This window comes from Simochromis diagramma, unplaced genomic scaffold (genome assembly GCF_900408965.1).
Source record: "Simochromis diagramma unplaced genomic scaffold, fSimDia1.1 OVJJ01000486.1, whole genome shotgun sequence".
Taxonomy (NCBI): Eukaryota; Metazoa; Chordata; class Actinopteri; order Cichliformes; family Cichlidae; genus Simochromis; species Simochromis diagramma.
This window is the reverse complement of record NW_024387047.1, coordinates 3289725-3398887: the sequence shown is the minus strand read 5'-3', so window position 1 is coordinate 3398887 and position 109163 is coordinate 3289725. Positions and strand designations below refer to the sequence as shown.

Here is a 109163-nt window from a genome sequence, read left to right as displayed (position 1 = left end):
TAATTTGTATGCCAAAAAGTACGTTTTTCTACTTTATTTTAATTTCTAATTGCATTATCGGCTTTGCAGTTAAACTCATCAAACCTAAATTATGTTATTTGTATGTCTATGGGGATATATTCTGTGTAGGTCTTTAGTGCTAATGTTTTAGCCGTTGGCTGTAATGTTAGCTAGTTCATGGCTATAGGAGTCTGGGTCAGTTGTAACAGCAACAGTCTGGGTTAGTTGTAACAATAATGCAGATGTTACAACTTACCAAACTTTTAACTTATATTGAACAAGTTGGGGCAACGACATCAGCAGAGAGAGGTTCACTGGTCGCTTTTGTATATGCGGTTAATGCCATTGGCAACACAATTCCTCCACTGTTTGTGTTCCCACACATACATGATGCAGACCATTGTGTCAGAGATGGACCAGTAGGAAGTACTGGTAGTGGAAATAAATCAGGATGGGTGCAAGAAACAGATTTCCTCATCTTTCTGAAGCACTTTGCAAACCACACCAAGGTAAGCCATGATAAAAAGTAATGTTATTGCGATGCTGGTTAACAACTACATTTTTTCAGCTTCATTGTTATGTTTAAAATTGGTGCAAGAGTTGTAGGTTATAATGCCCACTGAGCCAATGAGGCCAAACTCAAGGAAGACCAACCAAAATTAATGAAATATTCAGTTGCAGAAAATTCCATAATTTGTCTTTTTTGGGGGGTTGGAATATGTTCAAAAGCTAGATTTCTGCATTCTGTCACACACACACACACACAGCTACATAAATGGCTCTAAGTGCATTCATGTGTTGAATAAACAAAGATTGCATGTTAATGTTTTGTTAGTACCCTTTTTTCATTGTGTTACATTTCACCCCAGGATATGTTACAACTAACCCAGACTATGGGGTTAATTGTAACATTTCACTCTTTGTGTTTGAGACCATACCATGCAATGGGTAATTGTGCTGCAGAGAAAATAGCTGCACTATTTAATAGCCGAGACATGTAAATACTTTGCATTACATTTTGAATCCACTACCTTAAAAGAGCTCCAATTTACAGACAGAAATGTCAAAAATGTTACAACTATTCCCGGTCTCCCCTAATTAGCTGAAGTGTATTTTATTTATGTTAGTTCTTTTTTAACTTGTAGTTCTAAATTGGAAGATTATTGTGATATTGAAATATAAATATAAAATTATATTCTATTATTTTTTGATCGCTCAAAGTAAGCGTCACACTTGCGGAAGCCGGTATACTCGCCGAAACGCCGTGCAATTTATCGAGACTTTCAACCCCAGGTAGGCCAATTCTGGATCTTCGGATCCACATTATGTCAGCAGCTGTTCTCCTCCGTGAACTATGTTAAAAACAACCACCGCTCGCGCCTCACAGACGACAGCTTACAGTCCTGCGTAAAGATGAAAGTGACTTCGCACAGCCCCGATTTGCAGACGCTGTGCGCAGAGGTTCAGGAGCAGAAGTCCCATTGTAAACATATCAAGGCAGACCCGACGATGTTTCCATGGACATGCTTTTCAGCATCTCTTTATTGACCACTTTTCACACACGGTTGCTGTACGCATACAGCCGGTGTTAAAGCTCACAGCCCGACACACACCAACACAACAGCATGGATAGCACAGACGTTAAGGCGGCGAGGCGTGATTGCGGGTGGCGCTCAGGTGTGTCCGCCTCATGCCTTCCCCTCCAAACAGTCTCCACCTGCAAGCACATAAGGCGGCACAATGCTATAATTCTTGGATTAACTCGCAACTTTTCTTTGGAGAGAACTCTGACAGTCCTCTCCTCAGTTTCAGTGCCCTGGTCTGCCATAGCTCCCTCCGCCCAGTCCCTGCATCCCATCGTCACAGTGATCTGTCATAGTTTAGTTATTGTTTTAGTCTCTCCTGCCTCAGCCGTCTAGTTTATGTTCCGCACTAAATTTAGTCTGAGTTTTTAGTTTCCTTACCACTACAGACGTTGTGAATAAAGATTTTTTGTTACACCGCACTTCAAGCCTCCGGTTTTGAATCTGCGCTTGAGTCCATCCCATTTTCACAGGCCACTGTGCCATGACAGCAAAGTGCAAACTGCATCCACGACAGAAACGGCCACATTATGGCAATAACAGAACTTCAGCTATTTGAAAGCATCTGCACAGACAGCATGGTAAGAACCCAAACTGATGTTAAAGCTGATTGCATGATGACCCCAGTCAAGCACAGTGATGCCGGTAACGCGTTGCTTAGTAACGCGTTACTCCGAATATGACCACTTTTTCAGTAACGACTAATCTAACGCGTTACTATTTCCATAACAGTAGTCAGATTAAAGTTACTTGTCCAAACCACTGTGCGTTACTATTTTTTTAAGCAAAAAGATTTGGTTTCTTCTTTTCGTCTCAGCGGATGACAAACGCATACGTGTCGTGAAACGTCACATAAGCGACAGGTCACGTTTCCCGCTCACAAGCAGCCAGCGACGTAAAAAAGTGTAAACAACAATGGAGGGAGAGAGATGTTCGTTCTTTAGCTGGAAATATGGTCACTATTTTGAGTTTCTGTCAACTAAAGATTTAAATATTAAGGTTCGTTGTACACTCTGTGTTGGCGAAAAAGTGTTATCTACCTTCAAAAACACTACGTCAAACTTAAAGAAACATTTGGAGTCGCAGCACAGCACAGTCAAACTCACAGAGAGAGTCCCACCAAGTGGTCCGAAGCAGAGAGCCGTGACTTCCGCAGAAGGTCCTACACCCCCCAAACAACAAAAGTTGGACTTTGGTGCAAAACCAGTAAGTGATGAAGAATTGAAGAAGTTGGTCGCGCAGTATATTGTAGAAGAAATGCTACCTATAAACACTGTTGACTCGCCCTCGTTTCGTGCCATAATAAAAAAGATCCCTACTTCTGTTAATGCCGAGCTGCCTCACCGAACGACTTTTACTTCTTACTTGGAGAAGGAGTTTACAGAAATGGAGAGAAATTTGAAGGCCACACTGAATGAGATTGACTTTGTTTCAACTACCGCGGATATTTGGACTGCTAACAACAGAAGCTATATGGGAGTAACGCTCCAGTGGATCAGTAGAACCACATTAGAGCGTCACAAGGTTGCATTAGCATGTAGGCGAATTCGTGGTAGACACACGTATGATGTCATTGGTACAGAAATCGAAAACATCCACTCCTCTTATGGATTACTCAACAAAGTAGTTGCAACAGTTACTGATAATGGATCCAACTTTGTTAAGGCGTTTCAAGTTTATCATCCTGTCACGGAGTCCGATGATGAGACGGAGGAGGAAGAGTCCAGCCCCAAAGACGATGATGTCACTTTTTCTGATCTGTCAGAAATCCTCTCGGCTGAGAATGAAAGTGATGGTCAGCTGTCTCTTCCCCCGCACCGCAGGTGTGCTTCGCACACCATCAACATAATTTGCACACGTGATGTGGAGAAACATTTAACAACCAATGCAGAGAGCAGGGCTGTGTATAGGAGCAGCACAGCAAAATGCACAGCTCTTTGGACCAAATCGAGTAGATCTACACTTGCATCAGAAACAGTGGAAGAAATCAGCAAAAGAAAGCTCCTAATACCAACATCCACAAGGTGGAATTCCTTTTTTGATGCTGTAAAGAGAATTGCAGAAATCCCCATGGGTGAGCTGAATACTCTGTGCACAAAGCTAGGACTGAAGTGCTTCAAAGATCAAGAATACCAGTTCCTGCATGAGTACTGCATGGCCATGAAACCTCTGACTGCAGCACTGGACATTTTACAAGGCGACTGTCCATATGGAACTTTACTACCAACATCAAGTTCTGATGCAGAAGACCCAGGCTGTGAAAGATGACCTCTCCAGGATGACTGCAGGCCTTCCAGATGCCATTGTACAGGTACGCTCTATCTTGAAATTAGTCAGATTTTTTGCTTCATACAATTCACAAACATGGAACAGAATATTAATTATCATTGACAAATAAGATTAAAACAATTAAAATGTTTACAAGTAACCTAAAACAAAATAAATCCATAATACTGATCTCATATTAGGCATGGTTTGCAAATAATTCAATAACATAATAAATTGTAGGCATAAAAATATCAATTATGTTTTTTAGGCTATTCAGACTCGTTTCGCCGGTGTGCTGGATGACAAAGATGCCCTTCTTGCAGCTGCCAGTTGTCCAAAATTCAAACTCCGATGGCTGAGAGATGCAGGAAGGAGGGAGCGAGTAAAACAGCTTCTGACAGCAGAGTGTTGCACCACTGCTCCTCTGGCAAAAAACCCTGCCAGTGTGCCCAGTGCTACTACATCTAGCAGCCAAGGTGAGATGGACTTTTTCACTTTTGAGGCAGAGCCAGAGGAGGAGACCTATTCTGCAGAAAAAGAAGTCATGGACTACCTGATGTCAGGCTACGACCTTCAGATTCTGCATAAATTTTCAAGCATAAAGACAATTTTTTTAAAGTATAACACTCCAACCCCATCAAGTGCTCCTGTGGAGCAACTTTTTAGTCTGGGAGGTTTGGTGTTCACGCCTAAAAGAAATCGACTTTCTGACAAAAGGTTTGAGAAGCTTCTGTTAATGAGGTACAACCACTGGTTTACTCGCTCCACTCTACTGTTTCCCCCATAACATGCGATGACAACATATACTGAAAAAACAGAGAATGGGGAATCCAATTTAAATAACTATTTACAAGTAATTGAATTAAGTTTATCAAAGTCACTTAATAAACTTATTAAAGTTTTCAAGTTGATTAACTTAAAACAATTACCTGCAAGGAAGTAAGGCAATTTAAGTTGGACCTGCAGTCTCTTTTTTTTTTTTTCATAAGATTAGTCCAAAGTTACAAAAGCGGACAATAGTGCTTACATGTGGATGGTATAAAAAGTATCTTAAGGGAAGTCAAGAAAGACTCTTTGTTTGTTTGTTTGTTTGTTTGTTTATAAAAAGTATTTATGTTAAGTGAAGTAACAAGACTGTCTTTATTTTCATACAAACAAGTATTTCTGTCAGGAAAAAAGTTTTAAGTTCAACTTCAAATGTCAGGAGATATATTGTTGACATTACTGTTAAAATACACTTCCAATAAAGTGAGTATTGGCAAAATCGGTTGATGTTTTTATGTTGAGGCAGTGGGGAGTGTTATTGGCAGCTTCTGAAAGTAACTAATAAAGTAACTAGTAATCTAACTTAGTTACTTTAAAAATAAAGTAATCAGTAAAGTAACTAAGTTACTTTTGGAAGGAGTAATCAGTAGTCCGTAATATATTACTTTTTCAAAGTAACTGTGGCAACACTGGTCAAGCAGCCAGAGCCTGATCTTCAACAGGTTACAAATACAGTGAGGATAAGCAGTCTGGCTTGCTGCCCCCGTTTCTATCTGTTCATTATCTCTTTGGAGTTTGGGCTCATTTTAAAGTTTTCTTTGTGTTGTCAGCTATGTGTTCATATGTAAATACAAAAGAAAGATCCTGTGTGAGTCCTGATTAGGTTCAGGATTTATGTTGCTGTACGGGTCTCTAGCCTAAGGTTTAACTGGTAATTAGGTGACAATGCATTTCAGGTTATTTTACAGTATAAGAAGAAACTAATGCAAAGAGTAGTGCAACAAATTACTCTCTCAGGTGAGTAATCAATTATTAATTAATTACATTATTTTAATAAAATTAAAGAGTAATGTGTAATACATTACTTTGTGTGATAACCCCAACACTGGTCATAACCATCACCATAACCATCTGTTCCTAATGTCACTATATACGATAAAAAGATCATATAAAATGATTTGAGTGGTCACATTCACCTAACACGCGAGAGAGCTTCCATGTAACACCAGAAGGAGACACTAATCCCTGCGAAGGTTGCATCAGCAACCTGTGCAGAATTGTGTAAGCAGATCTATGCACTGTGGTGACCCGTTGCAAATAAAAGTGCTTCTTGAACAGAAACTTTATTTTGGTAGAAAATCCAGCAAGGACATCCCAGCATAGTTGAACAATATACATCCAGCAGACAGTCAAGCTGCATCTCAGACATACAGGTTTCAGTTTGGAAGTTATGCTGCTGCTACAGGACTGAATAAAGCCCCAGAAAAGCCAGACTGTTGCAAATACCTGTGTAAATCCTACTTTAGTTGCTGATTTGTTGTCTACTTTTTCACTGGTCTCTTTATTCTTCTGTCTCCGAGCTAACATTTGCTGCTTTGATAAACTGCAGAATAGTCTTTTGACTTCCGACCTTTGACGGTTTTCAGTTAGGTTGAGTGAGTCACTGCAGTTTAGTTACCTACTTTACATTCATGATAATTTAATAGTGGATTTATGCAAATTTCATACATGCACTTGCATATATAACAAAGCCATTTTCACTTGTTTTGCCATTGTTAAAGGCTCGTCTTAAGGACAATATTGAATTATTAAACTTAAGGAAATTAAAGTTAAATCATCTCCCAAACCTGGGAGGAATAACACAAACTTGTTCATTTTCAGGAGAAACAAATGAGCTCAGAAAACTTGCATGTGGAAACAGTTCAGCAGTGGCCAAGAGTTTATAGCTGTGACTTGGTCACTCTGAATGGAGAACACAACCTGTTCTGGAGCGCTGCCAGCTGGAAACTTGTCTAACCTATATCTGAATCCCTCTTTGCTCCATTGTGTCATTCTCATACTGCACATTAATGAGTCATTCTGTGTTACATAAAACAAACAGTAACACCAGTTACTCTATTTTTGTTTCTCCTACCACGCACTTACCAAAAAGCACACAACTTTGATTCAAAATAGCAACACTCATGTATTTTATACTGAACTTGTTCTAAAATTACTGTTGTACTGAAATTTTATTTTCCTTTTTTAACAGTGGTGATGGGGGGTGAGTTCATTGGCTGTTAAAGTCATCTGACATTTAATGAGCAAAAAGAAAGGACTGGCTTTTAATCCATTAAACTGTTGCATCAATACGCACATCCTAAACAATTTTGAATATCAGCATTTATTTTCTTTGGCTGGTTAGCACTAGCCCGAATCCTTTGGCCCATATTAAGTGTTATTAATGCTGGACACGCAGCATCAAATCACAGTGAAGGCAGCCAAAGCAGGTTACAGGTTTTTCACAAGTCCTGCTGTGAGAATCCTGAGCTTGTGCGTCATCATAGCAGTAGTTCTGGATGGTAAGTCTGATATCTCGCCAGCAGTTAGATCTGGAAGGATTTCTGCATTCCTGTTATAGAGTACTTTTTACTAAAACCGACATACACTGATTCACACACACAAATTCATACAGCACTAAATTAAATAACATTTTGTCTTTAATTTTGTATTATGAAGCCTATCGTTACGTGTAATAGCTATTGAAAAAATCAGCATTTTCAGCTTCCTAAAAATTTTTTTTTATCTCAGTGCTCTCACTAGCCTACCACCAGGCACTTGATATCAGATTTTGTTGCACCAAATCAGATTTCTAAAGAAAATTGCACAAGCAAATCTGGAAGCAGTTTACCGTTTACAGCAAATTAGCAGTTAGCTCACTACGCTAATGGTGTAAACTATTTTCAGAAGTCAATACCGCAGCAGTTTTCTGGCAAGCACCGCTTCCGTTACTAGCCTTTTTATTATCTGATATGGCCGAAGTTAGGGGTGGTCATCTAGCTCAGTGTTTCCCAACCTTTTGGAGCCACAGCACATTTTTCACATTAGAAAAATCACACAGAACACCACCAAACAAAAATGCCACAAAAAGCATATTGATCATTTTTCCCTGCGCACCAGATATAGCGGAATTGGCTTGGTTTGTCCCCAGTACACCTTTATTGCTTTCTTCTGACCACTACTCATACTAGGGCCTTCATCTGGGTCGGAATTTTCTCCAGGACCCAGGTCAGACTGACTGCTTTTTCTTTTCAAATACTTACCTATTGCTATTACGCGCTGCGTTGTCTCACTCGCAGCATGACTATTGTGTAATTTCTTCTTTGTTTTCTTCTGTTTTACTGGTAGTTGGCAACCCATTTAATTAGAGCAGGTAGTTGTACTGCCCTCTAGTGGAAGAGAATGTAGTTGTTCTGCCCGTTACTCATGCCGATCGCTTAGAGTACTAAGCAGGTGGAACCAGATAATCTTCCACGGCACACCGGATCATTTTTCCCGGCACACCTATGTGCCACGGCACAGTCCTTCAGAAACACTGATCTAACCACTAGCCGTTAGACACAGGTGCTAAAAACTTTTCAGAGGTACCGGTGGATATCTTTTTTTTAGCTGGCATGGCAAATACGCAGACACCTTTGAAAATGCAATCACTGAAAGGAAAAACAACAAGGAGGGAAAGGAGAGAGCAACAGAAAATGGGACAAAGCAAGCAAGAGTTAGCCAGTGACAAGCATTTGTACGATAGAGACACGATCAAGATTTAAAGGGCTTCAATACAGAGTTACCTGGCATTATATCTACAGATCAGTAAGTAGCAAAACCTGCCTTAGTATTTTCATGTAAACTTAATATACTACCAAAATGTGTCATTGGCGCTAGACAGACATTCTTAAGATCTTGTCTCGCTTTGTACAGTAGTAATGTTGTAATGCTGTTAGCATTAGCCATGTTGCTAACCATCCAACCAGCTATCTGGACCGGCCCAAAAATTATTTGTGATCTAAAGACAAACAAATATTTACATTGGCCTTCTTCAGGACTGTTTCTGTTTATGGAAAAACCTCTAAATAAACAAATAAATATATATTTCTGCATTAGGTATGCCAACGTGACTATAACATTGGTATGCAAAACAAGTTAAGATCCATGGTCATATTGGTAAATATAAATTGGTAATATAAACATGAACAGTGCCTTCTGTCACTGCTTGGATAATAAAAAGAGTGTAGGCTGAAGGAAACAGTTAGTCTGCCTGTGTTCAAAGATTAAAATATTCAAACACAGTTAGCTGATTAATACACTGTACATGTGCTGCTACGGTGCGTTGCTTGGAAGGTGAAGCACAGGTTGATATGGACTATAGCTTAACCAGAAGTCAGACATTTTTGTTACAAACTGGTATCAAGGAGTTAAAAAAGAAGAAACATTTACTCATCAGGACTGTTGAAGAATGAGGGGCATGATTTGATTTGATGAGTTTAATTTTTGGAGTGTGTGGCCTGCTGCCTCAATTCTGACCATGATTTTAAAACTCTCCAAGTCAAACACATTTATAAAAGTGCAAATCCAAAACAAGTCCGTAACTCAGTCTGCATGTGTTTATGTGCAAACAATAAGGACACACTGGAAGCCAAAGAGAAAGTTTAAACCAAACTTCCCCCTCTCTGAACACTCCCCTTGCTGTGTTTCATGGTAACAACAGAGGTTCAGAATGTCTAAATGCACTAGACCTATTTTGTAAATGGGAACTGGCTAACTGGAATTACTCATGCACAACATTGTTTTTGCAGGACTTGTGGCTTTTTTAAAAAAAAAATAGGTCTCAGCCATAACTCATCTCTGCAGTTTTACCCACTAGAGGTCAGAGATATTTAAACTCACGTGTGACTCACCTGGCTAAGTTGGAGAGTGATCTTCTCCGTGCAATCCTTTATTCCCATCTGATGTTTGATATCACATAGCTCAAACCCAAGTCACTGATCAGGGAAATGCTGAAAACTTGTTAAAAAAGAGGGTGAAAAAAAGGATCCAGGAGCTTCCCAGCTAAACATTTTCAGGTGTCGATGTCATGACTGCATAACCGCCTCTGCAAGACATGATGGAAGATGGAGAAAAGAAAAAAGGGGAGTTTTTCTGAAGAAAGTAGCTGAAATATACATCACAGAATGCTGTTCTTATGAGATCCCGCTGCAGTCTCAGGGGGTGCAGGGGTGGGAGAATGGAAAACACACTCTTTAGTCACAGAGAGATGAAACTCAAACACTGAGCGGCGAGAGATGGCAAGGAATACAGCGGCGCAAAGTGCCTGAATGTAGCGGTGCGTTAGGTGGTAGCGTGAATTTCAATCACGGCGCAGAGTGAAATTAATCAGGGACGTGGAGGGCTCTTGACGATTCCCGCAAAAGTGAAAAAGATCACAGGAACGTCACAGTGCTGCATATTACAGGATCAGGGCTAGACAATAAGATAATCTGCTGCCTGGGATGAGGGAGGTATTATTATGAATGACAATGTCTGTGTGTGAGTGAGCGCGTGCATGTGCGTGTCCGGGAATGTTTTTTGTTAATTTGAAGGTATGGATCATAAGGTTCTCAAAGGTGTTCACGTTAGTACCTGATTGATTCCCACATACACATTTCTCTGACACATTCTCCATGAATATTTATACACACATAGATGCATGGTCATGTTACTTGTGCAGCACCGTTCCCTGTGAGTTTTCTGCTCCCCTGTTTGTTTGCCCACCTTTATGCATCTGCAAATGCGTGTGCCTGAGTGAGGGTGTATCTGTGTGTGTTGAAACACCAGAGCTGCTCTGTATTCCCGACTCCCTACTGTGATGCAGAGGCTCCAGACTGAGCTATGACTCATCATGGGCTCTCAGTGAGATCTCTGAGGTCAGACACAAAAGAATACAGGCAGAGAGAGCGGCACAGAGACATACAGAGAGGCATGGGCTTAACAAACGCTTGGACACTGGCTTGAAATCCACTGCCAGGTATTAACCGTTCCACTAAAATACACCGCATTATACACAGAGTATTTTATGACCACTGACAGGTGAAGTGAATAACACTGATTATGTCTTCATCACATTGACGGTGGGATATGTGAGAGAGCAAGTGAGTATTTTGTCTTATAATTTGATTTGATAAAGCAGGAAAAACAGGCAAGTGTAAGGATTTGAGCAGATCTAACAAGGGCCAAATTATGATGGCTAGAGAACTGGGTCAGAGTGTCTCCAAAACTGCAGTTCTTGTGGGGTGTTTCCAGTCTGCAGTGGTCAGTATCTATCAAAAGGAACAGTGGTGAACCAGTGAAAGGATCATGGGTGGCCAAGGCTCACTGATCTGCATGGGGAGCATGTAGATCAGTGGGATCTGGTCCAAGAAACAAGCTCCTATAGCTTAAACTACTAAAAAATTTATTGCGGGTTCTGATAAAAAACGTGTCAAAATTACGGAGTCCCACAAGGGACATGGGAGAAAAAAAAATAAAGATGAAATGTTTTGGCCGCATCCTATGGAGGCCGCCAGCTCAAAGCCAACCGGGAGGTCAAGGCACGATGTCCCGGGAGTGCAGTGTCCCCTTAGGCTGTAGTGGGCCTTGACCTCACGTTAGCTTCGAGATGGTGGGTAACAGACGTCTCTGAAAACATCGGAGCACTTTTGCAAATATGTGATGTCTTGATAAACCGAGCAGATATTTGAAGTTTACACAGCTACATTCATGCCTGAAAAATATCTTAAAAGTTAATTTTGTGACTCAGAACGAATAATATTAAAACTAAGTAGCTGCCACCATTGTTGGAAACGAATTGGCTGGGCCGCGCTTTGAATTCTGGGATAGGTTGGGTCACGAAGGATACACCGACTTGGCCTTCAAATGCGACCTGTGAAGGATGCAGTCAATTTTGCAAGATCTCGCAAAAGTTTTTCAAGATCCCAAGTTACTTTTGCAAGATCTTGCAAAACTTCATCTTAATTTTTTTTTCTCCCACGTCCCTTGCGGGGCTCTGTACAGAATACACGATGCATCACAGTTTGTTGCATATGGGGCTGAATAGCTGCAACCCTAGATGTGACTTCCTTGTGTTTGTGTTATAGTAAAGTTGGTTCTGGTTCAACACTGCAAGTGTTTAATCACACTGTAGTGATGTCATGGCTTTGTGACACGGAAACGCCGTCACACCACACACCAAACCTTAACCCTAAATCCTCCCTATAGCCCTGTAACCCTAACTGCAATCACATCCTAACCCCCAACACTAACCCCAACCATTACCACTCCCTTTTTTGGATTTTTTCCTGAGTGGACAACAGCAGGTGTTTTTCCAAGTCACACATCAATGGCATCATAACAATGTGATTAATCAGGTGCAATGTTGATCCTGGACAAGCATTATTATGTTGATCCAGGAACAACACAGATGCAAGGATATCACACAGACCAGTCAGGGTGCCCAATCTGAGCAGTGGAAGAAGGTGGCATGGTCAGATGAATCATGTAAAAGGTGGACTCAAACAATATTAAGGAGATGTTCATAATGTTATGCACGATCAGTTTAACTATGCTTTTAAAAGAATGTGCATTTTAACAACAGAACATGCAGAACGACAGAAAAGAGAAATACATCAAGCTTGAAATTAACCAGCTGTGGATTCAAAGTTACCTGATAATACAAACGTTCCATAAGTTGCTATGCATCTGTTTGATAGTGTGGCCCCTCTTTTTTGGACTGCACTGATATTGTGTTCAGTGTGCACTGCCTACTGAGAGGCGTGGATGGAAGTCTGCAGAGAGCCAGGCAGAGCGACAGACAGCACGGTGGCGTTATCACACAAAACGCTTGTTACATAAACAAGCTCAGAGCCTGCTTCCAATTGGAGCCCAATTACATGGTGTTTGCAGGCCATAGGGAGAAGCACAGATCTCAGGGCAGATAAGGGCTCACTCCTGCACACCCTGCACGGGGGCTCTCAATACAGGCTAAACACTGCCATTCTGCAGTGATCTCGCAGATGGGCAAAGTGAGAGGCTGACAGAGGTAGATGCATGTGTGTCTTTGTGTGAGAAGGTGAGAGAGATGGTGAATACGAGGGCGTTCATTCTTGTGTTGCAGCTGCACATGACAAGGAGCGGAAAAGCACTTTTTGGGAAGATTTCGTGCTAATAGCAGCATCTGATAAGGCTGCTGATGGTGATTGTGTAGAACTGAATGGGTGAAGGTGGCACGACGACCACAGCAGTGTCTGTGATAACCCTTCCTTTGTTTGAATTCATGCAGCAAACTCGGATGACTGCCATATTCGGAGTTACAGTTCTTGTAACAGTCTCACAAAGGGTCTCATCAGCAATTTGTAGAAAAAGTGGGGACACTTTATTTTCACCATTGCATTAGAGCACTTGATGTCTATCAGGAGTCCAGCCTATCACGAGACTCCTGATAGAAGCAGCAGGATGAATGCAGGACTATACTCTCTGCTCAGATTCAGTCAAGTGCTTTACAGCTATTGGATAATAACCCCAAGTGTAATACAAAAGCAACCCAAGAGCCAGTCACCTCATCTCCATCCACTAAGCCAATAAGCATGCTTCTTAGTTACTGGAGACAAAACTGAAGGTAGCAAGACCCCCAAACAAGCAGCAGCTGAAGGTTACTGCTGCATTAAAGGCCTGGCAGATTATCCCAAGGGAACAAACACGGCATTTTTTGGTGTCCATGGTTCTAGATTTCAGGCGTTTACAGACTGGAAAAGTATTTTTGTCCAAATACTATAAACGAGTATTATATTTAAATTTATATGAGTGTACCATTCAACATGAGCGACTAGAAATTTAATTCCTAAACTGTTAATGTAAATCTTTTGTAAACCCCTTTGAATTAAAAGTAAAAGTCTGCACATCAATCACATCTTGATTATTTGACTGTGAATCATCTGTGGTGGACTCTTATTCAAACAATGAGGTCAACTGTATCTTAAAAATAGAAGCCGTGTAATAAACATTGTGTAGACATAGAGATATTTATGAAAACATGATGTTTTTAAGTTTTTCTTTTCTCTTGTTATTTGAGTTATATTTGCATGTTCGTAATAAAACTATTCTATTTGTAAGAGAGGTCACTATATTCACTGTACTGTTCCATAATAGTCCTATTTCTTTACCTACTGTGAGGAGATTTGGGAAAATAAAAAACAGTTTGACATTGTTTTAAAATTGTATGATAGAATGATGAATTCAGCGCTGTGTCGATAATGTACAAAATACTTCCTAACTGTATACATGTGGGCAGAGGTCGGGTCCTTGCACCCCTGCTGTTGTGGGAACTGCTTAGTTTGCTTATGCTTTGAGCTGGCTGTGATCCGGTAAAGTAAAACAAATAAATAACCCAGCCTGAGGAGGTGAGACCCCTGCTGATCTGCTCTCTGCCTCCATTCCTGCCTCCTGTAGCCTGCAAATGTTGCATTTGAGACACTTTGATCAGAATTCAATAATGGATATTTTCCCACCAAAAACGTCGACAAATATTTTGTGATTGAGTGAGTTTTGCTTGGAGCATCAAGCTTAACATTGCATTATTTTTCTTCATTTTTGTGTAAGTATAAGATGGAAATTCTTCGGTTTCTTACACCCATATCCAGAAAATGCATAGGATACTATTCTGTTTAAGGTTTTATCCAGTGAACAATAGGTCAGCTTAACTGACCTATTGTGTAATGGTATTACATCATCAAGGCACAATGTAAAAATGGTCAAGAATTATCAGTTATATTGGTAATTATATTTATACTTGTGAAAGTTTAAATCAGTGCTCAAACTTATTTTTTATGAAACTTGAACTATAATTACAGTACTGTGGTTTCGTAGGTGTAATAGCAGAACATCTAAAAGCACAAGGTTAAATTAGGCTTATAATATGTGCAATTATATGACACATTATAATAACCATTTTTTTCTTCATGTTCCTCTTATTTTATCAGACATAACAGTTAGAGACATCACATGTGACAGTCTAATAGTCTACTGATCTATCTGACTGTTTAACTGTAGTACATGAAAGCTTCCTGACGCTGTTTCATTAGAACAAGCAAAATGTTTTTTATTATTTTTTATAAACTGGAAAAAGCATTGTTGTTGTATTTTAAAGGTAGATGTTCCTTTTATTGATATTCTTTCAAAAATAATACACACAAGCACTGAGGTCCTGCTACGAACAGATATCTTCACTCTAACAAAGTAGCACAGCATTTTCCGCTGTAGTGGGTGTGAAGCAGATGTGTATGCCATTTATGTTAGTTCCCCATCTCAGTTACTATTGTTGATATATAAACATTAACAGGAAGTTTAGCCTCGCTAAAGAAATTTAACAAGAGTGGCAGTGGGAAGGAAAACCTCCTTTTTAAAAGGATGAAACCTCCAGCAGAACCAGGCTCTGGGAGGGGCCGTTGTAGTGCTACATGTACTAAAGGTACTCAGGCTGAGTCTTGTATTTACAGAAGTTAATTTTTCTAATACTTATATTTATTATGAGCAGATACTCACGCATGCCTACTTTAAAAATAACAGCGACTAATCTATCATTATTATTTTTTGCTGTGGATTATAATCCCTGAAACACTTAGATCCAAAGTGTAATTAAATAAATGTGGCCTTATTTGAAGGATTACTATCATATTGATGTCAGAGAGTGAGAGAAATGCAGTGAACAGGCTGTTGGGTGAGCTATGTTTACTGACAGTATATGAACAGAGAGAGAGAGGCGTACTGTGGTTTAAATGCATTAGCTTATATCAATAGGAACCACCTGTGGTTTCAAGGAGAAGACTCCCATATACATTTGTTCTCTCTAGGTTTTTGTGCTTTGAACAGAAAATGTATTTAATAAATTTACTTCATCCTCATTGTTACCTTAATTCTGTGCGGAAATATTGAAACACTGTAGTTTAACTGTTAATAATTGTAGGGTTGGAACTCACCGTCCGTTATTTTATTAGTGATGTTTGCTGCATACATCTGAAACAAAAACACATAAAAAGCACAGTTTTCTTTAAATGGAAAATGAACATAAGACAAGAATTCTACAAATTACTGCAATTTTTGTCAGTTTTCTAGTCTTAGGCTTCATTTTCATTAAAATCCTCCAATTCAAACTGCCAAAGCCTTCAAATAGAGCCAAAACAAAGGTTTTATCTCAGCATTTATTCTTCATTACAAACAGACTTTCAGGTGTGAGGTGGATGCTCTCTACGTGTCTGAGTAATTCACTGTTCTCCGAGTGTGTTTTTGCTCTCCCTCAGTGCAGGAGTGATCATATCTTCAGCAGTGACGTAAGCTGGGATGTGATTTTCCTGCAGAAGCCTAAGGAAATGTATTCATTTTCAGTGTATGCTCTGCATAGTCTGTGACCATCAAGGCTCTGTGATGCATTCAGTAAATGATGTGGAAATAAGTTTCCCAGACGTCATAAAGTGAAGTTGAATCCCTGATGAGTTTTTTTGATGTTTACGTTTTAAAAAGATTTCTGTGCGTGTATTTTTGTTTGTGGATGACAATATACCAGGTTCATGGAGGATGGTACAGCTTTGACAACACTTTGAGACATATTTTTTCCACCAGGCACCCACACAGGAAATCAGCAACTTGAACTTCATGTTGGAAAGACTGCCTCAGTCATAGTTGACTCTGCATTCTCTACTTTACCTCCTAATGTTTCCTAATTTCTGCCAGAGCCTGAGAATGACCTCCAGCAGGACACTGGTGTCAGTGTCTCTAACCAAAGAATAAGAAACAGACTTCTTGAGGGCAGCCTGAGGGCCTGACATCCTCAAGTCAGGCCCTCCTGTGCTCACTGCCCAGCACTGTGGAGCCCAGTTGATTGTGGGGACGCACATTCATATCCATGGAGGGACACACTCTTCTACAGGCTAGGCTACAAGATAATTAAACAATCATAAGACACTAAAGAACAGACAATTACACCTGTACTAGGATTTCTTTTCACCACAGTCTAAAATTAGGTTACTGTTTAGCTCCATTTTTGTCTTAAACTACCAAAGCAAAACACCAGGCTAAATAATGTGTTTGCTGTTTGCTTTTAAAAGCTGCTACTTGGTAAACCTGGAAATAAAGCAAAGGAAATGCTGACTGCAAAAGCTCTACAGATAATAATTTCATGATGCACGTGTAATAAACCAGGTAAGTGTAACCAATATAAAATGAGGGTACTTCTGTAAAAAAAAAGATAAAGCTTAGGAAAGAGCGACAGCCTGTCCAACCAGTCAGAATACACAGCCTCCTGTTTGTTTTAACCAATGGGAATACAGACTGCTGCTGTGTGTCCCGCCCACCTACTATGTTAATTACAAAATTATGTCAAATATGATGTATACAAAAAGCTAAGTTGTGGATAATATCTAGAACAGCATAATTAATACTGGTATCATTCCTCTGACCCTGTGTGATGACATGTTATATTTTTGTTTGTATCCTGGATTGTTTCTGTGGGCGATTTCTCCACTGATTTAGATGACAAGCCTTCCCGTCTGGACTTGGAGAGTGAGAGAGAGATTTTTGTGATTTTTTTTTCTTTTTCATAATTGTGTCTGAGAACCATAAAACTGTGGTGGTCAAATCTATGGTTCTGTTCACTAAAGCCAGCTTATTCTTTAAATTCCCATTCCCGTCTCTGTCGTGTTTTCATAAGTGCCAAATCTGAATCATGAAGTCTGGAAAAAAATGGATGTCATACAACAGGAATCAGTCAGAATTCCCCGTTCTGTAGTTGCTAGTTTAACAGGATTAGAAACTGATGAGGAAGTCTCCGCCTTTCTCCAGAAATATGGCTCCATCAACGCTGTTTCCACGATCCTGATTCAGATTACCATAAGCACATGATTATTGAATTTTTTGAAGACAACTAGCGGCACCTCTAGACTCCATGATTTTGACAGTGACAAATAATGCAAGTAAGCCTCTTACTTCTCCCGTTTTCATCGAGAACCCGATTGAGCTCAGCTCCTCACAGACTCTTCCAGTCTCATCTGGATCCAGTACTAAACCCGTAATTGATGTCAATCCACCAGCAGTCGTAGTGTTGAGCAATGAGAGCTCACCCCAGTTTGCTTCACATCATAGACTCAGAGGTTTTTCAGGCAAGAGTCCACGTCCCAGCCATGAGGCAGATTACAATACATGGTGTGCCAGTGTTGAAATCCTTATTAAAGACCCTTCTGTGTCTGACTTGTACTGCACACATGACATACTGGACCGTCTCCTTCCTCCTGCTTCTGAGATGATTAACCTCTCAATTCCCAAGGGTATTTCTGAGGTTCCTGCTCGAAAATGACATGCCCAACATGAATTGAGTATTTCTCTGCAATAACAAACTATGTGAAAACAATCTTGATCTCAAAATGAAACTAATGCTTGTGAGATTTCATCAGAGGTGTAAATATTACAGCAGATGTTACTCACACAAACACACAAAAACCTGATTTCTTTTCCCCTCGTCTAAGTATTTTTTTGTTTTTTATAGCATGTAACCTCTTTGAAAATATGCTAGAGAAACTCCGGAATATCATGAATAAACATATGGACATTACCTGTACAAAGATTGATGCTAATGAAGTGAAATACAGCAAGGTTACAGAGGTTTTAGTAAAGATGTATTTATGCGTTTTTCAATTTGGCACCATCTGTGAAAGTTGAAATATCTCAATTACTGATTAACAGAAAGTATCTAACTTTAGTAACATGCCTAAAAAAAAATATTTTTTATTATTCAAATAACACTATAACAAAGGATTGTGTTTGACTCCCAACGGAGACCATTTATTAAAATTCCAACCCTACACTACATATTCACACTTTTACCATTTATTTCTGGTCATCATGCCACTTCACTCACAGTTCTAACATGCAAGAAAGAAAGCAAATATGGAAATACCCAAACCTTCAGTTTTTTATTTACATATTTACAATTATAGCATTTATTGCTACTCATCATGCCACTGTTAAAAGCAGATATTCTGGGGGGATAAGAGGCACAGAGGGACATTGCAAGACTTACAACAGACTGGCATTTTCATCTGCTGGATGACAATATCCTGGCACCTCCTGCAGTACCTCCTGAATAGTGTAGCATTGCTGCCATAATAACGTGGAATGCAGGTGAGTGTGGGCGTACTGAGGCAGCACCAACACCAACACCCCACATTTCTTTAGCAAGCTGCTCCTGGAGCCTTTTTTGTGTTCCTGACTCCTGCTCCTGACTCCTTAAGCAAAATAAAACTCTTCATAACGGCAATGTCCAAGAAGTCATTACCACTTCATTATTTTGTGGCGAGCACTGTAATATCCAATCAGAGCGTCAGACACCACCCATGTTCTTATTGTAGTCCACTACATCAAGAACAGGTACCGCCTTTTTCGTCCACTAGTGATGGGAAGTTCAGGTCTTTTCAGAGAGCCGGCTCTTGTGGTACGACTCCCAAAGAAAAGCTGGCTCTTCTGGCTCCCAAAATTTATTATCATCTGTAGCATCATATTTTAACCTTACTTGGCAAATATGAATGCTTTGTTTGTTGATAAACCCTCTTGCATTTAGTGTTTTATGAGAAGCCTTATCATTGCCTAATTTTGTGTATTTATTCTGTTACAAAAGCAAGCATTCTTATTTTTGTTTAATATTTTAACTTAAATGTATTTGTGATAACTGATCATATGCCTCAGGGGTACCAACTCCAAACCAACAAGCAACGACCAAAGTGTATCTGTGAACTTACTGGCATGAAGAAAGTACATACAACCTCTTACCATCCCAGAGGAAATCCCCTTGAGAGATTCAATCGTGCTCTTCTCCAGATGCTTGGGGAACACTCAATTGGTCAGATAAACTCCACTGGAAAGTCTTGGTCAAGTTTTGGTACATGCTTATAAGTGTCAGAGGTGGGACCAAGTCATTGTTTTGCAAGTCTCAAGTAAGTCTCAAGTCTTTATCCTCAAGTCTCAAGTCAAGTCTCAAGTAATGTCAGGCAAGTCAGAGTCGAGTCTCAAGTCACTGGTGTAAAAGTCCGAGTCAAGTCACAAGTCTGAAACTTTGAATTTCAAGTCCTTTCGAGTCTTTAAAAAAAAAAAAAACGAAAAAATAATGTTGCAGTTATATGCTAAATGTGAATATTAGACCATGTAATTTTAAAATCTGTGTTTTTCTCAACACATGACAAAATAGTGAACTTAGAAAATATACACAAATTGTGAAATTGTACCTCTTTAAAATGCAGCTCAATTAAACCTAGCTCCAAGAATAATTTTCACCGACAGTTCTGAGATAAGCTGCATGTTATTCTTGGATGCGGTTGTAGGACCTGCTTTAAAATCGCATGACAAAAATATCATACATAAATAAATGATATTTTTTTAAAAATATCATTTAAATAAAAAACTGCATCACCAACTTAGCCTGGACAACATTTGCTAGTTAGATGAAGTCAGCTATCTCATCTTAGCATATTTATATGCATATTTATAATCATACGGTTCTTGGAGTGAGTGCATACACTCATGAAGTTTAGTAACTTCCGGTCACTGCAACAAGCCCAGGTACAGTTTACCGCCGGATGGGTACAGGACCTTGAAATGCACCGTGTAGAACGAAAGACCATCGTACGTATCATAAGTTTACCAGTCTCACAAATTGTCGTCATAAATACACATTCCTTAACGAGCTCAACGGTAATTAATTAGCAGTGAAAATAATTTCTGGTACGCATTACAGAAATGTAGCAGTGACAACAATATTGTATGCTGTAATCGTACTGGGCAATTAGTGATACAAAAAACCTGTTTTATCCTGTGAATAAAAGTATATGTTTTTGTCACTGTACCATAATAACAGAAGCGAAACGCAATATTGTGTCAGGACAATTCACTATTTATGCACAATAAATAAAGGAGCATAGCGCGACAATTTCTGTTCAGCGCCAGACTTGCTTGTAACCTATATCACTAATTATGTTATGAAAATGACGCATTAACTACTAAAAAACACTGACCTTCGTGTAAATGCTTGGAGCAGACTAACCTGTGAGCTGGAGTGTTCTGGGACGTTATATTTGATCTTTGAATGGCTGCAATCCAGGCCATCCGTTGCCTCTTTGTTACTTCGGAAACATGGCCTGAACAATTTCTCTTCAACGACGTAATCCGATAACAACCGATCTCTTTACCCGTCGGCTTCCCGTGGCTGTCATGCGACCGGCTATTGCAGTTAATAATACAACGGCTTCTTGACATTTTTGTGTTTCTTTTTATCGCTGTATAACTGATTTTAATTGAAAGCCTGCGTGCGCTAGTACCGCTTGCCACGAGTTCCCAGAATCCTTTGCGGTTCTACCCGTGAATGACGTCACATTTTCAATCTCTATATAATATGCATGTTAAATTTTATATTTGGGGTAAAATATCAAGTCTTTTCAAGTAAACCGGTTCAAGTCCAATTCAAGTCCCAAGTCATTGGTGTAAAAGTCCAAGTCAAGTCACAAGTCTTAGAACATTTTTTCAAGTCAAGTCTAAAGTCATAAAATTAATGACTCGAGTCTGACTCGAGTCCAAGTCATGTGACTCGAGTCCACACCTCTGATAAGTGTACAAAGAGTCTTCTCTTCTGAAGATTAGGAAGAGTCCCGGGTTGCCACCAGTAATGCATAAAACAATGCAAGTCCCAACAAAGCCAGATTTGTTGGCAAGTGGTTGACTCAACATTGCAAACTGGAGACAGAGTCCTCCTACAAAATGTGAAGCTGCATTGAGGCTGCGTGGGAAGAGGATGTTTACATAGTCCTTAAGCAAGCTGGAGACAGTCAAACCTGACAGTACAGATGGACCTGTGTGGATTTCTATCAGCAGCTGCAGAACCTGAGATAGTCAAAACTCATCCAAACAAGAAAGAGTGTCAACAGTTTCCCTTCCACCTGATCCTCCTACAACTGAGTCCCTTATAGTAGTGGAAGGTGAGGAAGTGATTCAGGGTGTATGTTATGATGACAACTCACTTGAATGTGACAACTCACCTGAACTTGACATGTCATCTGAAGCAGGCATCTTGCCTGGACCGGACTTGCCAAAGAATTCAGAGTTCAGATTTGTGGTGGTTTGAGGAAACTCCTCTAGATGATGAGATGAGCTCTGATGCAGCATGTGATGAAGGATTGAGTGATGTAAAGAGAACTGTGGCTGAACAGCCTAAACTCGTAAAGATCCAGGTTAGTGAATTTCAAAATACTGAACTATCCCTTCATCGCTCTCAGAGTGCATGCAAAGCTGAGAGATTGCATTATGTAAAATTTGGCAATCCTCTGATAACGATGATAAATTCTCTTTTTCAAGGCCTTAGTGTGGCATTAATTAGCTCGTTTAAATGAGTTTGAGAAACCAAATAGAAATTATGTTGGAGATGTTAAAGTCATGTGACTCAGCGCCACACTGCAGATGCCCAGGGACGGGCAGGAGGGGAGGATATAACCCAGATAAAATGAGGGTACCTCTGTAAGAAATGATAGAGGTCAGGAAAGAGAGTGTGTGTGTCCCGCCCACCTGCTTGTGTCTGCTGCGTTGTTGTGTGTGTAGTTACCTGCTGACATGAGGAGGAGAGTTATAAGAGACTGAAGTTTTGAGATGAAAAAGCACTGGATATAAGCTTGCAACAAACCCTGCTGTGGATAAGTTCAGCTACTTTCAGCAGTTTTCTGAGCTAAAAGTAGTTGCAGTGAGTAAACAGATGCATGTTTGGAACAGTCTTTATTTTGCAATTTACAAAAAGTGAATTGTTTGAGATTTTTATTTGAATGGAAATTGAATTTGAGTAATCTGTTTTTTTCTAGAAAGGTTCAGATGTCAGTTTACCTGGTTACACCCAATATTAAGAACTGAGAACTAACACTTGGCCAAGTCTTTATCCTGGTAGTTTTATGTATTTTTTTAGTTTTTAGTGATTTTTCTTTTTTATAATTGTAAGTACCGTTAAACTTTGGCGGCCAAACTTATGGTTCGGTTCACTAAAGCTGGCTTATTCTTTAAATTCACATTTCTGTCTCTGTCTCATTTAAACACACCACTGTGCTCCTATAATCAAACCAATTGGTCCATTAGTATAATTCATTTAGGAAGTCTTGTTACTGTGTTACATAAGGAAATCCCCCCAAAAAGTTTATTTAGTTCAAGCTGGACACGATGTTTTTCACCGGGAGAAACATTTCATCACTCATCCAAATGACAGAAGAATGAATTTGTGCAAACAACAAGGCATGTTCAAATGCCTTCCATTAAAACATGATCTATAGTACACATTAAGAGCAAAAACTGCAGTGTTAGTGTGTTGTTGTACTGCTTGCCTTTCATCAGTTAGTCTGTCCTCCTACCCTGGCAAAAACATGGTGGTAGCTACTTTTAAATTCTGCACTTTTAACAAACCCCACAAACCAAGTTGTTTTAAGCAACTAGGGTTCCTGGCAGGGCTTCCTCACAGTCTGACTGTGTATTCTGTATTTTTCCCTTTAAGTCTGTATAGCTTTTCATTGTTACGTATGAAATGTAACTCTTTTAGGATGATTTCAGGTTGATGGTATTCAGTAGTCTCAGAAAGTCATTTTACCTGAAGAGTAAGTTCCAGTTTGAGCTTGAATTGTTATATTGTAATATGTTTTAAAATCATATAAGTGTTAGTAATTGCTGCATGAATACGATCACTTTGATCATTTCATATGCTTATGTGAGGGAGTTTGCAGTACAAGAGAGACACTGTATTTCAATTTAGTTGTTAAATCACAATGAATGATTTCTCTTATTTCTATGTCTTTAATTGATTTGACTGGATTTTTTTTTTTTTGAGGAGACATTTTAACATTTTTGCAGCATAGCACCCATATTGCTAATAACATTCACAACAGCTGTACAAATTGTGCACCCGGGTTCAGCAGTAAGACTCCCTGAGTCACCTGAATATGAGAAAGTGGTCATTAATTTTGTTAATTACACCAATACATTTCGCGCTATGACAAGTCCAATGTGTTACACAGGGAGTCTTGGTGTTGGCTGCAGATAAGACAAGAAATACAAAAGTGATAGGGGCTGAGCTCTGTTTCATTTGCTCTACCAGAGTGTGTCTCCCATTCAGACGGATTCCACTCAGCATTGCCCATGCTAGTTACACCCCTTTATCTAATGTGGGTGCAAAGACTGACATCTCTGTCTGCTGTAATCAGTTTACACGTGTCCGGTTTGCAGCTCTTTGTTGCTCTGACTGGTTGTAGGCCAACTCAGTCCAGTTGCATTGACGGATTTTGGTCTGAGTTTGTTGATTAAAAACGCAAGTACGAGGTTCCAGACTAATTTGAAATGCTCATGTGTCCGGCATAAAGACAGGCTGCTCTTGGCTTTGTATTTAAGTGGCAACGCTGCTTCATTTTCATCTTTCATCTAGTGGAAAAAAATTATAATAACAGCAAAATAGCATTACTGAGTCGGTTGAGGAACCGCAAAGGTGCAGTTCAGCTGTGCTTTTTCCTCACTTTGACCTGCCAGAGTAGGGAAATCACAGTGTAAATAATACAGTGAATGGCATCTGTATTCTGTTTAGCTCCTGCAGATACTGTACAACTTTTCTCACTGTGATTGTTCATGTCACATGTTCACATCATCCATGATGTCTATGCTTTCCTTCAGTGCATATAAGAAGGCATGGTTCCATTCTGTTTGCCCTTTTGAGGATCAGAGCATCATTTCAGTTCCTCCATACATCCATCCATCTTCTTCATCTTCTCATTCTATGACCGCTCTGTTTTTGGATATGGACTGTTTGAATTGACAGGTGCACTTGCAACACTCTGGCCTGCATGTGCATGTGAAGAACATTCACCCACTGTCTGTTTCAAATTACACATTGTAAATTTTCCCCTGTATTACAAAAAGACCACACCAACGGGGGGGGTTATATTAGATTTGAGGTGAGAAAAAGAATCCATTGAGTTAAAAAATCTTTTAAAGTGTTTAGTTTAAAAGTATTCATTTGTTTGTTTCCAGAGGGAGCCACTCTGCTTGTCCTTTATTTGCACGAATGAAAGGTGGCTAAATGAATGCTTTGTCTCTCAAGGTAGAGCTGTGTGAATGTACTGCCACCTACCATGAGCTTGCATAATACCAGAAGTCTGGACGTAAACACACTTTAGTCGCCACTCACAGAGCTGACAGCATGATTACATAAGTGACTTTAAATGACAAAGTCATGACAGACTCAATACAGACTGTAATAATATGCTAGAATGAAACGGCCAGGGTTTAATGCAAAGAACAGAGACATGAATAATCTGATTAGTAATATTTGCTATAATAGTATGAAAATCACAAGAAAAATTGAAAAACTGTCTCCACGTGGTTGTCATCTGGTTTGTTTTCCTGGTATCTGTGATTCATGTGAGAAACCTTCACCATGTTTAAAGTGTACTGTTTGGGACACAGTGCACAAAAGATGAACAGTCTCCCAGTCCTACGGATGAATATTGATTTTTCAAGTTTCCTATTTGCTATGATAACAAGCCTGTACACGGATGTCCATCAACTCAGGTTTTAATAATTGCATACCTTCCATATATACCTTTTATAAGTCCTCCAAGTAGCCTGTGGAGATCCTCAGACTCCCCCATTCAGAGAGCTTAGTCCATGAACAACAGGGGAGTGTGTTACACATAGTGAGCTAACGCTTAAAAGGTTTGATTGAAATTCAATTTGCAGGGTAATGGCCCCAATGGTCCAAATTTGCAAATTGCAAGGTAATCTGATTGACACGGAATGGACCACAAGAAGTGAGGAAAGTTATTTTTAGTTCAAGTGCTGCGGCACAGAGCAGTTAGCAGGTACTTGTGCCTGAGCTGTTCTATTTTGGAATTCATTTCTGTTTTACTGTCTCATTTAATCACTGTGTGAATAATTATATTTATATTCTAACGTGCTGGTTTCCCCCCCTCTTGCTGTCAAAATCCTTATATTCTTGTATAATTTCCTTATCGTTATAATTCAGCTTAATTGTCAGGCACTTGGTCGTATATAGTCAGTAATATTTAAATTGCAGTTTTCACTGATTGATTGCTCAGCAAGAATTATTGATTCTGGTTTTGCATTTTTTAATCGTTTCAGGTAAACTGCGTCTAATGAGGTATTTACTGAGAAGCTGATTTATGATTTATTTATTTTTTATATAATGCTTTACCTGATTTTTGGTACTGACTGAGTTGCAGATGCAGCTGAAGTTGATTTCTACAATAGATTTCAATGCATTACAGTAAAAGCACACAAGAAAACATGTATATACTTTACTCTAAAAAACTAAGCAGGCTGCATCCTCACTGCTTCTATATGAATTAAGAGGATATGTAGCAGTAATCAAATTAATGCACTTGAATTAAGTGATCATCAGCATGTGTGACTGCCCCTGTAAAAGCAGTGTTTTGCTGAAGCATTCAGGTGTATGTTAACACAATGCTACACTCTTGGCATGCTCAGGAATTCTTAAGAAATTTTTATAGATATATTTTTAAAAAGATAAAGCATCAACATCTCAGCTACATCTCAGACTATACAGACCTTAAGTAAGTAAATGTTATGCTTGGAAGGATTACTAGGAGAAAACCTCTTCTTTCTGAAAAGCAGGGGTCCCCATGAGGTGATTTGGGTGCCTTGCAGTCACTGAGTTGACCATGAACCAAAAACCAATTTGAGGCCAACTGTTCAAAAGATTCAGCTTGGCCCACATTGGGTGATGCAACAAGGACAATGATCCCAATCATAACATCAAATCTTCAACAGAATGGTTGAAAAAGAGAACAATCAAGGTCCTGCAATGATCCAGTCAAAGCCCAGATGTCAACTAATTTTTCAAAACCTCCATGAACTAAATCAATGTTGTAAATAATGATGTAGGAGACGGTTAAAGTCATAAAGAACTTCAAATTATTACTGCTAAAGGTTGTTCTACAAGCTACAAGCTGCTGAATCATAAGCTGTGTGTTTTTTATGAGACTGCAGAGAGTCCTGTGAAAACTTTATTTTACACACGGTTGTATCATCAAATACTTCAATGAGTGTGGAGTGGTGATCATTTAAAAATTCCACTGGTGTGTGGTAGCCTATATTCTTGTACAGTACACTGAGAATGATGGGGCCACCTTAGAAAGTGAACCTTAGACAGTATATTATAGACATCATGATAATAATAACCCATACGTCTTAATAATTAACTCATCCAGACCTCGTCACTGTGCAGTAATAAGCAGGTTCAGACTGGATTTTTACTGAATGCCAGTGGTGAGTTACAATTGTGATCAGTGGACCTTTGCATAATTTTGTTCCAGTTATGGGCATTTAAAAAGATAATAATATGGGTGACGAAGGGTTACTGTTCCCCTTGAACATGTCTTAGTGAAGTGTTGGCCAGTCTTCAAGTCGCTGTAATTCTCTTGAAGGGATGAAAGACCATTTTTCTAAAATATATTCAATCATTTGTTGTTTTGATAATGTTGATGGAGAGAGAAGGGTTTAACATGTTGATCTATAGCCAGCACACACAACAGGATACAAATGTTTCATCACAGGATAAAAGTGATCACTCAAAACAAGTGTGTGATGATTTGCAGTGACCTTTCCCTCTAAGGGAAACAGTCGTAAACAATCTCAGCAAAAACCATAATGGGTTCAGATTCCTTCACTATAGACGTCAAAGGTTCAAACTTGTCTTTTGTGTTTTTACCTAACTGTAAGTAGACTGAATGATCCTCCAAAGACCTTAATGCATTATCTAACTCTAAATAAACTGTATATGTTATCATAGAAAGCCCAGGTACAAATCAGTATGCGATACTATTAAAATTAGTCATGCAGTATACAGTGACTAATGCATGAGTGTCAGGGAATTTAATTAAATCATTTGAAAAAAGAAAAATAGATAACAGAACCGTGCAAAGGACTGTGCACAGTTTAGCATATGAATTAGCAGCAAAGTGCCTTCGTGATTTTCAGGATATCTCATGAAAAATGCAGATTTATGCACATTTTATGCATGAAAACGCAGCAAACAGCATCAAATTGCATGCATATCAATAAAATGAAAAATTTTGAGCTGCAGGTTAGCAAAAAAAAAATCAAAAAGACAACATGAGCGTAATTGCGACTGCATAGCAATCAGCAATCACACCAATGAGGATGCTTATTATGGTGATCAGTTCATTAACTGGATGCAAGCTTATTCATTTCATAAACATAGTAAGAAATTCTTATAAAGGGTAAATACTGCAGCAGCAGGAGCAGCATTTTGACAGTTCTTTTCTTTCTATGAAGGATTCATTTCAGTTTTATACATCAAAAAATATAAACGAGCAACGTCAAACCAATCAATCTTGTCAATTCATTAAGATTCTTATTAACGCTGCAGTCATATTTTCAGCTTCATAATTTGCTTAAACCATTCCGTCACACAAGCTGAACCCCATTTTAATGAGCATCATGTCTTCTCTTGTCACTGTAACCTGCGGCTCCCTGAAGACACAAACACTAAACCTGCACAACAGCAAAACAACAAAGTTCCACAGATGTAATTGGCTTAAAATATTAGAGGGGAGCGGGTCAGTACATTTTTATAATAGCGATTTCTCAGTGCACCAACATGCGAGTCAATCTTTTTATGGTTTGCTGCACAGTGCAGCTCTTCTCGCACTGCAGTGGATGTGTGTGATGGTTAATCGTGGTTCTATACCGCCATCTCGTGGCGACATTGAGCACCACGCCCTGGTGGCAGCAGAAAGGAACACGCCATGGTTTGAGGAGGTTAAAGAGTGTGACTGTTTACAGAATTAGTTAATGACGGACATGTCACACCTTTCTCGTTCAAGCAGCCACGTGGATCTTTAAAGGGTTTTGGATGCAGAGACACAAAGTGGCCAGTGTGGCTGGACTTAAAGACAAAGCAGGAATTCTTGTTGCATCAAAAATGTTCACATCAATTCGCTGCATTCTTCTAAAATGCATGCTCAATTCTCTGTCAGTAAACCCAAACGACATTTATCTGCTCGGCTAGATTGCAATTACTCGCAGCCTCTATCTCCTGCTACACTCCATCTGATTGGACCACTATTGATATTCCACAGACTGTGAGGAAAAACAATTGCACACATTATTTTATATTCCCGTGGGAGTTTTCTGTCGAGACAAATGCTGTATTGCTCTCACTCAGGCTGCTACATCCTCGAATCTACCACCCTGAGATGTGTTTTGATGTTGTGATAACCTTCCACTTCTCAGCCTCATTCAGTCCAGATTCAGGCTCCAGGTCCTGTGGGGAGGGTAACAGGCTTCACACTATGACTCATCTTATCAGTTTTTACACTGATATAAGCGATAGTTCCGAGAGGCATACAGCCACCCTAAAAAAATGATGCACTGACTGTAAGGAAAGATGTTATTTTTACAGAGATTGTTGTCCAGTTGAGAAACTGGTTTAACACAAGTAACAACATAATTGTAACTGTAATGTAATTACTTCATCCACAGTATTAAAATACAATCTACTGTAGAAAAGTGAAAAATATAATGTGATGACAAAAATACTTTACTTTGGAACTGTTACACCCAACGCTGTTTTGAAATTGGATGTAACAGTGGGTGGATCACTTCACTTTAACATTACTTTGATAACTTGTTGATCACAAAATAAGCCCCCGCTTTGCATCCTTATTCAGCTCTGATATGGATCTTAACTTATAAAATGAACTTAATTTTACCTTTTGTATGATGCATTAAAACAAATACCTGGAACTGAACTCTCATCAGAAAACCTTTAATTTAAACATTATTTTTGATCGACCACTATGCGCTTCTTTTTGCCTATAAAAGGAGCAATATAGAAAAACCCTATGATGAGTAAGGGTTGTGAAATCCTTGTTTCTAGTATTTCTTTGTGTGCTCTGTTTGTTTGTTTTTTATGTTGCTGTCATCAACCTAATTGGTTGGTTAGGCTGCTCCACCCTGGTTCTGCTGGAGGATTCTTCCTGTTTAAAGGGAGTTTGTCCTTCCCACTGTCTCCAAGTGCTTGCTCAAAGGTGGTTGTTTGATTGTTGGGGTTTTCTCTGTAGACCATGAGGTGACTGCTGTTGTGATTAGTCACTACATAAATGCAATTAAACTGATAGACTTGTACTATTTTAGCTAGCTCACGCTCAAACAACATCTCAGTCTCCTGAGAATCAAACAGTGGATCATAAGAGCCAGTTACTGTTTCCACATCTTCACTATAACATGCTGTTTACCAGCTCTTGTGAATGCATTATGGTGCTGCATGTAGTTATATGACCGCATACTTCGTGTTGTTAGTTGGTGCTAGCTGACTGAATGCTGCTTGGAGCACACTTGTTCTGACATCTTTCAGTATTCTCAGTACATGCTAAAAGGTTGTGATAATGTTTTGCTGGATATGTCAAAGCCAAGACGTGACTTTTTTTCTTGTAGATGTTCTAGAGAACTTCCTGCTGAAGATATGTAGTCTGTGTCACTGTGGAAACCCACGATATATAAATGGTGGAGGAGAACCTGAAGCTGCAGAAAATGCCTAACAGAGTCAAGCTGGCAACCATGAGTCTTGAGTGCTGAAGTGCATCTGCAAAGCCATGTCAGCTTTGATTGGATCAGATTTTCATCTTCAGGGCCACAGATAGGTCAAATCCAATCAGTTTTATCTCTGCAAGCGATGCTATTCATGATGAATGCTACACGGGGACATGCAAGCTGCCTCAAGTCTGCATTGTTCAGGGTTATTTAAGAAGACTGCACTATTTACATGGTGTAAACAATATCAAGGATATTATCAGCTTCATTTAGCAACCATGTGAGCACCACAGGGCTATGACACAAAATTTTGCTTAGAGGGTATCGTCAAGGCATTCAAGCTCCCTCTCATCACTGAGCAGGTCATTCACGATCAGAGAACATAAAACATCTGCCACGGAGAGGCCCAAATCTGCACCTTTGATACGCGTCACATCATGATCTCTTTTAAAGGGATTTCTAGATTCTGGGAGATTGATTCAGTAGAGGATCAGGATTTACAGTGTGAGGATTATGAACACTTATATTGGAAACATTAGAGCATTTTACACCTGCCAGCACAGAGATAAAAACTTGAGGTCAGACAATCAATCCTATCATTCATGCCCTGAGGAAAATAAAGTTAAATATTTAAAATATCCACCAATTTTCATTTTAATATTACTGTAACAGTATATGAAAGACTTTTGCCCAGTTCGAACCTGTTTAGATCTCATTTATGTTTATTTTTTGTGAGTAACTGTGAGTAAAGTCTTTAGATTTACAAAGAACACAAACATATACACTCAGTCCTCCAAAGCTGGATTCTGCTGCAGAAATGCATTTTTTCTTCACCCTTTTAATAAAAAATAATTTATTTAATAGTATAAGGAGCTTGGAAAGAAAAGCATCTGGATTTTTTTTTTTAAAGTTGGTTGAAGACTTACAGTATTTAATAGTTTGCCCAAATTCTCTACTCTAGATGATGAAAATGTTTTAAAAATTCAGCTAATTTCCAATTGGAAGCACCAAAGAGCAAAGTGGCTTGGTATGTCTTTAAAGAAAAGCAACCTACTGAATTCGCCCCTTTAAAGAAATGTGTGTTTGTGTGTGTGAGAGAGAGAGAGGCGACCTCACTCGGTATTCTGCTGAGTCAGAGCTAAGGGAGCTGGAGGGCATTCCAAACATCTGCAACACAAACACATTTGCATGTCAGAAGGCTAGCTGGTCTCTGATTCTGCATTTGTAATTTTGATTCTGGAAAATGATGCGACTTTCAGACTGCTGTGTTGGTTGATGATGCCATAGTCATACACAACACTATAGTTACTACAGCTGTATAAAGAGTGTCAACAATGAACACGTTAAACCTCTTTTTTTTTATTGCTATCATTCATATTCATACACAGACTAAACATGCATAGTGTTACTATTTATTTACAATAAGGAAACTGAAGTCTATATTAACATGGTACTATAGTGTATAAATAGATTGTACATGAAGATGTCCCAAGAACTGTGAGGCTGTTATAATAGCCAGTGTCTCCTGGAAGATTGACAGGTCCCACAAAAGGACAGAAAAGGGAGGGGGGGGGGGGGGGGGCAGTCCAACTGTTGCTCCAAACATGTCCATACGATCTTGTTTGCACCTTCACCGTCAACAATGCTGTCCATTTAGAGCAAACAAGCATTTACATTGTAGTTGCAACTGTGGAGCCATACCTTAGGACAACCTTACGACTCTGTGCGTCCACACTGACAAGATGCTTCAGTGGTTGCTTTTGTGGTTCTTTGGCTCCATATTGGCATTCATTTCTTGTACTTTTCACTGAGAAGATTACTATCAGAACTATGACTGTGGTTCCATATTGTATAAAACCTGGCAGTCTATGTTTTATCACGTTAACCTTTCCCCCAGATCAGTGCGTCCAGAGAACACAGTCACAGATCATTAATTTCTTCCAAAGTTTTGAAAAAAAGTGAAAAAGAAAACAGAAGTTTGAGCAGATTCTTACTTTAAACTCAGATGAGAGCCCAAATCAAATGAAAATATACATCTTGTTCATGAAACAGTCTTTTCTTACTCTTTAGTGATGATTCCTCTCTATCATGTTGAACCAAAACAAATCAAGCAACGGAAAAACCCCAACAAAAAACAAAAGATACGATTGACAATCATGCAGGAAGAGCATAAACAAAAAAATATCCTACTTTTGTATTATAATCAGACAAAGATCAATCAAAATGTTTGGTAGTTGATGGTATATTCAAAAATGGTTAAAAGGAGAAGTTAAAGCTAAAATGAAGCACATTCAAATATGAACAATTTAGCTCGTCACTGCACACTGAGAAGTAGTTCTTAGAAATGGAACTTCTGAGACTTGTATCATGGTGAAACTTGTACCAGTTTTCATATTAAATGAGTGAGATTATGTCATAGCAATACTGAGTACAGCAATAAATAAACATGCACCTCTGATATTCAACTGAATCCTGTTTTCTATCTGAAATATGAACTTCATGCTATTTCAGAGTTCTTCAATGAATAACAAACATGACATAACTTGAAAAATCTCTTGGGAACTAAAGGGAAACGAAGAGGAATGGTTGAATTAAATTGAAGTCTTTGGTTCTTTGGTTCACAACGCTGACAGAGAATGTGCTGTATCATCTCAACTGAAACAGTTGAGAGTTAACAGTTTACAAAACTGAAGAGTTCCACAGTTGAGTACAGTCGTTTACATGCACCCATAATGTTCATGAGGGTCATTTTGTGTTTTTAAGGATTTCTTTGAACTTGTCTTTTCCAAGGTGGGATGATTGTACAACATCTTTAATGATTGTAAAGAAAAAAAAAAACAAGAATTGGGTGTTTGAATTTCTTTAGATATTTGCAAATCTGCACAGCCTCAAACCTATACATAAAGGCTCAAATATAAAGCATGCATTCAAATATTCAAAGTGCCGCTCAAGGTTCTCCGATGTCTTTTAACTTGACATGGCCAAGGCCCTTATTAACTTCTCGTTCGTGATCATCATTGACAAAAAGGGTTTTTTTTGACAGCCCTCATTCAATTGACCAGTACTCATGAAAATGGGGAAGTCCAAGAAACTCAGAGAAGATCTGAGAAAGAGAATTGTAGATTTACACAAGTTGGTCAAGAAGGTCTCTTGGCACCATTTCTATAAACTGCAGATTCCAAGATTGTCAGGTCAATCAACTTTATATCAGCGGAGGTTCAAATGTTTCACTAATTTGCCAAGGTCAGAAAGAAGGCCCAAAGTTCCACTTTTAAATGAGAGTAAATTAGTTAGGATGTTTAGGAACAACTAATAAACCACTAAGAAACAAGCTTGCAATGAACTGGAAACGCTGGGACACCAGCGTTACTATCGACAGTAAAGTGAGTTTGATATCACCACAGACTAAGAGGGTGCTACCTGAAAAAAAACACCTCTGCCTCAAAAGCTCACATCCAATTTTCCAGCTGCCCACATACAAATGCTTTCTAGAGAAAGGTTTTATGGTCTAGTGAGACAAAAATTGAGCTATTTAGCCACAATAAAAAAATGTGAGACTTTTAAAGCTAAGAACACTATACTACTAGCCAAGCACGGTGGTGGCTAGCATCATGCTCTTGGGCTGTTGTGCTGCCAAGGGTCTTAATACATTCCATAAAGTGGATAGAACAAAAAAGGAAGGAGGAGACGATTATAACTTGGATACAACTGGATGTACAACAGAAATACAATGATCCCAAACACACATCAAAACAGGTTTTGGATGGGACAAAGCAGGCTAACACTGGACATCTGGAATAAGCTTCCCAAAAACTCTGATCTCAGCCCCATTGAAAATTTGTGGTTTACGCTACTGCATAAAAGTCTTGCTTTTTAAAGTTATTAAAGATGTATCATATACACAATCATTCCACCCTGGAAAAAGAGCAGTTCAAACAAATGATTAAAACCCCAAACTTACCTTGACATCCATGCCAATGTTGAGTGTATATAAACTTCTGACCCAACAGTACCTCAAACATTTCTATGTATTTTCCATTTAGATAACTTTCAGATGACAACATCCTATTTAAATATTTTATCCATTTCATATTTAAATCCATCTTAAAAATTGTAACACTTTAATTGCCCGATCCATTGAAAAACCACAGTGAAAACACTACCAGCCAACCCATAGAGAGAGAAATACTGCATATATTTATCACTGTAACATAGTACCTGTCTGTATTGGTATATGTCTGCTGTCCTTTATATTTACACCTGTGTTTTCCATTATGCCTGCCAGTTAGTATGGAAACCCAAAAGCTCCAATATAAATAAATAATAATACAAATAAACTGAAGTATACAGATGATCTAATGAGATTATTTCAGACACTATTAAAATTAAGCTACTATAATTTATAAGAAATGTTTTGTTCTACAACGTGATTTACAGGATGCCATTTTCAATGACGCTTTATTTCATGTTAAGTTTTTCATTAGATATTAATACTTTTTCTTACTAAAACTGCTGTGGAAGAAGACAACATATTATTCATGTGAAAAATTAAAGAATAATTTTCAGTATGAACTTTTTTCAGCCTCTTACAGAGAAATTTTGACCCACTCTTCTGTACAATATTGATTTAGTTCCGTTACAGCTCTCTTAAGGTGCCGCTACTGCATTTCAGTCAAGTTTGAATGTTGTGCAGTCAAAACACCTTGGTTCTTTTCTTTTCCAGCCATTCTGCTGGAGACTTGCTGGTGATCTTGTGATCATTGTCCTGTTCAATGACCCAATTCCAGCCAAGCTTTAGCTTCCAGGTGGCCTTGAATTTATCTCTAGAACACTTTTGTGTAAAGACTCCTGTGAACGTTTCTTTTTCTTTTTCTTTTTTTTCTTTCACATGACTATAGAAATTATGTTCCTACAACAGTCTTGCTAGCTGGCAGTTATATGTTTAAAAGCCTATTTTATTTTTGAACTCACAAGATTAGTCAGCGCTCTAAAATCTAGCAATTTGATGAAAAAGAAAATAACAATCTGGACTGAGAAGACTGAGAAGCTAATCTAGCTGGTTAGCTGGCTAGCATACTCTAGGCTGGGATTTAACAAAAGTAAAGAGTATTTCTACATCTAAAGGCCGAGCACATATATATATAAAATCTCACTCTATTTATTAACATGAATTTTCATTTGTAATTTGATATTTATTTATTTAACATGGATCCCTTTGGACTTCCATATATTGGAGTGTGCAGGTGTGCTTCCCTTTATGAAATAGCAGAACAGATTCATACCGTGACAAGTACCATTAAACTGTTCACGATAGCCAGATTTCCAGAATACAACTGAAGGTATCCAAGGCCACTACATTTATAGAAATGAAAAAAGGGTCATATGCAGGCTGGGAGAAACAGTACTGCAGTGAATTAAAAATAACTCACACAAGGACACAGAAGAATGAGAGCTTTCAACAATGAGTAGAAAGCTCGTCCTTTGGAGGTTTATATTTCTCAACACATGCTCCATTGTAGTGATTTTTCCACCTCCCTTGCCTGTCGTTTTCAGCCCTCTTCTGCCATCTGTTACTTTTGCTATTTCACTCTAAATGTTGTGCCTGCAGGCAGAAACAGGAGTTGTAAAATATCAATGATCAATCCATCATAAAAGAGACTCAAAGTGGAATGTGAATTTGTTCTCACTCAATAGCGCAGGTGAATTCTGTCATAAAGCCTTCAATTACAGCTCCATCCTAAAATAAATATTAAAGCGTGACAGAATTTATAAAATATCACCATGTCATAGTCAGGCAGGCCAATTTTTATCAAAGCCAACTCCATCAAATTTTAAGCAATGTCATAGTTTGAGTACTTATTAATATTTAAAATGGAGCTGCAATTATGAGCATTCCCTTTTTCCACCAGAACAATCCCATATGACAATGCGACCTCGCTCATGAGTCCAAATGTAGAAGTTTTACACATTCAACCCAAAACACACCTGAATTACACTTACTGTACGTATGTACAGTAAGGTACACTTATTGTCTACAAACACTCTCCATCTTAAACTCTCCTGGACATATGCAGCACTTAAACAAATGCTAAAAGTACAGATAATATGTCCAGTAGAGTAGGTTAACAATGACAAAAGACAGTGGAAAGGTGACTCTGGAGTAGTTGTCTATATGGTGGGGGTTCTCCACATGACAACAGTGTATGGCGCGCAGAATCTTGCGGAGGGTGGCCAGAACAGTGAGGCACCAGTTGGTGTGCTCTGGAGGTGCCGCCTCAGGCTTGGGCTCACTGCCCGAGGGGCTAGAGGGCCTGACAGCGAGTTCTGTTGCGGCAGGAACTGAAGGAGAAGTTGCAGCGGGCTCCTTGCGCCTCTTGGCCCTGATGGAGTGAGTGGAGATGGTGGTGACGATGCCGTTCATTTCATCATCAAAGTCGTGCATTCGGTGGCCGTACTGCAAGATAGAGAAGAAAGATTAGGTTTGAATTAAAACAAAAACACAATGCGTTTACATCCGAGAAATCCAACTTACCCCAAAATGCTCATGGTGACATGATGATGACGATGACAATGACAGCGACCACCATGATGAACACAACGACTGTGACAACAGTAATGACCACAACAATCAACAGTTAATGTAAGTACATCCAGGAGTATCTCACCATGAGCATGTGTGCATCAGCGTGAGTGAGGGTGCAGAAGTGGGCCACAGCATACTCAATAAGTGCTCCGAAGATAAAGCTGAAGCAGATCCCCAAATACACATCGATGGCCTTGATGAAGCAGTTGGCATTGGGTAGTGATGTCCGGGCTCCCATCATCAGAGTTGTCATGGTCAGTACTGTGGTCACTCCTGGCACAGAACACAGACAGTGGTCAAGTAGGATTCTTTGATGAACCACTAAAGACCTAAAAAGAAAACCACTGGTTTTTTTGTTTTGTTTTTTTTAACTTAGCCTCTGGCCAAGGTCAGCTTTGAACCAATAAAAAGATAAATGTTGATAACCCAATGCATTTCAACAAAAAAATAAAAATACAAAAATAATCCAGCTTTTGCTCTTCATAGCACCAGTTTTACCAATGGAAACTCAGGTGATGGTTTTCGTGTTTCCTGGCAATATGCTGACATACTTTGTAAAGAAAATGAAACGAGGCGGGATATTTGAATGGACAACACAATCCATAAGTAATATCCAAGTCGAACCCTGCACTGAGTTGCACCTTGTAATCTCACTGCTGACCTTAGTGTGCAATGAATGTAACAGCAAATGATTGTCACGACTGGGCGGCCAATACAGGGAAGAGGACTCAGATGCAGACACCACATGGAGGCTCGGAGGTACAAACTCAGGGGGGCTAAGAAACTGAATTAACTCACTCTATGGCAGGCAAAAACTTCAGTGTTACTAAATACAATACTAGAATATTTGGACACTATGAACAAAAGCAGAACTACGAAGCACTAACTAGGCTAGAACTATCTCAGCAATAGTCACAAGACATGAAAACATAAAACAAGAGTCACACTACGAGTGCGGCAGCAGAGTCCAAAAGGAAAAAGTCTCTTTAGCCGGATGGGGGAGCAGCCAGGGAACCCGACACCAGGTTCCAGAGCAGGCACCCTAAGGTGGAGGATTACGGAGCTACGCTCACAGAGTCATTTTACAGGTGGAGGCAAGGCTTGGGGGGGGGGGGAGTAAGGTCCGGGTGAGACTAAACCAGTCCAGGTTCACTCACTGTGAAAATTTACATGCTTAGATGTTTCCACTAGATACAACTTCAAGAAATGATCATCTAAAATCACAAACTGAAAATCAACACTACCTACCAGTAAGTCCCTGATCTCAGCTTCACTGAGTAAAAGCTGAAAATTCCAAAAGTCAAAACTATCACAAAGGAGAAATCCCTTTGTGAATCCTCTGGCGAGGTCCATCAGTTGGCAACCATTACAAAACAATACTCAACACAGTGTTAAAAATAAGCATTTTAATTTGTCCGGTTACATCTGAGCCCATCAGAAATATTTCTGTAATTCATCAGCAGATGGTGCATTTCACTTCTTAACTAAAGATGAAAGTCTACACTTTGATTGCATCTCAGTCACTTTAGGTTTACTATGATGACTGACAGAGAGCAGGACACAGCAGCAATAATAACGCTTAAGTTGCAGTGTAAAAATATATGACATTTGCTCAAAAAGAAATGTTCTAAATCTGATTCTGATGATTGAATGAACAGAAAAATGGATTATCTCATACCTATGCAAATACGTGCTGGAACAGAAGACAAGGAAATCCAAAATGAAACCCATGAGAGGACCACCAGCAGGCTAGAGGGGACATAGGTCTCCAGGATGAAGTACAGAATGCTCCTCTTCAGCTCAAAGTGGAAGACAAGCCTGGGATAATTGCCTGTAAGAAGAAAGACAATAAGTGCACTAAATTTTAGTACATTTACATGTATTGATGTAATGCACAATAGTCTTTAGTAACAAAACACTGCTTTTTAAAGAATTAAACAATGGTTTTGGTTATCATTGTTACCAGTTTCATAGATGGCCTCTGAGACAGATGTGTAGTGGTCTTCTACTGTATACTGAGCCAGCTGGAGACTGTCTAAACCACTGACAGACTCATTTCCTCTGGTCCAGTAGAACATAACATCATTTATGTTGTAACCCCCTGAAGAGAAGAAAAGATGACAATGAAGAAAGATGCTCTAATTACTATACAGGATAAAATAATTAATTTGATCAGTGAAATTTATCTGTAACTTTAATGATTGTGTGCATGGAAGCAGTGGGAGAGTCTGCAAGCAAAAAGCATATAACAAGAACAGCTACACAATTTATTATGATATTATCATAATAAATTAGGCAGAATTGAAATTTAATTTTTTAAATATCAGTGTTGTTGTAAAAAACACACACAAACATTTTTTTTCTCTGGAACAGTTAGCGGTTTAATGATTTGTGCAATAACTGGTTGATGAGCTCTGATGCCACTTATGCTGAAATGAGTGTGTGTGTGTGTGTGTGTGTGTGTGTGTGTGTGTGTGTGTGTGTGTGTGTGGAGGGGAGGGTCCTGCTGAAGAGCTTAACTCTTGCCTCTTACCATAACAGACTAATCATGCATATTGCACTGGGCCCTAGAGAGCCTAGATAACCCAAATAAAGCTTGGAAAAAGAAGGCATGCAAAATTAATATGATCAAAGATGCCACGGTTAAGTGTGGTTGCACCTTTGACAGAGCAATGTAACAATGTGTAATCGTATCAGTTAGTAATAACTAGTGTTTCTCGTGTAAAAAAGAAAAAAATAAGGATAAAGTGTGATTAATAAGGCTTAACTTCTTAGGTGTATTTTTCTCATTTATCTGCAGAGGGAGCAAGAGAATAACAAAAGCGTGAAGACACGCTGTTGGCAGAAGCTGGTGTGCACCTCAGTAATCTGCCTTGCATGAAACGCTCATTAATTCTCTCTGTTTAAACCCATATGGAGTCATGTATTATTGACCAGAGCCACAATACTAGAAGCATAGCTTTCCTAATGAAGGGCAGTGGTGACTTTGAACCTGAAAGGTCCAATAAATTCACCTTTTTATATTTCATTGTAATTCTCTTGGTAGAGGAAGTCATTATTCTTCTGACCTAAAGCCCTAACGTTACTGTACAAATTAAGAGACACAAATGGTCAGTGGCAAGCTGTGCAATAGCATGGAAAGAGTTACATTCAGTGCCCTGTAGCAAGCAGCCAAGAGTGTTGTATTTTTTTGAAAGCGTCCCCACAAAAATCTGACTTACAGCCATGATTACAAAAGACCGTCACTTTCTTTTGACTCTTTTTGCTGTCAGAATGCGCAAAATATTTTACCGCAATCTTAATTTAAATGCCCCGCACCCTCCCACGACGACGCTCTCTTTAAAGCCTCCTCCTGTGCAGAGGATCCACTTTTGGCACAGCATTAAAAGAAATAAATCCTTGAATATACATCTTCATAAAGAGACACAGAGACCAAGAAAGCGGGAAATAGAGATTGAAGGAGAGGAGGACAGGAGGGGAGAGAGAGAGCGAGAGAGATGGAGAGAAAGCAGCAGAGATAGAGAAGCACGATGAGAGCGAAATGGCAAAGGGGGAGGGGGGGGGGGGGGCATACAGACACAGAGAGAGACAGAAGGAAACAGATGCAGATATTTAGCCTGGAATTATTAAAGCGGTGAAGGAAGGATCCATCATCCTCTCAGTTACCTAACGTTAACCTCCAGATGCCTTTATGCCTGCTGTCAAGTTGCACTGGAGCTCCAGCTAAATGTTTTATTTGGCACTGAGGTCCTGGTGGGCTTCTGGCAGGGATCTGACTTAGCTTAGCCCAGCTGCCGTCATTTAATAGCATGGAGCAAAAGCAAGCTGGGAAGCAAAGACAGTAGATGAGCAGGTGGAAATAGTGGAGAGGTGTGAGGAAGGCTTTTTCTTCCAACCATTTACTGCACAAGGCAATGAAAATGTGTCATAATTAGGAAAAATGGTCTCCCATTTTCAGCAACGTGTCACGAAAAATGTACACTTTTTAAAAGCGAGGAATTTTTGCAGTGTGGTGGCAGAGGTTTTCATTCTACAGTTATTAGGGTACGTTTAAAGGATTTGTAGGATTAGATGGTTTTGGTTCGAGGGACCCTAACTGACCCTGCAGTATAATGACTGTGGCTTTAAGATTATTCAAAGTCTAACTGAATAGTTTGATATTTTAGGAATAAACTTGAAACTGTGCATTAAAAGCCCCTTTGAATTTATATGAATTTTGCTGTGGCACGCCAGCTATTGTTAGATTCATTCTGTTTGCTTTAATAATTCTACTGAATGGACATGTGGTCGTGGTGAAAAAGAAAGTATACCCCCTGTCAGCTTTTTATGTATCAGGCCATAATAAATACAAATCTGGTCCTTAGCAACCTCAGACGAAGTACAAAGCCGGACATATTACACCGAGTCATGATTGAATAAAAGCTAAGTTCAAGTGCAGAAGCAGTGTATGAAAAATTAAGTACAGCTGTACTGTTTCCACAAGAATTAAGAGGGAAAGTAGCAGCCAGGTGTTCATGATCAAACTGATCTTCAGCAAGTAACACCACGTCTATAATAGTAAAAGTCTTTTTTTGAAGAAGTAACTATATAATTAATTGCCCAACATTGGTCATCATATACTGTATTTTGCAGACAGAGAGTTACAGGACTCTCTCCCAGACCATAGACTCAGACTCATAATACAAGTCAGAGCTTTATTTAAAAAAAAAAAGAAAAGAAAGAAAGTTGTGTTTTCAAAATTGGAGTTCAAGTTGTTTTTACTTCCAATAGTGTTAACATACCACACAGGTCATGAACAAGATTTATTTATTAATTTTCATTGTAAGTGGGCTAAAGCACTTAATTAAAAGTAGTCTAACATAAATGTAAATGCTGTAATTTGATTATTTTAATAAACCATGTAACTTGGATGGATTCGATGCTGGCGTGACCACGGTGCACACGTCTGCTGTTGCTCACAGTGGTCCAAGGGACCGCTCAGGGAGTTTGTGTGCTCGCTCAGACACATGAAAAATTAGAGGGAACACTGATTAAGAGCTAACCATAGTTGGGACTGTATCCAGCCCCGCCCTGAGATTCTGAATTGGAAACGCTGTAAAGAAATGGGATGTTTTTACTTTTTCATTATTAAGGGTAGACAAATGCAGAAAACGATTTTTCCATTTAACATTTAATTCATAGCACAATACAGTATGCAAAAAATGAATTAAATGAGAAACCCTGATAGTATGTGGATCTGTCTGCCAAACTGTTGTCATGCCATGTTTTTGTAATTTTTGCTTTCTTTTAGCTCTTTTTTTTTTTTGCCAAAGTACGTTAGGGTCTGTGTGCAAAGATGGCATAGATTTTCTATACAAATCATATCAAGCTGAGCGTTGACAGTGCTGAAAAAGAGGGCACGAATTACAATATCAACAGAGTAATTCATGGTGGAAAAAGAAAACTTTTAGAAAGAAGGATTTTGTAACCTAGCAACAATGAGAGCTTAAGAGAAGTGCTATAAAAATGAGGTGACAGGCATTTCCAGTGCAAAAAGTGCTTTATGTGGACATGGACCCTTATTAAAACAGTGCTCCTCTATGAAATACTGTCTTAGCTGTCCAGGCTTTTCTTACATTACTGATGTCACCATGGAAAATATTTTTCCATTGCTATCTTTTCAAACAAAGAATGCACAGCTGCCCCAGTCTGCCATTTTTGCTCATTACAATGCTTCTGCTAACTTTAGTATGTTTCAACCACAAGGAAAGTATTTGTAATGTTGTTAGCTGTAATAGACTTCATGCACTTACAGCAATGTTACCACTGGCTTGGATTATACTGTATGCCTCTCCTCTCTGGGTTGAACCAGAAAGGTTTTACTTGTCTAAGTCACTATACCAATAAGGAAAGGCATCTGGTGTACAAATCTGCCAATGAGTAGCCAAAAGTAGGTCTTAAACAACAGCTGGGTGAGGGTTATTTTTATTTTCATGTCACCTATTATTACTATTTTTCTTACCATTCTCTTATGGTACATTTGACCAAACCCTAGCCCACAAAGTGCAACTGATGTTGTTGAAATATGACTGTATATCAACCCAAGCCACAAGCCTTTTCCTAATATAACCAAGCACTTAGGTGCCTAAAGCAAAACATGATTAGACTCCGACGATGCTATCATGCCAGAATGGGATCCCAGCAGTGACAAAATTTAAGGTTGTATCCCTCAGGGTCTAGACATTGGTGATGGTCAAGATGAAGATGAAGGCTTAGATGGACCTGAGGTGCATGAACGAGTCTGAAAGGGAGAATGATGGTAAAGCAGTGAAATTTAAACCACATGGACTAGAGGCTGACTGGCTCAAAGAAACTGGACTAGTGTAATGATGTCAGTTTTGAGTTTGAGTGTTTTGAGTGGTAGTGATGTAAAGAACAGATTAGCAGCCGAATATCCAAGAAAGCAGCAAAATGAGTGATTACAGATCTTCCGTGTTGAATTTGCACAAAAAATAATGTAATTTATTTTGGTATATCTTTACGAAAGAGCACAATGAACAAAGCAGCAGCATTTGCGGGAGCACTGTATCTGACATCGTAACAATAAGACTAGTTTGGACAGTTCTAATCCTCTAGCCCAGTGGTTCTTAACCTGGGTTCGATCGAACCCTAGGAGTTCGGTGAGTCAGTCTCAGGGGTTCGGCAGAGCCTCCGCCTTGACATGCACGGCTCATTTTGTGCACCAGTAAAAAACATATCTATGTCTTGAATTTGGAAAAAAAAATCATATTTTATTTTTCACTAAAGAGGGATTCAGTGACTGCACATATGAAACTGGTGGGGTTCGGTACCTCCAACAAGGTTAAGAACCACTGCTCTAACCCTTTTGGGGGTTTCTTCTTGTTAATAGGGAGTTTCTTCTCCCTACTTTCAACAAGTGCTTGCTCATAAGGGATAATCTCATTGTTGTGGTTGTTGTTGTTGTCATTGTTCGCTCTAATATTGCAGAGTTTTTACCGTACAAATAAAAAGCACCTTCAGGCAATCATTGTTGCAGACCATAGCACCCTCCCTACCTCAACCACTGGCTGTTTTTCCTCTCGTTGCATTTTTTTTTAATTTTCATTTTCTTGACTTTCATTGTGCAGTGTTTTTATAGGTGGTTCAGTTGTAACCCGAGGCACTAGCTGTATTTTTCTTTTTTTTCACAGCAGCAGTTATGTCCTTTATGAAACATTTCATCAAGACTGAAGTAAATCCAGTTTATGTATGATGTATGACATTCGTGCAATTTTACAAACACACACACACAACCAATGCAGAACATGAAAGTGATCCATTTCATCCTTTGTTTTGATCGGATTTACTTGAAATTATGCCCACCCACCAACAACTCTGCCACAGCTTCAGGTAGCAAAGATCAGATTTTCTTTAAGTATAAAGTGGCCTTACAGCTCTCCAGTTGTAGCGTGCAGGTCTGCTTGTCCATGGGATACTTGGTCAGGTCCATGTTGCAAGCCACAGTGGTGGTAATCCTAGACAACAGAAATGTTATTTAAGTCCATGAAAAAGGTTACCAACGGCAAATGATATTTGTTATTCCTGGAGACTTTGAAAGCATGAAAGTGGCATACAGTATCCTTTTCAAATCAGCTTTGCCTTTAATTGCTTAACCTTTGGCTACAGTCATCTCAGTGCTTTCTCATGTATTCCCTCCAGGCACAGCACTGAAACATTTACCACAGCTGTCCCTTTCCTCCAGCACCTCATATTTCTCACTTCACTCTGTCATTTTTCACAGCTCCAATTCCCCAAGGTGGTCATTTCTCTCCTGACTATCTTTTCTGGCTTGTTTTACTCTCACTAGTCGTGTTCTCTGACTGTGAAGCACCATCCTCCTCCACATTTTTCTGCCACACTGAAGCGTAGACGGTAAGCACTTCTTTGTATTGAAAGCAAAGGTCCATGAAGACTGGAGAAACTCTTATTTATTCCCAACAATAAGTCAAGAAATTGAATTTCGCTGTACTTAAGGATGACACGTGTTTTTTTTTTTAAAAAAAGAAACACAACTCATGTTCACGTTTAAAATACTGTACTATATACGGATGGACTGTGAAGAGAGACTACCTAACTCAGGTTACTATAACATAACACCCACATACCCCACCAGTGGTCGATTTAGTTGACTGCACATGATTTGGAAAGGCACACACCTGTCCATATAAGGTCCTATGGTTGACAGTGCATTTCAGAGCACAATCCAGCCTGGAGTCTGCAAAAGGTACCTGAAGGACTCTCAGACCATGAGAAACAAAATGCTCTGGTCTGCTGAAACCAATACTGAACTCTTTGGCCTGAATGCCAAACATCATTTCTGGAGGAAACCAGGCAGCGATCATCACCTAGCCAATACCATTCCTACAGTTAAGCATGATGGTGGAAGCATCATGCTGCAGAAATGTTTTTCAGCATCAGGAACTGAGAGACTAGTCAGGGTTGAGGGAAAGATGAATGCAGCAATGTACGGAGACATCCTCGATGGCAACTTGCTTTAGAGCACTCCGGACCTCGGACTGGGATGAGGTATTATCTTCCAACAGGACAATGACCATAAGCACACAGCCAAGATAACAAAGGAATGGCTTCTGGACCACTCTGTGAATCTTGTTGAATGCCCCAGCCAGAGCCTAGAATTGAACGCCTGTTGAACAACCTCCCCAACTCCCCATCCACTGTTTGCAAGGTTCTGCAAAGAAGAATGAATCTGCAAGTGTTCAAAGCTTGTAGTGTCATACTGAAAAAAGACTTGAGGCTATTGTTGTCAGAGGTCAACAGAGTACCTAGCAAAGGCTGTGAATATTTATGTACATGTTTTATTTATTTATTTTAATAAATTTGCATGAGTTTGAAGGAATTTATTTCCACTTTGACATTATGGGGCATTGTGTGTAGAATTGTGAGGTGAAAAATACATTCAATCCATTTTGGAATAAGGCTGTAACATGACCAAATCTGGAAGAAGTGAAGCACTGAATACTTTCCGCATAAACTGTATATGGAAGAATAATTAAAAAAACAAAAGCATTGAGTCAATGAAGTCAAATCCAGATCATGGACAGCTCCTCAATCTGTTGATGAGTTGAGGTTACAGCATGTGACAGTAACACAGTAGGATGTTTAAATCCCTGTCACCACAGTTTTAAAAAAGCTGCCTGCTTGACTCAGTATCTACGAGTGCAAAGGTAATACAAATTTGAGAAGCCTGCCAAGATCCCATCAGATCTTAAGCCTTGCACACAGTACAATATCTGTTTCCCAGATCCTAACAGGACTTATGTTGCATTGATAGCCCACAGCTCTTTGTATTGCCAAATCACATGGTCCTATACTCATACAATCCAATACACAAGTAATAGAATTGACAAAACTCCCTGCTTCGCAATCACATTATCTCATATTCAACCCACGCTTCTTCCCTCAGCCAATGTTCCTATCCATTCCCCGGACTACTTTTCATTGTCTGTCAAAGCAGAAAACAATAAACAGAACAAGCCCATCAACGCACAATCTTTATTTGTTACCCCACCTTAGTGCGTAAAGGACAGTCCCGTTGGGGAAGATGCGGATCAGCCTGTTCTCCACAGTGATGTCATGGAGGAAGGATTTCTTGGAGTCAACAATAAACGTGTCTGGGACCCAGAGGAGCTCAACTAGCCGCCCGTCAAGGCTCAGGCTCTTGTTGCCTTCAAACACCAAGCGCTCATCAGTCCATCGCTGGCGGAGGAATATGGTGGCCGTGTAGTCCTGCAGTAATGAGGCCCGAAAAACGTCATTAGCAGAGCTGATACACTGTTTTTACAAAGCATGTCAGTAATGTGCTGACAGACAAGTCATGTTTTTGCAAACCGAGCTCAGTGTTGTTGTATTTTTACAATTTTTGCAATTTTTACATAGCCCAAAGCCCTTCTGTGCCTCAAGCAGCAGTAATTCAAAACATTGCTTCAAATCAGCAAGTTCTGTTCAAGTTTGTTCTGTTCTTTTAGCACACTGAACTTATTTTTTTCTTCATGACATTATTTTTCAAAGTCTTACTGTTGCATCATGTGTGACAATGTAACCATTTTCATGTGTTGCATGTTAGCTGTAAGCAGAATTTTCTCACAAAGCAAGCATTGCAGGAATTAACCATTCCCAAAGGAAAGTCATTGTTGCACTCACTATTTAATTAAGGCTGGTTGATCACTCTTAGTCAAGAAAGTCCAATCTCATATGAGCAAAACGAGTATGCACTTCCAGTATACTGAAACTTTTGTAGCTTAGTTTTTTGATAAAGATTTTTCTTTTAAACATGGATTAACTCTTGAAAATATGTTTTAAATTCTGTCTTCCCTACTTTTAATTTTAAGTTGCTTCATTGAAGGTCCAGCATGGGGATGATTATCTATGTCTGTTGACCTTACATGTCCTCAGATATGTGATAATGCAATCCAAAAATATAAAGTGCATAAAATTCTTTAAGTTTTTCTTCCAAGGAGCTAGACTTTCTGGTAATTTTTTAAAGTGGTCTTAAGCAATAGTTTACTAGGCTTCCTAAAGGTATTTCAAAGTTGTTTTCTGGGTTTTGGCTGCTTTTTTCATTTACTGAAAGCCGTGTCCTTAAGAAGCAGTAAAAAAAAAGGTCCAGCAATGACCTGACACAGGGCCTCAGAGTTATTCCACCACACTATTTGCTGAAGCGAAATAAATTATCTTAACAGAATAGTGGCGTCAAGAAGCAATTCTTAGGGAGGATAACATGAGAGACAAAGCTGAGGTATGCCAATTATACAAGAACTGAGCTGAAAATAAGTGACAACAGGTCTAATAGAGTGATGAATACAAATTCAAAGTTTCATCAATACGTATGGAGGAGTTTAGAAGAGGGATACAAGAGTGAGTCTCTACTTAACCCTATCTTTTCAAATTATTGGAATTGTAAATGCAGAAAAATACCATCAGATTTTGATCCACCATGTAATACCATCTGGAAAGCATCTGATTGGCAACAGCTTAATTTTTCAGCGGTGCGATGATCCCAAACTCAAGGCCAATGCAGCACAGTATATTTGTATAGAAAATACACAGTGGAAAGCTATCAGTCATGGATTGGCCTCCAGAGATCCTGGACCTCAACATTATTGAAGCGGTGTGGGATCATCTTAACAACGAACAGAATAAAAGGCAGCTGACATCCAAAGAAAAGCTTTGAATGTAGTTCAGGAAGCTTGGAGAACTATTCGAGAAGACTACTTGTAGAAATTTTGAGAAAGCTTGAAAATTCAGACAGCTTTGAAGAATAAAGGTGGTCATACCAAAAAAACGTGTACACATCAGGTTAAAAGAAGTGAGGAAAAAGGCAATAAACTTTTCATAACTGCTAACAGGTTTGATGTTTTTTCAAACATTTCACAATACAGACAGACTGACCAATAAACTCGGAAAAATGATGTGTTCTGACCTGCATTGCACAGTTTCTTGTTGCATTTAATCAGTTTTAACCTTTGTGGTTTATTAGTTAGGGACCCATGAAATGTATCGATACTACCAGTCAAAAGTTTGGTAATGGTTTTTCTTTATTTTCATGACTATTTACATTGTAGATTCTCACTGAAGGCAACTATAAAACTATAAATGAACACGTATGGAATTATGTAGTAAACAAAAAAGTGTGAAACTGAAAACATATTTTAGATTTTAGATTCTTCAAAATAGCCACCCTTCGCTTTCATTACTGTTTTGCACATTCTTGGTATTCTTGTGATAAGCTTCATGAGGTCGTCACCTGAAATGGTTTTCCAACAGTCTTAAAGGAGTTCCCAGAGATGCTGAGCTCTTGTTGACCCTTTTGCCTTCACCCTGCAATCCATCTCATCCCAAACCATCTCGACTGAGTTTAGGTCAGGTGACTGTGGAGGCCAGGCCATCTGGTGCAGCACTCCATCACTCTCCTTCGTGGTCAAAGAGCCCTTACACAGCCTGGAGGTGTGTTTGGGGTCATTGCCCTGTTGTAAAATTAATGATGGTCCAACTAAACGCAAACAGGATGGGATGGCATGTCGCTGCAGGATGCTGTGGTAGACATGCTGGTTCATTGTGCCTTCAGTTTTGAATAAATCCCCAACAGTGTCAACACCCCACACCATCACACCTCCTCCTGCATGCTTCACGGTGGTAATCATGCTTGTAGAGACAATCCAATCATCTTTTCTGTGGGTGGAACCAAAGATCTAAAACCTGGACTCATCAGACCAAAGCACAGATTTTTACTTGTCTGATATCCATTCCTACTGCTTGGCCCAAACAAATCTCTTCTGCTTGTTGCTTTTCCTTAGTCGTAGTGTCTTAGCAGTTATTTGACCATAAAGGCCTGATTCTCCTCTGAACAGTTGATGTGTCTGCTACTGGAGCTCTGCATGGCTCTAATCTGAGATGCAATTTCTGAGGCTGGTGACTCGGATGAATTTATCCTCAGAAGCAGAGGTGACTTGGGGGTGGCTGTAGCTCAGGTGGTAGAGCAGGTCATCTACTGATTGGAAGGTTGGTGGTTTGATTCCTGGCTTCCCCTAGTCTGCATGCCAAATATCCTTGGGCAAGATATTAACCCCTAATTGCTCTCCGATGCATCCATCGGAGTATGAATGTGTGTGAATGTCAGTTAGAAAGCACCTAGGAAAAATGTGCTTGTGCAAAGCACTTGTGAGTGCTCAGAAGAGTAGAAAAGTGCTATATAAGAGCCAGTCCATTTTCCAGCACTCTTGGTCTTCCTTTCCTGGGGCAGTCTTCGTGTCAGCCAGTTTTGATGTTTTGACTTTGACTGAATATGTCATTTTGGGGACACGTTCAAAGTTTTAGCAAATTTCTGGACTGACTGACCTTTAGTTCTTAAAGCAATGATGGACTGTGGTTTCTCTTTACTTAGCTGATTGGTTCTTGCCATAAGAAGAATTCAGTTGTCAAATAGGGCTGTCAGCTGTGCCAACCTGACTTGCCCATTAAGAAGGCAAGAAACTCCACAAATGAACCCTGACAAGACACACCTGTGAAGTGAAAACCATTTCAGGTGACTACATCATGAAGCTCACTGAGAGAAGGCCAAGGGTTTGCAGCGCTGCCAGCAAAGCAAAGGGTGGCTACTTTGAGGAATCTAAAATATAAGACATATTTAGACTTTTCTTTCAATTTTTTCTTTGCTACATAATTCCATATATCTTGCTCTATATATTTGATGTCTTCAGTATTTATCTACATTGTAGAAAGTAGTGGAAATAAAGGAAAGACCATTAATTAAGAAGCTTTGTAGAAACTTTGGTAGTGCATGTTTTCATTGTTTAATTTCAGAACTCAGTAGTGTGATACTCTTACCATGTTGATCTCTGAAATGGTGTCAATGCTGGCAATGTCCAAACTCATACCCACTGTTACCGGACCATCTAGAAAAAAAGAAGAAACCATTCAAAAACATACTGCTCTATGTTCACACACTGCTTACTCCCTTCACTTTTAGTCTACATTAATCTTTGTTAATAGTCTATCTGGCAGACTGACAGACAGACTATTTCAAAGTCTATGTTTTGCTTGAAAATAACTTTTTCTGTGGCACATCGAGAAAGGCTGAGCTGTATCATGACACATTATTATATATTCAAGTTGACCTCAGCTGGTTATGAGTGCTGTGAGTGTCACTGCCCACTCAGCTGTGTCTACACAGACACAAGTAATTTAGAAAGAAAACCAGAGGAGCAAGTTTAGCACCTCTCTAACTGACCGCTGCCAAAACAGACTGAAGATCTCATTATGAGTGCAGCCTTGGGATGACACAGCTGCCACTGGGAGTGTGGCTGTAGCCACAGTTGGGCTTTAGTTCTCACAATTTTGGCTGTGAAACATTCACATTTAAGGCCACGCTTCTTATCTTATTTTCATGTGACAATCTAAAAAGTTCTTATGTTTTATGTTAAAGGGTTACAGCAGCCACATGGCATACAAGAGATGCAAATCTAAAGGCAATGCTGGAGCCTCACTGCAGCAGAATGTTAAGTAGAGTTTTTGGTGCCAGTTGTAATTTTCACGCACACGGCACACAGATTCCAGGTGGAGGAGGGTCCCACGGCAACTGTTTTATATGACCAAGGCAGTTTAGCAACACTTTATCATACAAAGGTACAGTAGTGTGGCAAAAGCTTGCAAGGTTATCAGGTTTTAAGGTACTGATCATGGCATTAACAAAATAGATTTCTCAGGTCTTCAGAAAAAGAATTATTGATACTGTTGCAAACAAAAAAACTGTAAATATTAGAAAACCAACTCTAACCATCTCCGAAAAGACCAGTGATGCCTGTATGCAGTTTGCTGTCATCATGCAGACATCCAGCCAGCTTTTGGGTGGATCATTCTACAACTGTTTGTTCTAATGGATTTCACTGTATTAAATCATCAAACCCTTACAGCATCTCATCTCTAAAACACGGGGATGGGAGGATAATTTTTTCAGGGCTGTTTGGCTGCCTCAAGGGCAAGAAGGCTACCATCACTGATGAAGCAAAGCATTTTGAATCAGATCAAATTATGTCAGGAAACAAATGATCTCAGTTTTAAGAGAGTGTGGGTAATGCGACAAGAAAACAGTGCACAGAACACAAGATGTTCTACCAAAATACAGCTAAAGAAGACCAAAGATTCGAAGCTCCAGAATCACTTAAATCCAACAGGAGTTGGACAAGAGGCCTGACGCAAACCAGTCATGTGAGGAAACCCAAACTTGAATGTACTGCTTTAAAATTATTCTAAGGTGATGTGTTAGAGGCCTGATCAATATTAACCAGAAATGTTTATTCGTGAGATAAAATCAAAGGCTCACATACTTGTACCCATTTTATCAGGTCTAATTTGATTTGATGATGTTTTTTTTACTTTTAGCCTAAGACATTTGACAAAGACGACCAAAATAAATACAAAACGCAGATTTCAAAAGATGATTTTATTTAGTAAGGGAATAATGCTATTCAAGCCTATCTGGCCCTATGTGAGAAACTAAATGCCCCCTAAACCTGGTAACTGCTTGTGCCACTATTGGCAGCAAGTCTGCAACCAAGCATTTGCTATCAACTGGCAATGAGTCTTTCATATCACTGTAGAGGAATTTTGGCCCACTCTTCTTCACAGACTTATTTAATTTTAACCACATTTGAGAGGTTTTGAGCATGGATTTAAGGCTAGACTCTGACTAGGCCACTCTAAAAACTTTGTTTTGGATGTTTTTGAGCCATTCACGATAGACTTGCTAGTGTGTTTCAAATCATTATCCTGCCCAAATGGGCTTGACCTTCAGGCCATGACTGATGGCTGGACATTTACTGTCGGGATTTTATGGTAGAGAGCAGAATTGATGTTTATATCATTTACAGTTACTTTTACGACAGCTGTAACAGGATTCAAGCTTTCTAACAAGTTCATCTTTTGTCTCATCAGTCAAGAGAATATTTTGCCAAAAGTCTTGAGAGTGGTCGAGATGTTTTTGCCACATTTACCAAAAACATCTTGACCAACCAATCCGTTGGGATATTTTTGGTCAGCAGTGGTTTTGCCTTCGAACTCTCCCATGGATGTCATTTTTGCAGAGTCACTTTCTTTTTGCTGAATGATGAACACTTACCATAACTGAAACAAGTAAGGCCTGCAGTTCTGTAAATGCTACCCAGGGTTCTTTTATGACATCTGAATGAGTCATTGATGTGTTCCTGGAGTAATTTTTTGGAGGCCCACACTCCAGCGAAGATTCTCACCTGTTCCAAGTCTTCTCCTTTTGTGGAGAATGGCTTTCAACGTAATTCCCAAAGCTTTAGAAATGGCTTTGTAATCCTCTCCAGACTGATAGATGTGAGTGACTGTTTCTCATCTGTTCTTGAGTTTCTTAAGACCGTGCCATGCTGTGTTTCTGTGATGTTTTGTTCAGATCTTTTAGCCTGCTTCACTTTGTCAGACAGGTTCTATTTAAGTGTTTTCTTGATTTAACAGGTAATCACACCTGGGTTTGGCTAGTGAAAGTGTCCTCGGGGGGGAATCACTTTTTAACTTACGGCCAGTTATTTTTTCTTATAACCTTTCTTTAATTTAAAACTATTAAAATATCAACAAAACAAACACAGGAAAGGGAAAACATTAAAAATTTCCAATACAATGATCTGCAAAACAAAAACAAAGTGTATTCGAAAGTGTATTCGAAGTGGCAGTGGCTGTGTGTGTATATGTGTATATATATATATATATATACATATGCGCATATGTTTTGGATAGCTTTTTTTCCCTTGAAACCATTTAACTGATTAGGGTTATAGATAAATATATAAAATCATGAACTTTTTTCTGCAATTGTAAGTTATTGTGCGTGTATTGGTGCTGACTAAGAATTGTATTAAAATGGTCTGTATTCCTTAATTTTTATGCTGTACTAGCAGCACATCTGTCTTGGAAGCACCCTAACTTCAAGCAGTAGCTATCATACGACAACAGCAGCTGAACTTGAAACGATAACTAAATAATCGGCCACAGCTTCATCCGTCATAGCCAGGCAAGGCGGGAGCAGCTGCGCTCAGAACCGGCAGCTTGCTACTGCTTGAGAGCTGCCTTCAAAAATAAGTAACGTGTCACACCCTCTCTGCTTTATATTGAACTGTTGTGGAACGCAAAAGTGGGGCTAAAAAAATTCTCTCTCTGACCTTTTTCTAGATTGTGTCTGAGTGTGATGACATAAAAGGGTATTTTGAGGACACAGGCATATATATAGTGTTGCATAATAAAACATTGTGTTATATAATGTAAGGTTATTGGAGGACAGCATATTTAAAAATGCTAAAGACCCCCACTTCTATCCACCAGCTGCAGTCTGTCGAGTGTGAACCTCCTTGAGGGAATTAATTCTTCCTGATTCACCATCAAAGACAGGGTAACTTTGCTGCTCTCCCGTGTTTCATCTTTCTATTCTCCTTCCCTTTTACTTATCAGTCATTTTTTTCCCTCAAAGACACACAAATGAGTCTGGTGTCATACTGCAGATACTGTATGTGCCAATGAGATGCATGTAAATCTACTGTATAAAAGTGTTTCTTGTGGAGTTTAGTATTAAAGGAACAGAGTGTGAGAGTGTGGCTCTCCTTTAAATCCAGACAAGAAAGTGATTATTCAAAATGCTCAGTTATTCCTTTAAGGGCGTTTATGTGCTAGAAATGATGATTATTAGTTTTTGAATAAGGAGGCAATCCACTTCAAACGCCAAAAATGAGCGCTCAGACGGCATTGTGCAGACCTGCTGGCTGTGCTTGAGGTTATCTGGCCCAGATGAGAAGTGAATCCTTGCAAAGTTTAACCAATTTTAACTGTTTTTGTGGCAAAGAAAATGCAAATGTAAAAGAATGAATAAAATTAATGGAGGTTCCAGCAGTGCCTGAAATGCAAAGGCATATGCGCGTGTGGGTGTGTGAATATGTCCCTTTCCTAGCGCTTTTACCATTACCGTGTGCCAAGCTTGTGCTTCCAGGCGGGAGGACTGGTGATTACGCTGAATAGCATTCGCCTTGGTAAAGTCCAAGGTGTTATTATAGATCAAACAGCGAGTAAACAAACCATAATCACATTGTGATGGATTCCCGGAGCTCAGAACAATAACTGTAGCGAGGGATTTGCGGGGAATGACATAACATTGTTCTTCTTCTGAAAGCACACACTGTGGCAGACTTTGTTCCTCTATTGCAAACAAATTGGTCACCTGGTGGAAACTGGAATCTAAATAAGACCATGTATTGTATGTGTTAAAGTAAGTCTTGTGTATGCGCGTTCAGGGCTTCATAACATGGTTAAACCTCCATGCCTGTACGCAGAAAGTAATGGAGCACACCAATTTCAAAGCTAAATTAAACTGACGTAAATTTTAATGTATGTATGTCAGCATATATTATCTGAGATGGGACACGCAAGCACAAAATTGCATTATGAACCCATCTCGTTCTCTGTCAAACGCAGATTTCCCCTGGGTGTTCTGTCATTTCCATGGCTGCCTGTGTCTGCAGTTCCCTTACTGTCAAAGAAAGGCCTGAGGTACTTGTTGTATCCTTTCATCAGCCTCTGGATGGTAGGAGGCAGAATCTCTCCTTCCTTCACTTCTGCGTTGAGCAACGAGCTCTCTAACAACCTGAGAACAAAGACAGACAGAGGGGGGGAGAGGGGAAAAAAAAGCAGAAATAAGAGTTATTTTTTGTTTCTCTTCCCGTTGTGCATTTACCAGATGGATTCTTCTTTGGCGTTCACAGAGTCTGCAGGGTATCGATTGAGTTCCACAGCAAGTCTTACCAGCCATGCGGGGTGGGAGTAAAAGAAAGAAGATTTAAATGGAGAGTTGGAAGTTTAAAAAAAAATGCAAGAAATGAATAAACAAACAAAAAATTCTTTAAATTGAATGGGTCAAGAAAATGTTAAACCAGCCATATCTGCTTTTCCATCCACCTACGAATTTGAAATTACTATTTGCTTTCATAAGTTGTTGTTTTTTTCCCTTTCTTTTTTTATGCTATCCTTAAACGCACAGTGAAGTGTGGGAAGATGATTATATTGCTGGCAATTGTGGCAGCAGGGATGGGGGATGCGGGGGGCACTCATTGCGCTTTCCCTAGTGGTATGTGTGTTTGTGTATAAATCAGGCTCTAAATACAGAACGCCTGCTCTGTAGAGAGAAAGCCCCAGGGCACGTGCAATGATGTAAGAGGGACTGAAGCAAGACAGATCAGACCATGTGCAGAGGCAGAAAACGTTCATCTCCATGCCCTGGCAGCATTTCAGAGTTCCCTCTGTCACTTGTGCGCTGCGGTAGTCAAACGCGTGACAAGAAGCGATACAATAGTGAAGCAAAATGAGCTCCATTTCTTACACTATCAGCACATTCATGAGGCACTGTATTAAAACTACAGTGTAAATAAATCCTTATACCGTGGTATTCTTACTCTAAACAATTTAGTGAACTAGGATCAAAATGATCCGTGTTTGCAGTGAAACTGGTCCCATACTATTCAGACCCCTAAAAAGAAGTGTGCTTTTCCAGCAATATCTAACCCTTTTGGGCACAGTTTATGTGGTGTCTTTGTTTAAATCTTTGTTTAACCTTCTTTTGGTTGCTCACTTTAGAGGTGGCCACAGCGGATCATCTGCCCTGTCCCTTGCATCTCTTCTGTCATGCCAGCTCCCGCTGATCCAGTGTGGACATTTCATTCTTAGAGATATTTGACAAACATTTCACACCAGATGCCCATCTTGACACTACACTCCCAGCACCAGGTGTACTGTACACCACCTTGTAGCCCTCCTCTGATAAGGTTTGTGAATGGGTTTGATTATAAATCATCAAAACATCTCAAGATGTGTGTAACTTGTTTGCAGTGCAGCTCTACACTCAGAAAAATTATGGTTCTTAAATGGTTCTTCAGATGTCTTCATGGTTCTTTAAAGAACCATCATACGTCAAAGAACCTTTTTATTTTGTGGATGGTTCTCCAGCTATTACAAATGGTTCTTTAAAGAACAAAAGGTTCTTCATCCTTAGCAATTTAAGTTTGATGGTGTAAATGGCATAAATATTTATTCACTATAATGAGGCTGTGAATTATACTGTGTGTTTTCTTTGTGTGCATGTGTGCGAGAAGGGAGAGGGCGGGTTACCTGGCAATTACCCTTTAAGAGAAGATGGTAGGAAACTGAATATTCAAATAAAAGTTCGAAATATTTGCTTAAAAATATACTGGTGGCAGGGGTGGGGGCCAAAGCCTAAAGACCCTAACCCCCCCCCCCCCCCCCCCCCCCCACACACACACACACACACCCCTAACCCCACAAACACATTATGAATATGGTGAGTTAACAAACAGTAGACACAATACACACATTCAAATACTGTACTTTAGTTTTAAATTTTAATAAAGCATTACTATTTTCTACTCCAAGGCATTACTTTTGAGATTATTATATATTTTTGAAAATATAGCATAATGATAATACTAGTTATTGTAAACTTTACAAACCACCCAGCAGTATGTAAAGTCAAAGTCAAAGTCAAAGTCAACTTTATTTGTCAATTCTGCCACATGTACAGGACATACAGAGAATAGAAATTTCGTTACTCTCAAACCCTAGATGAAATAGCAAATGAACATTTAAATATAAGAGAGTGATTAAAAAATGCAAATAAAATAATTAAAAAGTAAAAATTTAAATAAATACAATACAATTTAACAAGAAAGCTATGCAATATACAATATACAATATTCAGGTAAGGGTAAATGACATTGAGTGTAAACCAGGCAGAGTAGTGCAAATAGGCAAATAGTGCAAATGGAGATCTAGTAATATACGGTAAGAGATAGTATAACAACAAAGTCTTATGAGGTAATGGCAGTCCAATGCTCCACAAAGTGACTGGTAACTGGTGCAGGCCAGTGAGTGAGTCAGAGTGTGTGTGTGTGTGTGTGTGTGTATGTGACAGAGTTCAGTGAGACCATGGAGGAGAAGAGGGGAGAGGGGGCAGAATCAGGAGGGAGTTAAGCTTCCTGACAGCCTGATGGATGAAGCTGTCCTTCAGTCTGCTGGTCCTGGCCTGGAGACTCCGCAGTCTCCTCCCTGATGGCAGCAGCTTGAAGAAGCTTTGCATTGGGTGCATGGGATCAGCCACTATGCAAAGGGCTTTTTTAGTGAGACGGGTGCTGTAAATGTCCTGGAGGGAGGGGAGAGAGACACCAATGATCCTCTCTGCAGCTCTCACTATGCGTTGGAGGGTTCTATGACAGGACGCATTGCAGGCTCCAAACCACACAGTGATGCAGCTCGACAGGATGCTCTCGATGGTGCCTCTGTAGAAAGTGTACATGATGGGGGCTGGTGCTCCTGCTCTTCTTAGTTTGCGGAGAAAGAAGAGACGCTCCTGTGATTTCTTGGCCAGTGCTGTGGTGTTGTACGTCCAGGAGAGATCCTCTGTGATGTGCACACCCAAGAACTTGGTGCTGCTCACTCTCTCCACAGACGCTCCGTCAATGGTCAGAGGAGTAAAGTCAAATTATAAGATACAAGTAAATAACAATTGCAGAACAGAATGTCAGTGTAATGAACACACACTTCGTTTTGACAAAGCGCACTGCTTAGGTAAATGATCTGAGTAGTTGTTCATCACTGAGCAATTTGTTAATATGTGTTTCGAGCCAAATAAATGACAGGGAGAGAGAGTGATGTCAGAACACGTCATAATATAACCTCCCGGGAGCGGACGGAGGGGGTCAGTCGTTGGGATGCGCACGCGCAGACAGAGTGTGCGAGCGGCGGGCCTTGACCTTTCGGGGAGAAAAAAACTCACGGACGGTGACAGCGAAACGGATAACAGTCTTCAGTACCTGCTGGACTTTGAAGCTGTGGATTCTGGGACTGTTAGAAAAGGTAAAACATTTTCATTAAAACCTTATTACTGTTTTGTTACTCGTCATTGTAGCTTGCTGTTAATGTTGTGCTAACAGTAGCGATTAGCTAGATACGTTAGCCGTTGAGGTCAGCGCAATTTAGTATCCGGTATACAGAAACTGTTTTCCTAACAAAACCACTGTTATAATTAAGTGAAGCTGCTCCCAGCTAATTTGAACCTTTGGCTTCTAAAATATGTGGTTCAATTGCGTGCTGCGTGCATAACCTAATGTCAGCTAGACCGGAATTAAAATTTAATATATTGTTAAAGTCACTAAAATGGCGCCTGAAGCCTGTTGTGAGCTCTGTGTCTGCTCTAGAAACTCTGAAATCCTGTAGATCTGAGCCGTACATTAAATACTCACATGAACCTGTACTTTGAATTCTGTATGAGCTGTATAAAATACAGCTATGCATAAGAGTTTTGGATGAATAATTAGATTAGATAACTCTTTATTGTCTAATCGAATTATATAGAAATGAATAGAACGTGGTTCTTTAGACTGATGCCATAGAAGAACCTTTTTTGGTGCCACAAAGAACCTTTCAAACAATGGTTTCAAACATGAGAAGGTGTGTCTTTGACTGTTCCTGCATAACTTAGTTTCGGACTAGTTGACAAGTTATGCTCCGGTCATTTGATGTTTCCAAGATAGATGTTCTTTTGTAATATAGTTAATTTTTTTGTATATTTCATTTATCCACCATCATACATACAAGCTAAGAAGAGGTCGTTATACCAACAAGAGGTATCAACGCTGGGCCAAAGTTCAGCACATGGTTAAAGTTTGTAATCCAGCCAGGGTGTAAATATCACTCAGCAGCCAGAGCTGAAGCAGGTAGCATCAACACATAAATCTACTCTACCCGGCTTAAATCACAAGAGCACCTCTGACCAAAAAGCTGTAGATTTTTCTTGTTTTCACAAATTAATCCAGATTCACATTAACTGTGTTCACAGCTCCAACAAAATGAGGAAGAGGAGGGGCAGAAACACAATTAGATTGAATTACAATTGGATGGAAGTTGAGGACAAGGAGAAGGAAGCTTAGGATGAGGAGGAAGAGAAGCAGCAGGAGCATCTTTAGGGATCCCTATGATGTCATTGAGGTTTGTTTCATTAATATGGTCCTCTCACAAAGAAAGATGACTTGTTTTAGTTCACCTACTTCCTGTATTAAATAGTGATGTGCAAAATGTTGTGAAAAACCATGGAGCAGGCACGTATAGGGCATCTGCAGGTAAATGAACATCAAATCTCTAAGACAGACTGAAATCTGTATATTTATCACCCTTATGATAAAACCCATGTCAGCCATTAGTTTATGGACTTTGTATTTTGAAGCCTCAACATTTGCTTTATTGCTGTTGCTATGTTGGGACCATATTAGGATGAGGGATCAGAATCTGGAGTCGTGCACACTATTGTTTCATTTAGTGTGTATCCATAAGATTCGTACAGCAGATCCAAGTTGTGCCTTGAAAACAGGAAAGTCGTCTGCATAGAGGAGAACTGTAATAGCAGGCTTGTACAAAGTGAGGCTTTGTGCACTCGTTTTACTTCTGTCACCCTGTTTTGATGCAGATTTCACTTGAAATCAGGCAAGAACTGGACTTATTTTTTACAATGTGTTCTTGTGAATTGATTGTGTATCGCATATGTTTGATTTGACTTTCTGCAAGACAACAGTCGTCCGCTGGCCAAAAAAGTTTTCCAAATACCTCCACGTGATCTAGCCTGGATTTAGAAAAGAATAGCAAAAAAAATCTGCACCTCCTGCTTCAGATGCAATTTGTGTTTGTGTGTTCAGAGGCAGCGGCGAGAGGGGAGACCTCGGGTCATCCAGCTGGAGAGCCTGACCAGGAGGAGTCGAACATTAACTCAGCTCTTCCAGGGCACCCTGCAGACTCGGCTGTTGGCATCGACGAGGGATGACGTGAACGCCAAACTGGAGTCCATCACAGGTCAACTGCAGGTATGCGAGTCAGACCTTCTGAGGAGGGTTTCACTTTTCTCTCTTCTTTATAATTGACTCTTTTCTCTCTCTTTCAGCTCCTTGTCTCAGAGTGGGAGGGATTTGAAGCACAAAGGGAGGAACTTGTCATTTGGTTGGCTGATATGGATGTCCGCCTGAGTGAGGTTGACCAGCTGACAGGAAACACCAGTGAAAAACTGAAACAACTGCAGGTGTGGGCTTGTTTTGATATGACATATATTTGATATGAAACATACGTCAGAGACATTGTCCTAAACTGGACTAACAAAGGGCCATGAGTACAACATGAAAAGTACATTACAGAGCGTAAGGCTGAAGTTCATTGATCATTTTAATCATAAACTTGTTGTTGAAATGTTTTTACTGAACATGCAAACATCTGCTGATGAAAATGTGTTGATTTATTGGTCTGTTATGAAGCTATTGCTATTTCTAATGTGTTTTATCACTTTCTGATGTTTTATTAATTAAACAATACATGTATTATTTGTTGTGTTATCTGTAGATATAGTATTTATATATATTATAGTATAGCCAATATATTTAATTATTACTGTTTAAAACACTAATATGTGACATGTATTAGTAGTGATGTTGTGCTGAGGGTTAAAATGCCTTTTTGTCTTTTGGTAACTACAAAATGACAATAAACCATTAATATGTCTTTGCTGTGCTCGTATTTATTTTATCCTACTCAAATTCAATTTATGATGCATTTTATTTTTGAAAGATTTAAAATGGTTTTTTAAAGAACCACTCAAAAAAGGTTCTTTAAAATGGTTCTTTTAAAGAACCATTTGAAGGACCTTTTTAAAAATGGTTCTTTAAAGAACCATTTTTAAAAAGGTTCTTTGAAAAACCATTAAAGGTGCCCCAAAGAACCATTTCTTGATGGTTCTTTGGGGCACCTTTAAAGGTTCTTCAATGAACCACTGAAAGAAATGGTTCTTCAAAGAACCATTGTTTGAAAGGTTCTTTGTGGCACCAAAAAAGGTTCTTCTATGGCATCAGTCTAAAGAACCACTTTTGGTTCCAGTTGGCACCTTTATTTTTCTGAGTGTACATGAAACCTACTATAGCTTAGTTTACTTGTAAGTAAGGCGTAAGGAGACTTAATCATTGTATTTCATGCGATAAATAAATGAGATCTCTGTGAGACAGCACCATGAGTTAAAAGCCTTTATTATCGTTTTAACTTGTTATCAAAGGGCAATTTAACACGGCTCATGCTAGCACACCAAATCTGCATTCAACACGAAAGTCCAGCCGCAGTTGATGTCAGTGTCATTTTTGCATGTATTCAGTCAGGCTAAATTGAAAATGGTATTTTGGCCAGATGAAAGCCTGTGGGGAATATGCAGACCTTAAGCAATTCATCCAATACTTCCATACACTCTGAAACATAATGATGAAAAGTCATGGAGGCAGTGGAGAGATTAATCCGCTTGTGGGCTTAATTATCTGTATCCAATTTCTGGAAAACCATTAAATATTTGTTAAAACTTTTACATAAAACCACAACTGAAGGGCTGTTCAGTAGTGCCTCGTCTCTAAAGTTATTAGCCCCTGCTGCTAAAATGATGTGTTTACATACATTAACCAGGTGCAAGTAATAATGTGATTAACTGTTATCTCTTTTCTGCCTCAAATCCACCTCTTTAACAATTGTTCAAATAATAAAACAGCCATTTAAAACATTTACCGTGTTTGTTGTTTTCCACAACAAATATGGTCAATGTTTCATCTAAAAGTCGCATTAAGCAGGGTTTGTATCCACGAAAAAAACTTGAAGGTTTTAATTTATGAGAAATGCAAGAGGTTGAGTTTGTATAAACAGCATAATCCAGTATCTTTAACAGGGTACAATTAATTACAGGGAGGAAATTATAACAGGTCGGCTACCTTTGGTAGCTGATGTTAAGTGAAGGACAGAATCTGAGGTAATATGGTATATTTTATGTGAATGAATGAGAAATGTAATAAGTGGTAGCTTTAGGTTAATTGTGTTTTCCCTGTTGTATATACTGTAAACCACTAAAATGGTAAAAAACAAAACAAAACAAAAAAAATCAGTCTATGTACAAGTAATTCCAGTGAGGCAAAAGCTCAGACTCAGACTGCTCGAAACCACTCAATTTCTATCTGTTATTTCTCCTCTTGGCTGTCTTTGACATTATTGAGAGCTGATAGCCCTAATGTGGTTATCTCAGGCACACAGCTCTGGCTATGAGCGCGGAAGATCTTCTGTTTGCAAGGGGCAACCAATCAGGAGAATATTAACTTAAGGAAGGGAGAAAGAGGCTAAAATAGCTTGTTTCAGACAGAAGCTGAATTAAAGTGCTTCCTCAAGACCTAGTATAAGATAAATAAGGGTTACTTTGAACTGCAAATCATCCAAATCTTGACTTTGAGTTATTCAATGCAAGAATTATTAAAATATTAAGAAATATTTTTAGCAGGATGTGGTGGCAACCATGTGGCCTCCACATGGTAGTCTCTCATCTGTTCCTTGTCCAACCACAGGTTTATCCACAGTATGCTTGCACAACGAACCATAAAAAACTGCTGGCCTCTCAGCTTGCCCAGCTCACCCAACTTTTAAGGGGCACAGCCGTGTCCATGAAAACAAGACCTACTAAAGATTTCATGGAAATTGAAGCCAAGCAGAATCAAGCCTGCTTCCATAGACAAAGTCTGGCGACAAGATGGCAGTAATTTAAAGGAAGGCTCAAACAGGCAATGCAAGAAGATTATGGGACAGAATGCTAATTGATGTGTACAAGGAGAGATTGCTTCACTTGGGTTTAAATTGACATTTATTTTTAGATTTCACTGGAACGATCAGTGCTTGCCTTGCTTGACCTCAAAGAATTCCACTACAAAAATTGCAAATAAATATAAAAATAAAAGTCAGGGTGTAATCATATGTACGGAAGAGGATTAGGGCCACTGGGGAAAAAACGTGGGCACGTCTTTTTTTTCTTCTTCTTCTTTTCCAGAATTTTGAGAAAAATGTCAGAATTCTGAGAAAATATAATTCTGATGAAATTAATCTCAGAAATCTAAGAAAAAATTATTCTGATGAAAAAAATCAGAATTCTGAAATTAAAGCCAGAATTCTGACTTTTTTCTCAAAATTCTGAGATTAAAGTCAGAATTCTGAGAAAAAATAATTCTGTTGAAAAAGTCAGAATTCTGACTTTTTTCTCAGAATTCTGGAAAAGAAGGAAAAAAAAGACGTGCCCACGTTTTTTTTTCAGTGGCCCTAATCCTCCTTCGTACATATGTCTAATCCATTCATTGTTTGTAGGAATAATTTAATCTGGACCAATGTCGTAGACCAACAGCACAGCTCATCACTGTCTCACAAAGATAGAGTAACTTACTATTTTGTGACTGTGTGTCCTGTCTCTGTGTCCAGATCCTTATCTAAGGAAACTGTTTGTCATCACCCTTTTCCCCTTTGAGAGAATAGTTTTGTTTTGTTTTGTTTTTTTTACTAGAGTCCACCTTATGGCTTAAGAGCAAGATGGTTTGCTACAACTGTTGTATAGCCAAGAAAAAGTCTTCCCCAGAAAACTTAGAACTTACTTCACCTGACTGTGTCAAATCAGCTTAGACAGCGAGGTAACTCGCTCCCAGCACACTGTTGCTATGCTGCATAATGTCTCACTCTTGTGACGTGTACCCTGTTGTTTCAGCTTAAAACATCCTTGCATGAGAAAGCCACGTCACTGACAGTAGAGACAGCACTCTGCCTTTGGCATGCAGCATTATCAGTCTGTATCACCCAGTGTGTCCCTCGTTATCTTTACAAATGGCTTTTCATCTACACAAGTGTGTCTGTGTGCGCTTTTTCATGTCTTTTTTCTTTTGGTTGTTGTTTTTTCAAAGTATATCACAGATGAGGACAGCTGTTAAAATATAAAATGAAACTGAAGATATGGACCACGTTTGTTAAAGAAAATCTTTTAAAATTGTATTGTTTAAAAAATGCACCAAACACAAAAAATATAAGACTTCTAGTCCTTTATATTATATATTATACCGAGTCCCATAGCACTGCACTTACTGATAGTGACAGAGCTATCCAGCTTTGATGTTCGTCAGGGTTTTACAGTCTAAGAATGAAACGCAGCTTCTTTGACCAGAACGTGTGCTAAGAGCTCTCAGCTCCTTTCACTCCATCCATCTCTATAAATCCCCAGACTCTAACTTTTGGCTGTCTAAAACCTTCATCTGCAGGCGGGGATGAGACCTGAGCTCTCCAGCCTGCCAAACAGTCGCTATCCACTGAGCCCTGACAGTGAAAAAAAAACAAAGGTAGATCTTTAGAATGCTTCAGGAATGACCAAGGCCAGTAATGGTTACAAATAATCTTTGTGTTTTTATGTACAAGGCAGCATTATCATAAAAACAGGATCCTGTGTGTTGCAGTACCAACCACACACACAGATGCATGTGTGCGCACACCAACAAACAAGCAAACATCGCTCATCATTATGTACTGTAGGGTTTCTCTCTCCCAAGATGAAAGCACAGTGTGTGGAATGCACATTTTCCCAGAACGCATGCTGACAGACCAAACACACCTGCCGACCGGGCTGCCTATCAAGAATAACAGGATGACATGTTGAATACCCAGAACTAAGAAGAGGAGGGTCTGCCATACTAAGTAGTAATTTTAAGCTTTGCTTTAATATATATGTATATACAGCGATATAAATTTAAAACAACATATTTTGCTTATAAGTGTTGTGCATCCATTAGCCCATGTTTGGTGATCTGACAAAGTAAAAAAAAGTAGAGCTGCTACATTAGCCCAGAAGCACCAACACTTAATATGTCACGGTGAACGTACCAGCAGAGCTTCTTCCATCAAGCTAAACACTTTCAGGTTTTACTGTATTTGAGGTGGCTGCACGTGTGGATCTGTTTTTCTGCCTATAGCCATTTTCTATGGTGGCCCTTTTGGCCATTTTGGAAAAAAAAACACACACACACGTTTTTTTTTTTTTTTGGGCGGTTACATTTGTTTTGTTGGTTGAGTTTTAGGAGCCACATGTGTATCGCAGCTCTTCCCACTTTTCAGGACATTAACTGGTAGAGGTGCATGTAAGAGGGTAAATATCTAAGGCAGTGTGAGCTTAAACTTGCTACTGCTCCACTTCAAAGGCCACGTGATGTCCAGTTGAGCTGAGCTGCATCACTGTAAAAATAGCAATATTCAGTTGCTATCAGTAAAACTGTAGCTAGCAAGTGGCCTGTATCCTGCCTTCACTTAGGCACCTCCATTGCTTGGGCATCCAATGTAACCTTTTTCTGGCTATGTCCTACATTAGAAGAAAGAAAAAGTGGCTTACAATGTCCTGGCGTAATCATCTCTGTATTGTCCAGGGTATGCGGGGGTAAGCACCACACACCTCATGGTTTCTAATATGCACAGATTCAAAGTAATTTTCTTGTGCTATCTGGCCCTATCAATATCATGATGAACTGAATCCCGACTAGTCGAAATGTGCTATTTCAAAGTTGATACAAACTCCTTCATAAAAAGGTATTAAATTACTCAGCATAGTGAATAAATGTTAGAGCAAGAAAAGAATGGAGAATTTCAAAGAACACTGTTCGACGGAGAAGTGCTTTATGGAAAAGTGAAGTGCAAAAGCACCAAAGTAATGGACACTGACAGTGGTATCTAAAAGCAGGTTACCGCTTCAGCTGCTCACTCGGGGATGTCAACATGAGTATCAATACTGCATGTGAGCAGCTGATTTCTGAGGGCTTTATCTGTCATGACACACCTAGCGACGACATTATCAGCACCGACACATGACACTATGAATCTAAACAACACCTTCTAATGTGCTAATTGGCCAGTCACAAATGATCATGTCTTGCCTCTGTGAAGTTGGTGGAAAGGAAAGCGAGAGGAGGAAGCAATGTTCAGTCCGTCCTTGTTTGTCATGATCAAAATCTGCTGCTGTTCTCAGTAATGAGAGCAGCTTTGGTTTGCTTATTCTCTCAGTCGTATTTCTTTATTCCCCTCCTCATCTCTCTGCCTATCTCCCTCTCACAGCATTAACAAATCTGACTGAGTCACACCATGAAGAACACAATTAACCTACATATTGCAACCACAATATGACCTTCTAATGTTTCAAAAAAAAAAAAAAAATCCAGTTCCAAACAGAAAATTGCTTTCAAAATGTGTTGTCTCCTTAAACTAACTGCTGGTCAGATATCAAGTGAAAGCAACGACAAAGTGAGCATGACATTTTCATGGCATTTCTGTGGGAAAAAGCAAAAACTGGAAACTGTGCTTATATAGTATTAAAAAGGTTTTTGTGATTATTCAGTGATATTATTGTGACATTATTATTCAGTGAAAAACCATTTGAGAAATTACTACAATACTGCCAATAGGAGTGGCAAAATCTACAGTTTGGTACATCCTGACAAAGAAAAAAGAAAGCACTGGTGAACTGAGCAATGCACAAAGACCTGGACGTCCACGGAAGACAACAGCGTTGGATTAATCACAGAATCGTTTTCATGGTGAAGAGAAACCCCTTCACAACATGTAACCAAGTAAACAACCCTCTCCAGTAGGATGGGCGTATCGATATCCAAGTCTACAAGAAGACATAATGACAGTAAATATAGAGTGTTGACTGCAAGGTCCAAGCCACCCATAAGCCTCAAGAACAGAAAGGCTAGATTGGACTTCACTAAAAAACATCAAAAACAAGCCTGCAAAGCTCTTGAACAACATTCTTTGGACAGACGAAACCAAGCTCAACCTCTAGCCGAATGATGCGACACAGGACAGAAGGAGCCGAATGAATTCTGAAGTGTTCAGAGACATACTGGCTACTCAAATCCAGCTAAACGCAGTCAACTTGGTTGGGTGGTGTTTCAAAATACAGATGCACAATGGCCCAAAACATACAGCCAAAGCAACCCAGGAGTTTACTAAAGCAAAGAAGTGGAATATCTTTGAACGGCCAAGCCAGACGCCTGATCTTAGCCCAATTGAGCATTTCAGCTGCCGAAGAATAAACTTTGGACAGAAGCAGCAAAGGCCTGGCAGAGCATTAAAAAGGAGGGAACCCAGCATCTGGTGATATCCATGAGTTCAAAACAGGCTGTCATTGCCAGCAAAGGGTTTTCAACCAAGTATTAGAAATGAACATTTTAATTTCCATAATTTAATTTATCCACTTACTTTTGAGCCCCTTAAATGAAGACATTGTGTTTAAAAATGCTTTAGTTCCTTAGTTTTATGCAATTATTTTGTTCAACCCCCTGAATTAAGCTGAAAGTCTGCACTTCAACTGCATGTGAGTTGTGTCATTTAAAATTAATTGTGGTAATGTACAGAACAAAATTAGAAAAAAGCTGTCGCTGTCCCAATGTTTATGGACCTAACTGTATCTTTATGACTTAAGCAAGTCAGTGCATCACCAGAGGCCAGCGAGTTTCTTCTGGGCAGAGACCTCCGATTGTTGTGCTTTATGTCTGCTGGAGTCACAATTCCAGTTTCAGGGTTATAGCTCCTAATGCTCCTACTACCACTGAGTCCACTTTGGACTTCACCTTCCACATCTGCTCCAGTCCCTAATACTTCTCTATTATCTCATGCACCTTCTTCCTGATGTTACTATCCACTGAGATTGCATAGATTGCATAGATTACATCTATTACAACTACTGTCTTCTGCTCTTTGCAACCACTATGTCTGGTTGGTTGGCCAGCAGCTCCTTATCTGTCTGGAACTCAGACAGACCCATAGGACCTTTAGCCCTGTTGTTCTCAACCACCTTTGGGGGCGTCTTCTATCAGAACTTGGGGACATGTTGTTCATATGGGGCACAAATTAGTGTTCATGCTCCCAGCTTGCATGTTACATCCAGCTACAATGTGTCTCCAGTCCTGTTAGCTGTGGTAGATTTCTGCCTTTATGGATCCGGTGCTTATAGGGCCTGTTTTTGCACTGTTATGTTCAGAGCCTCTTTACTGTCCTTTGAAATGGTCTTTCCTACCAGTAGGATTGCTTGGTGTCAGCCAATTCCTCTATTTGTCAATGATACATCCCATGCCGGCTTGTCCATAATAGTGTCTCCTGCTTCTCATCACTCATCTATCTTCATCGCCTGAGGCATTCTTGGAGCAGCTTATCTCAGAGGGCCTCTTCCTGATGTATTCACGGATGCTTCATGTTTCATCGTGGATTGTGGCACTGACAATCCTCACCCTCCCTGTATCTGTAGCTCATAGACCCTCAGTTCTTAGTTTTGAAAGTTCCTTGAAGGACATTCAATGCTCTTCTTTGAATGTTGGTTTCCTTTTGATCTGCTCTCTGTCAAGATGATCCCACACTACCTCAACAATGTTGAGGCCCGGGCTCTGGGGAGGCCAATCCATGACTGATAGTGTGTGTGTGTGTGTGTTTTTCTGTCCAGGTACGCTTTTACTGCGCTGTCAGCAGTGTTGGTCAAGTTACTTGAAAAAAGTAATCAGTAACTAATTACTGATTACTTCCCCCAAAAAGTAATCCCATTACTTTACTGATTACTTATTTTCAAAAGTAATTAATTACTTAGTTACTTAGTTACTTAGTTACTTTTTAAAAACACGATTTACAACCTGAATAGGTGATAAAGCGATAGATCTTTCAGCCCAATTCTACTTTTTCTACATAATCCATCATACAAAATGTAATCAAATGGAAAAGTCCCTTTTTAAAACTTGTTTTATTAGTTTTAATCTTTTAACTTTATGCATCAAGCAAAAATTTAATTATATGCAACATTCTCTGTCTGGAAGAAATTTGTTTAGTATTTAAACCTATTTTCTACACATTCCAGCACATAATTTTTTTTTTGTGTGTTTACACTCACTCTTTCAAATAGATGCAAGTAAAACACAGCAGAAAATAAATAAAATCAAAGACTAGCGGTCCTTTTGCTCTATTTTCACCTGTAAAGCAGGAGTAGGGTAGGCGGAGGTTTACCCTGATGCAAGTGTGCCGCGGCGGTCAGTGGAAGAATCCGCAAGTTTCTCTGTGAATTTCCCATTACGTCGTTGCGCACTCGGTGCTTGCTTGGAAGTTTAGGGGGTTTTTTTCGCTGTAAAAAGAAGTTTTCTTCCCACGCACAACGGACACTAATGTTTTTGTCACTTTTTATGGATTCAAACTTAAAGTAAGGTCAGTACTTCCACACTTTAAACGCTGATACTCTCTCCCGCACTCGATATATGATCCACTGTTGATCTGCACACAGCTGTTGTCATGAATGTGGCACTTGCTTACGTCACTGTCATGAGACATTCTCGCAAAAAAATCACGGTTTTAGTAACGCAGTAATGCAGCATTCCTACAGGGAAAGTAACGGTAATCTAATTACCGTTTTTGCAATTGTAATCCCTTACTTTACTCGTTACTTGAAAAAAGTAATCGGATTACTGCCCATCTCTGGCTGTCAGTGTGTTTCAGAATATCGTCACCTGCCTCCAACCACATATTGTCCAGATAGTACTGTATTTAGGTATCTTCTTTTTTCACAGTATCTTGTGCCTTGTGTGTAACCCCTCCCATCCACCCCCCTTTCCAAAAGAAGATAACATTACTAGACTTGAAAACAGCTCATTATATTACTGCATGTGCAATAAAAGCATTCCTACAACTGTTAATCCATCTAAAAATGACAGTGGAGAATGACTCTATTTCAAAAAGGAGAGAAGCCAAAAACTGCGACAGTTGCAGGGAACGCCCACCCCGCCTACCTATCCACTTGCAGTCGTTACAGTAAACGTTGGACTTGCTTAGTGTTAATACTATACCACCCAAAATGTCCTCAAGATGGCTGGTTAATTCATTTTTAGTAGGTTCCTGATTTGTTCCTGTTGCCAAAAAAAACATAAAAATACTCCACCACCATGACATATTTTCTTATTAATGTGTGCCAGTGGTATGGATTCAGTAATGCATGGATAGCAGGGTGGTTTGGAATGAGGGCCTCTTCCACCCTGTGGGTGATTTCATCTTTTCAGATCCTGTTTCATGAGTGAGCTTCCCCACAGTTCTCCACACCCATCCTCTTTCTCTTCTTCCCCATCTCTGCGGCACACAAGGCATCAGTCCAGGCAGTACTTGCACATTTCACAACAGATTAATTCAGTTGAACATAACCCCTGCAGAGAGCTGAGTAACATACACTGTGGACCCCCCTCTCATTCTTTTTTTTCCCATCCTCCCACCCACTCCGCAGTATGCTCAACTCAAAAACACGCGTCTCACTCTTATTTCATTGATTCATGCCCTTCCTTGTTCCCCAGACTCCCTCAGTTGGCATCGTCTCTGCTGCCGAAATCCCTAAGGCCATCGGTGTGCCACATCGCTCAGGCCTCACAAAGAAGAACAACATGTGTGTTCTGTACTTGCAGAGGGAGCAATTGGATTCTTCATTCCTCATTTATGTACAAATCGGCTGCGCTAAGTGGGATTTGACGAGGCGAGGATGCAGCTCCATTGAAATGATTTCTTTCATACATTTTCATGGGACGACTTTATCCATTTGTCATTCAGTACCACAGACTCAATGTCATGTTACTACGTAGTTTCTTTTCTCGTACTATTAATCAAGCCAATACTACAAAGCATTTCATCACACTTGGTGATTAAAAGCTTGAAAAAACATGGCAGAATATCGCCACTGATGGATTGCTTCAAATCTTTCGGCACATAGAAAAAGCAGGTCCTCAGCTGACCTTCAGGGTCAGAGAATTAAGCATATTCATATTCAAATGACAGCTAATGGCATTTGCGCCTTAATTCATAGCACCAGACTAAATCGGAAAACCATAAAAACTGGTTCAAATTCTCTACATAAAGAGCTGACAGTAGGCTCTGAGTGAAAAGAGGCATCCATTGTCTTCTGACATGCTGCTGGGGGAAACAGGTAAAACATGTGGCATTATCCGAATCCTCAAGGTGTGCTTGCAATGTTAGACTCACGCTGGATGCTACGCCTGTCGAGCTGCATTAAGTGTCTTTTCTTCTTTTGCAGAGAATATTCATTTTTTTGCACTGTGAAATGGGATTTGAGGAAAGTAGCTGCTGCTTTCATATACAGAGATTATTCCCTCGCTCATCAGGGACTTTCTGGGCCTCCTCAGACCCTTCAGCCACTACAGACTTGGAGATGCAGAGGCAGGCAATGAGGCACGAAGAAGAAAAAAAAGCCCTCCTGAGTTCATGTCGCAGCCTTGTGTGGATAAAAGCAGCTGTTTCTGTCTTTCATGCTATCCTAGGCAGCTCCCTAAGCCTCTCCACATGGGAGCATAGAAGAACTCCCTGGTGCCGAATGCAGAACACTTACTGTCTTCATAAGCCTACTGAAGTCATATGAATCTCAGAAAAAAATGTGACATCAGAAACACGTGACTTTATTTAAGTGCATGACTTATGTATGTATACTCTTTTTACTGCCTTAAATAGTTTTGTAGCCTCAAACCTTAAAAACAGGAAACCTATGAAACAATCTAGTTTACAAGTTTCGTATTAACTACTGGAAGAAAAAACAACATTTCTATGATACATTTGGTCAGTTTTTTGGCTTTATATTCTTCACAGCTCTGCTATCTGCTCATCATCATGTTAAAGTGACCTTATCCCACAGCCTGTCCTGGAAGACGCCCTAGTATATCCTTGTGTTTTCTTCTTCCCAGTGTGATTATGGTCCCGTTAGTCTTGTCCTAGCTCTGCCCATCTTGTACACCATAATCAGCCCACTGAGCCGCTCAGCTTACCCACTCATCTGCGAGGGGTATATGTGCCCAGATCCTCCATCTACTCTCTGCCAGATTTTAGCTTAAACCACAGTGGTAACAAACTCAAGGCATATATTGCTTCTATTGATTTTCCAGTCCTAGTGTTAGTTATTTCTAACCTCTCTCTCATGCTCCAGGATCCTCACCTGCCTCTGTGGTGTTTCCATGCCCACCTGCAAACCACTTTAAGCTTCCACAGCCTGAAGTGTTTTTTTGTTTTTTTACCTCACTCCTCACCCACACCAACTCCAGCCTGTATAACCCTCCTTATTTCTGTTACCACTGGATTCCCCAACTTTGCCTTCAGCCTCTCCCCTAATCACGAATTGCAATGACTAAAGACCAGGGTGTGCCAGATAGATACAAAACTGTCTTCCAGCATTAATTAAATCTGCTTGCTATTAAAAAAATAATCAAGCAAGTTAATTTTTCTTGGTATTGCTTCCAGGTGCTGTCATCCCACAATCCCAATTTTACCCTTGAAGTATCCTTTTATTTTTCTTTTGATTCTGCATGCGGAATCAATATAGTTGTGGTACTTCAGCAACTAGCTAGCTGGATTTTCTGGTCGAAAAAAAATGTTACTGTGCAATAACTCACGTAGATGGAAAAAGAGACAGGAGAGAATTAGTTTTCCAAAACTATTCCAAAACAGTCTAGTTAGAATGATTACTTTGCATCTTTGTTGTTAAGTTTACAGTAATGCATGGTGCTGCACTGGTGCAGAGCATGGTTTCCAGGCTCATGTAAGTTGTTATCAGCACGACTCAACCTGTAATTTACAGCCCTTGCTGAACTGCTATGTTCCATCACAGACAAATCCTTTTAGACCCCTCTAACAATCCTTTCTTTGTGTCTAGCATTTGGATCCAACGTGTAGCACATTTTTAATTCCAAAAGATAATTCCTTTGCTCATTCTTATATTAATCAGGTTTTTGAAAACCTGGGGTGCTGATAGTTGAAAAAAGAAACAAAAACATGTAATGACTTGAAATCATTATCACTCGTTTGTTAAAACTATCAAATATATAAAAAAAGAAATTCAATTTATTTGTTTATTTTATATTTTAACGTGTTAATTTGAATAATTTGGTGACTGCATTATCTTTGGTACATAATATAATTTAAATAAGATCATCAAAAAAGGACTAATTCCATCTGTTGTCATTTATGCTTTGCAGCATCTGCCTGTTCTGGGACGTCAACACACATATGTGAAAGCATAAGGCACAGAGCAGAGAGACCTCAGGCAGAACAAAGCCGGCATTAGTGAAAACAGATTTAGCAGTAATTACCTCAAAAATAAAAGGAAAAAGAGGAGTCTGGGTGCAGGTGGGTTGGAAAAGCAGCTTGCAGATGTGCAGCTGTGGACTGGGTAAATTGCAGCACCCTATATAAGATTTGTCAAATGATGCTGATATAGTCTGGCACAGTGATCAGCTGAGCTGTTATGAAAAAAACTTAAATTAAGAGGATGTAGAAAAACTGTTCTGTGTTCTAACCAGTAAATATTTCAAATTTTACCTGAAGAAATTTGCTTCACACTGCAGCCTGAAAATCTGACAGCTATCTCTCATATAGACTGTGGATTCTCGAACACCACAAAAAAAATTGCAACTGGAGAAAAAGCTAAATATTTAGCTAATTATTTTATTATTTATTATTTTTATTATTTATTAATTATTATATTAGCTAAATATTTTTGAATATTTGTGCTTTCAATGTAACAAACTCATTCCTGTGCTAAACATGCAAGCGTATAATCCAATTTGTCATTAATCACTAATTGGCACATCATAAAACCAAGAGATGACAAGGTAGACCCTGAACTATTGAACAGCTAAAATTCTGAAGCAAAGATGCTTTCAAAGCTGCAGCTAAAGGTCTCCTCAATTCCTATATTCATGAGAGTGCTGTTAAAAGAAATACTGATGCAACACAGTGGCAAACATAGTCCTGTCCTAACATTTTTTAACATGTTCAAAGTCAGGATTTAAAAAATATATATATATAAAGAAGCTCTTATTTTCAACGATAGACGTGTCATGTCAGACTTTTCCATATCACCTTTGAATGCCCTCTGACATATTTAAATTCAGAATTTAATTGCTTACAGCACCACCACTGTCAAAAATTATCCAGTATTTAATCAGTGGATTTTTTTTCCTACTTCTAACGTACAAGCTGTGGCCTAGAAGGAATGTATCACCCATATTTTATTACCGATAGCAAAGTTTTTCCCTAAAGGGGTAATTACCTGCATGGCTATTTAAATAGTAAACTAAAAAATTTGAATGAAGTGGACTTCAGTCTTCATTTGAATTTTTTGAGTAATTAAACAGCCTGATGTGACTCAAATCTAGCAAGCTTTAGGGAACGCTGATGCTTTGCTGTTAGTCTCATGTTCGTAAGTCCAACCTGAACATTTTCTGCATAGCGAAATAACCAGTTTTGGTCAAGTTACTTGAAAATAGTAATTAGTTACTAATTACTGATTACTTCTCCAAGAATGTAATCCAATTACTTTGCTGATTACTTACTTTCAATATTAATTAGTTACTTTATTACCTAGTTACTTTTTAAAAACATGATACATTATAAAGCAATAGACCTTTCAGCCCAATTCTATTTTTCTGCATAATCCATCATATGAAATTGAATCAAATGAAAAAGTATCTTCTTAAAAATTGTTTTATATGTTATGCATATAAGTTATATGCAACATTCAAGTCCTGTCGCTCTTAAGTCTATTTTCACCTGTTTAGCAGGAGTGGGCCCGTCGGAGGTTTGACCGGTGGAATTGGATGTGGTAGCCACAGCAGTCATGTCAGTGGGGGCGATCCAAGATAGTGGTATTTATACTGATTGATGCAAATACTAACACTGTCTTCTAAGATGAAGCCATAGAATGTCACTATCTTTAAGAAGTCCTTAGGCCCAGGCATTCAATAGATCACTCTACCGCCTACCCAAATGTTGTTGCAGACCGAGCACATACATTCCAATTTCTGTTTAATCAGTTTTCTGTTATGAATTCTGGGATAGGTTGGGCCAGGAAGGATACACCCGGCCCATCCTTCAAATCTGGGGAAAAGGAGGAAGCATTTGAACGAGTCTTCTACTATGTCCCAATTCATAGGCCGCATCCTTCGGCCTACGTAGGCCTTAGCTGTCTAGGTGGACCGGGTCCTTCAAAGACTGAGAAGGCTGGAAGTGCAAGGCTGTGAAACTGGACAGTCTAACCTTCAGATTTGCGTCTCCAGCTGTCTCGATGGAGTTTAATAAACTCAGCCGTCTGCTCCTCACTTGCTAATGTATAACACAACATTGGAGTAAATTATCTACCATCACACACTTTAATCAGTTTTCTGTTTGACGTTTATTCAGCTGTGTGAAAAGTATAACTTTAATCTCAGGCAAACCAGGAACTCAGGAACAAATAAAACACTGAAAAAAGACAAACAATAACATTTTTAAGTTATCTAAGTGACTTACATAATTTCCCCTAGGGATCAATAAAGTATTCTGATTCTGATTATATATCATGTTTAACCTGAGTAAAACTATGTGCCGGGAGTTCGCTGTTCTCGCCGGTTCTAGTGAGCCTCAACCTCCCGGTTAGCTATCAGGCTGGTGGGTAAAAGATCTCTCCGAAAACATGGGCGATCGTGGCTCAAGAGTTGGGAGTTTGCCCTGTAATCGGAAGGTTTCCGGTTAGAGCCCCCGGCTTGGACAGTCTCGGTCGTTGTGTCCTTGGGCAAGACACTTCACCTACTGCCTACTGGTGGTGGTCAGTGTCCGGCAGCCTCGCCTCTGTCAGTGTGCCCCAGGGCGGCTGTAGCTACAATGTAGCTTGCCATCACCAACGTGTGTGTGAATGGGTGGATGACTGGATGTGTAAAGCGCTTTGGGGTCCTTAGGGACTAGTAAAGCGCTATACATATACAGGCCATTTATCGCTCCAAAAACACCAGAGCACTTTTGCAAATATGTGATGTCTTCATAAACCAAGCAGATATTTGAAGTTTACAGAGCTATATTCTCGCCTAAAAATATCTTAAAAGTTTATTTCGTTATCCAGAAAGAGTAATAAGAGTAATATTGAAACTAAGTAGCTGCCGTGATTGTTGGAAACTGGAATTGACTTCGAATTTTGGGACAGGTTGGGCCACGAAGGATACACCCGACCCATGTGAATTCTTCAAATTCTGGGAAATGAAGGATGCATTTGGAGCAGTCTTCAAATTGGGACAACCTTCATCGTGTCACTATCAGGTAATCGGACTATAAATGCGGCCTCTGAAAGATGCGGCCCCTGAATTTGGACACAGCTACGATACCGAAAACTGCTTCCTTTTTTTTCTTTGGCGTCTAACGGCAGCTGGCGTCCTTGTAGATGCATTGCTGCCATCTTCTGTTTCACTCCGTTATTACACTCTCAAATCCTATTCGAAATCCTACTTATTCCTGCATCTTTCAGGATCTTACAAAGCTTCAAACAACGCGTCGACTATTAAATTAGCCATCGATGATTTCGATAGTTGACGAAATTGGGACTAGTCGACTAATCGTGGCAGCCCTACTGCAGACCAGCTTGAAGAATATAAAAGACAAAAGGAAATGGTGGAGTCTCAGGTATTTAACATCCACTCACCAACTAGAGTGACTCTCCACCATTTGGTTTTAGAATTAAAGAAGCTTCTCAGATGAGTGATAAAATTTCTTCAAGAAACTTAAAGAAGTCCTGATGCTTTCTTTCCAAGCTCCTTAGACTACCATGACTTGGATGATTAAGAACCTACACAGACAACTTCAGAGGTCCTGTGTTCATGTTCTGATTGGTCAGAACCATACTAGCAACATAGTGACTCACCAGAAGTGCTTTGTCTGCTCAATGAAACTGTGGGATTGACACCATTTTCTTTCCCTCTTGGATTGTCACTGTGTTAGAATACAAGAATATAAATTTCTGGATTTCTAACCAACAGACAGCACAACAGACTGAAACCAAGCTGAGCTTCCTGTTTTTCACAACTTGGTTAATGAACTAGTTGTTCTAAAGCACTTTTCAAAGAACTTTATACTAAAAGCCTTTTTCACCCATTCACACAAGCACATTTGTGTATATCTAAGTGCTTTCTATCTTACACTGTATCAAGAGCAACTCAGGGTTCACCATCTTGCTCAATACAGACCAAGAACCTTCCAGTTAGTTGACAACCTGCTCTACCTTCTGAATGACAGGTGCCTTGCTTGATGTATGCAAGGAAAAAGAGCAAGGGAAATACTTTCCAGTTCTGCACAACAGCTTAGCAAATATTTATGTATGTGAACATAGTTTTGATAGGTTTACTATGAAAGAAAGTAAACCTGGAACATCTTTACCTGTGCTTTTATTATCCCTTCATAGTAGGCAGGAAGAAGCCATTGTGCAGCATATGCACACAGAGGATTAGTGTTTACTTGGTATGCTTATGACTTGAGGATGAGTCAAATGATTGCAGGTTCGAAATTAAATATAATGCATCAAGTCTTTCTGGTTTCTGTATTTACCGATTTGGAAGAGCATTCTGTGAACATACTGTTTGAAATGTCAACTAGATGGGAGAAGGCACTTTAAAGTCTGGTTTTGAACTTACATTAGAAAACCAAATATGCAGTCTTGTCTTTTTGATTTCATCTATTAACCATCTGTTGAAGGGAAGAGTTTCACATGCTTCTACATATTTTTTAGCTTCCCTACTGAGAAAAAGATTAATAGGTTTCTCTAAGAAATCAGCAGGTAACAACATCAAGAAACATAAAGTACGTGCAAATCGAGTACTTTTTGCATCACAATGTACTGTTATAAGTTTTAAAAGACAGCTGAACTAACTTTGAATTGAACTAAACGCAATTTCATAAAGGTGTTTTTAAAACTACTAGCCATGAAGACAAATGACATTCTTCCAACAGGCTGAACGTGAAATGTAATGATGTGAAATCTTTGCTGCTGCTAAGAGGCTAAATTAAATTAGATCAAATGGACTGAAATGTGTTGCTGACAGAAATTTTAGGCACCATCCTGCCAAGACTGCATTCAGCGAGTTGGCTTTTCATTATGGGAACTAATCACAGATACATTTTCTCCCTGCATGGGTAGTCTTTAATTATTCTCTAAAATTTTTCTTGGACATTTCAGAGTTACGCCATTACTGAGTTTAAAAAAGAAAAAAGAAAAAAGGTGGGAAATTACACCATCCTGAAAAATCCTATCACCAGTATAATTAGCTGTGTTTTCTTTTTAACACCAGATGAAAGAGAGTAACAAGCATGCTAATGAATTCCTACCAAAAGTGTCAGCTTATATAAGTCAGGGGGAGTCATGCAAATTTATAAGATATTATTAGTGGTTTTGCAGTAAAACAGTAACATCACCGTACAGTTAACAATGCACAAACTAGGGATAGAGAAGTCTAGTTCATATTTTTATCCAGTCTCATAGAAGGGCAAATAATTAATCTAATGTAAGAATGTATGTTCAGATCAATCAATCAATCATTCTCTAATAGGAGTTTCTGTTTGTGTGTAGGGCATCAAAACTACTTGTAGTACCATATCACCCTATTAGAGCACTTCGCTCTCGCACTGCAGAACTACTTGTTGTTCCTAGAGTATTTAAAAGTAGAATGGGAGGGAGAGCCTTCAGTTTTCAGGCCCCTCTTCTGTGGAACCAGCTTCCAGTTTGGATTCGGGAGACAGACACTATCTCTACTTTCAAGATTAGGCTTAAAACTTTCCTTTTTGCTAAAGCATATAGTTAGGGCTGGACCAGGTGACCCTGAATCCTCCCTTAGTTATACTGCAATAGATGTAGGCTGCCGGGGATTCTCCTTTCCAGTCACCTTTCTCGCTCACTATGTGTTAATAGACCTCTCTGCATTGAATCACACTTGTTATTAATCTCTGTCTCTCTTCCACAGCATGTCTTTATCCTGTCTTCCTTCTCTCACCCCAACCGGTCGCAGCAGGTGGCCCCGCCCCTCCCTGAGCCTGGTTCTGCCAGAGGTTTCTTCCTGTTAAAAGGGAGTTTTTCCTTCCCACTGTCGCCAAAGTGCTTGCTCATAGGGGGTCATGTGATTGTTGGGTTTTTCTCTGTATCTACTGTACAATATAAAACACCTTGAGGTGACTTTTGTTGTGATTTGGCGCTATATAAATAAAATTGAATTGAATTGAACGTCTGTGAGAACATGCAGAACTTCGAAAGAATACAATAGAGGCTGGTGACATCGAATTCAAATGGACAATGTTCCACATCTCCATCCTTGAGGCAGCGGAACCAAGCTGTGGCTCCAAGGTGGTTGGTGCCTGTCATGGTGATGATTCCCAAAACACTGAGTGGACATCCGAGGTGAAGGGATCCATCGTGTTGAACAGTTATACTGGGCTTGGTTAGCCTGTAGGACTCCAGAGATGACCAGATACTGCCAGGCCAGGAGTGTTGCTCTGGTAGTTGCTGCAGCAAAAAAGTAGGGTGTAGGAGGAGTTTGGGGAGGCCATGGAGCAAAACTTTCAGTCAACCTCAGCGTCAGCAATGCTGCAGATTCTGTACTAACTTGCTGTGGTGAAAAGAGCAGAGCATAAAAGCAAAGCTGCCAGTTTACGGATCAGTCTGTACCCACCTCAGCTATGGTCATAAACTCTGGGTAATGATTGAATAATGAGAGTGCAGTTAAAATCGGCAGAAATGAGTTTACTCTTCCACATTGAAAGGGGCCAGTTGAGATGGCTTAGACATACGATTCCTCCAAGGTGCCTCCTGGGAAAGTTGCTCCATGCATGTCCTATTGGGGAGGAGAGATTGCGTCTGTTGCCTGGCCTGAGAACCAACTTATTTCCAACTTACTGTACCCATAAAATGAATTAGTATGGGATTTGCTGAGGATTCATGCAGGATGGGGCAGAGAGCCATACCACCACTGTTGAGCCAGACTTCAAACATACATTGTATGCTAAATGTTAACAGTATTAACACTAACAATATAATTATTAGGGGAAGAAGGGAGGCAAAGGCATCCTAGAAATCAATATCACAGTGACCCTGTCAAGATCTCTACGCTGGTAAAAAACAAACAAAGAAACAAAGAAACAAACAAATAAACAAATAAACAAAAAGAAGCTCAACAAATTTTGATAAAAAACTGAACAACACCATTTATGTTAGTTTCTAGAGAGCAGCAACAATATTAAGGATTCGAAATGCACTGAAAGACCCTGCAGATCATTCATTAAAACACCCAGAAAAAAATGAATATTCAACCCTGTGCTAGCTATTCCACCGCACGCTGAAGCAGTTTCTTTTCCATCAAGGGCAGCTCACCCTCTGCAGTTCAGAAAATATAGCCGCTGTATTTCTCTCACTAAATTATTTTAAGATTTATTTATAATTGATTTTTGTTGTGAGCATAAACCAATTGCAATTTGTTTCAAAGCTAAATAATAATAATTACAGTGAATAACAAAGAGTGGCATTCATTTGCGGTCACATTTCTAAAGACTTTTTGAATGCAAAAGGATTGCTTTCGCTTTAATATCGTCCTCTGCCAACACCCGAGGGAAATATCTGGCTCTTAAGCAGCAAATGCTCTATTATGTACAGTAGTTCGATGCTAACTTTGTGTGTTTGGTGATTAGTGCTAGGCAGTTATTACACAGTTCGTTTTAGATATTTCGGCTAATGAAAATTGTTTGTGAAATTAGGATATAAGAATATGCTGAAAAACTAGAAAGTCCCCACTAATACTGCAAAAATTCAGTGGAAGCTGCAGACTGACTTTATAATTCATTTTTAAACAACACATTCAAATCTTTTTCTTTTTTTTTTGTATTGTTCATTTTGGACTGCTTTCTCAGGAGCATAAAACCAAAAAAGTAAAGTCCCTATCTATAGCTGACAGTTCCTGGGTGTTTTCTCACAGTCGTTAAAGACATATTGCCCTGTGTCATTATTTACTTAACAAAATCTAAGGCAGAATGCAAAAGCAGCACGTGAATCCCAACCGGTATCATGTAGACCCACTTTAATCAACAATAACTTTGAAGTAGATCAGAGTAATTATTTTCTGTATGATTATCAGTCTCTCACAGGAGTTTTGGCCCACTCATTCATTCACTGATATTGGCTGGCATTTGTTATGCACAGCTCTTCTAGGGCCCCCAACATTTCAAGTGCACTGAAGTTTGAACTTCGTATGGGTCATTTTTCATTTTAAGTGGTTCTGTTGTAGATTTGCTGCTGTGCTTAGGATCACTGTCCTGCTGCATCACCCAGTTTTGTCCCAAGCTGTTGGAGATCTGGCCTCACATTTAACTCTAAAATACTTTGGGATACAAAGGAGTTGATGGTCGACTCAGCAAAGTGACCAGGCCCTGTTGCTGCAAAACAAGCCGAAATCATCACCCTTCCACCACCGTGTTTGACAATTGGTATTAGGTGTTTGTGATGCTATGCTCTATATGGTTAGATGTGGTGCTATGCATTATGGCCAAACATCTCCACTGCAGTCTCATCTGTCCAAAGGAAATTGTTCCAGATGTCTTAGAGTTTGTGCAGATGCAACTGGCCAAACCTAAGTGGTGCTGCCATGTTCTTTTTAGAGAGAAGAGGCCATTCCAAACAAGCCATACTTGTTCAGTTTTTCTCACTGGTGTTCACATTTGCTGATGATCAGTTAATCAACTATATCTGACCATCAGGCGATCTCTTGCCTTCCTAATTCACATGGAGGCAGCAACACTGTGGTAAATACTGAGTGTACTCTGTGTCTGCATTTTAGCTTTCACAAAATAGGCAACACTAGTTTAAAGGGTGGTTTTTAAAGTATTTATTACATTAATATTTACTCAATATTTATTTAATTTCTTTTAGTGTTGCTGGTGAATAATTGATTATTTTGTTATATTTTATGAGTAATGTGTTCTTCTGCCAGCTTGTAAAAACCTAGAAAAATCTTTTGAAGCTCCTCGTCTTGAACCTTCTGAGCCCTCAAATGATTCAATTACACTGCTACTTCTCAATGTTATCCTAGGATCATCAGAAAGTAAGACCTATAAACCTATTTTGTATGAGACACCCACCAAAGCATTCAATTTTCTTTAAAGGCTTTTAAAAAGGAGGAGAAATTTTGTTGGTGAGGGAGATCCAAAGAAAACCTCTGTGATCTTCAGTTTCGAGCTGTTGTGCGATGGGATAAGCTATCAGCTAGAGTACTATCCCTCTCAAGGCAGGGAATATGCTTCTTTGTTAAATCTTCTTTTACCAACTGCTAAGATTTTAAGTGCTCAAAGGAAGGCAAAAATGAGATCTGTGATGATTAAAACGAATGACTGCAAATCTGACTACAGAACATTGTCATGGTAATAAGCATGTTATCTGTAGCGCCAGCTTTGTAGTAGTCTGTAATGTGAGATGGACCCTAGAGGACCTTTAGAGGCGCTTAGGCAAAGATACTTCTTTAAATTCCCTGCTTAGAAATTGAATCACTTATCTGAATTCACAAGAAATAGACAAAAAATGGTAGCTGGAATGGTAGCTTAAAAGTTTTAAGCCATAAGTTGGTGGGTTGATATAACGTGCACTAAAATATGGGATGCTGAATTTTACATTTTATGCGATAGACTCTTGGAAAATGCAGTAACTTTTCAACTTTTAGAAACTTTAGATAATATGTTATTTTCCCTACAGACACATGCAATATTTTATCCCGTTAGAAGCAGTCGTCACAAGATGGCCAAAAAGGATTGGTTATAGTCAGCAACAACACTCAGGCATCTGCAGTGTTTCAAATATGTTCAGTTGGTACAAAGGAACCCAAAATATGCCGAAACAAATGAACCATCAAAAACCTGAGCCACTGATACAGGGCAGTTTGGATCCATGCTTTTGTGTTCTTTATGCTAAATTCTGATCATCCAGTGTTGCAGCAGAAATCAGACCAGGTAAAGTTTTTTTTCCAGTCTTCTCATGTCCAATTTTGGTGAACCTGTTCTAACTGTAGCCTTTCTATTAGCATGAAGCAGTCTGACCATTGTTCTCTGATCTGTGGCATCATTTTCACCCAGAAAGTTGCGGCTCACTGGATATTTTCTCACTTTTGAGCCATTGTCCATGAAGCCTGGAGAGGGTTATGGAGGAAAATCTAAGCAGATCAGCAGTTTCTGAAATACTCAGACCAGACTGTTTGGGACCAACAACCATACCATGTTCAAAGTCACTTAAATCACATCTCCCCCATTTTAATGCTGAGGTTGAACTTCAGCAGGTCACCTTGACCATGTCCACACACATAAATACACCGAGCTGCTGCCATGTACCTGGCTCATCAGATATTTAGCTTAATGAGTAGCTAAACAGATGTGCCTGGTGGCCATTGGCTATTGAGTGTATATCTATTTTGACATTTTAATGTTTTAAATTGTTGTGGTTGTGCGTTGCCACAGATTATGTCCACTAAACATTGTATAGGGGTCACTTGTGCAAAGAGATTATTGCTTCTGGCAGGTATAAGTGGTTTAACTAAATGAATGGAGTTTACAGTTAAAAGCCTCTCTGGAAATTTGGATTTTCTATATGCATGAGAGAACCACCACAGCAATTTTATTAAACTTCATCATACTGCGTCGTCTAAATGAATCTGGAGCTTTACCAGGAGGATGTATTAACTAAAATAAAATACACAGCGTAGCATTAATATTCTGAGCAGAGTTGAAATCGCTCATCAAAACATTTTTGTTTCTTGGAGAAAGCACCAGTGGTAGAAACAACCAAAAGCACAAAGCAGCTTTTCATATCCTTAGTCATAGTAGAGGTGGTTTCATTAATTTTTGTATATCACTCCCTGATGTCTGCTACAGTGCAGGCAAGTACATATGTGTTGCTGAGGGGTTTAAACAGTATTCTTGAGCCTGAAGTGATAAAAAAATAATATATATATTTTTTAAAAATTAGCAAAATGTAAGAAAGGAAGTAGAAAACAGTACTGATGGTGTCTGCCGTTTCACATATTAGCTCTGGAATAATGTTGGAACAATAAAGATCAGGTGTTGTTTTTAAAGCTGCCCTTTGTCACACGTAGCACAGGAAACTGTCCTGTTCTCATCCCTGGAAATACTCTGGTTTAGGCGAGAGGTATATAGCATGAAGAAGGTAGGATATGTGAATCATCCACAAAGTTACCTGCTCAGGTCTCACATGAGCCCAAACGGACATCAGCCCTTTGTACTAGGTAGGTTAAAGTCAGTTTAGTGTCAGGTGTGACTGAAACACCTGACATAGTTGCATTCTCATATGCAGCCACTCTGCTGATATCTGAGTTAAGGGTTGTAGTGAGTATATGAAAACAGCTTATGACAAAGCACTCTGAAAATGGAAATGGCACAGAAACTATACAGAGAGAATATCTTGTTTAAGATAGAGGACCTATAGTTAAACTTAGAGACTGGTTTAAAGTTCAGCTTTTCTGCAGAAAATGATAAATGACGGATTTCAAAGAACATCTTCTGCATGGCAAGACAATTACTAACAGCTGTTGTTATTAAAAAAAGAAAAGGAAAAGTGGATTTTGTGATATTTGTGGAACTCAATAGCCTCATTAGTTAACTCAGAGGAAGCTGAGTTTTTTTTAATATTCCCTGTATATTCTCTGTTAGCGCCTTCTTTGTTAATCTGTTTCTCCCCCTCTTTGTCTCCCTCTCAAACACACACACACATACACACACACACATATACATGCACACACACAAAAATAATAGTTGCCATGACTGTCCCTCCTCTCCACTTCCCCGCTGACCTGCACTAACGCTGTGCTTAACGATCCAGTCCTGAATATGCTTCAGTTTGTCTCAGGGTTTCAACTCCTCTCTCTCACTGTCACGCACACACACACACACACACACACACACACACTTCTGAAAAGCTCTCTGGAGGGCACAATGGGGTTCATTTTATGAATTTTGTTGCTTAAATAGGGCCACTTTTGGAAACGGCAACATGCTGTCCTCTCACACGCTTTATAGATTTGTTAATTACTTAACACAGTGATTTTCTTGTAGGCAGCTGTCGAGGAAGTGCATGCGCTCCTTGCTTGGGCATGGTTATCTGTCACACACTGTGTACTACGCTCGAGTACAACTGAACCACCACGCCTGGGCTGGCCTGTCCAAGTAGCCAAGCTTTTCCTAACTGTGCCCACATACGGTACGCTGAGATCGCACTTGTAAAAGCGAATGGCCCTTGGGGGTCAAATGTGCTCAGGCGTGGTACAGATTACCTAGTGTGAGTACACCCTTACTTACATAGCTGAGTTGAAATGGAGCAAAGAATTCACATCAGTGAGCATATTTCAAAGCCATGCAATCTCACCATTTAACAAATTATCCTATTATTTGAAAACCTGCCACCTTTTATTTGTGGACAAGAAATGTTTGCACTAATTGCAGACGGATTCTGCTTTTACCAATTCTTTGATTACAAAACAAGGAAACAGCTCAGGTTAAAGCATTCTGCTTGTAGTTTTAAGACACTTGGTATAAAAGCTAAGGTCTGCCCATATGTGTTTGTTGTCTTTCAGTCAAGCTCTAATCGGCCGTGGCATCAGCTCTGAAACATCAGTGGTGTTATATTTTGGTAACTCTTGACATCAATGAAGTGACATCAGTGAGCAGCCTCGAGCATCAACTTGTCAGAGGCAGCACAGCTACAGATCACTCTTCCCACTTGTTGAGGTCCAGTCCCTGGATCTGAGATAATCTCAAGTCATACCTTTGCAATTCTCTTTTCTTCTAATCCACAACCTCAAAAGCTCCTCTTACAGTAGACATGATATAGTCCTTTCAATGGATGATACTTTGTTTCTCCAGTGAATGAAAAACAAAATATATGATACAATGTTCCTTAAGCCAATTACTTCTTCACCACTGTATCTTTTTGTGGCGTCTTCCTTGAGACAGTCCAGTGCTGTAATTATCCAAGCATAGGGACACACTAATCTCTCGAGTCATAATCAATAAAGCTGACATAGAGTGGATTTCTATACAGGAGTACGTCATGTCTCTCCAGTTAAAGCAAGAAAAGCATAGTGTAAGCCTTTAATCTGCTTGTAATAGGTTTCAGTAAAATTCTAGCCATCCTTTCTGTAACCATTGCACAGAAACCATTGGTGCCTATATGCAGTATTATGGTGCTACTTTAAATTATTAAGCCTCTATTGAAACAGATTAAATGAGAAATCAAGCCTGGCCGCTTTGATGCTGGAGCTCGTGTTTGCACATGTGGGTTGCTGAATGACTTGCAGAGGAATACATTTACGTCTGGTTACAAAATCAAAAATATAACCTTTAATCTAAAGCTGCTTCACCAAATAAAGGACTGGCTTTACCGTGGATTGCAGTCCTTATTAGACTAAACCCTTCCACATGAATAGCAACTGCTCAGTCATAGCTGACCTGACTAATCTATGCACGTCACACTTCGCCCATTGTTATTTACAGTGGTTAACAATTTTATGTATTTTACTTATAAACAAAACAAGAAGTCAGAAATCTGTCTTAAAATCTGTTTAAAACTAAGAATTATAGTTTTTTTATTCATTATATAACTAAATGAATACATGTTTTATACCATTGTGCTCATACTATTTTAAGCTCTCAGGTTTGCCTGAGAACACAAAAATGAATCAACCTCAACCACTAAAACTAATGTTTCTGTACAGGGCTGTAAGTAAATCACTGTAATTTGACATCTTAATCAAAAAATCATGATTAGCTTTACAGTTTTTCCTAGGGTGTTTTTTAAAACAGGTAATTTAAAAATTTGTTGATAACAACAAAAATTAGATTTCTGCATTTAAAAACTCGTTTCAGTTAAAGAGCTTGGCATTTTGTTGGGTAAACCATTTCAGAAGCTTAACTTAAAAAGATAATGTTTTGTTTCTTGTGCTAACTTAACTTAAGCCCTCTAATAACTGCAATTTAAAAGAAAACAATTGTTCTCAACTGGGGTGGCTATGTTATACGTAGCATGCTGATCATCTTCTACATATGTATATGCTGTCTGCAGCATTGCAACAGTTAACTAACAGTCAGTAAATTTGCCAAACAAAGCTACAGATGACTGCCTCAGATCACAATCTGTATTTATTTCTACTCATAACAAGTTCAGCTGTGATCAGCTGTGATCTTCAGTCTCTCCTCTTCAATTCCTCCTTTTGTTCTTTTTACTTCAGGAGAAAAACGATGCTCCAGTGCTGCCGGGATTTTCACCAAGTGCCACACGGACATGAAAGGAGGCATGACTGACAGTAAAGCATTAATAAGCATGTCTCTTATGGCTCAGCTACATTGGTGGTGTACCACATCCTCAACAACAAGCAAAACACCAAATGTTCCAGACTCTAAACAGATCATTCCAACTGACGGTGTGACCTACATGACTCAAACTGCTTCAGCTTGTTACCTGTAATAAAGGTTTGCCGTCAGTTGTGGGTCTTAAGAGGTTTTGCTTTGTCTATTAAAGCGTGAGAGCTGAGCACTAAAAGGATTTGCTGATGGGACGCTGCGCTTCCATGTTGTCCATACTAGGAAAACATCAATCTAAAATTTGGACTGGATTTTGTTTAGATCCTGAAAGTTGGATCAGGTTTTTGCGACAACGAGACAATCAGTTGATCGGCATACCATCCCACCCATAAGCACCCATTGCTAGCAGATAAGCTGACATGCGAACATCTTTGATTGTTTTAATAATAAATAATAATCAAGTAAATTTATATTATCTGATATATTTATTTTGTACTTTTCTTAACAAAATTAATTTTATTCATCGTTAAATTACTCACACAACTTTGCCTCTGAAGCACAAGATGAATGCAGTTAAAAACAAAAAAGAGAGGTTGGATTTGTCACTCGAGTAATGCAAAGGTCTCCCAAATGATCAAAAAGAAGAGATGGAACTGCAACAACCTAACAGACCCACAGCACTTTCCCTCTAAAAGCAAGAGCCACACTAACACACAAGAATCGTTCATCATTTTGGTACTCTGAGCCGACTGTCCTACATATATGCCTTGCAAACACAATGCTGCAAAACACAAATCAAACGCCTGAAATTTCAGCCCATCGTTTCATTTTGGGATGCACATTGTTCCACTGAAACACCTCTGCAAACACAAACACAAGCCAAAGCAGGACAAAGCTGCTTGCTAAGCTCGTTCTCATTGTTTCGGATGGGTGTCAGTGATGGCTGACTCTTTTTATAGTGTGTTTCAACATCAAAGCTCTGCACTAGAGGTCAGGCTACAGCAGCTGCCTTCTTCTGGTATACTCAGTGTTAGCCAAGTTGAGACTGTACTTTGGTTCACATGTTTACATGTTCACAGTGGCCATGATACCACATTAATTTTACATGGTCACTGTCTTTGTTTAGCTATGTTAACGTAAAAAATAAATAAAACCTGATCTGAAAGTGAGTAAAAACACTTTGTTACTGTACTAAAGTAGAATTTTCAGGTATCTGGACTTTGCTTGAGTATTTATTTTTCTGACAATTTTTTACTTTTACTCCATATATTACTCCATAAATATCTGCACTTTCTACCCCTCACATTTTTAATACAGGCTTATTACTTCTGACTCATCTGTATCATTTATAGTACTCAGCGGTTAAAGTAAGCAGGAACGAGTGCAGGTGTCTGTAAGTTGTTGCTTCAGTACTTGGCGATCGTGGCTCAAGAGTTGGCAGTTCATCTTGTAATCGTAAGGTTGCCGGTTTGAGCCCCGGCTCCGACAGTCTTGGTCGTTGTGTCCTTGGGCAAGACACTTCACCCGTTCCCTACTGGTGGTGGTCAGAGGGTCCGGTGGCACCAGTGTCCAGCAGCCTCGCCTCTGTCAGTGCGCCCCAAGGTGGCTGTGGCTACAATGTAGCTTGCCATCACCAGTGTGTGAATGTGTGGATGACTGAATATGTAAAGCGCTTTGGGGTCCTTAGGGACTAAGTAAAGCGCTATACAAATACAGGCCATTTAGCATTTAGCTAGCACTACAGAAGAGGTGTGAGCATAAAGGAAGTTTTTTTAACCATCAGGTAATTTCAAATGTAGCGTTTCTATCAGCAAACACAAACACACAGACTGTTTGAGTGCAGTTTGTCGCACAGTGTGTTGTTAGTCTAAGATCCAGCTGCTGTATTTCCAGTGTGTTATTTAATATTATTTAATAATTATTTAATAATTGTGTTATTTAAATGTTGCAAGAAAATATACAGTAGTTGGATGGAATAAAGAGATTAGATTGCTGTACTGTGACGAATATATAATAAAGCACTGCGTCAGACTGGTGCATAGTGGCTTTAGTACTTACGGATAGATTAATTCACTGAATTCAACTTTTATACCAGCTGTAGGTCTAATATGAGACAATATACAGTATACTACTAGTGTAGGAAATGGAAGCCAGCCAAGACAGCTTGTGAAATTGTTGACATGTTGTTCATTAAGTTTTGTAAATCCACAAAGAGCAGCAGGTCAGCTGATCACAGCCTGTACACTATAAAGTCTACTGGAGCTCACGCTAGGAATTTTGGAGTTGGGATTCTTTTCCCCACACTGAGCCACTGCAACTGTACTTAGGGTTGCTCCATATCACCTTACCCCTAGCATCCTCTTTACATCAGTGAATCATCTCTGAGGCCTTCCTCTTCAGCATCCTGTGTCCAATATATGCACTATCCCTCCTCTGCACATGTCCAAACCATCTCAGGGCTCCAACTTTGTCTCCAAGCTGCTCAACCTGAGCTGCCCCTCTGATATACTCATTTTTAATCCAGTCCATTTTAGTCACTCCTGGTAAAAAATCTTGTCACTTTCTTCCTCCCTTCACCTCTGCCACCTTCAGTTCTGCCTCCTGTGTTTTTGTCAGTGCCACTATCTACAAACCATCATAGCAGGACTTACTGCCATCCTTCATCTAAATCCATTTCACTCTTGCCACTATCCTTCTGTCACAAATCACCCCTGGCACTTGTTTCCACCCGCTCCACCCTGCACACTTTTCTTCACCTCTCATGTCCAACAACATTGCTCTGGATGGTTAACCCCAGTTATTTAAACTCATTAACCTTCAATATTTCTGCTTCTACGTTTCCTTTTCCACCTGCCTCGCATGCATTCTGATTTTCATTATTCTTTCCACTGCATACCTCCACCTCTCCAGGCTTTCTCCCACCTGCTCCCTACTTGCATTACAGATCACATCATCTGCTTACACCTTAGTCCTTAGAGACTCCTGCCAGACCTCATCTGCCAGCCTGTCCATCACCACTGCAAACAAGAAGATGCTCAAAGCTGATCCCTGATGTAATCCCAGCCCCACCTTAAAGCCATCTGTCACTGGTACTGCACACCTCACCACTGTCATCATACATGTCCTACGCCAACCTCATATACTTCTCAGCCACTCCTGACTCATATATACATGATCACAGATCCTCTTTTGGCACCCTATCATATACATTGAAGCTCCTCCTGACCTCCCCTGTACTTCTCCATCAACATTTTCAAAACAAAGATCACATCCGTAGCGCTCATTTCTCTGGCATGAAACCATACTGCCGCTCAGTCATCGTCACCTCTGTTCCTTTCACCTACATGTCCATTGAAATCACCTCCAATTGCCACTCTTTCCCCCCTGGGGACACTCTCTACACTTCACCTAACTTCCTCCAAAATTCCTCTTTCTCTTCTAACTGACATCCAACCTGTTGGGCATACATACTGCCAGCATTTAACATCACCCCTTCGATTTCCAGCTTCAAACTCGTGATCCTGTCTGACACTCTCCACCTCCACAACACTGTTTATATACACTTTCTGCAAGATCCCTCCTACTCCATTTCTCTTTTTATCTACACCATGGTAGAACAGCTTCGATCCACCTCGAGTGCTCCTGGCCTTGCTTCCTTTTCCACATCCCCTGCACACATTATTTCTACTTTCCTTTTTGCCATAACACCAGCCTCCTCTCTCCATTTACCAGTTATATTACTACTATACTACATTAAAAATCACTACTCTCATTTCCACATCTGCTTTTCCTTTTCTCCCGCTGCCTCCTAACACGTCTTCACTCTTTCCTATTCTTTTTGTCTTAAGCCAACAGTAGCACAGTTTCCAGTTTCCAGTGGTGTCTCACCATCCCATTCACAACCCCCAGAGAGGAGAGTAGAGGGGGTCCACAGTCCAGCTGTTGAAATGCAGGATGAGCGAAGTGGATTCAAGAAACTCTTTCTTTGACATCGACTGTATCAATATCGAAGTGTATAGATGAATATAGGTTCAGTCTCTTTCACCTCCTTTTCATGTAAACCGAACGGGCTTATTCTTATTCTGAGAGTCTCTCAAGACTTTTACTTGCAGATTCCAGCAGGCTACCATTAACTATAGAGATCATTCGGTCAAATTGTGAATCAATCAGCCTCATTGCTGTGAATGTGTAAATGTTGCGATGCCAACTGTGCATAACGCTGCATGATTAATGCGCAGATACTGCCAGAAAAAGTAATGATTATAAGAACCATTGATAAGCTCATTTCTGCGCATATCAGCCGGCATCCACCAAGGCTTAAAATTAAGCCACTGTGGAAATGCCATCTTAAAAGGCCAAACTTAAACTAAGAAACTAGTGATGTGTGATACCACTGATTTCTTTTCTCATCCAATACCAAGTACATTTCAGCTTTGAATCAGCAATACTGATCTGACACTGATACTTTGTAGAAAAACTTAATGTGTTTGGAAAATCATACTAAAAAGTAGTGTGCATCACCATAGTGTATGCTAATCTCACCCTAGCAGTACCTGTCCCTCTCCTCCTCAAGTCATCACCAAATTCTGTGTTATAATTGACTTTTGTTTGTTTTTCACAAGATTTGTGGCCTTGCAAACCATGTCTTGGCTGTTTGTGGAGCTGAAATAGCTCCACACATGACTCCACGAGTGAGTGAGCCATTTGTACAGCCGTATTTTGTACCACTATGACAGGCAGAAGAATCCGATCTGCACACCACTAAACCGACATATTTACAACCTGGAAGAGTTATTTTAGTATCAGTTGGTAATTTCCCTCTTCATAAAAACAGGGTGGAGACTGACATGTAGCCAGCAGCTGTCTGCTAGGCCTCACTTCTGTTGAGTTATTGAACTGGACCTCTCAACCTGCGTTCTGATGATGTTGGATCATTTTGGTGAGTGAAATTCTACTATTGTTCTAGTGTGTTACTTGAAATGAATTAGCAGGTATCTGTATGTGCATGTGCAGAGCTCATAGTACCTTATTAAAAAGAAGTTTGTTTGCTAGCATTAGCTTACACTAGCATTAGCTTATAACTTAGCACTTTGACTACTCTTACAAATACACAAATAAATAAACATAGTATGCTAACGATCCAAATCCAGTCAGTGATTTCAGCATAGTCAAGTCAATCTTTTATATACAGTCTATGACATAGGCTTGTCATTGGCTCTTTATGGTTAGATAGGTTATGTAGAAAGCTGGACTTCACTTCCAGGTATACTGGGATTTCTAAAGTGAAAAGTGCCTTCGTGTTCTTATAGTATAAAGCTGATTTATTTTCTTTTGTGTGCACCATTTATGACTTTTGAGCAGACTTATATTTTTAATATAAATGTATATTTTAGAAGTGTTTAATAAATGAGGCCCTTAGGTGGCAGGAACCTGCCACAACACAAAAATCCCATAGCTTTTTGTGAAAAGAAGTGCTGCACTATACAGAGCATATCTTATAGCTGTTTTCAGTATGAGCCAGAGGGTTTGTCTTATCTAGAATGTGCATAGTGCACTCTATAGTTTGAGAATAAACTGCAAGAAGAGCAGAGGCTTTGGTTCCCAACAGCATACAAATGTGCACCAAAGCATCCCATCATTCTCACCATACGACCTCTGCAGGGATTTTAACACCAATTGCATCCATGTGGTGCTGGATGCTGCCTCATCGATTCTGCTCAGCAGTGTCATCAGTGTAGGCATGGAGTTTCAATGCTTTTTGCCTGATGCATGAAGAGTTGTTATTGAGTATTGATGGTTTACACAAAAATGATGCGACTAAGTATCTCCTCCTGAGCTCATTGACTACAAAGCTTTGGTGTTGTTAGAAATTAGAATCTGACATGGCTGATGACTTTGCGGCTGTAGATCCCAGTGGTTGTCCTTTCTTACCTGCTAATGAGGAGTACAGTGAACACGGTTCCTCCAGATACAGAGAGAGCCATGGCTGCTGGAGGAGTGAAGACGCCAAGTGGAGTTTATCTGGAAAAGGGGCACACAATAGAGAATAACATGCCGTTTAATGGGATGCAAGTAATGATAGCAGTCAGGAAATATAGATTGTGCTGCGCTTTGAAGACCAAACAGTTTTATGCATTTCAACAAGGATGCAGGGCAGGACTTGTGCAGGATCAGTGACTTCTGGAGCTTTGCTTTCCAGCTGGCAGGCAGCACAGAGGGGCACATGTGTGGCCCCTTTTTCCTGCTCCAAGTGTTTAAAGTCTGATGTTCCAAAAATACATATTTTCTCTTTACTCACATGATTTTTATCACCCAGGTAACGGTGGTTTCTCTGTGCCACTTGGTTATCTTTAATAGATTCCCTCAAACACTGAAATGTAAGACACTCTTTCCTGATGTATTTCTAAATCACACAGTAGTGAATAACTGTGCTGGTCTGCCTTAGGGATATTCTCTCGGCAGCATAATGGCCTCCTGTTAATGATTTCACCTCACCTCCAAGTCTGGCACTGAGCTTGGGTGAAAAGTAATAAAGCAATTTCCAATGTCCTCTCATTTCTTATATCCTCCTGCACTCCCTCTCTCTCTCTTTTAAGATAAAAGCACACAGAAACCCTTCAGAGACCAGAAAAAACTGAGACCCAACTTGCCATTGATGGCAAGTTGGTCTAAGGAAATATTTAATGTAAAGTTGAAAGCAAACTTCTGTGGCTATGGTGTTAAAAGTGTCTTTACTTTGGTCCAAGCTTGAACTACAGTAAATCCTGTTGATGGTAACATTACATTTTTAGGTAAGGGATTGCATAGCAGAGGGTACACAGTTCTAAAGCAGGTAAGACATGCCTCAGTCCCAACAGGCTTTACAGTGAAACATGTATAATGCATACACAGTAAGGGAATACTACATGAATATATGAAACTGGGAATCCAGAGATACATTATTGAGCACTAGGTTTCTCCTATTCTCTGCGCACATAGTGACACTGAGGACATGTGTACTTATTCAGCCATTTTGGTCATAAATGCAGAAAGCATGGTGAAGACACAGTATGGCCGACGTCCTGTCTCTGCTCTCGATGACACGACTGAAGCTGACAGAAATGCAGTGAAGTTTAAAATTCTCTCTCACTTCTTTCCATTATGACTCATACATAAGTCTGGTCTGTTGATGTAAAAATGCATGTGCTCTGAAGTGGACATACATATATTTTTAGAACTTAAATCTTCTTTCTTGTCTTTGCACGCAGTTAAACTATCTTGCAATATTAAACTGAGATTTGATTGTCATTGTGATGATTAAAACAAGTTCGATTTTTGCTTTAAAATGACTAAAAACGAGTTGTCCAACGTTTTTATCTGTTCACATTTATTTATTCAGGAGGAAGCTGTAAAACTTTGTGGAAGTTCAATACGAGTCAACGAGTCAGTGAAGCTCACTTCTGTCTGATACCCGTGAACTTTTCTGTTGGTAAGAGCTGCTGTTTTTGTTGCTGTTAGCAACTGTTAGCTGCTGTTCGTGAAACCTTCTTGGAAGTGGATCGAGTATTGTTGAACTCTTATCGAATAAAGTCTCATATGATGTGAAAATATATTCAAGCTGCTTCTCAGCCATTAGCTGGCATAATAATAGCTTATAACCAGCTGTTGTTGTTTAACCAGCTTATTGTCAGCTGTGTGAAAACATATCTAATTTGCTGACAATGAGTAATAGAATAGAATAGAATTCAACTTTATTGTCATTGCACATGTCACAGGTACAGGGCAACGAAATGCAGTTTGCATCCATCCAGAAGTGCTTTAGCCATGGTATAGATATATTACAATATATATTAGCAATAATATAGATATGTGAGTATATTACAGAAATGGGTCTATTACGGTATGTAATATGTACACGGTATGAAGTATGTTATGAATATGCTATAACTATAAGTATGTACAGGCTGTGAGTACAAGCTATGTACAGGCTATGAACAGGATATAAATATGAAAAAAATAGAATAATATTGTGTGTAATTATGTTTATGCACATTTTCATGTGTAACATGAGGTGTACTTCATATGCAGACTATCTCTAGCCACACACACACAGAATGGCAGTCCATCTGTATTCAAGATGACGGGACAAACCGGTGCTGCTCCTGTGTATTTTTAATGGATTAACTCGAAGTTCATGAGAATGCATCAATTTGTTGAAAAACATAATTGCATACCAATCAAAGTATATTTATGATTAAAACATTTTTTCTATTAAAGAACAAAAAAATGACAGAAAAATTCTGTTAACTTTCCCCCTATTTCCAGTCCAGAACTGTAAAGGTGCTTTTTACACCTATCCCCTACTATTCCCGTTCAGCATTCAATGTTTTTTTGTTTCTGATTCTGACAGACGGCCATTTATTCAAGTTCTATCGCAGATGAACAATAAATACACAGAAATATACACAATAGGGTCATAAAGTAAAAGATTAAATAGTAGAATCACTTGTTTTTGTTTTCTCACCAGGTGTAGAGTAGCTGGATTCGTCTGTTACTGTCTGCAGATATATTTTTGATGTCTTGGTTGTATTTATTTACAGAGCACCAGTGCAGTACAATATTACAGAAAAAAACCTAATGATCCCCTATGAGCAAGCATTATGAAGGGAGGGTAGGAAAGAAGAACTTCTTTTCAAGGTAAGAGATCTCTGGTAAAACAGGGCTCAGGGAGGGATAGCCATCTGCCTCGAGCTGGTTTTCATATTTTATAGTTATATGTTATGCATGTGTCATGGCTTAAGGGCTAAATTATCACATTCTGTTCTGGTCTATCTCTCTCTCTCTCCCATATATTAGTAGGTTAAACATTATCTTAATTTACCAATTATTTTAATGTAATGGTTTTTTTCTATATGTGGTAGTTATGAAACACCATTCAATAATAATAAAGTCAAATCATTTCAGTTTTGATTTATGCTAAAAGAAAAATAATACGTAGATATATTAGTGTCTCGGTTTTGGACCAGTGTACTGTTACACAGCAATAAACAATATATACATTACTGCAAATCAAACTAAGTTACTGCCCATTAGAGTTTGTGGACTTAGTGGGAGAGTAATTTCAACATAATAGAAGACTGAAATACAAAATTATACCCACTCACCTGACAGCAGTTCAGCCTGTACCTTAGAGTACTTTACTGTACCCCGGAAAGTTATTCAGCCAACCAGGAATACCTATTTGAAACCTGTTTGCAGTGAACTCTATAAAAATAGGACTGTTTTAAAAGAGGATCACTTCAAGTTGTTTTAAGAAGCGCTTCCATTTGATGTACTCTTTGGAAAGGATACAAGTACAGATACGTGTGTTAAAAAAAATCCAGTAAAAGTGTTGATCAATTTCTTTACTCAAGTAAAAGTGAAAAAGTACAGGCTCTGAAATGCACTCAAAGTAAAAAGTAGCTCCCTGAAGGACAATTCTACCATCCATTTTTATGCACAGGTAACTGGACCTTCTGCTATATTAATATGACACAAAAATGTATTTATATAAATTATGACATCACACATTTAAATCTGCAGTTTATCAGGTATCACTGAGCAGTCATTACCTTTAAATTTAACCTCTCTTCTTCCTTTCCTGTCCTGTCTTTCTCCATCTCTGAGTGCAGTTACCTCTCTTTTGTTTCTCTGCCTGAGTAACACAGCAGCTGTAACTACACACGATGGGTTTGTGTGTGTGCTGATGTTTGTTGAGATGATAGAAATGCTGTTGAAATGTTATGTCGTGGAGAACCATAAAAAATAAGTAAAGTAAAGTACAGATAGCTGAAAATTCTACTTAAGTACAGTAACAAAGCATTTGTACTTACTTCCCACCTCTGGATGCTGGTGCTACTGTTGGTGCAGCAGCACCGACAGTTAACGTGTCAGCTAATTTGAGAGAATTCTATTATTAGTTTGTTTTTTATTGTTTTCTCTCAGCTTTTCAGCTCCACCTTTTAGCCACTTCTTCCTCACTAAACTTTTTCCAAAAGGTGCGGGCGGTTGAGTTAAGAGGTCTGATTTGGGTAATCCAGTGTCAGTAATTAAAATGGGCCGCTGTAAGTGCTTGTACAGAAGCCCTTCAAGACGGCTCATCGCCCCAAAGTGCGTCGTTACATCTTGAAAATGCCAGATTACCAGTCCAGCCCTGACTACAAAGAAATACAAAAGAGCCTTAGCCAAAGGGAAGAAATTTGGATTTATAAATTATAGGTCAGTAAAGGAAATCATTTTCTTGTCTGATTTTGACTGAATTTGTCCAGGTTTGTGGACGAGTCCTCCTGCTGGTGGCGTTTTAATTCAATTCATTCACATTTCATTTCTTTATATAACCAAACAACAACAACAGGTGTTGACCTTGTAAGGTAAAGGGCCTACAGTATAAATGACCTTTATAAACAGGGGTGCACATAAGGTGCGCATTTGCTGTCAAAATAAAAGACACGCACCAGATAAGAAGTTGCAACACGCGTTTGCATACATAAGCTTTTCTGGAGGAGGACAGACATTTGTTTAGAACTCTTAAAGGTGTCGAAGAAGCTCCTTTAAGCAATTACTTGGTGTTCCTCCACCTCCAAAGAAATGTCAGAAGGAGTCTGAACCGCAAAAGAAGCGCGTATTCTCGGAAAAGAGGTTGCAGGAGGTGAGCTGGCTTCAAACAAATGATGAATGCACAGAGTTGTGGTGCAGAATATGCCGTGAAAATCCCACTCTATATGTACGCAAACGTTGCAACTTCTTATCTGGTACGCGTCTTTTATTTTGACAGCGAATGACCACTTATGTGCACCCCTGTTTATAAAGACCTTTTACTGGTAAAAAAAACCCAAAAAAACCTCACTTCCTGTGTGGAAGTTGAAGGTGGATTTACCTCTATTGGTGAAACACCTATAGAAAAGAATTCAATATGTTCATGGACGCTTGTCTTGTCCCTGATGAAGGCTTCGGATGAACACGTTGGACCTATAGGTTAAATATAGTTATGTCATGAGAATAAAGGCATTTTAAATATATATGAAAAGAGAGTGCCTTGGAGGTTTTGAATATTTCAGCTTACAATAAAAGGATAATCACATTATTATATAAAAGATTTAAAAATGTTACAAAATAGCTTTTTTGCTGTAGAAATGACTGTGGTTTAATGTAATGACATCATTTCTAATCATCTAACAATATGAGGATCATTGCCTATTACCAGAACAGATTTAAGAATTACAATAAATCAATGTCAGATTTTCGACAGCAGTCATGTCAAATGTTTATACTTGTGTATCATGAAATGTTTCTGAGATTTACTTTGTCTGTGGCTCTACACACACACTTACTCAGTGAGGAGAAGTATTGGGTCAGACAGAAAATGATAAGACTGCAGAATGATTTGTTTTGGTTTTCTCAGCAGGTGTATTTGGACTCATCTGTCACTGTCTGGGGATAACTTTTTTATCTTTGGGCAAATGTAAACAAATGACACAACACTGTCAGACAGGCTGTTTGTAGTCTTATTTCACAGCAACAACACAGTACAAAACCTCGTACCAAAACACATACAGATGTGAAACTGTGAACATACAGGGCTGCCACTTTAAGTACTAAAGATCTCCCTACCTGTTATTTTAAGAGACAAGACAATGAGTTCTTGATGTCTTAAGTTAGGTAGACCTGGCCCCACATCTCAAATCAGTTATGGCAATTCTTCAGCCTGTTTGTCCGTCAGACTGGTCTGACATCGGCCTTAACTCAGTCACTACAAAAAAGGACACCCTAACGTGGGATGATGGGTAACAGCTTCCCAAAGTGATGCCTGTCTTTCATCTCTGACTCCGACTGTTTGCAATTTGATTTTGAGCCGACTTGAAAAGGGCAGCAGCAAATAAAAGAAGATAAGTCAGGCAGAACTGAGTCACTTTATCTAATTCAAGGGTTTTCTCTCCTTTGTTGCTCTTCAAGGTACTTATTCCAGGCATAGTGAATGAGTCAATAGCATGTCAACCTTTGTGGCCTCCAAGCTGTTAGTCTATACCGAATTCTCCTCTTCCTCCAGTTATTCACATTTATATCCTTCAAAGCTGTGATTTAGTGAATCATGGCAGTGTTGCTTCTTCTAATTTTACATTTTGCTTCACCTCGTTGTTGCACTAAATTGCAATAAATATCAAAGTTGCAAGAGTATAAAAGAGTCACTAACTGGTATAAATAATGTTGCACTAACTAGTCGTCACTTTCTTGTTCACTGTGGATGGAGCAAATGCTACACGTGCATCAAAACAAGAAAGCTAGCTCACAAAACTTAACTATAAGTGTGTGAAGCACGTGATGGTGTTGGTTGAGAATTAAAAATCTACGCCAACAAGGTAGTCTATCCTATCAGATATCTTTAAACGGCAAACTGATTGCTCACTCTTATTCACTCTGGACCGTTCTGCAAGCACTCTCTATGTGAATAGCCAATTTTGGTACAGTGCCATTATTAGGATGTGAGCAGGCTTTGTGTTTATTGTGTTTATTGTATGTGTATCACACTTCAAGACACCCACAGAAAGTTCTTCAAAAAAGAGGAAGGCAGCGCAGCAGACGGCAGTTTCTAGGTTGGGACTATAATGACTGAAAGCTCAATAAGTTGATTTAGGATGTATTGAAGTGTACTTGATGATCTAAAAGCTTTCTGAAATGTAGTGAGCATGACAACTATACAAAAAGCTAAGCACAGCAGCAAGCGTATTAAAATCACTTCTGTGCTTTAGTAGGAGACAGCGAGAAGAACTGATACGACTGATTTTTACTGTCACATGTCAAACTTTTCATAGCGCACTGCTCTATATAGGAAATCCCACTTTTTAATTCTTGCAGTGCTCTTCACATTATTGAGGAAACTTACCAACAATTCATTTAATAAAATACATTTTACTGGTAGTTCACTGCATCAGTGGACTGGGTTAGGGTTAAGGTCAGGGTCATGAATGTACAACTTTAACTGTGTGGTGGCAGGCATTTCTACTCATTACTGCATCTACAACATTAATTAGCACGGTATTTCTTTAGTGCTCTGGTGGGACGAGCTGTTGACAGGGAAGCTGTAATGTCTTGTTTAACTTTGGTCAAGAACAGCAGGATTGTGACCTCTTTATGAGCTTTGAAAACCTTTTCTGGGGCAAAGACACTAAGCATTTGAAGAAACTATTATAAAACTTGACTGGTTACTGGTTATCAAGGGGGTTGCTAAGTGCAAAGACTTGTAAACAATGTAGCCATGTACCTTTTTACTATGACGATTCAAACTCTTTTCCTATAAAAAGACCAATATACACAGTAAAAATAAAGTCGTGGGCTATGTTAAGTTACATGGATATATATTTCCTTATTCTCCATTTTATTTTACACAGTGCAGTAACCAGTATAAAAATTCTGAAAAAATAACTTTATTTCATTCCCCTAAAAGATGATGGAGAGTATGTGTACCGTACAGGGTTATAAAATTAAAAAGTCACACTGTGTTTATGCTCCTTTTTTGTCACTGGCTGTTTTATGTGTTGACATGTATCCAAATAACTCAATTCATTACACCTGTCAATGCTAATTACACATAGAAATCAATAAAAGTCAATGTTTTATATACATTTTGCACAGTGTCCCAACATTTTTGAAACCAGGGTTGTAGGAAATTTGTAATAATTTCCAATATACAATTACACTTGCTCCTCTAGCTATTTATTAAGAAACATAAAACTAAAATACATGCTTATGCATTTTCCAAGAATCCCATTTGTAGCTTAAGCACATGTGTTTTATAAATCTCAGACCTGCTTAAGCACCTGGGTACAGCACCTGCTTTGCAATTTCATATGACAGAGCAAGTTGGGGTTCATGCAGGAATAGCAATGTACCAGAAGAAAACAAACCAAGTTTTTAGAAGACAAGTTCACGGAAGCTGCAGAGAAGGTTATAGCCAGGCACATTTTTCATTTCAGTATGAGTCGCTGCTGAAAAAAGCAGGACAAAATGCCCAAACTGCAAAGTTCATCACAGGTTCAGACAGATATACATCTCAACCTGCAACAACCATACATATATTTGCTAAGAAATACAAAAAGGTCAAAAATCTTCATGAATTTGGCAGCTTAAGAGCACCTTAAGTTGCCAATAGGCAGTACCCTAGAGATCAAGGACTTCTGCTTTATCTCTACAACAACAGCTTTCAAGATGATACATAAGATTAGGTGCAAAAAAGAGAACATTTAAAGTCAAATGTATGTAAAACTGCTCCAACATGAATCCAATGTGCTGGGCACGTCAAGCTCTTACGTTACGACTCTAGAAACAAAAGTCTAATAAAGAGTGTGCTGTCCTCACACAGACTCCAGCTCCATGTTTTTCAGAGCCTCACTTTTTAAAATCAGATTCCACAAGTACATTAAAACAAAAATAGCTCTAAAAGAATCGCTAATGTCTGAGTGATGGAGCAGAGTGATAAAACATTTCACTGTGTGGTGGAACAGTTTCATCTCTCTCATCAAAGTGTCTTAGTGATGTTGTCACTGTAGGTTATTTAAGGTGCCTACCACAATTTAACTAACATCTTTAATTACATAAAAAGGGACTTCTGACCTCCTAAAAGATATTCCCTCAGTCTCATTTTCTCCTCTGTCTATTTCAAATGCAGAAAGGCAATGTCGCAGAGAAACATTAGGGACTTTGGACTTTATCCAGGTGGAAGCTTCTCCTCCCCCCTTTCATCTGCAGGTTTAGAAGTTTTGACTTCTACTTCTCATCATACAGTAGAGGTCTCTTGTGTCCTTCAATCTGCATTATTATTAGGCTGAGCTAGCAACATTGCTGCTTAAACACACACTATGGAGAGAAATGGGCAGGCTAGCGAATACAGCAGTGATGACAGAGGTGTGGATGATGAAGAAGAGTGGGAAGAGACGATGAAGTCATTAAAAATGGAAGTTGATGTTGAACAAAAACGTGATAAATAATGTGTGGTTTAAACTTGTATGATCATCATTAAAAAAATGAAAAAGAATATTTGAATAAGTACGAAACCAAAATGTAGTACACCAATCGTATACATGGGCATAAGCAATTAGGTATTCATAAACAGTTAGGCTAAGTTTGGTTTCCAGCCAGTGACTGAGTAACACCATCTTTAGTCCATAAACAGAACAAGCGGAGAGATATCCAACCGTTAATGATAGAGGTCTTCACCAAAAACATGCTATACACTCAAAAAATACAAAGTGCTGTTCAATATACGTTCAACAACTACTTTATTATGTACGCCCATCCAACTGATGCAAATAGCTGATCAACTAATCACATGGAATCAACTCAGTGCATTTAGACAAGTAGACATGCTGATCCAGGTTTTACAGAGAACGGTCTGAAAAAGAGAAAATATCTCGTGTGTGGCAGTTTTATGAGCAAATAAGCCTTGCTGATGTCAGAGGTCACAGAACAATGGTCAGATTGCTTTAAGTTCATAGGAAGGCAAAAGTAACTTAATAACAACAATCAGAAAAGCTTCTCTGAATGCAGAACATACTGTATCAAACTTTGAAGCAGCAGAAGACCACACCAGGTGCAACTCCTGTCAGCTAAGGACAGCTAAAATGCTGCTAATGCCTGCTCTGATATGCTACTGGTGGTGTTATGGTGTGGGGGATATTTTCTTAGCACACTTTAAAGCCCTTACGTCCAGCTAGCATTGTTGATATGACACAGCCTACCTGAGTATCACATATATCAAAGCTCAAATCATCTCAAACTGGTTACTCAAACATGACAGTGAGTTCGCTGCCCTAAAATCACCTCCAACTTTGCTAGATGCAATGCAATAGAGCACCTTTGGGACAAACCAGCACACCGCAGACCACGGCCTCTCTGTGTGAGGATCTAAACGTATTCTACGCTAGATTCGACGCAGCGAACACCATGAGACCGGACAGTGTGCGCACCGCGGATGACGTCAGTGCGCACACTGTGTCTGAGGAGGATGTGCGGAAGTGCTTCAGGAAGGTGAACGCACGCAAAGCTACTGGTCCGGACGGGATTCCCAGCCGCGTCCTCAAGTCATGCGCGGCTCAGCTGGCTGGAGTGTTCACGCACATCTTCAACCTTTCCCTCTCTCTGTCTGTAGTCCCAGCCTGCTTCAAAATGGCCACCATCGTCCCTGTACCCAAATCCTCCACCATCTCCTCATTGAACGACTGGCGACCTGTAGCCCTGACCCCCATCGTAAGCAAATGCTTCGAGAAGCTGGTCAGGGACTTCATCTGCTCTGCACTACCCGACTCACTGGACCCTCTACAGTTCGCATACCGCCACAACAGGTCCACTGATGATGCCATAGCCCTGACACTACACACTGCCCTGTCACACCTGGAGAAGAGAGACACGTATGTGAGAATGCTGTTTGTAGATTACAGCTCAGCATTCAACACCATCGTTCCCTCGAAGCTGGACAGGAAACTGCAGGATCTAGGACTGAGCAGCTCCCTCTGCAGCTGGATCCTTAGCTTCCTGTCTGACAGACGCCAGGTGGTCAGACTGGGCAGCATCACCTCATCCCCCATCACACTGAACACTGGTGCTCCACAGGGGTGTGTACTGAGCCCTCTCCTGTACTCACTCTACACCTATGACTACACGGCCACTAACAACTCCAACATCATTGTGAAGTTTGCGGACGACACTACAGTGGTGGGTCTTATCACCAACGGTGATGAGACGGCTTACAGGGAGGAGGTCAGCGCCCTGACCCACTGGTGTCAAGACAACCATCTCACCCTCAACGTCGCAAAGACAAAGGAGTTGATAGTGGACTTCCGGAGGTGCAGAGAAGTACACACCCCCATCACCATCAACGGCGCTGCTGTGGAGAGAGTGAGCAGCTTCCGGTTCCTTGGTGTACATCTGGCTGAGGATCTTACGTGGTCAGTACACACAAACAAAACAGTGAAGAAGGCGCAACAGCGCCTCTTCTTTCTCAGGAGACTGAAAAGATTCGGCATGAGCCCCCGCATCCTCAGGACCTTCTATCACTGTGCCATTGAGAGCATCCTCACTGGATGCATCACCACCTGGTATGGCAACAGCACCGCCTACAACTGCAAAGCTCTCCAGCGAGTAGTGCGGTGCTCTGAACGGATAATTGGAGGTGAGCTTCCCTCCCTCCAAGACATCTACAGGAAGCGGTGCCTGAGGAAAGCGGGGAGGATCATCAAGGACTCCAGTCACCCCAGCCATAAACTGTTCAGACTACTTCCATCAGGAAGGAGGTTCTGCAGCATCCGGTCCCGTACCAGCAGACTGAGAGAAGCTTTTTCCACCAGGCCATCAGACTGCTGAACACGTCATAGACACCTCAGCTTCACTACTGGAACTTCAACATTATGCACTCCATACTGTACAGTAATGCCACTGTTTTGCACATGTCTCACTCTGTATATTTTATTTTATATATTTTATTTATTGTTTACTCTATTTAATTTGTAAAATATGTGTACACACACACACACACACGTAGAAAAATATTTAGTATACACATCCAGAAATGCATATACTATTATATATTGTACATATATTTATTAGTTTCAGATGTAGCCATTCTTGTATTTTGCTTGTTTATATTATTGTATTTTGCACAACTCTGTTGCTTGTGAAGCTCGCACACAAGAATTTCACTCACATGTGCTGTACCAATGTACCTGCACATGTGATGTGACAATAAAAGTGATTTGATTTGATTTGATTTGGTGGGATGGGGGAGTCATGTCATGGATGTGCAGCCAACAAATCTCCAGCAACTAGTGATGGAAGGTTAACGAGGGTCCGAGCCAGCACTAGCAAGGGGTACCTAATAAAATGTCAGGTGAGTGTGTATTGCTAAAAGTGTTTTTGGAAAGAGAACCAGCAATGAAGCTATATGAAAAAAACCTATATGAACTGATTTGGAAATACTGAAATCTAACTATAAAAACTCATAAAACTTCCTTCCCAGAACTAAACTTTTGAGATAAAATTAAATACAAAATGTTTTCTTCTGATGAAAAGAAGAAGAGCTTTCAAACGCCTCTGCCTGCATTCACAAAATTAAAACAAACAAAATTAAATAAGAGGTTTTTCAAAAGAACACCATCCACTTTCAGCACAATATACTAGTACACAAAGACTATACATATATGTACATACTTTCATTAGTACACTACATATGAATTTCACCGCCTGATTAATCATAGTGGTGAGGTGAGCACTTACTGCAGAGTATCTGTGAATTCTGCACTGAGCAGATAAGCAGCAGAGAGAGGATGGATGACACTGGTGCCTCTAATGCACATAGTAAATCCATCAATAGAAAAAGTGACAATTTAACTCATAGAAAACACCAGAACGTGTGATTTTAGTCTGCAAATCCTGAAAAACATGTCAGTGCTAGCTATTAGCTACCTAGCGAGTAATCACGTACTGCTTCCACTGGCTAAAAACTGGTTGGTGGCCCCTCCCTTTCCACTACATAACCAATATAGCAAACACTGAGGGCGTGTTTCACACTTCATTTCTTTACCATTGTGAGTACACCATCCTGGTACTCCTAAGGCACTTCATGTAGTCGTACTTGATAGAGCGGCTGCACTTATGCACTCATAATAGGAGCTGTAAGTATGTGAGTACACCATTTAAAACAGAGCCACTGTCCACACTGTATCAAGTACATCTGTAGGTAATATAATCCCTAATGCTGATGGTAGAATGTATGAGCTGTTTTTTAAAAAACAAAAATCTTTTCTTCAAAGTTAAAATCAGACTTAAGACTCTCAGTTGTGTTTAGTAAATTGTGTATTCTACATCCTCTATCAACTCGTGTCTTTTGTGCTTCTTTTACAGCAGGCTCCTGAGATAAGTGTTTAAAAGTTCATTTGAAGGATGAGCTATTTTAAAGAATATATTTCAGAATGCAGGTACCTGCAGACAACCTTCGGCTGATATTGAGCACAGAGAGCAATGGATTAAATCTAAGATATGCCGACAAGTAATAATGAGCTGGACTCTGTCACAGTCCACTGAAACGTGCTGCGTGCTGGAGAGCTTCTGCTCTACCCAGACCCCACCTCTGGTGTTTACTCCTGTTTCTATCAAGTGTAGACAAAGAAAACCCTGAAGGAAAGAAACCAACTGATCTGACGACTCATCGAGACAATGTGACAGCACAAGAATACCAGAGTGACGCACGTCATGAAAGTCTATTGTAGTACTAATGACATTACTTATGACACACGATGACACAAAGCAAACTCCCATAAGACGAGAACCAGAGAGTGGCACAGCTGCGGTGCAAACGAACCTGGAAAATCTAAAGCGTTGCTTTGAACTCACTGCCAAAAAAAAGGAGGAAAAAAGAAAAAATGGGATCATCGGGTCTGCACCTGGTATGAGAGATGTACTCCAAATGATTGAGATGAATCACAGCACGCCAGTTCCAGTAATGCTCTCATTTAGCTTGCAAGAGCACAGAAAGAAGTCAATAATCAGGTAAAAGAAAAAACTAGAGGCCGGGGGAAATCAATACAGAGAAAGAGAACTGAAAACAAAAACCCTGCTGTCACATGCTCAATAAGGCACATCAGCTCCAGCACTTCAAACTGCTGTTTTGAGACTGCAGTTTAAAAAAAAAATCTTCCAAGTTGTCCATCTGAGAGGGAATGAAAATACCACTTCACTGCTCTGGAGTTTTGTTGATAACAGAGAGCATTTCCATTATCTCTACACAAGTCTGTTTATGTAAATCTCATTCCTCTCTCATTCCCTTCCCTGCCTTGCTGTGATGGCCGGCCTTCAGCGTGAGTGCTGAATCTAAAAGGCAGCTGGCAGTTTATAGACAAAGAAAATAAAATAAATAAATAAAAATACCAATTAAGTGTGCCGTACAATCTGTGCTTGTTCCTCTGATTACAGGCATTATCACTGTGGTAAATATAGTTTGAGAAATTAAGAGGCGGACTCGAGGAAACTCACCATAAGGCTTCATGGAGCATTAGCATGATTTTAATTACAGTTTTTATCGCAGTGGAATCATATCATTGCTGGAAGGTTTTTTTCCTTTCTTTTTTTTTTCTTTTTTTTTGACTTGACAGCTTAAGTGTTTCTGTCTAACAGAAGGCTGTTGGCTAAGGACTGGCCAGATGAGACACCCCTTTCGATAAGATGTGTCTAATGTGCGTCCGGGATATGGATATACACAGTGGCTGATAAATTCTTACCATTTCTATTTACCAGCATCTCTCTCTTTATTTAAGGACACAGCTACATTACCTGAGGTGTCTGTTATTCATTCATGTTTCTGGCCCTTCACCTTCTTGTCACTGTGATAACTTCAACTCATTTGGCTGTTGAGCTTGATTACAGTTTGTTCTATTAATAAAAAACAGAACACAATTAAAGGGGGGAGGGGGGTAAATAAACAAACAAAAAAAATCAATGAACGATTAAGAGGTTCGTGTGGTTAAACAAAAACTTGTTAACCTCTCAACCCTCATCCACATCAAGGAAGAGAATCCTTTGCGCACTGGTGCACCAGGAGCGCATACAGACTGAATTAATTTAAAGCGCCAGAATTTAGGAAGGAGACGCACACACGCCCAGAGGCGCACGAATATAGACGGGCGCACACACACACTCACACACAAATACACAGGCAGCCCATATTTTTGACTGTTAACTAACATTGTTGGAGATAAGCGTGGAATCGATGAAATGTCTTTATAGTTTAAGATATCATCTGAGCGTAAAGAGGTCGCTCGGCACATCAAAGTTTAAATCGTCAGCATACTTTGGTGCTCAGCCTGCCTTTTATTCGGCACGCTCCATTCAGAGGTGCGCTGGTGAGGGGCAAAAACGCACGGAACGAAACAAGAGACGTCACCCGAAATGCAGGCGAGACAAAGATTTTTCTTTTTTTAAACCACAACATTTTAAGGAAAAGAAACACAAAAATTGTTCAGCTCGAACTTTACCTGCACCTGCTGATGGCCGCGAGCATTTCACGCATGTCCGCGCATTCTGGGAATAAGGGTCCGCAATGGTTGAGTTTCCCCTCAGACTGGCGTTGCTGTAACAGCGACTTCCATCCAGATTTCTTTCTTTTCTTTTCTTTTTTTAAAGACAACACCTGCTGATCCGCGCGTACATATGCCCGCACAAACAACTGGTAGTGCTCTGTCAGCGGATTCCCAACTATGGGCTGGACGCGCTGCTGCGCAATGACGCACGCCAAGAACTCGCAGCTGATTTGGAGTCTCCAAAGATGCCCAAGATGAATCCCAGAAGACCTGTCGTGATGCTGTCGGCTGTGCGTTGCCCTTCATGTAGTGTATGAAGGGGAGGCGATATTGTATGGCTCAACTAAAACACTGACTGCTTTGTGGGGGTTTTTGTTTGTTTGTTTGTTTGTTTTGCTTTTTTGCTATGACGTGACACAAGATTAACTCCAGGCATTTATAGATCGTTGAAAAAAGATCATAGCCCAAAAATGGAGCTGGCACACTGTATGCACAATTTCAGATATAGTTCTATTTCTGTTGTGGCACTTT

At 39.5% G+C, this 109163-nt stretch overlaps 1 protein-coding gene across 1 annotated transcript; it reads right to left on the bottom strand.

The window, feature by feature from the left end:
- Positions 1–34879: 34879 nt before the first annotated feature.
- On the bottom strand, positions 34880–108953 carry LOC120741716 (gamma-aminobutyric acid receptor subunit pi). Its single transcript, XM_040044735.1, has 10 exons — positions 108588–108953; positions 93487–93576; positions 54975–55087; positions 50266–50333; positions 46451–46668; positions 44314–44396; positions 38846–38983; positions 38561–38713; positions 36965–37155; positions 34880–36753 (listed from the first exon to the last, which is right to left on the bottom strand). The coding sequence occupies exons 2-10, from the start codon at positions 93537–93539 to the stop codon at positions 36388–36390; spliced, it is 1383 nt and encodes a 460-aa protein (XP_039900669.1). The 5' UTR covers positions 93540–93576; positions 108588–108953; the 3' UTR covers positions 34880–36387.
- Positions 108954–109163: the final 210 nt, after the last annotated feature.

What these genes read in the sequence shown, in the direction of transcription:
- LOC120741716 (XM_040044735.1), bottom strand. Translation starts at nt 93,539, where the DNA reads ATGGCTCTCTCTGTATCTGGAGGAACCGTGTTCACTGTACTCCTCATT. An exon ending in CACGCTACAACTGGAGAGCT is followed by an intron (nt 38,984 to 44,313) that starts GTAAGGCCACTT and finishes TCTTCTCTTCAG; the next exon opens with GGGGTTACAACATAAATGAT. An exon ending in CTGATGCACACATGCTCATG is followed by an intron (nt 36,754 to 36,964) that starts GTGAGATACTCC and finishes TCTATCTTGCAG; the next exon opens with TACGGCCACCGAATGCACGA.